The sequence below is a fragment of the Vanellus vanellus genome (genome assembly GCF_965231255.1).
Source record: "Vanellus vanellus genome assembly, chromosome: 6".
Taxonomy (NCBI): Eukaryota; Metazoa; Chordata; class Aves; order Charadriiformes; family Charadriidae; genus Vanellus; species Vanellus vanellus.
Window position 1 is genome coordinate 41,614,034 of NC_138911.1, and position 144,179 is coordinate 41,758,212.

The 144,179-nt window shown below is 39.8% G+C and overlaps 1 protein-coding gene across 3 annotated transcripts; it reads left to right on the top strand.

Moving 5' to 3' along the window:
* The first annotated feature begins 14,724 nt into the window (after window positions 1-14,724).
* NUBPL (NUBP iron-sulfur cluster assembly factor, mitochondrial) lies at window positions 14,725-112,520 on the top strand. Of its 3 annotated transcripts, XM_082484894.1 has the most exons (11): window positions 14,725-14,876; window positions 15,929-16,076; window positions 20,913-20,947; window positions 34,202-34,292; window positions 52,350-52,389; window positions 52,480-52,570; window positions 74,617-74,710; window positions 87,355-87,440; window positions 94,046-94,166; window positions 98,967-99,049; window positions 111,924-112,520. In XM_082484894.1, exons 1-11 carry the CDS (start codon window positions 14,751-14,753, stop codon window positions 111,984-111,986), a joined length of 978 nt encoding a protein of 325 aa, XP_082341020.1. In that variant the 5' UTR covers window positions 14,725-14,750; the 3' UTR covers window positions 111,987-112,520. The 3 variants fall into 3 exon arrangements, with proteins under 3 accessions (XP_082341020.1, XP_082341021.1, XP_082341022.1); XM_082484895.1 differs by lacking the exons at window positions 14,725-14,876; window positions 15,929-16,076; window positions 20,913-20,947; window positions 52,350-52,389 and having other exon boundaries at window positions 34,201-34,292; XM_082484896.1 differs by lacking the exons at window positions 14,725-14,876; window positions 15,929-16,076; window positions 20,913-20,947; window positions 52,350-52,389; window positions 52,480-52,570 and having other exon boundaries at window positions 34,236-34,292.
* The last annotated feature ends 31,659 nt before the right edge of the window (window positions 112,521-144,179 follow it).

Here is a 144,179-nt window from a genome sequence, read left to right on the forward strand (position 1 = left end):
GGCGGGCTGCCCGGTGGGGCTGGGAGCGCTGTCCCCGGGAGCCCAGGGGTGACAGGCTGCCGTGGCGGGAGCCGGGGCGCTGGCACCGCCATCCTGCGGGGGAACGAGGGGCGCGGCAAGCCGGGCCTGTCAGCGGCGGCGGAGAGGGGAACATTGGTGGGGTCTGCGGGGGTGGGAACGGCTTTGCGCCGCTAATATTTAAAAGCGGCTTATTTTACACGCAAACGGTAAAGGAAGTCATTGCCAAAAACGCAGGAGAAAAGCAGCAAACGCCATACACGTTTCGCAGAAGGTTAAACGGGGCTTGTGATCTGCCAGTGACCTCTGGGGAGGGGGCGGGCAGTGAGGGCACAGCTTTAAAACAGAATGAACAACGTATTTTTACAGCTCAATTTATCGGTGCCCTACAGCTAGCAGGGAGCAGCGTTTTCTTTCTTGGTTGGTGTTTTTAGTTGTTTGTTGTTTTTTTTTTTTAATGAGAAATTAAAAATCTGCTTGTTTTGTGGTGTGGAAATGTTGCATGCTTGGGGGTAAGAATACTGTGCCGTGTAGTTTCTGCACGGAAATGAAAGGCATTTATTAATCTGAATATTGTCTGTCACGTCTTTAAAAACGAGTAATGTTTGTGTTTCAGGTGGCTGAAGTGAACCGATCAAGTTGGACCACTTATCTAAGGATACTGCTTGGGGACAGAGGGAATGGAGAAGAATGTAGTTAAGGGACCTGGATAACTGGGGGTCAAAATAATGATCTAAAAAATAAAAGTGCATAGTTCTGAAATGAGCTTTAATGTCTAATGGAAAAAGTTAAAACTGCTTCTCTTACTATCTTTCAAGTTTTTGGCTACATACCCTAATATTAATCAAACAGCTGCTAAACTGGAAGCGTTGTGCCTCCCTCGCGTCTGTGAATTCTGACATACAAGTTTCGAATAACACTGGCAGCAAAGTCAGGATAGAGTGATGCAGAATTCAGCCTCTCTCACAATTCATTTTAAGACTGAAGATTTTATTTTTACAGCCATGTGTGTGGCTTTTTGTGGGTTTGTTTGTTTGTTTTTGGTTTTTTTTTTTTGTTTGTTAAAAATGTAATACATAGCAGCATGGGCAAGAAACCAAATTTTATTACCTGACCTGAATCATAGAGTAAGATTACTGAAGTTATCTGTTGCACAGCAGGGGACAACATGCAATCATTAATAGCCAGTGTTACACATTGGGATACATTTGGCTTCTGTCTGTTATATTAAAATAACATTCTCTTTCATGAGTGTTCATTGAGATTGCTCTTCCGCAAGCAAACCTTTGTAAAAGAAGAGGAAATCGCACTAGGTGGTTAGTGCATAAACTAGCTCATTTTTGCTAGCTGTAGGGTATTGTTAAGTATGAGCTGCTTTTATTTAAACTCAGCTATTTTTTATTTAAAGCACCTTCTGTTCATTTATTCTAAAGCTGTATCCCCCAACTCATTAAGAAGAGTTTAATGAGGTAGAAATCCATTTAAAGTGAGGGGTTTTCCATATATGTATCTGTGATATAAATTGATTGTTAAGGAAAATGGATTATACTACAGTCTGAGCAAATTATGTAAGCAGATTATAAAGGGATATTAATATACAAGGATATTGATTGTTCTTTCTTGCACTACCATTATTTATGCCAAGATTTGATGGACGTTTACTCATATGCAAGTTTCAACACAAATGCCTGTAAAGCAATGTATAGAAAAATTAGTATGACATCATTGTTTATAGATTCCTGGTGTAATTATGTCATATTTTCCTTGGGAAGCCCAATTCATTTTGCTGTAATGCATCTTGCACTTCTTCAATCTTATTGGGCCTTTTTGGGCCTCTCTTTGTATGCCAAAGAATCATAGTAAATTTGTTGGTTAAATTTTAGATGAGAGATTGGATTTGATTGTGGTTTTTGTATAGAAAAGAACCTCCTGTCATCTAAGGAATATATCCATGCATAAAATGTATTGATATTTTTATCAGTTATTATATAAAGACATTTTGTTGCATGTTTTGGATTCGACAGCTGTCCCAGAATGTATCTTGTATCCTCTCTGCTCATTGTCCCTGGAGCAGAGTGTAGGTATTTTGAGACTGGTAACCAGAAGATAACTCTTGTTATTTTCACATCAGTTCTCTTTCAGAGGGACAGATGGCAGTATGAACCATTTCTCACAAATTTAAATGGACATGTGTTTTTCCTTACCCCTTGTGTGAATGGTTATGCATATTTCATGTATGGTTAATAGGATGAATCCTCTTGTGAAGAGGGGGGTGGGTGCTGGGAGTTCTGCCTCTGCAGGTACTTGGCTTTCTCCTGTTTATCAGAGGATGAAATACTAGAAATCTTTCAGTACCAAAATGATCTCATGTTGTCTTGAATTCTTCCCTAGGGATTATATATATATATATATTTGTCAGTAATAAGTTCAGTGTTGAATACCATTTGGCAGGGGCAGTAGTTGACTGGAACTTTGAAGGGACAAGATACATCTTAGATGTTGTCTGCAGTGTCTGCAACCATGATCAAAAGTCTTTCAAGCAGTTATCACATTGACAGAGAGCCCCTAGATAGTGTCATCTGTTTTGAAGAGAAACCATGCAAAGCTGTGTTGGCACTTAGATAGCAGAGATACAAAATAGGTTGCTGGTAAGGGTGTCCTGGTTTGAGAGACACAGGACTAATTTCTCTTCTAATGCTTGGGAAAACTGCACTTTTAGAAGACTCCATTGTCTGAATTTGTGAAAATATTTACTTTACAGCCAGCTATGGTGTGTGGGTCTCAAGGTCTCAGTGTTTTTGAGCTAGCCAGGTGCAGGGATGAGGAAGAGCGAGACCCGGGCACTTGACCCAAGCTGGCCAACAGGATTATTTCATACCATCAACGTCACACTCATTATAAATTAGAAAGTTTGCTGCGAAGTTCGCTCTCTCCCTTGATGGCTGTCATCCTGAGAACTTCGTGCCCTGGTGCCGGAGACCTGAGGCCTTCCCTTCCTCCTGAAGCTGTAGCACTTGCAGTGTCCGACATTTGCTGTCTGCTGCTGGGAATGCACAGCTTCCTACTGATATAATTGGCCGAGTATAGTCTTTGCATATTCTGTATTGGTGTCGGGATCAATATCAGTTCTTTAGTGCTGTTAATGTTAATTATCTAATCTTATTCTATTAAATCTGTTTATACTTCAGCTCTTGGGTTTTCTTGTTTTTCCTGATTTCCCTTTCCCAGGTGGGGAAGGGTCATCGGATGATAGAATGATTGTCTAAATGACAACAAATTGTTATGGGTCTCTCAAACCATAACAAAGGGTTATATCTTGGTAAAACTACCTCTTGTGGGACAGACATAGCTGAAAGGCTGCAGAGTGTGAAGGGAAGAATTAGATTTATATGTTTTATTTTCTCAATTGTCCAGTGTGCAACACTCTCTTCCCACACATACAGAGATTAAAAAAAAAATAAAAGGAAAGACAAGTAGCAAGGCACGTATAAGGAAAGAAAGAGCACTTAGAAACATTCAGTAAAGAATCACAGGTGGATGCCACTGCTGCTGTGAAGGGTAAGACAGAACTGATGGACTCTGCTGTGCTACCTAGTAGAGGTTGCTGTTAGAAGCCTCTTTCGTAAGAGATGGCCTAGAAAGTGGAATTTGCACAATGATTTCCAAATTTCCATCACAAGATAAAGAAAATTCCACAAAATACTCTGTAAACTGGGATTAATGTTTAAATAATTTAAACTTTTTAATTTGGCCATGCTGAAACAACAGATCAACCCCTCAATGAAAACAAGATATTGCATATCTTCAGTCTAAGATGTTAAAACCGCCACAAGACAGCTCAGAATAATAGTGTGTTTTGTTTTTGAAGTGATGTTTACAATCTTATATTCTGAACTGAGTCAAGTCCTTTGCTTTCTGTTGGATGATGATCCCTTTTTCTTTTGCTCCCAGTTTACTTATTTTGCTTCTGGTTTTCAACTACTTAGCCTACTCATGCTATCTGTGATAAGCTACCTGGCTCTTTATATTTGGTGATTTTTTTTTTTTTTGTTTTGTAGCCTGTTTCTCAGTCTAGTTCCAAGACCCAGTTAAGCTTTCTTCTGTACAGCCTCAGAATTGATAGCTGAAATGCTGATTATCTGGAAGAGACAAGATATTGCTGAACAGCGATGTGGGTGTAGAGAGGATTAGGTGGTGGTGTTAGAATAATATTATTGTTTAAGTAGCAGACACATTATGATAACTGTAGTTAGTACCGACTTCTCTCTTACTCAAAGCGCTGTCCAGGCATTAAGGTCAGGAGTGTGTCTGCCTCCTGGCCATTCCTCCAGAGGTATTTAAATAAGGAAAGCGGAGAGAGGGCATGAAGAATTTCCCTAGTAGTCAAACAGCAGAAATGAGATGGAATAGCAGTCCTGTCACTCAAAGACCACAAGTATTGCACAATGCCTGTGTAAAGTTATCAGAAGTAGCTCTTCCAGAGAACATGTGCGGTGAAGACTGTCATCAGCTTTGCCTTCCAAACAGACCCCAGATTTGTTTAGCCTTCAAAAGAGGCATTGCAGACTTCTGGGGGAAGATGATTGAGAGGAAGAGATGGCACTGTGATTTTTATCTTTCTGGTTTGCACCATACCTCTAAGGAAGGTTGTGACTTCTTCAGCCCCAGTTCATAGCTTCAGAGGTGGTACACCTCTAGCTTTTCCATCAGAGCCAATTTACTGTCCCTATGAATGTCAGAATTGTTTCCAGTGAAGGCTGGTATTCCTGCTGTGGAAGAGCAATTCTGTGATTCAAGTGTGTGATAAAATCCTGTGATTTTATGTGTGTTTAAAGTAAGCAGCAAAAATTAAATACACTATTAAAAATAGATTAGTGTTTTGTTTAGTCCTTCATACAATTACAAAACAGATACGGAAATGTGTTCAATAAGAGTAATCAAAAGTTAATTAAATTTCTGAACAAAATAACAGATTCAGTGTGAAGGCTGTGTCAGGTACAATTACAGCTTCTCTAAGTGAGAAGCAGAAGAAATTTGGCTCCACTGGGAAAAAAGGTAGCCAGATAAAGAAATGCAATCTGCTTGCTTACCATGATTGCCTAAAGGAAATAGGAACACTTAATCACAGTTTCTTTCTCTACAGGTGTCAGGCATGTTCATTTGCTTGTGACATTTAACTACTGTATTTTTTCCCTGTTCGGATGTCTCCTGCACTAAACCTTTGTCTGTGTGATTGACAGACCTCAATGTTAAAAGGACTTCTGTATCCTGCTCCAATGAAATCAACAGAGCAGCAGGGGAAGCCTACCTGCAGTATGTACCATAGGGTCTCATTGTGACACTTCATACTGGTTAGAAGCAATATAATTTTTTTTTTTTCCCCAGAACTGAGCTAATCTAATAAGCTACAATCCTGAACCTTTCTTGTATAGAGCCACCCTTGAGTTTCAACACAACTCTTCCAATTCTGGAATTCAGAGAGAGGTTGTACAGAGCCACCAACCTGACTCCAGAAGGGTGTCCCTCAAAGGTCACCAGTTTTCTGCTCTGTTTTAGGAGTGGTACTGCCAGATCCAAGCTGATCCCTGCAGGTGTATTCAAATGTCTTTACACTTGCTTCCCCAGTCTCCTGAGTTTGGGATCTGGGTTCTACACAGCAGGAGCGCTTGGAAGCAACTTGGATGTAGAACAGTAACTGAAGCAGTGCTGAGGGAAAAAGCTGTAAAAGACTAACTTTATGGTCACAGGGCTTGGAGCAAACAGGGAGGAGTAAGAGTGCTGAATGAGAGTCCACAGCTGTACGGGCTGTTTGCTATCCCTGAGCAAGCTCTGTATACTTGCTCAGGCCAGCTTTGATCAGTGAAGCTCAGCTTCTTGTGCCCCATATGAAGCTGCTGGTCACACATCTGCACGGAGCCTGGCACTGGTCTGGTAGTGTGGGAGGTGGCGGTTCTGCTTTGCTTCAAGCCACTGAGATAACCCGTGTTGCAAACTGGGTTTCTTATAATGGGGGAAGTATTTAGACTGGGCTGTCTTGCAAGCATTGTGGAACACAGGTCCTATGTTCTTTATCTCCTATATTTGGAGCTGGTTTGGTGCAGGCCCAAGGTGACTCCACCAAGTGTTAGTGTTGTGCTCCGCAGCACCTGTGTTACTGGTCTCTATTGTGCTGGATGCTGTCCTCTACCCCTGTCATGTCGAGGAATTAAAATCTGTTCTCTTCCCCAGGTATTGCTGCATCACTGCTCTCTTCACCTCATAAACACTTTTGCAATAGCAATTAGAGGTATGTTTTTGTTAGTTAATCCCATTTCTTTCATTTTTGGTGACAAATTTTGATGGTAATGTGAGGACGTTGCTATAGACAAAAACCCATCAATATCTTCTAGGAGCTGGAACTTGAGTTCTCCATGTTTTCAATAGATGCCATATGTAAAATTATCAGAGTATTGGCATAAAGTGTCGTGTTCTTATTAAAAAATGTACATGGATTGAGATGTGGCTCTTTCTGCTCCTTTCACAAACAGTATGAAAGGTCATTTGTTATTCTCTGTGTACCTGGAGGACTCCTTGCCTCTAGTTACTGTTGAATGTGAAGGCATAATCGGGCAGCATGTCATTTTTTTTTGCATTTATATGGATGATTTTCAAAATAAAACTCTTACCACAGCTTCAGGCCAAAAGCTTTCTCCTTGAGCCACAGCTCCCATCATTTTTTTTCCCCTTCAGGCATACTGATCCTTAGCTAGTCAAGAAAGCATGCACACAAATGATAGGTCATTAGGAAATTCTCTGAATAGCAAACCTCTGAAGTCATCCCAAGTGCCATTTGCTATGCATCATGATAAAACTGGGTAAGTTTGAGGAGGCAGTAATTATATGTTTGGTCTGTCATTTATCAGTTGCTGGAGCTGTTGTTCCCAGAACACGGCAACCTCTTTCGCAGCACAGCTCAACAAGATTGCCAGAGCTCAATGAGCCAAGCAGGGTTGACAGATTTTGGCATTTTATTCCCTTTGATGTAAGATTATTGCATTACAACACAAACGGGTATCTCACTTTGCCATAACACAGCATCATATATAGATACAATAATGTTGGTCTACGGGCTGTTCTTAAAATTGTAGTTGGGGAACTCATCCCCCTAGAACAAATAGCAACTGTAGGACTTTTATTTAACATCAGCCTTTAGTTTTTGATGATTTGCTTCAGTTAATACACTAGTGTATACATAATCCTTTCATGATTTTAACCAACTTAAATAGAAGGTGATCTTGTTTCCCCTCAAGTCTTGTGGGGAAAAAGCAGGTGTTTAATGCAGTGAGGTAAATAATAGAAGATTGTAAATGCTAATGAATATTCAGGGAATCAAATAAGATAATGGACCATGTGTCAAGAAATAATGTGGCTTCCTGCTATGACTTCCAGTGTGGCTTAACGTGTTTCAAAGAGCTTCCAGTGTCAAGAACTGTTCTTTAATATTTAATTTTCACAGTTTCTTAAAGCACAGATTTTTTTAAATGCATGTTCTGGAACTCATTTGGGGTGATATTATTTCTTTATTATTTTATACCTCAGAAGCACTGCAATGATGAAAAGGCCATTTTCACATAATCTGATTGTTTTTTTTAAGCTGCCAAAGAGTCACAGTTTCTTTCTTTTACAATAGATGCTAAATAGTTGCTTCAGAGTGAAAGTAAAACACTTTATCTTCAATATTTGATGTTCTAACAGAACAGAAAAATGGTGTTTGGTATAACTTTTTCTAATAGAGCTCTTTATTTCACAGATAATTCTTGGAACTGCTGGAGGCTTACATTTTTATGAATAACTGTGTAAAACAATCACTCTGTAACTTGGGATATGTTAATATCAATTACAGATATTTAATCTTTCCCTGGGTACTCTGTTGCCCATAGGACAAAAAATAATTGTATCTTCACAGCGACAGTCTGAGTGAGGGCCATGTCCAGATTAAAAACCCCTACATTTTGGTGCCAACAAACAAATTCCAGCACAAATATGAGATGGTGTAGCTCCTCTTAGGGAAAACACAGATCGAACTACTGCACTCGAGCTTAGAGAATGACTCAGCTCACCTTCAGGTGAACCTCTAGGCTACATCCATACTAGGAATTTAATCAATTGCAGGAAATATTCTTGGACACTGCAACTCATCTTTACTTTTAACAGTTCCTGCAATACTTTTGGCCAGGGCTAACTCACTAACAAAAAAATTCTGGTCCTGGTTCAGCAGTTAAGATGGGCCAGAGTCCAGTCTCAAGAGGCACATTGCACACCACCACCCTGCTTTGCAAACCTCCTTTCTCTAATGACTTTTCTAAGTCCTGAGTGTGAGCTAATAAGCCAAGTGCTGAATTCAACAATCACTTAGTGTAAAAAAAGAAGTGTTTTCTTTCAACAGTTCTGTTTCCTGTAATACGGTTATATTTCCTCATGTCAAAGTTTGATTAAATTGGTATTTTAAAGGTACAATGCAGTCCTTTAGTGGCAGTAATTAGAAGAACATAAATGACATTTATTTCTGTGATAGAGTTGGTTTTTAGATTTTAGTGTCAAGATCCATAGGCCAAGAGCTTTCATGAAGATTTCACCAGAAAACTACCTTCATCTGAACCAATCACTATGGAAAACCTAGTGACTTTGTTGTAGGGAGCCATGAACCCAGTCCCTCTTCTCTTCATGCTCAGGGAGCTGGGATGGAAAAGAAAGCAAAGATAAATTCTCTGAATCGAGAGGAACTTGCTCAGCTTCTTGTAAATGTTAAACTTCAAAGCTGCTCTGCTTTAGGCTGTTCTTTCCTTGGTATAAGCTCCTATAAAAGAGAAAATAGGCAAGTTATAAACATGCCTATCTTTGCTCTCTGTGCTAGGAACGTCAGTTGGCTCTATTCTGCCTAAAGCAGCCTGCTGTTTGACACTAGAGGACATTAGCATAATTAAAAGTCTGAGGCACTGTCTCTCTCTTTCTTGCAGGGGAGGGAGGGTACATCGGTAATAGTAACACTTCAGTATAAGAGATTAGAAATCAGGAACTCCAGATTACATTCCTGACCTCCCTCTGGCTCAATGTAAAACCCTGAAAAAGAGTTACTTTCCTTCACAGTTGAGGATTAACCAGAGGATTGCATTCCAATGATCAGCTGCTCTGGCTCCACAGTGGTGGAGTGCCTCACGGTTTTGCATGATAGCGCTTCAAACAGGGTGTGCAGACACAAGAAGTATTCTTGTTCATTTATTTTCAGTGGAGGTTGGTCCTTGCACACTGAAACACTCTGGAGCAGGTTGCTGCTGGCATAATTGTGTAAGTGGTCCGTATACACCCAAAGTGCATCGCTGCCCTTCTGAAACATCTTGTGCTGGTAGTGTACTGGGAATTACGAGGTAAGTATTGAATGGAGCAAAACTGAACTGGTTTGGAACATGAACCTGATTCCAAAAATAATTACTAAACACCAAAACCACTAATAGTTGATGTAATGTTTCAATGGGCCTCATTTGTCAAATAAGATTAATTTTGTATACAAACCTCATTTAGCCTTAAGGTTCTGATGTTAACAAAAATGCTTCCTGTAAAGCATAAGCTCAGTACTGAGAAAAATGAATGAAGAGCAGAATTAAAAGTATTTCAGAAACTGAAACTGTGACTGAATGCCATTATGACTCAGACCAGTGGTGTCAAATGGTTTACTGAACCTTTTAGGACAGTGACCATCTTTTTTATTCTGTATTTGTACAATGTCTAATACAATAGTTCTCTTTCTGCCCCTGGGACTCTTATCATTGCAATTTATCTCCATTACTGAAAAAAAAAAAGAAAGGAAAGAAGAATGAAAGAAAATGCCAGTCTTCATTCAACGTTTGTAAAGTATATGGCAAAGATGAGGAATACTTAAAAAAAAAAAATCAAACCCTTTGTTCTTCTCTTTTCTTCAAGTATGAAAATGCTGTTAATTGGAGTTAATTCTATTCATGCAAGGAATATCTATATATCTATATAAGAAAAAATATGTGGCTTTGTTACTGCAGGGCATATTCAACAAAATAAATCTCTTCATTTTCTGCACCACTTGCTTAAGGCTGGAAAAATTGCTGTAATATCAGCTTCATCTTAACTGTGATGTGCCCGTTACTATAGTAAGCAATATTAACCTGAAGAACTTGATGACTGACTTCAGAGGAATCTAGCGGTAATTTAAATAAGGTTTCCATCTCTTCTTGACTGTGAAGGACTGCATTGATTAAAAAGTCCACATGAAAGCAATATACAAACTAAATTGGACTCAATTCTGTCAAACCTTCTTCCTCATTTAGCAAAACAGAGCTAAAGGAGACAATTTCTTTCTCAGTTTAAGGTTTGGCAAAGCATTCACATAGGATGAAGTTACTTTTGCGGTCTTATATTTACGGAAATTATTAATACACATGATAAAGAAAAATGAATACATTGTTACTCTTTCTTATGCGTTTTCATTGTGCTTGTTAAGATGTTGCAGTTTCAAGTATTGCCATATATAATGAACAGTTTGCCTCTTAAATAAGATAATACTCTGTATGAAAAGACAGGTGAACTTAAATTGTTTTATGTGGCTATTTGAAATCAGAATCTGTAAAAATCCCTTGGGCCAAATTTACTTTGCAACAAGTGGGCATAACTGCTTCGATATCAGTGATGTTGGCCTTGGTAGCTAAGCCTAGCAGGAAAAAGACGTAAGAAGAGAAATTCTAATGAATGACAGAGAGGCAATAGCATTGAAACATAAGGACTCCCCTCATACATGCCTGCAGTTGGTTTCTCCTGTCATGCCCGAAATTCCCTATTTACGTGTTTTTGAGGCTGCTACCCCCAGGTAAGACACTGAGCCCATGTGCACGAGCCCTGCCAAGCGGATGCTGGTCTGTGCAGGACCAGATTGCGTGTCTCAGCATTAAGTAAAGCAAGCTGGAAGTTGCTTTAACTTACATGAGGAGCATAGCAGAGACAAAGCAAAGAACTCACAGCGGTGGGCATTTTGGCTTGGTTAATTTTGCAGCCTGATCTAGTTTGTCAGCACCACAGGAGAATGAGAGTCTGTCAAGAGCCATGAGAGCAGCTCTAGCTTGGTCTCAGAGCTGCCAAAGGGAGGAGATGGCAGCCATCCTGAGACACAGTGCATGGCCTGAGCCAAGAGATAACCCTAACAAGCGAGGCTCTCCACACCAGCAGTTGTTGGGTACGCGCACAAGAAGTCACAGATGATTACCATTTTTTTCCAACTAGGCTTAGCTTTAAAAAAGCTTGGGAACTACTGCTCCAGTTTAAGATAGCATGGAAAAAAGGGAACATGATGACTGCAGCTGTCCTTGTTGCTCTCCAGCAATCTGAGGCTCAGATAGAAGCAGAGTCTCTAACTTTTAAAAGGCAATCCTAGTGAAAGCGTTTTCCTGGCTTCTCCAGAAGTGCCACAACTTCCGTAACTCTTTTTTAGGCATTGCATCTTATTTTACTATATAACAATATATGGAAGATTATCTCATCATTTAATGTATTAATGTATATTTCTTAAATGTACATCATCAGCCTCATTGTCCATCACATGAGCTTTGGTAACTGGCCCAAAGAGTAACTACTTTTGATTTCTTTTCTTCATGAACCAAGTAATTATCACTATGTGGACAAAAAAAGATAAAAAGCAACATTTTAGCCTTATTTATCTTAAATGTGCCAGGGCTGGCTGACCAGCCAGGGAAAAAAAAAACAGAATTAGTGACTGCTGTGCCACACAGATTTGCCCTGGTATATGCTATGGTATATCTCTGCGGTCAAAAATTGCAGGCCTGGTGATGAAGCTAAAACAACCCCTTAATTTTGAAAAAAATCTCTTTAGCTTTTCTTTAATATAATTTCTAGTTTAAATTGTGACCAAAATGGATGCCTCTTATGAGTAAGAGTTTGCAGTGTGTCCTTAACTTACTGTGTTATTAATATGGTACTACGCAGACATCCACAAATGAGAGTGGAAACATGGGGCTCCATCAGCCTTGAAAGCTTACAGTCTTGATAATACACTTTTTCTTAGCTGCTTACTTCCTATTGCACACAAATCAACCTAATTATCTACAAAGTCATTTTTCAAAAGTTAATTCTTTTTTTAAAATTTGGCATCATTTGACAATGAATCTCTCCTAGCTATACCTGGATACCCTTAATTGATGTTGGGTGGAGAAAGAATACATTTAAACACAAGACAATCTAATTTCAGACAAAAATCAATTATATTTTTATCATGTTAGTGTTCAGGCTGAGTAGCAATTTAATGTCTTTGAAACATTTTCTTACACTTACTTAAAGAAGATGCTATCAATTTACATTAAAATTAAATATTGTGTTTTTCATTTTGTTGAAGTACTGAAAAGTCCAGAGTGGAATTTTCTGAAAGATGCAGAGATTGTCCATAGTTTCCATAAAGACTCAAGTCTGGCAGTAAAATCTTTGTTAATTTTTGGTTGCATTTTCCGAGATTCATATTTCAGCACTGTATGTGGACTGCAATGACATGTTGGGCAAACAACTTACACCAATACTTTCAAATGTTAAAATTCAAATAGGAAGCCAAAAGCAATTATGAGAAGTGTATAATCCATAAAACTGTCTTCACAATTAGTAGAGATAGTGGAATACTACTCAATCAAACTCTAAGCAATGTATTCCACTATTAACAATCAAGGTATTTCGAAAATGTCTGCTTTATTGCTGAGTAAATTTAATCCCTTTCTAATGGCCAAATTCTGCTCTTCATAATCACGTTCAGTATAACCTACTGCCATGTTAGCTCCTCTACTATTAAAAAACCAGTGCTAAAAGAAAGTATTAAAATGAAAATATTTGGAATTGTTCTTTCTTAGGTGACAGTTTGGAAAACTCCTTCAGCTTACTTTTCTAAAATCAATTTTATTTTGTGCTAGATAAGCTTTACAAAAAAACAAACCTGCAAAAATGTCTGTGAGGGTTGTTCCAGTCAGTGTTTGAGCTATTCTCGGAACCAGAGAGTATATGATGGAACCTTTTTGCCATTTTCTTTTCTTTGTATTGACTTTAAAGTGATGGATAACTAAACTGTATGCTTACCAGTGATCCTGCATTACCGATTTCATTTCTGTGAGATGCACAGTATTTTGCACTTTTAACACTGCCTCCAACTGCTCAAAGTAGGAAAACCAATTATGCAAATTTCTTGCAAGGTAAAAGGTAACATCATTTCCTGAGGCAGACCCTTGATGTAGGTCTGTATTATGGTTTCAAAATGAAGTTGGCTCATTGGTTTTCAGTATTCTTTTGCATTTTGGTTGAGCAGTAAATTATTGGGAAACTCTTCAGGTGTCTGTGCTAGCTATGCAAAATATGCTCATGTGGATACAAAAAACCCCGACAGGTTGAGTGAGCATCACTTAAAGGATAGCAAAAACATTTATTTATAGCATTTTAATTTTTGTGTGTAGCTGAGCAACGGAATAAGCCTTTGAATATGGTGTTTTTTAGCAAAATGCCTGATTAGCGCTTTAAATAATATGTCAAAAAATAATAGTGGTGAAAATTCTGCTTAATGTGAAAAAGAGGAAATGTTTACTATAATAACATTTTAAACTGATGTAAAATCCTCTGATCCATTATGTTCTACAACAGATACCAACAAAGGACACTATCTACACTGTATTTTATCTTTGAAAACTAATGGCCTGAAACTGCCAAGATCTGAATTACTTCTGTAATACTGCTTAGATGATTAAGGACTATTCATAGAATTGTCAAGAGCAAATCATGTCAAACTGATCTAATTTCTTTCCACAATGTGGTTACAAGCCTTGTCGGTGGGACACAAGCGGTAGACGATGTGTATCTTAAAGTTTTAAACAAATCTCACACGACATAAGGAACAAAAATGTGGTTTTCATGGAACCTCTATGGAGCAGGTGTATACTGGTTTGAAAACCAAAACTATAACCGGAACAATTATCAGTGCTTCAGTGTTAGTATTATTAAAAATAAACAAACAGGTGGCATCTGTCCTGGCTACAGGTCTCTGTTTTTTTTTTTAACTGATGATCCAAATGATGAAATGGAATATATTTATTATATTTGCCGAAGACACAAACCAAGGAGGGCCCAACCTCTCGGCCCACCACTTTGTGGGCCAAGACGGGAATCCTGAAGGCACCGACAACCTGAACGCGCGCCACGGGGAACATCAGACCAAGACTCAGCGGGGACAGGTACCACAGCGTAAGGAATGACCCCAAACCAATTTATAACCCGTACGGTCACCCAGTGTTTACCCCTTGGGCCCAGCTTTCTTACAGACTGCGGCCAGGACCTGCTTTCTTTGTGCTGCTGCTTCACGGTGCCACCGCTCGGCGCTTTATCCAGGAAAGCCTCGGTCTGTTCCCATAAGGTCCGGAGCAGCAGCGCTTCTCTCAGCGCAAAGTCCTGCATCTCCAGCAAGCTCTCCTCTTTCCCCGGGACCTGCTGGGCCCGCGCTGCCCTTGCCCCGCCGTCGGGGCTCCAGGCCTCCCGGGCTGCGCAGGGGCCTGAGCACCGGCCCAGCAAGGGAAGGCCCGGCCCAGCAAGTGGAGGCCCAGCCCGGCCCGGCCCGGCGCAGGGGGCGGGCCGAGGCGCAGCAAGACAGCGCCATCTCAGCGCGCCCGGGGCGGGGAGAGGCAGCGGCAGCGGCGGGCATGGGGGCTCTCGCCTGGCGTTGGGCGCTGCGAGCCGCCCGCCTCTCCGTTGGCGGCGGGAGGGCCGTGACGGCGCTGCGGCATCACACCGGGCGGGGGCTCTCCGCTGCTTTTTCCGACTCCGCGGTGAGTGAAGTGTGAGCTCTCCGCCGTGCGCCGGGTCCGCCCCGGGGCGGGAGGGGAGCGGGACGGCCGCGCCCGCCGCCGAGGGCCGGGCTGGCTGGTTGTGTGTTTGGCGGGAGAGCCGCCGTGGCCCGGGCCTGTCTGTGGCTCTGCAGCGGGTCTGCGGTGAGGGGCTGGGGTGGCTGCAGGGCGTCAGTGGCGCGGGGTGGTGTGGGGCAGCGGCCGGACCCTGCGGGGGCAGATGAGTCTCTGCGCGGTTTTTGCCTGGAGCCGAGTCAGTTCTGCGGAGGCAGCGAGCGGTCGCTCGCACCGCCTGCGGTGCTAAAATTGGGCCACCGGGCAGTAGGTGGGACGCTGCCTGTGGAGACGCAGGCTCCTGTCTGGTAGTCTGTCCGTCCATCTGTCTGTCCGTCGTGCTGCGGAGGGCCCGCAGGGTGCAGAACAGCCGTCGGGTACCTCTGGTTCTGACAGAAGGGACTCGAACCAGGGAAACGGCGGTTGCGCGGCCTCCTCTGGCACGGCCCCGAGCGGGGGCGGCCCCCGGGAAAGGCGCCTCAGCACCAGGGGTTCGGCCGCTTGTGCCCTGCGGTGTGTTTGCTCTGGTGCTGGAAGCAGCTGAAACATAAAACAGCGCTGGATCTAGCCTGTGGTGTGTTTTTTTTTTTTTTTTTTTTGTTGTTGTTGTTTTTGGTTTTTTTTTTTAAAGCTTCCAACTTTTTAAAGTAGTGGTTTGGTTTATTTTAACGCAAGCCCTCAGTCTTTTTTTTTCTTCTAAGTGTTAAGATCGATTGTATTTAACCGTGTGTCTAAACAAAAAAGCGTACTGGGGTTATCATCTAAGCAGGCCCCGTTCCTGCCCACCGGCGGAGCAGGCTCCCTTTGGGAGAGCCTACCTGCAAAATGGGTTGGTTTTGTGGTTTTTTTTTTTTTTTTTTTTCTTTTTTTGACCAGTAGTGAAAATTTCTCAGTGCGCAGGTGGGGTCTTCCCTGTCAGCTTTTTCTGCAAACGCTGTGGGTTGGTGCATACGCATTCGCTTCCTTTCTGGTTTTGTTAGTCCTCAAGCTCCAGGAATGAGGCTCTACGGGACAAGCGTGCCCGGATCCTGGCACGTGGGCTGCCGAAACAGAAGGCCATAGAAGGAGTTAAGCAGGTGGTGGTCTTGGCTTCTGGAAAGGGGGGAGTTGGAAAATCAACAACAGCAGGTAAGATTTTTTTTTTTCTCTTATTCTTTACTTTGCACATTTTGTAGTACTTTGTAAGGAATATTTAGGCTCTTGTGTCATTGCGTTGAGTCCCGCTAGCGCAGCCCTTCACCTCTGTCAAGTCCCATTGCAGCCATTGAAAATCTACGTTGGGTACAGAGATCTTGGCTTTAAATGAGGTGCAAATTGAGCAGACAGCTTTGAAATAATATCTTCATAATAATGCAATACTGTCCTGGGACAGTCTGCTTTCTTAAGAGGCAATGTAAACTGAGGTAGAGGGGGTGATAGGCCGGTACAGCGATAGTGTTCCTCCTTCCCTAGCAGTGTAGGTATGCCTGTACAGTGTTGTTCTGTACTATGTCGCCGTAGTCTTGTGCTCTGTAGGGTATACTAATATTTAGAAGGTTTCAAAATCAGATCTCTGTCCAATTTTCTCAACTACTTGTATGCTCATTTCATAAACAAAAAAACAGTATTTATAAACCACTCAAATTGATCAGAGCCTTGTGAAGCACCTTGGACTCATCTTTCAGCCCCTCCATTATGTTTTGAATTAATTTGTCTCTAACTGTGCAGTTCCTAGGTGGTAGAACAAGATAGTACATAGGTTACCAGTACTGCAGTAATTTGCTTGAACTTAAACAAAGATGACACTGAAGGTAAACCTCTTTGAAAAGATCTCTGTAAAGTGTTAGAAAATTGTTTTTAAAGATCTCTTCCTTAGCATCTGGATTGGAAAAGAGTCATACTTGAGTTCAATGTTGTCTACTGTTCATCTCCATTTGCTGTGAATAACAGATTGATGTAGCTCTTAATTTCTCATTTTGTGGTTTGTATCTCAGCCGTGCTTGAAAAGGACTGAGTATCTAATAAATACTAGAACAGACAAACATGATATCTGTAGTAAGAGTAAGTGTACTAAAAAAAAAAAAAGCAAAGTATTTTCTATAGGATACACTTACATACTATCATATACATAGGATACACATCCCTGTACAAAGACGTGCAAAAAAATCAACACTTGCATTTCTTAATGATGTACCTTTTCGTTGATGGTTATAATTCATAGGCTGGTTGTTTCAGGTTACGGAAAATACTAAATATCTGTTTGTAAATCAACAATTTACAAAATGAACATAATTTGAGCAGTAAATTCAGATTATCCTCCTCATATTTGCAAACAGATGTGCTAATTTAAGTTCCACTAACTGGTGTCTGTATGTAATTTGTACATACCTGTATGTAATTTGTACATAAAGTATGACATGTAAAAATAATACTTGGAGCTGGGAGTTCACACCCATGCATTTAGAAATAAAGAATCAGGGTTCAACAAGCATTAAATAATAGAGCTGAAATGTAAACGAGCCATTCAAATGTTGCTGTATTGGACAGCCTTTTGTTAATGAATGTATTCATTTATAAAACTGAGAAGAAACAGGAATCTAGATTATTGTTATTAAAGTGACAATAAATTTAATGGTTCAGATGAACAATTGAAGATGAGATAACTTGCATGAACAAAAATAGTGTAGCATCATTGCTGAATTATGTACTTAAAATGATGATCTTTGTAATGGAGGTTTGTGGGGACATGTTTGGTGACAACTCCACTGACTCATTTTAGGAGCAGGAGTTGAAAAGGAAGGTGGATAGTATGCACCTCTAATTCCTGAAGCACCACAGAAAATATCATCAGTCTTATTGTCTATATCTCTCTGAAGAGCTGTCAAGGCTCTTCATATTCTTTCCTCCAGTGTGTTTATGTTTCAAGTGCTCCGGATCTCCATTTCAGGACAAGTGGATATGCATTCTGGTCAAGTTTGTCAGGGCCATTCCTTAGCCTGTTGAGTAACTTTTTTTTTGTTGTTGTTGCATATAGCTTTCATATTGTATTCTCTGTTGCTTCTAGCACCTTTTGGTCTTCTGAAATCAATGTAGTCAATTATTAAAAGAAGAAATTGTGTTATAAGAAAATTTTTTTCAATGCATGTTTAACTGTTTTGTTTCTTTGTTGTTGTTTTTGTTTGCCTAGTGTGCGTTGGTTGGTTTGTTTGTTTCCTCTTTCTTTCCTGTCAAGTTTCTGTCTTTTACCAGCATTCTGCTGTATTTACTCCATCTGGCCAAAGTTTTTATTTTTTATTTTTTAGTCTCTTCTGTCCCCTCTTTTGCATTACCCTGAAGGTGAGAGTATTGTAGAAAACTGATCCTGGCTTGAGAAGAGTTCAAAGTATGGTCTTGAAAGAAGAGAAGTTTCAAATTTATTGAAACTCTTATTGTTTCAGCTGTGGAGGTGGAATAAAATTAATGGCTGGTGTTCTTGCTGCCATTTTGTTAATCCTGCAGTTTAAGGAAAATAAAGCTACTGATACTACCTTGGCCTTCACACATTTTTAGCAAAGAGTAACAGGCTGAAATTTTTCATTATTCTTCAGCTGATACATTTGACCATAGGTTGACATTATCTTAGTCATATTAACTGTGGTTTAATTTTTTTTCTCTTGCATGCTTTTATTCTGCATGTAGGATGTACTTTTATTGAAACTCACCCTTTCAAGGTAGAGACCAAAATCCATCTATTCACCTGACCAACTTTGACACAGGTCAGGGCTTTGGCAAAAACAATAATAGTGTTTGTTCGTGGTTCTTTTCCAGGATCAATGTAATGTTTTTTGATTCTGGGCCTTCTTTACGTGTTAAAATATTCTGATTAATAGTCATAAATAGGTTATTCTATTTCTAAATGGCACTTGCATTGGCACGTAAGTATTGAAAGTTATCTTTCGGAGAGAGTTCATCTTAGTTATCTGTAGGTATTTTACTGGTGATGTAGACACACTCAGCTAACTCTGTATGTACCTGAACTTGGGCCAAGAAGTTTTATTGGTATTGTTAGCTCAGTGTTCTGAGAATTTGATGATGCTATACCTAGGGCCAGTTCAGATTTGGAAGTTACAAAATCTCAACTAATAAACCTTCCCAGACTTGTACTGATTTCAGGAAGACTAACTTGGATCTCCCGGTGCATCATTCTTGATACCGGTTGGCTGGTTTAGCATAGGCGGAGATACCACCATGACTCTTCTTAGAGCCTGCTGTGAAGTTTTAAAATGTAATTTAAAAAAAAAAAAAAAAGTTGTATTGAACATTTGGAATGTGTCTGCCCTGCTCCCCTGCACTTCTGGTTATAGGAGCATGTTTAAGGTCAGGTTAGGTCCTATGCTGCATCTCTACGCCCTCTTGGAACTAATGGTAATACAAACACAAAGGAGTGCAGGATTGGGATTCAGCAGAGAACATGAGGTGCCCAGCTAGATATACAGCTAAAAACCTCAGGTTTTCCTGCTATATTATTCTCATTGTCTCCCTTTTTTCCCTTCAATAGTCAAATATCCTTTATTGAAGAAGCATTGTGGGTCATATTTTAATTTTCACACATAATAATTGTATAGGAAGAAGGCAGATGTATAAAGTGGTTTTAAGATTGTGTGTGGAGTAACTTGCTGCTTCCTTTGTGCCTCTTCAAACATGAGCTGCAGTTGATTTTATATTTTTCTTTTTTATTTATCATTGGTTTGCTTGTTTTTTCTCCTTATCTGTGATTTGTAGATTGGTCTCCAAGTTTCAGAGGATGAATTTGGAATTTGATTCAAGCAAAGGTTAATCAAGCATCTGTTTAAATAGAAAACTGAAGAATAAAATATGCTTTATCATCTTAGGAGTAAACAGAGACTGTGTGCTTCTTAGGGACAGCTGCACAATTTTCTTTGTTCTCATCATTTTGTTTAATGGAACTTATCTTTCTCAATACTAAATTATTTAAGTTGGGAATCTGGCTCCCAAGCTTGTTCTCAGTACCTTCATACTCTTCCAGTAGAACAGGCTTGACCTCAGCTTATCTTTCTTAAAAGGCTCTGTGGGCTGAGATACAGCAATGTGTAAAGAAACCAAAAGATGTTACCCAAGAAAGACTTGTGTGTGTTTGTTTTTGTTTATTTATTTTTTTTTTTAAAACGTGTTACTGCTTGGATTATAACAATTCCTATTTGGTTATAGTGAAGCTTCTAGGAGGTCTTCCAACATAATTGAAGCTGGTGAGCCATTAAAAGATACCATTTCTTGAGTGTGCTTTTTTGTTGATGGAAGTGTAAAATTTGTAAACAAACCTACAGTCTTTTTAATGTCTTCATCCTGGTTTTCTGTTTCTTTAGTTGTTTCAGGGTGGATGAGACTTTGTTTTCTGACATAAAAATCAAGCGAAAAGCATGCGTTGCACCTTCTTTCAGAAAATATCCACGTTTAATGTATCACAAGAAATCCAAAAAAGGGGTATGAGCATCTTTCTGGTCACTGTACTTTAAAAGCATAGGTCAATACTTACCTAATCTCTAGTTTTAATAAAGTTCACTAGAAACTGTGGTGAACGTTACCTATGGTAGGGTTATTTTAGTTTTGTAGTACAGTGTCCAGTTTTCAAAAGTCAAGTGGGTACGCCAAAATTTTCTTCTTAATGTTATCCTTTGGCAGAATACCTAGATTGTATTTTTGTTTTATAGTGTCCTCTAGAAACTTAAAGCTTGCAAGTTTTTGCAGATTAGATTGAATTTGGTAGCCTGTTAGCAAACATGGACTAAAACGTGGGTGCTGCTGCCGCCACTTAAACTGGTAATACTCTAGAGGTGCAAGAAGCTAAGAACCAAGATGATGAATGTAATTACTACGTGTGATGTATTTATATTATGTTTTATCTTGTTAGAAATGATAACATTCTCAATATTTAGAAATTAAGTTTTCTTGCACTTAATCTTTTTTTTTTCTTCCTCTGTCTTGCAGTAAATGTAGCCCTTGCCCTAGCAGCAAATGATTCGGTAGGTGAACATCTAATTATCAGCCTTAATGTGTAACAAGTGTGTGAGTCATAAATTAAATGGTTACTGCTAGGGGCAGTCATATACGTTAAATCTAAGTATTTATTCTGACAGTTAATTTCTTTATTTGTTTTTCATGGACTTTTGAGTTTATATTAATTTGTTTATATTTTATCAGTACCATGAGTGACTTAGTAGCTTTCATCTGGGTTCGGCTGCGTCCTTTCCCTTGTGTGTCTCTGAGTTCACCTGCAATTCTGCAAGGATGTGTAGACATAGTAGAGGATGTTTGTGCAGATTGTAGACATGTAATAAATAGTTAAATTCTATCACTTCAGAGCACCGACTTGGAAAAAATATGAGTAAGTGCTGGATGGTGTCCAAAACATTTTTTTATAGCTCTGAATATTTCTTTTTCTGGAGAAATTAATGTCTAAAAATACTTTATATATAAACAGCTGAGGAAAGAAAGGAGCTTCCCTATCGTATCTTCCTTAAAGCTTGGAAATCCGTTTTTTGAGTGACAAGATATCATTGCCCAGTTTGGTATTGCTCAAACTGTTACTTGGTCTATAAATAGACTGTGGGAACCATTCAAGTGTAAAAACCCCAGGTCTTTATGTCCACCTGCTGCTATAAACTGGGAATAGTTCCATTGTGCACGTTTATTGCCACAGAGGTAAACTCAGAAGCAAGCTTCACTTCCTATGTAAGGGTGTAGAGTGCAGGTTTTGTACTCATCAAGCATTAATTAAATACAAAGTATCCTCAAGTACTTTAATCTGGTAAATGTAACATCTTGTTGTAAAAGATGAGTAAAAGAGAACAGGTAGAAGGAGGGAGATTTACATACAGTCTGCACACTTCCTGTAGGAATTTTGTAAAAGATTGAAAAAATTACCATAAACTCGGTCATACTTGAATAAGAAGGGAGTGTTTAAAGCTGTTATATGAAAAATGTACTGTTTGTAATGGCATCTGATCTTGATATTTCACAGTTTTTAATTCTGTATTTTAAATAGGCTGCTGGAGTAATTTGATTTCAGAGAAAAATCTGTCATCTTGAAAAGCAAAACTGCTTGAATGGTTCCTTCTAATTAACTTCTAAAACATGGCATTTGCTGTAATACTTTTACAAAACGAATGTGATCCTGCAATGCGATCTGTGTTGTGGCATGGTCATTGAGTAGCTCCATGGGAACCATGTCAACTAATTGCATATAACTTTCTGTACCAGCGTAAGTGTTTTTAGGATTGTGCCTTATATTTTTCAAACATGCAGTCTTGTGCATTGTTTAAATTTATATTTAGATAAAGCATCTTTTAGTAATTCTGACATGCACAAATTTTGGGATTACGCCCTTTGTTAGGAGTTAAACATCTGGCTTTAAACTTAATAATGTGATACACCACTTCAGTAGCCCATTAAAACACTTGTAAAGCACACAAATAAGAGAGACCGTAGTCTAGAATGATTGAAGAGATTGTTGTTGGGGTTATTTGGAAAATTGGGGATGTGAGAAATAATTTCAAATGAAAATGAGCCAAGAAAGTTAAGTAAACACAGAATGTGCTAGTCATTTCTGATGTCGTGATTATGTGGCGGTGTAAAATTGGAGGCCAGACCCCGGTGGATGTTAATGAAGAGCAGCTGAAATTGGTGAAATAGCTGTGACTTACATGAACTGATGGTCACAGTTTAACAAGCTGCCGCCATGGTGAAATTGTGCATTGATGTAGTTACAGGTTAGAAAATATGAAATTAAGGTGGATTGAATAAACTCTATCTTGTTTGTTCATGCATTAATGTAATATTTTCTTTTTTAAGATAATGATGGCATACATCATGTTTATGTTTAACTTTTGGACTTGAATTTGCGGGTGTATTCATTTGTATGCTCCCATTGATTTCAGTTCACTAGTTTTGTGAGTCAAGGTTATGAAATTAATATCTCTGGGACCTTGATCCAGGCTGGGATTGTCCAGTGTTCTGATGTAAGGATTGATACAATGTTCAGTTTTGTTACAGTGAAAGAAATACGGAGGTAGTTTCCCAGAGTCCATTGGTGCCTCCTGCTGAAGTTTATCGTGAATTTCTTTGACTTCGCATATGCAGCAATGGACCTCTTCGTTTTACTTTTAATAACTACTGATTGTGCATCACCTTCCCGTGGTTTCCCTTCTGTTCATTGCTACTGTAAGTTCATCACTCTCTGAGGAAGCAGTAATGATTCTGTTAGTAGATCATAGCTTCAACTGCCTCCTGCAACTTCATTACAGTCCTTATGTCTCTTATAAGCAAAACACAGATTTATAGAAACTGATGCTTGGACTTGATGTACTGTTTAAGGAGGAAAGAAAGGACTCCTGAAGAAAGATAGGTCACCAGGACAATAAAGGTCTGTGCTTTCTTCGTTGGATACAGTCTGGTTCTGTTACAAGTTCAATGTTTGTAACTAGATTTTCAAAGCAAGTAGTATACTGGAGCTAAATTACTTCAAAAATAATGTTGTCTTCTGATCTTTGAAGTGTTTTTTTTTTCTAAGATTATACAGGTCATAGACTGTTGAGAACAACTGTTTTCTGGTGAGGGAGAGCTGTGGAAGATGCTTTCAGAGGAGATCGGATTAGAGTAGATTCTTGCTGCTTTCAGTAACAGCTGTGACATCTTACTGTTGTTTGATAGTGAAGATTAACAGTCAAAGCATAAAGGAATTCTTTGTCCTCTTCATAAAAAAAAGCTTCCTTCCATCTTCTCTTAGAAATCTACTTTCTATAGTTAAAAACCAAAACCACTGTTTCTATAGATAGATTTGATTTTTTTTTTTTGTTTAATATGGAAGCTTTTTTGGTTATTATAGTGATGGTCTGAAGCATTCAGGCATCAGCAGAGCCTTGGAAGTTGTCATTGGCGCACAGTGCTGTTGGCAGAGTTGGGATTAGAATTCAGGAGTTCAAGTTGTGCATGCTGGTGCTCAGTCTGTTTGGCATATTTTTACCTCATGGTTACAGAGTAAATAATTCAAGACAGGATTTCATTTAGATGCCTAGATACCATGTCCAAGACAAAGTAGGGTTGGGTTTTTTTGAGGTTTTTTTTTTTTTTTTTTTTTTTTTGATGCAAAGCCAGGGAAACAAGCAGGGCAGCCTCTTATCCCTCTCTAGAATATTAGGCTTTTGGTACCCGGGGTTACCTGTTGTAGATGGATTAGTTAGAGAATTATATAAGCTCTTGCGCCTGTACCAAGACCTATAAATCTATACAGTGTTCTTTTTGTGTTAAGATATAAAGTTTTACCCTTGTGTGCTATTTTTAATTGCTTGCTTAGTTTGACAGCTGATTGTTTTCATTCTTTTGATGTACCAGCAGTCAGTTGTGCTCTCCTAGGAGCACTTGGTAAGAATTTTTGGGTTTTGTGCCAGGACGATTCATATTCAGACTAGAATGACTATTTATGAAAGCTGCCTGGCCAGAGACGATTTATTATAGTAGAAACAAGTTGAATTAATAGATGGCAGCAATAATAGGATAGAGATTGCTTGTTTATGAACAGAGTATTTTAGTGAGCAAACACCAGCTGTGCATGACTAAGGATGGCACAAATCCAGTTGGGAGGCTGCGCGCTTGTGCTGTCACCGTGAGACAAGCTCCCCGGTCAGATTTCCTTTCACTCTCCTTTTCATCCCGGGAAGATTTACGTTTTTCACTGCAGTATGAAATAGGTTTTGCGTTGTGAAGGACCAGAAGAGCACGAGGTAAAGCCATATGAAACAAATTAACATGTAGACATAAGCAAGTGGCTTCTGCCCGCAGTAGTGGGCGCACGTGGTTAAAGGTGTCAGTTTTAGCTATTATCATAGCTCTGTGTGAGGGACCTACAGGAAGGATGGGGGGGACTCTTTATTGGGGACTGCAGCGGTAGAACGAGGGGTAACTTTTAAACTGGAAGAGGGTAGATTTAGGTTAGATATCACAGAATCACAGAATGGTCAGGGTTGGAAGGGACCTCTGGAGATCATCTAGTCCAACCCCTCCCTCTGCCAGAGCAGGGTCACCTACAGTGGGTTGCACAGGACAGCGTCCAGGCGGGTTTTGAATGTCTCCAGAGTGGGAGACTCCACCACCTCTCTGGGCAGCCTGTGCCAGTGCTCTGCCACCCTCAAAGTAAAGAAGTTCCTCCTCATGTTGAGATGGAACTCCCTATGTTCAAGTTTGTGCCCATTACTTCTTGTCATATCACTGGACACTACTGAAAAAAGACTGTTCCCATCCTCCTGGCACCCTCCCTTTAAGCATTTATAAGCATTGATAAGATCCCCCCCTCTATCGTCTTTTTTCTAGGCTAAAAAGACCCAAGTCCCTCAGCCTGTCCTCATAGGAGAGATGCTCCAATCCCCTAATATCTTTGTAGCCCTTTGCTGGACCCTCTCCAGCAGTTCCCTGTCCTTCTTGAACTGGGGAGCCCAGAACTGGACACAATACTCAGATGCAGCCTGACCAGGGCAGAGTAGAGGGGGAGGATGACCTCCCTCGACCTGCTGGCCACATTCTTTTTGATGCACCCCAGGATGCCATTGGCCTTCTTGGCCACCAGGGCACATTGCTGGCTCATGGTCATCCTGTTGTCCACCAGGACTCCCAGGTCCCTTTCCACAGAGCTGCTCTCCAGGAGGTCAGCCCTTAACCTGTACTGGTGCATGGGGTTATTCCTCCCCAGGTGCAGGACCCTACACTTGCCCATGTTGAATTTCATAAGGTTTCTCTCTGCCCGACATCAGGAGGGAATTCTTTACGACGAGGGTAGTGAGGCACTGGAAGAGGTTGCCCAGAGAAGCTGTGGATGCCCCATCCTTGGAGGTGTTCAAGGCCAGGCTGGACGTGGCCTTGGGTAACCTGGTCTCGTGGGAGGTGTCCCTGCCCATGGCTGGGGGCGTGGAACTCAATGATCTTCAAGGTCCCTTCCAACCTCAACCATGCTACGATCGGGTCAGGCAGACCAGGACCACAATTAGAAGGACATCGAGGGTGATTTTTGTCTCGGGGGGTGGCCTGTGTTTTCCCCGGCAAACCCGCGCGTTGCTGCGCGACGCCGTCTGTGGCGGGTCCGCTCCTCCGCGGTTGTGGGCGGCGGCGGCGGCCGGCAGGGGGCGGCGCGAGGGCCGGCGCGTGGGCCGGTAGCGTCAGCACAGCGCCGCGGGGGGGGGGGGGGGGGGGGGGGCGGAGAAAACACTCACTGCAGCGGTCGCACTGTCAGAATCGCACGTGACAGATCTTAAAAAAACAAAACAAAACAAAACAACAAAAAACAAACCAAAAAACAAACAGGCAGAAAAGTCGTGTGGCTGTCTGCCCGTTATATGCATGCACGAGTGAGAGGTTTCTCACAAATATGTAGTAAGTTATAGCATAGAAATCATGTCATGATGAGCAGAGGTCTCATGTGAGTTCGCGACTGTGATAATAAAATTAGTTTTAATTATTTCAAAAATGTGTATTTAATCAAACAACACACAGCAATTTTAAGACTACTCAAAAGCCACCCAGCCTATTTTCTTCACATTCCAGCTTTTTTTTTTTTTTTTTTGTCCCCCAAAATATTTGGCTCCTGTAATTAAACTGTTTGTCTACAGGATAATATTTGACTGCTGCATTAATAGATGACTTCACAATGTGTATACACTTCCTTCTGGTAAGGAAAAAATTCCATGTGGGAGGAACAAACAAATCTAGAAGAATTTAGACAATAATGGACTCCTTTACTGAATAATTATAGCGTGAAGGCGAGTTTTGACCTGTTCTGCCCTCCTTCTGTGCAGCTTTCTTAGTTATTAAGGTTTGATTTCTAGGCATCTTTACCTTTGTTGCTGAGAGAATCAGAAGACTTTAATTGCTATAGATAAGGTGTTCATGCTTGCCCTTAATGCTAAAAAGTGTCAATAAAGCTGGAGATGCCAGTTAGAATTGATTTGGATTATCTTGCAATGACAGCTCAGCTCCTAGATCAGATGAGAAAAAGAGAGAATAAAGCTTTAAAAATCTTACTGCTTTTCAATTAAAAAAGTGAGTGAAATTAAAAATACTTTTAAACATAGGCCACTTAAAATGTTTTATTTAATCAAATGATTATGTGCTTAATTTGAGGAAAATACATTTTTTTTACTTTTTAAAAAAAGTATTTGCATGTAATTATTTACGTGCATCCTGAGTCTTCAAGTCACTGAAAGCGTAGTGCAAATGTCAGAGAGACTGATGAGAAAGGTGGAGCATGTTTATATTAATTTGGCATGCTGTGAGTGAGGTGCGGTGAGGTGCAGTGCATGTGCGGTGAGGCGAGGCATCTTCTAGAGGTGTAGTAATGTTTGGGATTCTGTTTTGGATTTGATAATTTATTTTTAAAATGGTGCTGTATTGAAATTTTCTTTTTTCTTTACATAATGTGCAAGAAGGCCAAACAAGGTTGAATTACTGGTATCTGATTACTTAGAAACCTGACTAGGAGCTACTGTAGGCTGTTGTGGAAAAAAGTGCCAGAAGAGTTTTGTAGCTGACAGAAAATTAGATCTTCATATAAAGGAAAAGGGCTTTTAAATGAGTAGAAGAGTGAGTGTTTAAAATAAGTCTGCATTTCTAGGATAGAGAGTAAGAAAACTGCAGTGGTACTTTTGTGGCTTAAATCCAATTTACAGCTAGGCACTTAAATAGTGTGCAGCTGAAAGAGTTAGAGAATTAGGGATTAAAAGATGGCTATTCAGTGTGTCAGTATGTCAAACGAGGAATCCAGAGCCTATCCTGATTTTAAGTTCCCTTTTGTCCTATGTGTTGCTACTTGCAGTTTGGGATTAGCTCTAAGTCTATAATGATATTAAAAGGGTGAATTGAGAGTCCCGGTAGTGGATTAAGAGCACCAGCTTTAAAAATAACTGTCACCTTCACTTAGCAAAGCTGGAATTTCTGTCTTTGGAATGGGCTGCAGCCAACGAATACTGGAAGTGCTTCTTATGTAGAGAATCCTTCACTGTATAGAATGATGACAGCTCATTAACCTGTGCCTCCATCCCTCCCAGGCTAAACACCAGGGAATTCTGGTGGTCTGCAGAGTTTACTTCAAAGTAAAATCTCATCTGCTAACATCTAGTGGGGATATGTATGCCTTACCAAGAATGGAAAAAAATCTCAGAAAAGATGAGCAAAAATGAAATGAATGCTGTCAAAGAGTCTCTGGATGTTTAGCAGTAACGTAGGCTGTGTTGATTAATAGCTATTTATAGCAGCTTTTTGTGAGCTTTTTTTTTCTTTTTTATTTTTTCTTCTTTTTTTCTGTTGGCATGAAGTCTTTTATCAGGCTTGTTCCTCAACAAAGCATTGGGCAACTTGGAAGAAATCAATGAATATCACCAGATTTTCCACTGAACACGGGAGTATACCTGAAGGGGTCCTCTGTGATAAATGAATGGAACTGGTTGCATTTGGTTGAAAAAACTATTACTGGAAAATGTAGTTGATTTCATGATTAGTATTACCTTAAAGACAAAAAAGGGGACGTACATAAAGAAAGTGTATCGGAGAGACTAAACAGCTCTTAAGAGTCTGCTAAAATAGTTAACGGGAGGAAAGATATGGATCATTTTGTCATTAGCATGGACCTGTGTCATCTGTACAAGGACCATGTGTAGTAAAACTCGCCTGCCCAAGAGAACAAACATGATGGCAATTTTGAATCTGCGTAAGGAAAAGCAAAGGTGGCAAAATTTACTGAATTTTTATAAGACCTCTCTCTGCCAGTATATGGAAAGAATGTGTTTAATATGACCTTTAACAACTTTAATTTCTTTCCCCAAAAGGATTTATTACAACTAAGTTCAGAGCTTGAAAATCATTAATTCAGAATACAGCTATCCTGCAAATCTCTGTCACTCACAAGGCAGTGGCCAAGTTCAAAGGCTAAACTGAGCTTTAATTATGTTGAGAATCTTGCCAGAGAAATTAAAGGAAAGGATCTTTTTAGTGAGGTTGTCTATGCCTGTAATTTGTACACTGCACAAAATGAAGCTGTAGGATTCTCATCTTTAAGGAATATATGCAAGAATATCTTCTTTATCTACTGATGTAGCATTTGGTTTTCTTGTAAATATAAAATCTATACCTGGTGACTGTGAAAACTTGTTATCGTTTCTTATTGTAGGGAGTGTATTGGAATGAAAATGTCAAGGTATTTGTACTGGGGTAAGAGATGCAGTGGTTATATAGATGTACCTTATCCTGAATATTTGTCAGAAATCTTTAGAAGAGGTCTAATTGGGCAAATTAGTATCTCATTGAAAAGATTAATGGTAGTGAATTAAAAAGAATGATGTAGTCAATGATGTAAAAGCAGAAGATGAAGAGGAGTTATAACTCTTTACCACAGTCCTTTATCCTGTAACTTTTTTTTTTTTTTTTGTGGTCTTGAGCTCACCTATGATCGGACGAGCTCATGGCAGCTGGCACCAGCACTGCAGAAAAGGTAATTCCTAGCAGTAGTTAGCCTATGCTGGAGGGCATTTAGTTAGAGAGCAGAGGAACTTTAAAAAGTATTGATAAGAAGGTAAATGTGAACGTCTGTGAGCATTCAAGTATACTTTTTGCTGAATAGACAAAGAGAATGCTTTTGTGTTTTCATGTGCTGACAATGTATTGATTTCTAATTTTGTGTTCTTTCTGCCTGATGGTATTGGTAAGGATCTTACTCTGTATGAAGAGGTTGGTAATTCTGCAAGTATTACTTTAGTATATTTTTTCAAACTACCTTGCCATATGTCCAGTGACGTGGAAGAACATGATTAAATCATATGGGAATCGTTACGTTCTCAGTTATATCTTGAGAGTTTAAGCTTTTCAGAACTTGCAGTAAGGCAACAAAAAAATACAGGTCTCTAGAAAGTATTTTCCAAATGTAGTAAACTTGAAGACTGATTCAAACTTTCTTCCACAGCTGGGCAGGTGGAAGGAAAAGGACAAAAGTTAACTTGAGAACAGCTGTTTTGAAGTTGGTTATTGCTATGCCAGCTGGAGAGATGGAGCACTGTTTGTTTAATAGCACAGGATAGAAATATTTTTATAAGGAGAAAATGCAGCCTTAAGAAGATGGTGGAGTTGTATTACCTGAATCCTTTTCCTGCAGACTTCTGAGGGTGGCTGTAGCAGTGGTGTGTGCCGTGCTCTGAGAAACACTTAGAAGCGGGGGGACTTTGACATGCTTGGGTGTGCTTCGAGTGCTGCATTTCTGTCTGCATAACCCTAGTATTACTGGGGTTCAACGTCGATATGAGATGTGTATGCATATGAAAATAATGTCAGAGGACATTAGAGGTATCCTAGAGCTTTTTTTTTTTCTTAGTTTTTTTTAAGTTGCCTTCTTCATCCAGCTTGTGATCCCTTGCAAGCTGTTCCTTCTGCCCAGATATTCTTTTTCACCTTGTCTGATGTTATGCATGTTTTTTTTAGGATTTGGCTTAATACAGCAGTACATTGAAAGATGTGCTGATCTATATGAGGTGTGGGTTATATGGGTAAACCCACAATTTATTAAAATTTAATTTAATTTTTTTTAATTAACTCATGCATCTGGATTAAACTTCACCCAACATGAGAAATATCTGGTGTTGGTAATTCTGATTAACAGTTTTGTGTGGTAGCATCCAGGTGTGTGCAAATTATTTAATCTCTTGGGGATTTACACCATCGTAAATCCTGGAAGAGATGATCTGGACTGTGTCGTGCCTGTCTTAAAAGATCCCTTGGTAGCTGCCATAATGCTCTTCCAAGATAAATTAAACCTTGAGTAAAGGGTTATTAATAGTATTCTAGGGATGCTTACTGCAAATGCAGGGGTAGTTGGGAGAAGCAAAACTCAAAACCTTAGCTTATTGGGCCAATGCTTTCTGTATAAGATGCTACCTTTAAGCAGTACGAAGTTATTTTTTCCTTCACCAAGCAATTCAACGTGTTAGGTAAAAACCTACCTTAGGCTGTCTTTAGTTAGGTTCTGCAAGTGATTTAAAATTTTTCCAAAAGCCCTTTCTTCCATAATCCTGTAGAAAGCACCATGCTTACAGGAACACTCGTGCTTTCATTAACATGAGTTGTAGAAACTGGAGAATCTGTTAATTATTTTTCTGTTTGAAGACAAACATTTGTTGAACCATATCCATGAACAAAAGCAGCCAGGGTATCTCAGAAACAGGCATCTTTCTTACTTTTGTATAAGTGTGTAAATTTTTTTGCAAAACTGTTGGATCTATTGTATGCTTGAAACATGCTATGTAGCTTGAAACAAAGATCAGCTTTATAATTTTGAGTGCTGGCTGAATTTGCGAAGTCCTCCTAGGTAATTGAGGGATATCTTTCTCCAGTGTACATGTATTTTTTGTTCATTTCAGGAAAATTGGTACACTCGTAGATACATTCCTGCTGACTCCTAGGAATAAGTGGCCTGTGGTGGTGAAGGTCTGACTATGCCCAGGAGGTCATGAAGGAAGTCTAATTAATTTAGATCATCCTAAATCTTCAGTCCCTTTAGGCTATAAACAAAACTGTAGTGAGTTGTAAGATCATTGTAGTTAGCCAGTCAGTGGATAGTCACGATCCTTGTTGGGGGGGAAAACCCTCAGAAAGTTGAGGGGAAGGATGTCAGTCAGGTTTAAAACACTATGCAGATTTTTCTGCAAATATTTACTTTCATTTGAGAAGGAATTAGGTGGCACAGCCCTTAGATGATGTTTTGATGGGTTCGATTAGCTGCTGACACAGATAAAGGGACTGAGTCATGAATCTTTCTAATCTGTTAAAATACGCATTTTGTACAAGAACAAAGAAGCTCTAATACTGTTGTTGATGTCTTTGAAAACTAGCATAAAAATGGGTCTTTTCAATATTTTTGAAATTGCAGCTTTCATACAGTAGGCAAGGAGTAGAATAATTTGTCAGAGTACCTCCTGAACTTTCTTGTAATAGCTTTCATAAGATGTTATAAAGAAGCAAATATTAAAAACATAGTAGATCATTTATGGTATGCATTTTTTATATCTTATTTGTAAAATTTAAGATGTATTTGACTTATATTAGGTAAATTTGATGCTTTAAATTGTTCAGCTGTTAAGGATGTCTTCAGGCTTCAATGTCAACAGCTTAAAAAAAGAAGAAGAAAAAAAGAAAGCAACCCCCACAGAAAAACAAACCCCCAAACTCAAATTATTACATAGGTTGTAGTAAAAAGGGTCAGTCTTGCGTCTCGGGTACATAGGCTTCTATGAGTTAGTTTCTTTATCTTAATTGAAATTCAGATTTATTTAGAAGTAGTGGCCTGAATACCTAGATCTTTAATTGATGTGGTTTAACCCCATCCAACAGCTAAGAACCACGTAGCTGCTCGCTCACTCCGCTCCTACCTCTGGTGGGATGGGGGAGAGAATCAGAAGAGTAAAAGTGAGAAAATTTGTGGGTTGAGATAAAAACAGTTTAATAAGTAAAGCAAAAGCCTCACACACAAGGAGAGCAAAACAAGGAATTCATTCCCTACTTCCCATGGGCAGGCAGGTATTCAGCTATCCCCAGAAAGCAGGACTCCATCACGTGTAACGGTTGGGAAGACAAACACCATCACTCTGAACGTCCCCCCCTTCCTTCTTCTCCAGCTTTATATACTGAGCATGACGTCCCATGGTATGGAATATCCCTTTGGTCAGTTGGGGTCAGCTGTCCCAACTGTGTATCCTCCCAACTTCTTGTGCCCCCCCAAGCCTGCTCGCTGGTGGGGTGGTGTGAGGAGCAGAAAAGGCCCCGACTCTGAGCAAACACCCAGCAGTAACTAAAACATCCCTGTGTTATCAATAATGTTTTCAGCACAAATCCAAAAGGTAGCCACATTCTTGCTACTATGAAGAAAATTAACTCTATCCTGGCCCTCTATCCGGCATGTTAATCCAGGTGCATTTCCATTTAAAAAAACCCCAAACAAACAAACAAAAAACTCCCCCCAAAACAACCAACCAACAAACTGATTGTGATGCCACAGAATATACTTCCTGTTTAGCCATCCTGTTCAAGGGTAGAAATGCTGTACACTTGCATTAAAAGCCTCATTATACTCTTCTTCTAACCAGAAACTTGATATTTCTCACTCAGACTTTATTTTTCTCTCCATCTTCCCCATCAAAACTGTGATAACAAAATGGCTTAATATATGATACTAAATCATGAAAGCTTCATCCAAAAAATGAAGCACACATTTTGGAACACTAACAGTGAAAGTCTGATTTGGCATTGTTGGGAAAGCTCCCATTGCTGCCTTAACCTTTCAAACAAGACTTTAAACATACTTGCTTGCAGTTTTGCAAAATGTTGAATACAGTTAGCTGTTTATATTAGAGAAACTTGACGTTCAGCACTTTAAAGGGCTTGCTCTTTACTACTTAATTTGCAGAACTTGGTAATTGGTAGTGTGTCTTGCCATCTGTAGGAAAAATAGTTAAATTTTCACAAAATATGTATGTATATCTATAAAAAAGCATATAGAAATGAATCTTCTAAGTCTAGACTCCATAGTTGAAATAACTTTTATTTAAAGTTTATTGCCTAATGTACCATATGTAGTTGAATAAACCCATATTTTTTATCATCCTTTTGTGTAAATGCATTTGATTAAAATGTTATGCCTGCTTAATTGGCTTCAGAGACTTGCATTTTGGTATTTTCAACATGTCTGCAAAAGTTTACTCTGGCCACTTAAATGGAAGATAAAATATGTTTTTTATGTTTTTCACATTCACTACTATAATTCAAATTGCATTAATTTTAATATATTTACAAACATCACATTTTTTTACACTAAAATTTGATTAAAATGTTAATATTAAATAAACATTATTTCTGCATAAATGTACATGGAGTAGAAACAACATTGCTTATAATGTTTGTTAATTTAAAGTCTGTGGTCTACCTTGTAAGTAAGAAAATAGGAAAGTGAGGATTCTGTGTATTGAGAATCTGGATTTTGTGAAGATGTGTGGCTCAACTTGTAGAGACATTGTTATGTTTCATGCTTCAATTGCAATTTAGACAGAAAGAAAACAGTGATAACTTATGTCTAAAATCAAGATCATCTTTTTATTCTTTTTATTTCTATGGGCAGTTTTGAAAATTTGCTGAACTAGTAATTTATAAAGGAAGACAGACATTTTGACAAATATTACTTTTTTTTTTTGTTCCTTACACAGACAAAAGAAGTTGGTTTACTTGATGCAGACATATATGGACCTTCAATTCCGAAGATGATGAACTTAAAAGGAAACCCAGAATTAACACCAAGTAAGTGGAAATGATTTTTCTTGCTGTCTTCTTTGTACAGGGTTGAGCATGAGCCACTCATTGGTGTTTCCTTGATGTGGTACAGAAGGATGCAAATAAAAGATTAATACAGTGTGTTTTTTTTATTTTGTATTTTTAGTAATGAGGTTGCTTTCAAAGCTAGCTTGACCAACTAGGAGCATAGTCAGGGTCTTTTTTTTTTTTTTTTTTTTATGTTGGTCCACAGGCTTTGAGAGTTTCATGGATTGTTACTAGAAACACTGGAAAGGGTAGCTAAGAAAGGGAGGTTATTGTCAGTAGTTTGAAACTTGCTATACAGGATCCCACTATAGAAGTCGTCCAAATTAAAAACCAAAGAACACCAGTCTAGGAAAAAAAATAGACTAATCTAGGAAATAAAAGAAGGATCATTACAGTAGCTTGTATAAAATGTCATTGAAATTATTGTGTTTGATCCCTCTTTCTTCAGCTGAACACACTGGGCCACTTGATTAATTTTTATTTGAAGTTGTGTGTTTAGGAACACAGTGGTGGTGACTTCACTACCTGAAGGTAAAGACAGTAGACAAAACTCCTCATTTTCCTTCTGCTAGGAAGGATTCTGGTCTGGGGATAAGTAAATTCAGGTAGGAGAGTCTGGAGAGACATAAGGAAGACCTGAAGTAGAAAGGTTGCATCAAGTCTGTTTACCTTTCAGAAATTTAACTTCCACCCAGACCAACCAAGGGTGAAACTAAAGAATGGCTTTATCCTGATGTGATGTTCATGTGGTGCTTGAGTGTGCTTTTTTGAGGGTGGTAGGGACACTGAGGCGATAGGATTTGTTTAATGCTTTGTTTTGCCCATTCTGTGGTAAAGTGCATGTAATTATAACAATTCAAAACATGTAACCACAGACAAAACCAGTCCCACACTATAACACCTGGCCTACACATTAAAAAGTACTAGTATCCTATTGAAGAAAGTACAAACTGGCCATACTTGTTGAGAGGGAGGGATCAAGGACATGTACCAGTTCAAACAGGACATAAAAGGGCTTCAGTAAAATAATCAACTGTAAATGCCCATTATTGTTTGTTGGCAGTAATTGCTAGGTAAAAGGGAAGTTAAATATTCCTTCCACTTTTGTGCCATGATCTTTGTTTATTTATTCTGCTATTGTTGTAAAATATCCATTTGTTAGCTGATCTTAATTTGTGCATGTGTATGGGTGTTGCGGTCTCACTTGGAATAAAGCTTGCAGAATGAAACAGTGCCAGTATCTTCAAAGGGTGGTTAGTGAGCTTGCACCATTAGGCTCTGAAAAATTAATAAGTGGCAAACTTAGGGTATCTTATATAGTTGTATTCTTATATAATTAAAATTATGTCTCCTTATGCTTATAACCTGTACACTGGATAAAGTAATGTATTTCCATATAGAGATGCACTGCATGTACTTATAGAGGCAACTGTCAAATTGAGTACTTACCATACAATCATAGAATGGCTTAGGTTGGAAAGGACCTTGAAGATCATCGAGTTCCAACCCCCCTGCCATAGAGAGGGACACCTCTTACTAGACCAGGTTGCCCACGGCCATGTCCAGCCTGGCCTTGAACACCTCCAGGGATCGGGCCTCAACAACCTCTCTGGGTAACCTGTTCCAGTGCCTCACCACCCTCAGAGTGAAAAACTTCTTCCTAATGTTTAGTCTGAACCTGCCCTCTTCCAGTTTAAAGCCATTCCCCCTTGTCCTATTGCTACATGCCCTAGTAAAAAGTCCTTCCCCAGCTCTCCTGTAGGTCCCCTTTAGGTACTGGAAGGCCGCACTAAGATCTCCCCGGAGCCTTCTCTTCTCCAGGCTAAACAGCCCCAACTCTTTCAACTTCTCCTCATAGGAGAGGTGCTCTAGCCCTCGGATCGTCCTCGTGGCTCTCCTCTGGACACGCTCCAGCAGGTCCATGTCCTTCTTATGTTGGGGACTCCAGAGCTGGATGCAGTACTCCAAGTGGGGTCTCACAAGAGTGGAGTAGAGGGGCAGAATCACCTCCTTTGACCTGCTGGCCACGCTTCTTTTGATGCAGCCCAGGATATGGTTGGCCTTCTGGGCTGCGATTTCACATTGCTGGCTCATGTTGAGCTTCTTGTCAGTCAGCACCCCCAGGTCCTTCTCCTCAGGGCTGCTCTCCAGCCATTCCCCGATGAGCCTGTATTTGTGCTTGGGATTGCCCCGACCCAGATGTAAGACCTTGCACTTGGCCTTGTTGAACTGCATGAGGTTGGCTTGGGCCCACCTCTCCAGCCTGTCCAGGTCTCTCTAGACGGTATCCCTCCCCTCCAGCGTGTCTACCTCACCAAAGAGCTTGGTATCATCAACAAACTTGCTGAGGGTGCACTTGACCCCACTGTCCATGTCGCCGACAAAGATGTTGAACAGTACAGGCCCCAGTACTGACCCCTGAGGAACGCCACTCGTCACTGCTCTCCACTTGGACATCGAGCCGTTGACTGCAACTCTTTGAGTGTGACTGTCCAGCCAGTTCTTTATCCACCGAGTGGTCCATTTGTCGAGTCCATGTCTCTTCAATTTAGAGACCAGGATATCGTGTGGGACAGTGTCAAACGCTTTGCACAAGTCCAAGTAAATGACATCAGTTGGTCTTCCCTTGTCCACTGCCACTGTAACCCCTTTGTAGAAGGCCACCAAATTTGTCAAGCATGACTTGCCCTTGGTGAAGCCATGCTGGCTGTCACCAATCACCTTGTTTTCTATGTGCCTCAGCAGAGTTTCCAGGAGGATCTGCTGCATGATCTTGCCAGGCACAGAGGTGAGACTGACTGGCCTGTAATTCCTTGGGTCTTCCTTGTTTCCCTTTTTGAAAGTAGGCATTATGTTTCCTCTTTTCCAGTCAGCAGAAACCTTGCCAGACAGCCATGACTTCTCAAATATGATGGCTAGTGGCTTAGCGACCTCATCTGCTAGCTCCTCAGGACCTGTGGATGTATCTCATCAGGTCCCATGGACATGTGCACCTTCAGATTCCTCAGGTGATCTCGTACTTGATCTTCACCTACAGTGGGTGGTTCTCCATTTTTCCAGTCCTCATTTTTGCATTCTGCGTCAAGGGCAGTGTGGCTGCAGTCCTTGCCAGTGAAGACTGAGGCAAAAAAGTCATTGAGTACCTCAGCTCTGTCTCTGTCCCAGGTAACCAGTTCTTGCGTTTCCTTCTGGAGAGGGCCCACAGTTTCCCTAGTCTTTCTTTTCTCACTGGCATACTTAAAGAAGGATTTTTTGTTTGTCTTAATGTCCTTGGCCAGATTTAGTTCTATCTGGGCTTTAGCTTGTCTAACCTGATCCCTGGCTGCTCGAACTATTCCTCTGTATATCTCTCAGGCTACTCGCCCCTGTTTCCACTCCCTATAGGCCTCCTTTTTCCTTTTGGTCATGTCCAGGAGCTCCTTGTTCATCCATGCAGGCCTCCTGGCTTTTTGCCTGCCTTCCTCTTTGTAGAGATGCATTGCTCCTGGGCTTGGAGGAGGTGGTCCTTGAGTACTAACCAACTTTCTTGGACCCCCCTTCCCTCCAGCGCTTCATCCCATGGCACCACACCAAGCACATTCTTCAGGAGGCCAAAGTCCAGGGTGGTCAGCCTGCTGCGCACCTTCCTCGCTGCCTCGAGGATCTCAAACTCGACCATTTCATGGTCACTACAGCCCAGGCTACCCTTGAGTTTGACACTGTCTGCCAGCCCCTCCTTGTTGGTAAGAACAAGATCCAGCAAAGCTCCTCTCCTCGTTGGCTCCTCAACCACTTGGAGAAAGTTGTCCTCAATGCGATCCAAGAACTTCGCCTATACCTGGCTGTGTTACCCTTCCAACAGATGTCAGGGTGGTTGAAGTCACCCGTGAGAACCAGGGTCTGTGAATGTGATGCTGCCCCTATCTGTCTATAGAGGGCTTCATCCACTTGGTCTTCTTGGTTGGGTGGCCTGTAGCAGACCCCCACTGTAATGTCCCCTGCTCCCAATTTCCCCTTTAATCCTGACCCATAGGCTCTCAACTGGCTCTTTATCCATCCCTAGGCTGAGCTCCACGCATTCCAGCTGCTCCTTGACACATAAGGCAACACCACCTCCTCGTTATCCCTTGCCTGTCTCTCCTGAAGAGCCTGTAGCCTTCCATGGCAACACTCCAGTCATAGGAATCATCCCACCAAGTTTCTATAATGCCAATGAGATTGTAGCCTTGGAGGCATGCACGCATCTCTATCTCCTCCTGTTTGTTCCCCATGCTCCGTGCATTTGCATAGAGGCACTTCAGCTGTCTCTTCATTGAGGCTGACTTGGCTGGAGCAGCTGTAATTACTTTGTGCTGCTCTCCAGGTGGCATTCCTATTCTGTGTATTAATGGTGCCTCCCCATTGGCTCCTGTTGGTCCAGGAGCTCCTGGCTTTTCTATGTAAGTCTTTGAGCATGCTGCAGCATAGCCGGCACATTTTGGAGCGAATGGCTGCAGGCCTTCACCAGCACACCGTTCCTCTTTCCTTGGTACAACATCCCTTGGTTGGCCACGGGCAAACCCAATAATACCCCCTTCCCCATCGAATCTTAGTTTAAAGCCTTGTTAATGAGCCCTGCTAATTTTTGGGCGAAACCCGTTCTCCCCCTTTGAGTGAGCTAGTCCCCATCTGCTGCCAGCAGGCCTGGTGTCGCATAGGCCATTCCATTGTTGAAAAACCCAAAATTGTGGCGGTGACACCAGCCGTGGAGCCACGTACTAACAGACTGAGCTTGTGTGGTCCTTTCAATGTCATTGCCCGCAACAGGAAGTAGGGATGAAAAAATAACCTGTGCTCCAGGTGCTCTTTCTACATTTAAGTACCTGACTTACAAATACAGGCTTTATTTACATTAATTTCTAAAGAGAAGGAGAATACTTGGTTTTACTTGCCATCTGGAGGGACCTGGACAGGCTGGAGAGGTGGGCCTGTGCAAACGTCATGAAGTTCAACAAGGCCAAGTGCAGGGTTCTGCACGTGTGTCGGGGCAATCCCATGCACAAATACAGGCTGGGTGGGGAATGGATTGAGAACAGCCCTGTGGAGAAGGACTTGGGGGTGTTGGTTGATGAGAAGCTTAACATGAGCTGGCAACGTGCACTTGCAGCCCAGAAGGCCAGCTGTATCCTGGGCTGCATCAAAAGTAGCATGTCCAGCAGGTCGAGGGATGTGATTCTGCCTCTCTACTCCACTCTCGTGAGACCCCATCTGGAATATTGCATCCAACTCTGGAGCCCTCAACATAAAAAGGACATGGACCTGCTGGAGCGTGTCCAGAGGAGGGCCACGAAAGATAGTCAGAGGGCTGAAGCACCTCTTCTATGAAGACAGGCTGAAAGCCGGGGTTGTTCAGCCTGGAGAAGACTCCGGGGAGACCTTACAGCAACTTTCCAGTGTCTGAAGGGGGCCTACAAGAAAGCTGGAGGGGGACTTTTTACAAGGGCATCATATGATGAGGGGGAATGGCTTCAAACTGGAATAGGGTTGATTTAGAATACATATTAGGAAGAAATTTTTCGCTCTGAGGGTGGTGAGGCACTGGAACAGGCTGCCCAGAGAAGTTGTGGATGCCTCATCCCTGGAAGTCTTCAAGGCCAGGTTGGATGTGGCTTTGAGCAACCTGGTCTAGTGGGAGGTATCCCTGCCCATGGCAGGGGGGTTGGAACTCGATGATCTTCAAGGTCCTTTCCAACCTAAACCATTCTATGATTCTACGATTTGTTGGGATTCTGTTTTATTTTTTTAAGTCAAAGGCTAATTCTGTTGTGTAATAAATAAATAAACCCTCTCCTGTATCATCAGTACAGTTTGACTTCCTGATACAAATTGAAGTATTCTGGCATTCTCTTGTACTTTGGACTCCATTGAGGGTATATGTCATACAGGCTGTGTTTTCCAGCTTTTATACTGAGCGTGAGGCAGATGGGATGGAGTACCCTGTTGGTCAGTTTTGGGTCACCTGTCCTGTCCACTCCTCCCCACAGGTGGGACCCCTCTACGCTTTTCCGCTTCCGACCCTCCAACGGAGCAAATAACCAAGTTATCTGCCCTTGGCTGCTATAGCAATAAGTATAAGCAGGAGCCTCTCTGCATACCATGCCTGGGCATCAACTATCAACACAGGTCTTACCACTGAGAATGAACAGTGTCAGCACAATGTGCTGTTAATTTCAGTTGTTAGGAGAAGCCCAGCTAAGAAGCAATTACTGAACAAAACTGGTCCTGTTTTACCTCAAACCAGGACAGCTAGGAATGCAAGAACTTAGGAGTGCATTCAGTCAGTTATTAGGGCAGCTCAATTGTGTTTGTATATGAATTTCAGTGACTGTAGATATCTTGGGTATACAGCTGAGAATGCACTATAAACTTCTGTCTTTACATGTTTTGAGTGTTGTTAAAAATACAGAATTCAATGTAAGAGAAAAAAATTGGAGGATTTCCCTGAACTGAAATTGCTGCTGTTAACTTGTGAGCACTAACGTTTTGATCACTAAAATGTATTCTTTCTACTTCTGTGTGGAAAGTACAAGCAAATATTATCAGGATTTAAGAACATAGCTTATTTTTTAACTGACAGAAAATGAATTTGCATATTTCAAAAGCTCGGCACATTACACAAGTCTACTGAGAAACTCGTGGTAATTCAGTATGAATGATAACAGGATAGAATTTGTATTTCAGGAATTCTGTTCACTTCTCTGTGCACTTTAACTCTTGAGTTGATGAAACTGTAGAATAACAATAATGAAAGTGTTGGCAAAGTAGCTGGCATTAAGATGATTTCATTATGAAAACAGGAATTTGTAGGGCATAGGAAGCTTTAATTGTGAACTTCAAGGATTCCTTTAATGAGTGACAGATAGTATAAGCTTCCAAGGAAGCGATCCATCATAGGTGTAAATATATGGTGTGTGTGTATATAGGTGTATATGTACATGTAGAGATATAAAAATGTGTTACCCTTGTATTTTGGTATAATGAATTTTAGTGTTATTTTCTGATTTCTTACTACATTTTCAAGAATAAAACATAAACTCTGACCAAATATTGTTTTGTACAGTAATTGAGCAAGCCCAGGCAGTTCTGTGTTCAAGATCTGCATGAACAATGTATACATAACAATAAGTCAATTAAAAATATTTTAATAGCATAGCAATCAAAAATTATGTTTAAAGTCTATTGCTGTCTTCAGCGTGAGGCCCGGATTTGAAAATGAATCTGTAGAGTAATCCTAGGAGGTTCTGAGCGCTCTCACACTCTTTGATTTCTATTTCTTTTCTCACACGTTGCAGTTGAAAAGGGATTAGGGATGCCTGGTACCATACAGAATAAATCCATGCAGCAATTATTACTTCTGAATAGAAATTATTATAGTTGTGCTATAATTTAAGTTTTCAAAATGAATTAGGAGTTCTTAGTGAGTGGAGAGTCTGTATAAATGGAATACTCCATTAATTTAATTTTGCAAACTGTAGTACATTGGAAAGTCTGCTAACATTTAATAGAGTGTCATTCAAAATACTGTAACTAAATGGTCAGGGAAATATTGGTTAATAAGTTCACAACTGAACTTAATTAACTAATGGAGGATTATCTAACTATGGAATAAATATTAACATCAGCTACAATATATACACAGGGTAACGCTTATAACACAAGTAATAAAAGCATTACTTCTATTCTTTCCCCAGATAATTTCCTTAAAAGCCATTTTCTGGCTTAATGAACTGCATAATTTCTTTTTCTTTCCTTTTTTTTTCCAATCTACCATTTAAACTAGTTGGCAGAGAGTAAAAGCTACTATGTTTCCAAAAAGATGCTGCCATTTTGCCAGATAAATGTTACATTTCTTCACTTACTTTAATTACGATTACGAAGATTTTGGTAGGCTTTTTTTCTTTATGACAGTTCAGTGCTCTTTTAATATTTCAAAGCTTTGTTGCCATTTTATGATATCCTCAGTGTCTTTTATTTCTTAATAAAATAGTATATTCAAAAGATTGGTAGTGGGCATCTTTTTTCAAAATTTGGAATAAAAAATAATTTCTGAGAGAAAGCTAGCAGTAGTTGTGTCCAGCCCCATTGAGGCTAATAATATTGCAGGAGCTATAGAAATAAAATTACTAATAAAATTCTAAAGTCAGAAATGGACACTTGCATTTTTTCACCGGGACCCATTTATATGTCTGCTACTCTTGTAGCAGATAGCAAAATCTTGTAACAGAAAGTGATAAGTTAAAATAGAATCTGTTTTGACTTTTTAAAGACGTCTGCTGGAAATAGCTGTATCAAGGGATTGTGGTGCATCCATTTGAGGGTTATAAATAGAAAATTTGGAGTGGCCTGGTTAAATAGAGGAAATGTTACATGGGTAGGGTAGTTAGTGAGGTAACCATGAAGAAGTTTCTTGATCTTACATAAGGGTTTAATTTTAAAGATACAGCTGGTACTCTCAGAGTTGTCTTTATTATGCTTTACCAGTAGAACTGCATCACGATTAATGTAAATAAAAACTAAGTTTGATTCTTTCAAAAAAACATACTTGCTACTGCCATTACCGCTTGATTTGTGAACAAGTGACTTTTAGACTGTGTATAGTCCAATGATATGCTTTACTGATTCTGTTTTGAAAGAAATCTGAACTGAAGCCCTGTGTTTTACTTTCAGGATGTCTTATCCCAGGTTGTGTGGCTGACTGGTGTAGTCCCATGTGTCTCACATGTGAGATAATAATAATTCAGAATGTTATAATTAGTTGTGGCTTATATTTTTCAGGCTCTCTCATATGTGATGAGGTAGCTGAAAATGAGAACAATACTCAAGTGTTAAATATTTTATTCCAGACGTTGACTATTGCCCTCAAGCCTGTAACAATTAACCTCAAAAAGGATTAATTCAGCTATTGTTGAGTTCACTTGTGGAAAAAAATAGTTGACCTTTACTTGGAAGGGAAAGGAGGTGGAGGATACTCAACTCTGCAAGGAATTATTTATAGGCATGCAGTTGTTAGCTGCTGTATAAAAAAATAAAAAACCTCAAGACAGTTAATTTATTAAAATTGTATTCTTCATTACACAGAAATTCACACTTACAAAAAAATAAAGCAAAAAAGTATAAGATGAGAAATGTAGCGTAGTAATTAGTCTTACTGAGCACAGTCTTTTTTGATAAATGGCAAGTCAAATTTTACTAAACGCTATTGCAATACAAATTACTGAAGCACTGTAACCTGAAAAAATACATTTCAAGTACTTGAAAGCGGAAGTGTATTACTCTTCATGTTGTTAATCCTGCAGTGTAGTACTTATGAATGTTTTGATATGGATTATGGCTAGCAAATGTTCATTACATTATAAAGTTTACTCTCAGAGATACAAGTGGTTTGTCTTGCTAAACTTTTATACAAATTGGAATTAAATTACAAAATGGTTTTATTATAGTAACATGATAGACACACTTTTCATTGCACATACATAAACAAAAGAAATATTTCATTTTTTTGTTTGTACACTGAACACATTTACCTTTTTCTTATTTCAGAGGAATAAATATTTCCATCCCTCTTCTCTGCTAGAAGTAAAATTAAAGAAATGTAACTAATTCTGAATTTTCTCAATATTTTTACCTTGCGGTTTCACTTTCATGCTTTTTTCTCTGTGAGTTTCTTGCTGTATTTTCTCTTTCCTTCCCCTTCTCTCCAGTAAAATGGAGTGGCTTTTCCGAATAAAGCAGAATGAAGCAGAAAACATCAAAAATAGAAAAAAAATATTTTAATCCTTTCTGTATAGTGACCAGAGGCTAGAAGTGACAGTAAGAGTTTAAAAGCTAGTATCTCTTTCCTTTGCTTTAGTTGATGATCATAATCTTGTAGGGTACACAGAACTTCACTTTACATGTGGTGAAATTAGAATAAAATCACAGCATGATATATAAGGGGATTTGTGTGAAATGCAAAAGGGAATATTTAAGATACACAGAAACACTTTTTTTTTTTAAATGGAGAATCAACGAGTTTACTGTAGTTTTTGTCTATGTCATCAGTGTCTAGGTGCTTTTCTTTCTTTTTGTTTTAATTGCAGTTTTTTCTTCCATGTCTGTTCACCTACACTTCTTTTTTTGGGTCTTGATTACAATATTTAACCTAAAAAGGCTGGATGGACCCAAATGTATTGAGTTCCATAGCTTTGCTTTGAAAGCAACGGAAGTCCCTAATTAACTGGAATGTTTTTTGAAGTTAGATCTTGAATGGAAGGTAATGTGTGGGGAATGTCTGCCCCTTCTCCCTGTTCTGCTTTACTGTTGTCTGTCACACTGTTATGTGACTGAGTGGGGCAGTCCCCCTCTCACAGAAGCGAATCAGCGCTTCAGATAACATGAGCCTTCCCAGAGGTTTTGTGTGTCAGGACAGAAGCCTTCAACTGAACGTTTTATTAGTCTTATTTCGTTCCTCGTGGGTATAATGAACTAAAAAAACTTGCCCAAATTAGTCTAATAAAGCTCTTTGATCCACTATAAATAAACTTTTTTGGCTCCGTGGGGATCTGAGGGCTTTTCAAAATGTGGGTTATTTCAGTGATTGGAAGAGAGGTGTTTGTGATGGAAGGTAGTGGCAAGATACTTAAAACTAGTCCTGTGTTTTTGTTCCAAACCTAACAAGTCAGCAATGCTTTAAAATGTAACAAAGATATGACTAAATCACTGTGCTGGTTACTTGTGACAGACTTACTTTTGAAGTACAGTCTTCCAGCAAGCAATTAGTTCTTTTGCTTTTAGGTAGAACTGATGATGTCCTATTTGCAAAATAGTTCCATTAATGGAAAAGCTTTTACAGTGTTTCGTTTCCTCTGCAGTCTGTCAGGAGGAATAAAAGTGGAAAACCTGCTTGGGTAATGGGATTGGTAGACTGACTAAATGAGAAGCAAATCTTTTGGAAAAAGCCGTATTTCTTTATGCATTTGTTTCTTAAAGTTGAAGTGTGAGCATTGAATAATGCTCTTTGAGTCTCATTGCTAGTTTGCTTTGGTTTAAGTATTTGTGGTATCTTCGTGCTTAACGGTGTTAGTGCAGGGTGTAATGGGAAATGCAGCCTTCCTTGTGTGGAGCTCTTCAAGCTTAAAATACATGTTGCTGTACTTCAGGGGCGATCCTGCAGATAAACTTATAACACAGTGTGAAATCAAGCTGGAAGTCTCAATTAGTCTGTCACTTGCCATAGAATATTCCAGGCTTCTGGCATAAGCAGTTAAAACAATGATTTAAAATTTGTGACTCTTACCTAACCTTCTTTTGGTGACAGCATCCATTCCCCTCTGATGTAGGTTGGTGTCTCTGTCTTATTGAGGAATGCCCTGGGTCCCTGTTCCTATTTGTCCCCCTCCCCTCTGCCGCATTTCTTTTCCTTTTACTGCACTGTGGGTGGAATTCACTTGCCTTTGCTTAGGAAACTAGCCCTTCTTTAAACAGGCTGGAGTATGGTGTTTGGAATCTAGCTGCCCCTTCAGAAGGCATGGCTCTCCTCTATGTCCTCTGTCAAATCTCCTAGCCCTGTACAGATCTCAGCTCCCTAAGGAGCTGAGGCATGTAGAGTGTCAGGAAACATCTATATTTACACAAGTAAAGCCCAACCTTTTTGTTACTCTTCCTGTCCTATGTCTCCTTCCTCCCTCCCTTCTGCATTCCCCCCTTTCCTTCCTCCCCTTTTTCCCTCCCTTCTTTCCCCCCCTCCTTCCCCCTCCTCCCTCCTTTTTCCTCCCTTCCTTCCTTCTGTTCCCCCCTTCCTTCTGTTCCCCCCTTCCTTCTGTTCCCCCCTTCCTTCTGTTCCCCCCTTCCTTCTGTTCCCCCCTTCCTTCTGTTCCCCCCTTCCTTCTGTTCCCCCCTTCCTCCCTCCCTTCCCCCCTCCTCTCCCCCTTCCCTGCCCCCCTTCCTTCCTTCCCTCCCCCCTTCCTTCCTTCCCTCCCCCCTTCCTTCCTTCCCTCCCCCCTTCCTTCCTTCCCTCCCCCCTTCCTTCCTTCCCTCCCCCCTTCCTTCCTTCCCTCCCCCCTTCCTTCCTTCCCTCCCCCCTTCCTTCCTTCCCTCCCCCCTTCCTTCCTTCCCTCCCCCCTTCCTTCCTTCCCTCCCCCCTTCCTTCCTTCCCTCCCCCCTTCCTTCCTTCCCTTTCCTCCCTTCTCTCCCTTTCCCTTTTCCCTTCCTGTTGTTGGAAACCCTGTACAGTCTGAAGCCTTCGGGTCCTTCACTGGAACCTGGATCGTCCCATTACAGAGTGTTGATTTTGTGAGGTGACTTTCAAAATAAACAGCAAATAAGTTCCTTGTACTTCCAGGTAGCGACAGCCATATGAGAATTACTGCTTACTGTGATTAACAGAAGGTGCTGTGTACATTGGAGTTCTAATGTAGATTGTGATAGAGTATTCTGTAGTTACTGCGGCATGAAATTGTACACAATTAAAAACCAGATGATGCAAAAATTTTTGAGATTTTTTACAAGTGGCCGTGCTGACAATCTGTTTCAGCTTGTCTCTATATATGGCACATTAACTGAGTTTGTCTCAGATAATCTTGTTTAATGTACTGGAATCAACAGGCTATTCTGCAGTGTCTCTCCGTGACTAGCGTGGTGGCTTTGTGTTTTGCTGGGCCATACATCTTCTGTGTGTCAGGCAGTGAGATGTCACTGAGATGTGAGGAGATGGAAAATAGCAATTTGTCATGAAAACCTCAGCTAATGATGAGCTGTGCAAACAGCAGAAGAACCTTTAGCTTTTGTATAAACCATGAAGAATTATCAACTTGCTCAAATTTTGATAAATGTATGCAGAGGAGTTGCAGTATAGATTTTATTTAAATAACTCTATGAAAGATGAAGGAAGACTTAAACTTATGAGCTATTCAGAAATACACTTTTAAAGCTGTTGGTTTAATGCTTAAATGTGAGATGCTAAAATGTTATTCAGAGACGTAGTATTGTAGACAATATGCAGTGTAACTTTCTACAGCTTTTTCTGTTGTACACTGTTTGTGCCTCACTTTGCTTTTTTAAATTTTAATTCTTTCAGATATATTTGGGAGTTTCAAGGGAAAATATGGAACTTCAGCAATGCATCTAAACTATTTAGATCTCCTAGATGTTTATCAGTTGTGCATTACATGCTTTCCAACATTGGAGATGCTGTGAATGGAGCCATGGCTCCTAGAGCATCAGACCTTGGGGGAACACAGCATAGGTCTTCAAATCCATAGGATTCTTCAATAACCTAGAACAAGTTTCACAGTCCAGGTCTTGATTCCCTTATCTGTAACATGAGATAATAATTCCCCACTGCAGAAGCATGTTGTTACGTAAAAATGTTCATTTTGGGTGCATGGGTATTACAGAAACAGGGCACATATAAAAATTAAGATTCAGGAAACAGATGCATTCAGGGCATAGCCCAGAGCTTGCAGCGGTGTCAGTGCTGGCAAACACTTCTGCACTGGTAGCGTCTTTGGAAACATTTGGAAATCTGCATTCAAAGGTCAGTAGGTTGTTTTTAACTGGAAAATTGTACAATTGTTGTACTTTTTGATAGATTTAGCTATTGATGTCCCATCTTAGAACAACTTGAAACACCACCTTCCTGCTCAATGATCAAAATCTAGTTGGGACAGACAGCTGACTTCCACTATTAAGGTTTTTTCAGACCAACATTAAGTAAAATAATTAGTTACCATTCTAGGAAGTTTCTGATCTTCCATTATAGCAGCAAGTTCCAAAAAGAGCCAAGTACAATAGGAAATCTTTAACAGGGAGGAAGATCTGAGCTTCCAGTGTTTTCATCTCATGTTTCAATATTTTTTTTTCCTTTGAAGTGGTAAAAAAAAAACAAACAACCCACCCCTTAATTCAGACACTTGAACACTCTCAGCAACTCCTCTGCATTAGTGCTTGCTCAATCACTGAGCTCAAAATAGATTTGCTAGGGTGTTGCATGATCCACTATACTCATATTTAATAATTATAAGCTACCTTTGCTTTTCTTAAACAGCATGATGCCTACTAAGAAGGTGTAGTACAACATCACAATCTTCTGGAATAATGATCTTTTCTTACCTGATAAGACTGTGTAAGTCTTATGTAAGAATGTAAGTCTTCGCTTGCTCTAATGTATCAGTCAGGAGACCGCTTCTGAAAATTAAGCGAAGAATTGAAATATCTGCTTGTGGTTTAACCCCAGCCAGCAACTAAGCACCACACACCCGCTCACTCACTCCCCCCCAGTGGTATGGGGAGACAATCAGAAGGGTAAAAGTGCAAAAACTCAGGGGTTGAGACAAAGACAGTTTAATAGGAAAAGCAAAAGCCACGCATGCAAGCAAATCAAAATAAGGAATTAAGTCCCTACTTCCCATGGGCAGGCAGGTGTTCAGCCACCTCCAGGAAAGCAGGGCTCCGTCATGCGTAACAGTTACTTGGGAAGACAAACACTAGAACTCCAAGCATCCGCCCCCCCCTTTCCTTCTTCTTTCCACAGCTTTTATTGCTGAGCATGACACCATATGGTATGGGATATCCTTGTGGTCAGTTGGGGTCAGCTATCCTGGTTGTGTCCCCTCTCAACTTTTTGTGCATCCCCAGCCTCCTCGCGGATGGGGCAGTGTGAGAAGCAGAAAAGGTCTTGACACTGTGCAAGCACTGCTCAGCAATAACTGCAATATTTCTGGGTTGCCATCCCTGTTTTCAGGACAAATCCAAAACACAGCATCATGCAAGCTACTACAAAGAAAGGTAACTGTCCTAGCCAAGGCTGTATCTATAGCTGTGTATGTACTTTCTGCGCTGTGCTAACCTATGGCCATCACTGAATGGCTATGTCGGGCTCTCTAGAGAAAAAGAGTGGAGTAACTCAGTTACCTTCTCAGGATAATCTGCAATGCTTGTTTTTTTCTGGGGAAAAAGTTAAAAAAAAATTACAAAATGCAGAAGATCCATCCTAATGACTTCAACATCATTCTTCCCATGTGAGTAAGAACCCAGCCTTCACACCGCTCCTAGAACTCTTTTAGTCAGCAGTCTGCTGTAATGCTGCCATGAATTTGCTTGTGTCTGCCTTTTCTCGTGCCCTACTTGTATCCTACCAGAAAACACATTTTATTGGCGTTTCATCAGTGCTCTGTTGATCTTATTGATCTGATTTTGTATGTTCAGAGAAATCACAGCACCCTTTTATTTAGAGCCATCAAGCTTATAGAAAAGTCATAAACAAGGATATTTTATTGATCTCTTAGCGTCGGTGCCATAGTATTGGTGCGCGTTACGATTTTAAGAAATCTGTTTTGTTGTGTGTTGGATTTTCAGAGCTGTACGATAGGTGTCTGATAACAGAGAAGGAAATGTTTACTCTGAAAGCAGTGGAAATTAGAGATGTTACTGAGATCTCATTAAGCTAAATCTTCTTTACATGTTATGTTTTAGAAAATCTTCACGAGACCCAGGACAAAGGAGGAGGAATGCCTGTTGCTTTTGATGAGACAAGGGTGATTACTAGAGCTCACTGAAGCACTTTAGATTTGAGATAGTCTGAAGAATGCTTTTTAGCAGTAGGCAAACAGTGGGGTGCTCTGCAGTATTTTGTATTACTTTGAGAATATGCAGAACATTATAGCCAGAATATACAGCAGGTTGTGAATTGTTCATGTGCATTGTATAAATTTGATTAAATCTCACTGCTTGGAGCAGTTTATAGTCCTTGTTGTTAAGCAAAGAAAATAAGATCCAGTTTTCATAAAATGAAATTCTGCCGTTGAGAAATAAACAGTGCACGTGTTGTAACAACAGAGAGGCCCCTTTGGCTGCTCCGTAGGTCAGTGTTTGTGCACTCACAGGAACTCTCCTGTTGTACCCACTGAGGTGAAGGAAAGGGGACATCTCTGAAGGTGTGTCTGTTCTGTGGCATTAGTAGGTCTGCCTAGGCTCTGCACAGGAGAAACTGGCCCTGCATGTAGTGGATATTGAGATGTTAGTCTCTGCATATTTGACTGACATACTGTAGAGCACTTGGATTGAACTGAGAAGTGAAGTGACACGGTATTTTGATGAACTTTCTCAGAATAAATGCATCTCTTCCATCCTTCTTACCCTCTGGTTCCCGGTCCTCATGTGCTGGGTAGTCAAGGATCAGCCTCCCATTTTTTTTTTTTGTTTTTTCTTAAAATCGTTCCTATTTCATGGTAAAAATGAAGCAGACCTCGAACCTGCAATGATATATATGCTGTCGCAGATACTTTCTTTCCGTTCTTTTTTTTTTAAACCTTCTCATAGGTAGTCATTTTTCTCAAGACTTCTAACAGTATTATAACTTGTGGTGGTACATATGTTGTTTACAGGGACACCAAAGCAGTGCCGTGAGATCGCTCTCGGCTGAAGTTCAAATGTCATCAGCCTCTTCATAACAGAACTGTCTTACAGCAGGGGGGAGAAGTAAGACTGTGATTCCTGGAAATGTGGTTAGGCAGTAAAATGCCACCAAAATAGACCCTGACTAAAGGCTGAAAAGAGCTGTGCAAGTAGAGAAGAGCTGTGTTACACGGATGCAGTGCGTCAGTCCAGGCCCCTCTCTTTTCCGATAGCAGTTCCATACCCATTCCTGAACGCTGTCGTCATGCAACTGATTCGTTTAACTTCCTATTTTGTTGTCTTTTGATTTGTAAACCAAAACACTGTGGATAGGGAAAAACTACATCCAATTTATTTTCAGCCATATTTCTACAAAATTACATAGCTTGAGTGCCCACTTACTTGATTGCTTGAAAGCTTTAATCTGTAGAGTTTAGCCGTTCAATTTGCATGCTCTGGGGTGTTATTTTGTCTGAATTTGGAATTCAGCTTTGAATGCACTGCATTATATTCACATTGTTTTTATTTTACGATCTCTATATATTTTACTTTGGGTGCATCAAAAGTTTCTGTCAAAATATGTATTATAATATATTTTTTTTATTGCTTAAAGTATTCTTTCTATTTTCTGCTGGTTCCTGCCTGTGCATAAAATTCCTTTTGTTCTTGTGTGTGTGTGTGCACTGTTTTGAACTGAGGTGTGGATTTAGACAGCAGAGAATTTATTATAAAGAGGAGTTTTTGGCTTTTGTGTGGATTTGTTTTGGATACACACTTTTTTGTTTACTTTCTGCTTGTTTGCCACTTTGCTGGCAGAACAGTTACAATATTTCTCCCTCCTTTTTTTCTTGACGCTGGAAAGCATAGGCATGTGGAGTATGACAAGGACATTACCTCGGCAATGTTCAAATAAGCATCTTTTGTTCCTCTAGAAATTTTGAAAGTCCTGCAGAGTTCTGCCAGTCTGAAGAAACCCAGGACTTCTTACCTGCAGCTGTTGACAGCACATAGTTTAGGGATAGCTTTGCTGGGTACCTATCCTCTGGGGTTCCAAAGCAGACTTAATACAAGGACAAGAATTCCCCAAAACACTGGTATATTAATGGGAACAATTCTCTGATTCGTGAGATTAGCGAATAGCGTAGTTTTAAAAAAAAAAAATAAAATCCCATTGTGTGGTAGGACTTTGATTTTGTTCTGATATAAATGACTCGGTGTTTAGCGAAGTATTGCAGAAGTAGGCGTCTGCCTAATAGGGGATTTATGCCTTGCAGCATGGGGATTTCATACAAATAGATGAAGTCTTGGTTTCAGCAGCACAAAGTGACATTATATTAAGGGCAAATGCATTGTTATTCTGGCAAAAGATGAATGATATCAGTAATATGTAACAATCTAAGAAAAAGTGGGTCCAGGTTCTTGGGTAGAATAGATGAAGGTATACATATATAGAATAGATCAAGGTATACATATATTGAAGGGATGAGGGGGAAAAATAGGCAAATGCTGTGAACAGAGAAGGAAAGCTGCTCTTAAAAGGAAAAACATTGTGTAAGTTTATTTCTTAAAAAAAAAAAAAAAAAAGAAAAACAAAACCCAAAACCAACTCCCCCCCCCAAAAGAAACCCTTGTTTGCTTTTGTTTTAGAAAATCTAATGAGGCCCCTTAAGAACTATGGAATCGCATGGTGAGCATATGTTTTAATTTAAATCAAGCTTCTTTACAGATGTACTTGTTATTGTGCTGGAAAGCTTAAGTTTTTGCTTTGTTGTTTCAGCATGTCTATGGGTTTTTTGATAGAAGAGACTGCCCCGGTTGTGTGGAGAGGGCTCATGGTAATGTCAGCTGTTGAGAAATTGTTGAGACAGGTAAGGAGTTAGGTACATATTTGTGTTTCAAACTAATTGGTTATTTTAAAATGCATTTAACTGATACGTGAGTGTCTATGACATTATTTCATATATTAGCGTTGAACATTTTTTGTATCTTGGTCTTCAATTCTTAAAAATTTAATCTTAACTTCAGTTAAGAGGGAAATTTGACACTTTTTGCGTTTACCTATCCCCTTCAAATAGAGCTGTTTTTCCATGCATTTGATGAGTGAATCAGCCCAATTTGCACTCCTTGTCATTCCTTTTTGTTTCTTTATGTGATTGTTAAAAAAAAAAAGGCATTTTGGAGTTGCCTAAGGATTTGAATGTATAGATATCTATGCATATCTACAGCAGTATTCCCTTATGTGCTTGTTAATTCAGCAGCACTAAGAATTCTTGGATGGCATTTGACATATGACAGGTACATGAAAATCATTAGATACCATCTCTATGTAATGCAGATAGATTGTTAGTTAATAAATTTCCTGGCATATGGAAGCAGGGTGGCTTTTTTATTTCTTGACAGATTTTTTTTTTCCTCTTATTGTGAATAGATCTGTGAAGTGCTAATGAGACAAACAGCTGAAAAAATGCATTAAGGTTGCATATTTAGACTTTGAAGTGACCCAGATAGTTCATGACTAACATCCATTCCAGGGTTTTAATGTATACAGCTTGGAGATCACTAGGTTTCTGTGCGTCTTCTGTAAATGCTTCCAAATCTTGTGCTCCCTTAATGACTGAAAAGATATTTTTTTTCCAGCCTTTTTCCACTTTTTTTTTCTGAATTCTCCTCTAATACAGACTTTAGAATAGTGGCAATCATTGCCCTAGTCAGAAAAGCCACGTGTCTGCCAAAATTTTGGGAAGAATATCTTTGCCTAGATTTGGCTTTAAAAATAACGGGTATCCATGCCAATAGCTGCGGAAGGCTGTTCTGACCTCTTTGTGTGTTACATTGTGTTGGCCAGACTCACAAAGACTGGAGCCTAAAACCTTGAAGGTAGAGCTAAAGTTAGCACCTGCTGTATTGGCATAATCCACCCTGGGAGACTGAGGACTGGCAGGCGCTCCAGTGCCGTTACTTCAGTCGGTGGTATCCCCAGATGGGAAACACGTGCCAGCATCCTTGTGGAGGGTGTGGATGATGCCTTGTAATGGGCTTGTTGCTCCCTAGCAACCGACGAAGCAGTTACATGCTGGCCGATAATACTGTAGGAACGAGAAAGTCCATTAATGCTTGGGGCATCAGGGGTTTCCTTAACAGTGGAACCTGAATTCTGAAAGAGGAAGGCTTTACAGCTAAAGTGCTTCTTCCCACAAGTATTTTGCTGCTGCAATGTATTGGGTCTGGCTGAGGTGGAGTTAATTTTCCCCGTGGTAGCCCTCATAGTGCTGTGCTTTGTATTGGTAGCTACAAAGGTGTTGATAACAGACCAGTGTTTTGGCTACTGCTGAACAGTGCTAGCATAGCATCAACGTTCTCTCTCCAACATTCCCCCCTCACCAGTAGGCTGGGAGTGGGCAAGATTTTCGGAAGGGACACAGCCAGGACAGCAGACCCAGAGTAACCAAAGGGATATTCTGTACCATATAATGTCTGAAATAAAAGCTAAGTGAAAGGAGGGGGTGGGCATTTGTTACTATGATGTTTGTCTTCTGGAGCAACTGCTATGCATACTGAAGCCCTGCTTCCCGGGAAGTGGCTGGACATCACCTGCTGATGGGAAGTAGAGAATGAATCTTTTGTTTTCCTTTGCTTCTATGTGCAGCCTTTGCTTTTGCTTTATTAAACTGTCTTTATCTTCACCCATGAAGTTTTTTCCAATCTTATTTTCTCCCCCCTCCAGTCCTGCTGAGGGAGTTATAGAGCGGCTTGGTGGGCACCTGGCGTCCAGCCAGGATCAGTCCACCACATGCATGATGACCAGGGTAGTCTTAAAGGTGTGCTTGAAAAAGCTGTTTGCATCTCCTCCTTTGAAGAAAGAGGCTTACAAATAACAGGGAGACCAGCAGGTTCTATCTGATGCACAGGTGGTTTTTCCAGACTAACACATGCTATTTCGTTTTTAAAAACTCTAATCTCCCTTCTGATGTAGTTACTAGTCAGTCTCAAGAAGCGATTAACTGTAGAACCAGTAGTATTATAGTGCTGGACACCTAAACAAGAGAGGACCACAACGTGTGATGATGTTTTTGAATAGACTATCATTCCATTTTATAGTAGAAATAGTTTTGTGGTCTGTTGGGGGCTTTGAAATTTTTCCTTGTTTTCTCTTTATCTGTTCTGGTTGGTCTTAGCTATTGTCTTTTGTTTGACAGGATAAAGTTGCTTGCAAGAGTAAAATACTTCTGCTTATATTCAACTTCGTAAAAACATGTTCTTAAGAAATATCTGCTTTACCTCTGTAGCTACATATAAACCATCTAATTTAGCTCCCTAATCGAGTTTTATAGTATAATATAAATGTAAGGAGATTGTGTGCATTCAGACAAGCTGATAAAATACTAAGCTCTTAAAATAATTAAGTCAGCCAGACAGAAAACACAAAGGTTACCAGACTTTTGCATTAAAAACACTGGTGGTATTTTATAATGGTGTTTATTGTTAGATGGTGAAGGTTTTTTTTTTGTTTGAAGAGCATCGGGACTATGCATTCGCTCTGTAAATAACTGGATGCTTGTTTGTTTTTTTCCATATGTACAAATCTGTTTTCCAGAGTTTATCATGTTTCAGGTACTCCAATAAAGCACTGAAGGGTCTCCTTTCCACATTCATTAATGGGGACTTGTTAACCCATTAACTTGCTAACTCATAATTGATCTGTGCCTGTAATGAGTATTTAAGTGCTTCTCTTACACTTGCAACTTATTTAAATGTCTGCAATTCCTACTTTGGAAAATACATTTGTTAAATATGTATATCATCTGCTTTCTTATATACTACTGCATGTAACCTCACTCTTTGTAATACATGTGTAATTGTCCTTCTCTGGTTTTACTTCTTTGGCGGATGAAAGGCTTTTCAGCACAGTCCAGAGTCTAACCTCATTTTTGTCTCTTTTTGATTCTACTAGCATATGGCCAGGATGTACATCACTTTTCAGATAAAACACCACCTTTTAAATCCAGACTCTCCTTTTGCCACATGTCTAGTCTGAGAAGTTACCTTTGTTCTTGTATATTGTATGGTAGATAACAGGCAATAATATTGAAGGCCAAAGTTAGTGCTTGGTGTTGCTCTGGTAATCTGTATCTCACGAGCAAGGACAGTTTTCTGGAACACATTTTTCTTATACAGAGTCTGAAGGAAATGTGCCATTACAGTACAAAATAGATTTAACAGTTTAGTATACTGTGTTATGTACATTACATAGATGTTGACGTATGTGTATCAAATCAGTATATACATGAAAATATATAGCATATTGATTCTATAATGTGTCCTACTTTTAATAAAAGTATTGCTCAATAGAAAAGAAGGAAAGGGATGGTGATACGTTACTGAAAGAACAAGAAACACGTAAAGAAATGATTTTTCACCTGTAGCGAAAGTGAATTATAAACAGTAATGGAATAATTGGTTCTATATAAACATATTAATAACTCTTTCAATTAAATATATCTCTATTTTACATGCCTTGAAATTATCCAAAGTTTTGTTGTGGCTGAGAAGTGACTTATTTGTTCACATAATTAGATGTTCTATAGGCCCATTTACACCACAGGGTGCTCTTTGTCTCCTATCTGGGTTTTAACTCTTCACATTTCCCTGCCACAGTTATTTTCATGTAAAAACTCTTTCGCCTTGTTAACGCTTCCCTTGAATCTTGCTTGCCTGTAGGTGAGATAGAAGACTGTATTTTTTTGTTTACTTGAGTTTTTTTAAAGATAGTTCTTTTCTGTAAAGATATTGTTAAAGCCCAGGTAAGGACGTTTTGATAGTTTTCCCGTGACATCTGTAGCACTAGGCTTTTTCTATTCAGTTTTCACTTAATGTACACTTCAGGAGCTGCCTACTGTTTTGTATAGTCTCATTCAGCACTTGTTCATTTACTCTGTGTGTCTTGACTCAGTGCTATGGTACTTGGTTCAGATTAAACAAGCTCCATCAGAATGCATCATCTCGGTGTATTTGCTGTGGGAGTGACTTCTGATTAACCTTTAGGCTAAGTACAGTAGAGATACGAATTTTTTTGAGAGTTACCTGAAGCCTTTGCTTGAATAGTAATGTGTCTGAAAAGCTCTGCTCAAGTAAGTATTGAGTAGACAGCTAAGAACCTTAGAAATATAAAGATTATTTTAAAAAAAAAAAAGGCAATCAAAACTTGTTTGCTAGTTTAAACTGTGTTTGCAGCAAAGACTTCAAATGGTCATCACCACTGTCCCGTACAGTCTGTATGGTAAGTTTTCTAGCACCATTCTCACTTCTGTTTGAGGACATCTTGACTGTTCAATGGCAAAGGAGCAATTAGAAAGGTGCAGGCACAATCCTGAACTGATCCAGGAGCAGCATGACTGGCTGCTGTACGTCATGGAGTGCCCCAAGCAGTGATTGTGGATTCCACCCCGCCCCCATCGATATACTGAGCATGAGGTCTGTGGTACGGAATATTCCATTGGCCATTCTGTGGTTCTGTTTAGGCTCCTTCTCAGCTTCTATGGGAAGCTGAAAATAGTCCTTGAAAAATATAAACAACAACTAAACCAATATGCATTATAGATATCCCTTTCATACCAAATCTGAGACACAGTAACCACCAGAAAGAAAATTAACTCTGTTCCAGCTGAAACCAGGATGCTTTGTCATATCAGTAGATAAAACTGTATCACTATTAGAAGCCAGTGTTACTATACAACTTGGATTATAGATGTCAGCAATTCTGTTAAGTGCAGACAGTCCCCTTGGAATTAGCCCAAAAATCTGCTCTTTTCTGGTTGATTAACATCCTTAACAGGATTTCTTACCCTAACATGACATTTTAACCTATGTTTTTGTAGGCTAGTCAGATCTTACATGGCACGACTCTTTTATTTCTTCCTTATCGTGCTTCTCTAGAGTAGCAAGAACATTTTGTGCATTGGCAGCATCCTTGGTATAGTATGGCTATAAAGGAGAGCCTCAGCGCTGTTAAGTACATTGTGAGCTCTAAAGGTTCCTTAGATGTACCTGATAAGGATGAATACATTTTCCCAGAAAGACGATGAAGTGGAGTGGCTCAGTTCTAATGAGTCCCTAAAATACTACTCTTATTATCTAATTGTAATTCCTTCATCTTTTTCTTGCTGCTTTTTATAGCACTGCTTTAGTGCCTCTGTTTTATAAAAGGTGTGTATTGAATGAAAAGTAAAATAAAACAAAGTTTCATTGGGAGGGATATAATTGGAAAGGAAAGAATACATGGAAGTTAATAGACAGCAAATTATATAAAACTTCTAATGCAGAGCAGTTGCATGGGAGCAAAAGGAAAAGGGGCCTTGTGCTTTGAAGCATGGACAGGCATTTTACCCTGTAGATTCATGTTGAAAACCACAAATTCAGCAGAAGAATGATCATAACTATTTTATTAGCTCAACCCAAAGCTTAATAGGGCTGTAGTCTGAAGACCCAGTCTTGTCCTTTAAAGAAACTTTAACTCAGTTTACGCGGTTATTACAATTGTACGTAATTTTGAAAGTTCAGCTATAGATGATGTTGTGTGCTACTTTCCTTCTGAAGCTGCCTTCTACTAAGAACTGCTTTGAAACCAGCACTTCCCACAGGTAATGGTGGTAGTATTTATATAGTAGAGCGTGTATTTGTGAATATGCATGTATGTACTCAAACCTTTTTTGTAACATAATTCCCTGATGCTTAGTTATTTTACATGAGTAGTTGTAGAGTATCATAAGTGAAGATGCAGGCAGATGGATAAATTGTCTTCGAAATATTGAGCAGACTGTGGGTTGTGAGGTCTGCCATTGACTGTGTTGCTGTGCACGTTCTACACAGCAGAATGTTCTGTATATGGTGTCTGTAGACATCAGTCCGATCTTGTTTATTGTGTATTTATAACATGCTGTGTTAAATCTCAGAAATTCTTCAGCATATAAATTTTCACAGTTTCGTACTGTCTTGTTTGCCTATGTGTATAAATAGATTTCTTACAAACAGAACAATGGAGAAACTAGAGGAAGGCATTCCAAATTAGAGGGAATTATGTGTATTTGGTTTGGAAGCAATACACGACAAGCATCTTGGCAGTAAGGTAGTAAGGTACTACATGCTGAGCCATCTGCCTGATTGATTAGTTTGGTTTACTAAGAGTTGCCCTTTGGCTTCTGTTTGTGTCCACGTACTGTCTTTTGCCTTACATTTTTGAGATCATGGAAATTTCATTCCGTGTTTATACAGTGTTCAGCACTGTAATGAGTTACCACTTCTTGAGAGATGCACAGAAATACTAAGATTAGTATTTACAACATCCAAGTAAATCTAAACTTCTTCCTTTGATACTTTTTCATATTTATGAAATAAATTTATTATACATTTTTTTCTATTGAGCACAATATATTTTGTGTTTCAGGTTCGCAAAGTATGTGTATGTGTCAGTGGTATAAAATCTGTTAAGAATGCCTAAGATGATTGTAAATGCATCACTGGCATTCACCACAACTGATACTTATCAGAGCCTGAGTGTCTTTTGCAGATACACGCACAATTGCTTAACTTCTGATGGTACATGCTACCTTGCATATATATTCTCCAGCAAAGAGCCATCAGGGTGATAAGGGGGATGAAGCATGTAATATGTGAAGAGACACTGAGAAAACTGGGGTGTTTTTTTTTGGTTTCGAGATGGTTAAAAGGAGATATGAACTGCTGTCTTCAACTACCTAATGGATGTGTATATATGCACAGTGATAGCACAAGAGGTAATGAATGCAAGTTGCACTATATAATAAGAAATGTGAGGGGTTGTTGGGTTGGTTTGTTTGTTGTTTTACAGTGAGAGCAATCACGCATCAGAACAGCTTGCCCGAAGAGATTTTAGGATCTCTCTTTTTGGAAGATACTCTGAACGCAGCTGGGCAAGACTCTGAGTAACCTGCTCTAAGTTGGTGTTGCTTTGAGCAGGCAAGTTGGACCAGGCAGATAACCTCCTGATGTCCCTTCAAACCTGAATTGTTCTGTGAATCTGGGATTAGTTCTAAAATTTGCCTTCCATTGCCTATTTGACAATTGGTATATAACTCCATTAAAGCCTTCATCTCAAAGAGGAGAAAATTGTTCTGCCTTTCACAGAAATCATTGGTTAGACCACTCAGTCAAAACCTAAACTGAAACGCAGCTGCCTCTCTGAGTGCCCTAACCACTAAGCTAGTCAGTCATGCTAGCTCATCTCTCTTGCTCAAATGAATATACAATTAAGTCTTGCTATCAAATGAGCAAGTTTCATCATAATGACTGAGAGCATCCTTTCCTCAGTAGCATTTCCAGTCATTTGACCAGTCTCTTTAGACCTCAGAGGTGCTGACCAGATCCCTGTAGGCAGAGACATAGAAGTCAAACCCAGATAAGCCTTAGCTCTTGAGTAAGCATCCTTAATATGAGCCATGAAATAAAAAAATAGAGAAATATATATATGTTTTCCTGTCACACCTCTTGTTTTGATAGAAGTACCTTGATCTAGGAGAGATTTAAAAATGGGGATTCTAGGGTTATGTGTGTTGATGTGCTCTCGGGCATCTTAGAATTAAGTAGCAATGCCATAAAGAAGGTTGTGCTGGAGACTTATGGCAGTTCTTTGCTTTCCCTTTAGCATTTTACTGCCTAGGATGCGTACCTTTATGAAACATAATCTAAGGCATCTGGCCTTCTTCTGTAGAACCATAGGTTGAATTTTTCTTTTTCTTTTTTTTTAATATCTTGCTATCAGTGTCAGCCTTGAGTATTTTACAGTCTAAATTGGACAAAGAAAAATTCAAAGATGGCAGCAAAAGACATCTTAAAATAAGAAGTTACACATGTAGAATAAATCTTTTCTGTCCAAATTTTTTTAGAAGCAAAGGTTGAAGAAGGGCAAGCAGGAATGAGTTCAGGAGTGGATTCTGGAGACGTGGATTTGGAGGATAACATGTTTTTAAGTGTATGCTAAACAGGAATACTGGTGGTACTTATTTACATGAAAAATTTCAAAATACGGACTACAGTAGACCCCTTAGTGCAACTTCTATTCTTTTCCACTAATAAAGGACTCTGTTTTTTCTTTCTGGCTACTGTAGGCTAGATGCAAAAAGGGACATGGGTATGCTGTGCTGAACATTGCAGTGCCTGAGATGCAAGTGCCCTGCCTGCAGGAATGGAAAGTCAAACTAAAGCCTGGGCTGGAGCCACTGCGTACCTCGGGTGGTGGGAATACATCACTTCTCATTCTGAGGGGTTACTTACCTCTTCTGGATTTACCTTCATACTCTTTGGCACTGTTTTAGGGAGAACAGGTGCAAGCCTTGGATATTAAGGGTAGCAAAAACATCTTATCCTTCAGACCCATGGCTTAAGCAAATTGGCATAAAGTTCCAATTTTGCTGTGTTTACTCACTCTATATGGTAAATGTGATGAGGGGCTTGATCAAAGATGAAGTTATTATTAGTGTGGGCAAAAAACTGTGTCTCATCAGTATGAAATTAGTGTATTGGTAGATGAGAGGGAGCAGTGAAAGGGGATTTAGCAGAGAATGACACATATTGGGTCAGGAGGAAGATGACAATAACAAGTTGATGGCTCTGATTTTTTTTTTTTTTCCCAGTTTTTTGCAGCTATATTTTGAATGGATTGAAAGGGTCCCCAGAATAGTAATAGTGAGTCAATGATGAAAATTATTCTTATTGTAAATGTAAAGAGCAAGTGAAGAAAAAGCATTGCAGTGAAGCCAGAAGATTTTTTTTTTTGAGTGTGGATTTTATTTTTAACACTTTTTGGTTTAGGAAGGGCACTCCATCAAGAGATTACCATTGAAGGCATTTAACTTGCATTACGGCAGTAAATTTTCAAGATGGGGAAAAAAGTGAGATGCTACAATGGGAAATTGTTGCAAAGGTGGTCAGAAACATGAATAGCTGTTAGTACTTTTTTCCAAACTTTTATTGTCTTTTTGCCTTTTAATACACATTTAAGAGTCTGTGCACACTCACCTGTTTATCAATAGAGTAGATGTACCTAAAGTGTATATGCTAAATGCAGATTAATATTCGTTTCCTCTTTCTGTATTTTGTGTTTGAGCAGCACCTTCCAGTTGAGAATTTTTGTTAATTTCAAAATTGACTTGTGTTTCACAATATTCATGTATTTATCCAATCTGCAAGTAATTGAGGAATTGAGGCAGATAGTCTGTAGCAGTATATTTACAGTTTACGTTTCATAAAACTAAACAAAGCTGTGCTTATATTATAAACTACAAGGATGTGTTTATATTTTGCAGTGTATAATTCTAAAATATAGTAGTCTCACCAGGTGTCACTACAGTGAAAAATTTGCCACCATTTCAGCAATTACAAAAATTCCTCTTCTGTTTTTCTGTTTTGAGTTATCTTAGCCTGAGGTGGGCATAGAGATTGTTAGTATACTACTTTACAGTTTTGGGGAAAAAAAAAAGTAAGTTGAGATATCACTGTTCTTTAGAACAGTAAGAGCAGTTGCATCTTTAGGGAGTTGGGATGCTTTTCTATTTTTATTTTTCTGATCCAAAGTACAAACCTGAAAAGATCCAGGCACTTCATCACTGCACGTAAGATCATTGATATTATGTCTTTATTCCATTTAAAAACGTCACAATCTGCTATTGAGGTATTTTGAAATGGGGAACAACACTCTAATAAATAGTAGCTAAACTTTGCAGTGCTAAGGCTGCACTTTCATATGGTACTAAGACTGCATCACCAGCGGGCAGACAGTAAACAATAACTCTGAATGCTTGTGAGATTTTTTACTTAAATTTCTAATAAGCTTTCATTTAAATCAAGTAAGGTCAATTGGCATGACTCATTTTATCGCTGAAATCAAGGGAACTGCTTCAAGGGCGAGATAAACTGATGACCTGCTCATGCCTTATAAAAGAATTTGTTTTAAAAAATGTTTATACTGATTTTTTGTTACATTTATTTTGCTAAGACTGAAGGATGTATAAACTAATTTCTCATCCAGACCCCACTGAAATCAATGGAAATCTTGACACTAATTTCTACACCGTGCTTTAGTTGTGATGTTGATGTTTAGAAAAGCCTGTTACGGGAATTTGTATAATCATCACTAATTTGCTCAAATGCTAATAATCACCTTGGAAGGTCCTGTCTGTCCAGAGAGAGCTGCCTTAACCAGTCCCAATCAGTATGTACATATTTAAGGGAAATGATTGTATTTCCTGGAGATTAGAAGCTAAACATAGATTCAGGGACGTACTGCAGCCGAAAGCACGGGAGGCTCTGTCACCCCTCTGCCCCCTGGGTTAACTCCCTCTGGCGTTAAGAGTATTCCTACCGTCACCCGAGTGCAATATATCCCTTTGACTCCAGTGCTCCTGTATGTTTTGGGATGGGTATGATTGAACGCATATGGGCTTCCTTCTTTCTTTTTGTTTCCAGCTGAAGCTACAAAACCTGTTCTGTTGCCTTTCTTGTCTTAATGAAGGAAGCAGGATCTATATGGATCCCTGTAGTTTTATTGGCTTGCGTTAGCAGCTGATATGAAAAGGGATTATGGTCTTTGAAAAGAATTGATAATCATAGAAAGGAGCGTTAGGAAAGTCAGAAGAAAACAAAAACATTAGCCAACAACTTACTGCTGAACTGGAAGCGTTTGCTGTAAATGTATTTTATCTGTCTTTGAGGATTAAGAAAAAGGCAAAAAAAAAAAAAAAAAAGAAGCCTAACAACTTAGTGAGAATGTATTTACAGCAAACATTTGTTGGCCTGGTTCCTCAGCTGTCATGGTTATGACTGTGCAGCTACCGCTGCTGTGGGAACAGGCTATGAGGGTATTTTCTTTGCTCTGCTTCCAGTGCTCTCATCTCTGGCACAGATTACACAGGTATGCATGTGTCCGCCCTCCTTTGCATAAAACAAACCAAACGCAAAAGGTGCAGCTGTTCTGCTGAGCTTCTGGGCTTGTTGACTGGACAGGCAGAAATGGCAGAGAACTCGTGGTGTCTCAACATGGCTGCGCTGGGGCTAGAAATGATTTTTTTTTTTTTTTTGCTCTCTTTTAGCTTTTTTTTCCCCTTTTTCTTCTTTTTCCCCTTGAGCTTTTAAAGGAAGCTGTTTTCAGGTTTAAGGTTTCTCTGCAACAAAGTTCAGAACTTTGTGCTTAAATGGCATCCAGCTTCATTCTTGGAAAAAGGTGGTGATTTAAGTGTGTTCTGAAGTGTTTGCTAAACAGGAATACTGGTGGTAGAAGAACCAGAAAAGAGAAGGCACTATTTGTTTTCTTTTCTAAATGAAGCTTCCATTATTTCCGTGAGACTTTTCAAAAAATAGTAGACACCTAATGCCACTCTTCCGCTTTTTCCTATTTCTAGTAAAGGAGTCTATTCTTTCTTTCTAGCTGCTGTAGGTTAGATGCAAAAAAGGGACGTGGGTATTGCTGTGCTGAATGTTGCAGTGCTGAATAGGTGGAAAGTTAAACCAAAGCCCGGCCTGGAGCCACTGTGTTCCTGAGGTGGTGGGAATAGATCACTTCTCATTCCCAGTGGTACTGGGAGGTTACTTTGTCCTCCCGGAGGTACCTTCTGGCTCTTTGGCAGTGCCTTATCAAAATAGGTGCTTAGAGTGCTGAAGTTTGGAGATGGTGTGGAATAAGTGGAAATTAATGGTGTAAGTCCAAGTTGGTAGGTTCACTGGCTGGAAATGAACAGTGCCAAAGATGTTGAGCAAGAGGACTATTAGGAAAGGCCTGTGGGTTGTGTCTCACTTTCTGTCTCTGTCCTGGATTTTGGCATCTAATTGTAGCCTGTATCGCACAGCTCTGTGGAGCTCAGATTTAGAGCCAAAATCGAATATATTCTGTTAGGTGCCAAGACCTTTCTTTCGGTTTAACTTGACAGGCTTATTCTCTGTTCATAATAACAGCCTGGGAAGTTTCCATAACCATTCAGCCAGGACATGGGAACTGTGAGTTCAGTCACTTTCTCAGTTTAGCATTTAAGCTTATATTTCCCACTTCCCAGGAGAGTGCCCTGCAATCACATACAGCAGTCAAAACCTTCTGCTCTACAGCCAAATCTGCAAGATTCCTGGGGCCAGGACTAGACATGTCCTGGAAGGAGAGGAAGGGGGAGTGCAACCAGTGCTTTGCAGGAAATTTAGTTAATCCGAAGTCTCAGCTTTCCAGGTTAATACCTCAGCTCCTGGCCTTATATAGGATTGTGGTTATTCTATGGCTTTTGCATTCCTGGTTGTGCAGTGGCCCAGGTAAATGCCGTCTGCCTGAGAAATTGAAAGTCACATCTTCCAATTCATGGGTAGGTTCTCTCATGTCTAATTATGATATTAAACAGCTGTAATTATAATAGATGAACTATAGGCTTTGGGGGGGGTTGTAGTTTTGTTGGGTTTTTTTTGTTTGGTTGTTGGTTGTTTTTTTTTTTTTTTTTAAGGGCCACGAGTGCTCTGCTTTGTGCTGAATTCGGAGTTATCACTGTCAGGCACATTTAGAGCACGGCTGCTAGATTGGGCCTGCAAGTCTTGCTCCTTTCTTACAAATGTGTGTGTAATTAATGGACCCCAAAAGGGCTTCTGGTTGAAACTTGGTGCTCAATGGAGATTTTGGTATTTCCTGTCCTGAGTGGTCAAGATCTTTAGGAGAATTTTTAGGGTTGCTTCTCAATGTGTAGGTGGAGCTCACCAAAGCTACTCTTTTAGGCATTTTTTTTGTTGTTTTTCAGCATTTCTTTTTCATCATTTTGATGAAAACAAAAGTGGAACCTCCCCACCCCTAAACTTTGATACATTGTTTAGCATTAGACACTAATTTTACTTAGTAAATATACTATGAATATAACAATATAAACAGCTTTTTAAATGTAATATTTAATTCATATTTGTTAAACTGATTGTTTTTTAATAATTCAACTTGCATTCTGACTGTTAGAAGCTGACATACTTCACTCATACCATCCTCCCCTATCTCTTTTGCTCCCAGAAAATAACTGTAGATATCTAAGAATAGCAGCAGTTTTTGTACCAGTGTTCTTTGAAGTGATTGTTTCTCACATATCAAGTGATTGACACAAACGTAAAGTAATTGTGCTTAACGTACCAGAGATTAGTGTCTGTGCATTTTTTTCCCCTCCCTAACAAAGGAAAAAAAACACTTTTCTATACTATTTATGAAGCTGCAATGGGTGTTTCTCCTCTTACAGTGTTTTGCTCCATCAATAGTATCTTTTAAAAGAAGGAATATGTTCTCCCAGCAGAATGATGCCTTTGAAATACAGCTCTTTTATTATGCAACTAATGTGGGTGCCCGTTTTAAGTACTTTTTCTGCCAGATGTAAACAGTTTTTTTCTGTATTAAAAAAGCATGAAATAAGAACTGGAACTAAATAAGAATCTAGGAAGCAAATGAAAATATGAAGACTGTCCCTTCCTTGGCAGTAGTCACCGAATGTCCCTGAAATTCATGGTATCAGCACTTCAGCAAATTATTTTAATTAGGTTTAGAATAGAAGTAACACTTTTAATTTATTGTTGCAAATACATAACGGAGGGCACTGGTGAATGCAAAAGCATGGTTCTGTAAGCACAGCAATTATTTTGGCAATCTATATGCGATGCTTTCACAGATTATCTGTTGTCTAATTTATAGTAAATGCTCTTGCTACTCTAGGAACAAGACGTTCAGCACATCTTTAAATTGTGGGAATCTTATGTGTGCAACTGCAATATGTGTACAATTTTTAATTGTATTTATTTTTATTTTTACATCTTGTCTGTGTCTTTAATGCACTGTGTTGCACTCTTTGTAAGGTCAACCTATATGCAGTTCTTGCTCCTTTCTGACCTAAAGACAGTCCTTTTAACAGAGGATGTATACCAACATCACAGTCCCAGTCCCATGGTGAAGAATCCCAGCAAGTCAGTGACCTGCTCTGCTTGCTCTCACACGTGTTCTCACGCTCTTTTTCACACTCTGTCATCTTCCTGAATCTTTCTGTGGGGTTGAAAGGTTCTGTATTTTGTGCAGCCTTGTTGTGACTCCTAGTTTCTTCTTGGGTGTATTGATTGTTGTGCTCCAAGGTAATTCAAGCAGACTCTGCAATGCAGGTTTCATTAGCAAGGATAGACTATTTTGAATTCAGTGACTGGGGAGGATATGCTTGTGAATTTTAAGTACAGAAAGTTTGGAGAATGGAGTTTTGTCCATATTTGTGAAAAACAGGTTATTTAAAAAACCCCAAACATTTCATTACTGAAAATTAATGTTTACCTCAAGGCTACTTACTCTTGAGATCTGATAACATCTCACCAGACAGAAAAACAGTCCCATATTGAGATTTACTGTCTTTTGGCCACAGTTCAGTGGTCTACATCTAATTGATTCTATTCCAGTTTTTATATTGCACAGTTTATGCTAATATTGGAGGGTTTTCTTCAGCAGCATCTTAAGTGACTTGAATTACATCTGTCATGGTGTTTTCTTCTGTAATCCTTTTTCTGAAAGCCTTAGAGTGTCCTCTGTAGAAGTCTGTAAGAAGAGCACTGTACATTGTACTTAAGAAACAGAATTTTCTGACCTTTTTAATGATTTTTAGTTTAAGCACTGATTTAAAATCAATGTCTCAATGATGCGCGTGAAATGATGCCTAGATTAGTCTGTTGGTACCCCAATAAGGAATGTATTAATTTTCTCATTGTACCAGAATATGAATTGAAGTTTAAAGAAGTTAAATGACTTGTGAAGAGAATTAGGGATGTTGCTTTCCGTTGCATAGCTTAAGCATTCAGTCTTAAACTATATATCAGCTTTAAACATCATTACAGAAATATTGGCTAAAATACATATGGGGGTGGGCTTAATAAGCTTCTCCCTTTTGGTATTTGTTGCCAACATTTGTAATATTTCCTTCTGTTGTTATTGTAGGGAAAATCTGAATCAGACAGCATGTATACATTTTATGAGCTTAAATTGGGTCCTGATAATAGTGCCTTAAAAATGTGTTGTTGGCTTTGGATTTGGTAGCTAAACAATGCTGATGCCTTTGTGCATTAGTAGGGAGAGCTCAAAGAGAATTTGTGGTTTAGATGATATGCTTAATGTACCTGCATCAAGCTGATGTTTAGTTTATTAAAATGGTGTGATGCTAGCCTACTTTCTTCTGATTTGTTTACATTTATATTACTTTAGTTTTGTGCTTAATTTTATTACTAATGGCATAAGAATAGAAACTCGCCTAGTTCCATATTTCTTTTCCAGTCATCATTATTCAGCAGCTGAACTACAGACAGTTCTGTATCATAGAACAGGAAAAAAGATGTATTTCTGAAGAAATGTTTCTGCAAATTGTGTAGTGCAGACTGTTTGTGGGTGAAGGGTAGAGAGCAGCAGATCAATGATCAACCCCGAGACTGACTATGTAATAAAAGTTTGCTTCTCAAAGTGTCGTCTTTTAGAGAACAAGTGCTTTGAGCCCCTGAGAAATGGGAATCTCAGTTCATCTGTGCTCTTTATAGTAACAATTCGAACTTAGTGGAAGTGCCATTTATAGGCAGTAGCGCTAATACAGTCTCCATCAGTTGTGGTGGGTATGCACAAAAGTGTTCCTTTTCATTTGTCCCCAGAGACTGTCCCCACACTCTCATCGCCATGCCGGGCTGCCCCACAGCTGTGTGCCATCTTCCCTTCAGGCTGCCATGGCATTGACTGGGCTTTCTGAAGTCAAGTAGGAGCCCGGTATTGAGGGCCTTCCCTCAGTCTCCTGGAACGCCCCATTGAGAATAACCTCTTTATTGTCGTCTTCTGGGAGTTGTTTAGTTTTTTACGTTATATGGATGAAGGTGACAGAAACTTCAGGCTACTGCATTTATCTTCAGTTCTTAACATTATTAAAAGTCATGAAGGAGGAGGAGGAGGAGGGGGCCAGTTTCTCTTGGTGGCTGACTTGAACAGGACTCTGGCTTCCTGCCTAGGCACTTACTTCTAAAAGTTACTCTTATTCTATTGAGAAAGAATAGAATTTCCTTCTGTTTATGGAAATCTTTGTAGCAAACTCTTCTTAGTGGCACCTCGATTTCTCTCTGAACTTGGCGGAACGGGCTGCTCAGAAATACTTTAGAGGGAATTTGAACCATTGCAGTGCATCTGTTTTTCATGATGTTAGATTGCAAGTCTTCGAGATTGGTTGGGCATCAGAAGGCAAGTCAAAGGGGCAGTCATCTTTGTTCAGAAAGTATCGAGTTGTATTAAGCACTATGGAATAGTCTGCTATGGTATAAGTAGTTATTTCACTACCAGAGAGAATGTTTCCACAGGCACTAAAGATCTTCCAGTTTATGTCTGGGGAACGTCTCCTTTCTTTATCGAATATTTGTGAGAATAAATAAAAATATCTTTTTAATTAAAATGCGGTTTCATTATACTATTCCCAAATTGTGCGTTTTTTTACATCATGAAACTACTTACTTGTTCCCGATGTCTGTGTATGTTTAAGCAGAATCTTTAAGTGATTTTTCAAGGAAATATTTTTAAATATTTGTTTTATCTTGCACTGACAGATGTAAATATATGGGAACAGATATACATGTACATATTCTTTTAACTACAGAATTTCTTACCTTTATTTTGTTCAGCTGTTGGTCTGTATTAAATCATCTATATATACGACAAAATAGTTGGGAAGAAGGGGGATCACGTAGGAATAGACCCTAAGCTGCCTGAAGTCTACCTCTTAGTACTTTTCTGATACTGGTGTTCAGAGCTTGGCTGGCTGCTGCCAAGTCTGCACCTGCAGTGCTGCTTGATTGAAACTCTGCATGTATTCCTCTTAATAAGAACAAATAAATAATATCTTCTGTTATTTACCAAACACCAGGATTATTTCAAAACCACAAGTAGCAATCCCTCTTCTGCGCTAATGTTCTGTCATTTCTGCCTCATGCACAGAGGATGCTCAGGCTTCATTCCACAGCAGAAATGCCATCTGTATCTCTCTGCTCTACCTCGAGTTTAACTTGCTCTTTGGAACCCTTACTCAAAATGCATATCTGGTATTTTGATTATGAATAGTCACATAAACAGAGTGATTGATTAAAGTAATTTACATAGAAGCATTCATGGTGTTTCTGAGCAAGGGAAAATACACAGAAGCACATGGCACTTAATTACATTGCTTAACAATAAATGTCAAGTTAAACCTTTTTAAAAAAAGATGAATGCTATACTTAAGGAAAGTGCAATTACGTTTCTATGGTTTGAAATGTTTTACACACTGTATATATTAGAGGGGCAAAGATATTAACACTTCTGTACATGCAAAGGTGCTGACAGATTTCAGCTACTACAAGGCAGGCTTTCCTAACCACTGTCCGCTTATTGCTTGCAAAGGGAACTCGTTTACTGTAATGTGCTGTTAATCTGAGCTCATTTACTTGTATGCAACTGCATTTGCATACAGACACACTTCTCGGAACTGATTGAGAACAAGAGGACTAGTGGTCCTGATTTGGTAAATTGTTGCATATAAACAGGATTTGCATTGAAATTAATGTTTTATATCAAAGCCTGATTATACATCCCATTTTAATAATGTTGAATGAATGGCGATAGTAGATTTCAGAAAGCCACTCCTCTGATTATATGTTCCAATTCTAAATTTAATTGAAAATGTCTCTCCTCCCTTTTTTCCTTCTTTGCTGCAATTTAATAACAGATCTGGCATATTTTCTCCCAGAAAATAACGTGTACACTTCTATAACAAACTGTTATACCTTCCAAATTACCTTCAATAATTTGTTTAATAAAGACTGTCATACTGCTTGTGAGAGGATAATGGAGGAGCAACTGAACTCCACAGTGTTCATCATCTACTTCTGCAGAACAAAAGAGAGTAAGAGGAAGTCTACAGAGAGAAATGGGATGAGGTACAGAATTCCCCAACCTAAGCCTGGGCAAGTCCGTATCTCTGGAGGACACTGTTCACTACTAGGCAAAAACACTAGCTCAGTTCTTTTCAGCAATTATAGCAATGTCACTGTGGTGCAGCTCTGCATTCTCACCCTGAATTACAAATGAAAAGGAAGAGAATAAAATTGTAAGGATAACTATTTGACTACATCCAAAATCCAAAGTAAAACCTAAGGTTAGTTTCAATAAGGAGTGATTTTCCAATCTGGTTTGCCATCTGACTTCAGTGCCACAGCAGTGGCATAACTCAGAGAGGTGTGTGGAGGGTAGTTCTCACATACATTCCACACTTGCGCACCTAGACATCTTCACTGTTGCCTTTCTGAACTGGTGTGACAAAAGCCTGTCTTCTGTTCTCCTCTGCACAGCAGCAACACATCCTCTCCACTGCTGCTGGGATGGTGTGCCTTCTCCATTTTTCTGTGCTCAGATTTATAAGTATTATAATGAAGTACAATTCATTTGATAAAGACAGCTCGTTTCTTTTCTTTCAGTCCGTGTATTTGAAGAAAATGTATGAAATAAGATGGTTTCAGTGCCATAAATTAAGTAAAGCATTATAATCTAATTGCACTATGTGTTAGCGGAATATTTTTCCTGTTGCCTAGCAATGAGATTTACCATGAGATTCACCATGTCCTTAAGATTCCATTATTAACTTCTGTTTCCAGAGGTTTATAACTTTAATAAAAAACGTTACTCATAGGACAATCTAGGACACTCTAGAAAGTGCCTGTTGAAAGTTCGTTTTGTTGTTGCGGGGTCACTTGCTAAGGAAGCTGGAGGCAGAAATCTCTGGTGCCCTCTGATTTCTGTACCCTTTCTCCTGTTCTACTATACATGGTAAATTTTGAAAGTAACTTCTCAAAGAACAATTGTTTTGTGTGTTTTTGAAGCAGTAGGCTATTTATAAAAGTGTTCTTTTACTTTAAAGGTTCTACATGGAGATGTTTTTATCAAGGCAGCTACGTCTGCTTAGAAGAGTAGCAACTGCTTTGTGCTTCCCCACAAAACGGACCGCCTAGGAAAGGGGTTGAGCACTGGCCTTTGAGGTCATCTTCATTGGCGTTCCACATAGTAGTAGAAGAGGTCTAGATGTTTTCTTTGGGGAACTGTAGTGCTTGCTAGGTAGGCGGATCACATGGAGCTTGATGAAGGAGACTAGTGCTTGAAGATCTTGGAGGAGCAGAACCTCTGCTAAGAGTGAAAAGAAAAGCTATAGGACAGGCCCAGAAAACCACCTTGTTCGGCAAGAGGAGCTAGCTTAAAGTTAGGGCCAGCAAGCATATGCAAAGCCAGACAGCTTTTATCTATGGGAAAAAAACAGTGCATTTATTTTTTATTCCAGTTACCCCTGATAAGGGTGGGGTTTGGATTGTTTTTCACTACTCCATGAGTACCTAAGAGGAGTTGGTCTCCTGGAAAAAAAGGGCTGAAAACCATTCAATTTCCAATTTTTTTCAAGAACCAAGTGTTTTTGTCAGACAAAGTGATTGGAAAATGTGTCAGAATGATAGTAGTGCTATGCCACTCATAGATGTGTTTTAGGACTGCATCTTGCTCTAAGGCAGAAAGCAAAAAAAACAGTTTATTCATAATTTCTGTAGAAGTATTTAAGTAAGGAAAGTATGATTACTGGACTTGTAAATTTGGACTTAACAAAAGATTGCAGGATCAGCCTTTATGAAGACACGGGAGAAAAAATGTATTTTGAGTTAAAAATTAAAAATTTCTTTGCTAATTTTATTTTTTAAAAATTAAACCCCTCTATACCTTAGCATTTCAAAATTGTTGTGATTATTTTGAAAGATTTGGTTTTGCTTGTTGAAAATTATGCACTTAACTGTTTATAGAAGATATGTGTGTTTAGTTGTGAATCTTTATGGAACTTGACTTTAATCATATTGTGAACTACTGCTACTTTTTAACATTAATATAATTTCAATTTGGCACCTTTATAATGGTTAATTTTTAATTAAGAAACATAGAAATTTAAAGTTCAGGCCTTCAAGTGAGCAAAGTAATTCACCAGTACTGGCATTTGTCTTGCTTTATAAAAAAGCAAGATTAGTTAAGAAAAACAAATAAAACCCCAGAGTTTGTTTTAGATAAACTGGCTTCTCTACCCCATGCTTATGTTTGAGTACATACATTTTTGCACATACATGTAATTTTTCTTTGGGGTTATATAGTCTTATTGTGAATGCTAATTACTTTTAGAAATCTGCTAGGTATATGTCATTTTTGTTGACAAAATGTAGATATTATAAAATAAACAGATATTATAGATAACAAAGATCAATATTAAATGTGATAAAGTGCAGTGTTTGCTGTGGTTAACATAAGTAGCATTTCCTGTTTAGCTGGACCGTCTTAGGTACCATTTAGTGCTCCTGCAGCCTTTGCATAGAAAATGAGGAAAGGGAGGTGTGCCTGAGAGTCTCTAATTTAGATGTCTAAAGTTAGAATTTGCAACTAACCTTCCCCACCCCGCCTTCTCCCATAAGTGCTCTGAAATCTTCCATCTTCATCAGTCTGCCTTGAAAAATTCCATTTCTCACTGGAGTGCTATGTTGGGTTAGCGGTCTGGATTTCACATCACTTGTGCTTTCCCAGAAGTTCATCATCTGTACAAGAACTGAATGAAAATTCATGAGTGGTCCCCTGACAGTGTCGAACGCTCCGGGACAATAACCGTGGGGCTGGCAAAATGTCAATTGTTTTTGCTGTTAAAATGACACTGAGGGAATGTGTAAAATAGAAGAGAAAGTAAAATCCTATTCTTGTTTGGCATTTTCCAGTATTAAAGCAGCTCATAGGCTATTGTGTCTTATATCTGTTGTATGAATCAGAAACGCAGCATATGATTGTATTATGGTTGTGTGGGGAGAAAAATGAGGGGGAGATATTTGTGGGTCTTTATTTTTAATGTGGTTATGATTTCTAAAGCTTCTGTACTGCAGAGACAAAAGACCTTATATCATTACTGCTGGCTGGTAAGAATGCACTGGTACTAACCTGCATTATGTCAGGGTTGAATTGAGGATCTCCTGAAGCTTAGTTAGACTGTTGGGAAACATTTAGGAAAAGTGTAGCTTGGCTTTACATTATATAGAGTAGGCCTAGGACCATTTCTGTTCTCATGAAGAGAACGTTTATTGCAGTACACAGTGGTCTAGAGAGAGTTATTTGGCTCTCCTGGAAAACAGTCCTGGTAAAGAATGTAAATAATCACAGCGTTCTCATATTTGAACCTAATGTCTTTAATGGTCACTCTCATTTCATGCTTAGTAACCAGTAAACGTTTTTATTGAGTGATGTCTTATGTACGTTGTAAGTTTGTATAATTTCCTAGAAAAAACATCAGTACCGATAGTTCTAACTATGCAACAACAAACTAGAAAAAAATTACCAAAGATTTATATGTAGTATCAAAGAAGTGATAAGAAGCAAGCAAAATTGGTTTTAAATTAGTGGAAACAATTCCTAAGTCGTGTTTGTTGCACAAACCCCAGAATTTTAGCCTGAATTTTACCTAACATTTGCTTCTAACCTATGATTAAGCAGCTGCAAAGTAAAAGACCTAAATTAAGTTGTTACTATTTTTTGGAGGGGGAAAGATTCAATAAGAATTATACTCATAAAGTTAGTAATAAAGTTGTGCTCATAGTTTTGAGTGATCAGCAAAGATTGGATCTCTTAGAAAAGTAATGTCTTGGTCCTATACTGAAAGTGTGACTAAAAGGGCATCTCAGTATCATACTTTTGAGGTGTCCTTGGTTCACTTGTTTTACATGCAGGAAACAAGGACTGCAATAAAACACAAAGTGCCTTAAATAAAAAGGCTTCAAACCTCCAACGTACATGTTTATTGTTGTCTTCTAGGTTGACTGGGGCCAGCTGGACTATTTAGTGATTGACATGCCACCTGGGACAGGAGATGTACAGCTGTCAGTCTCACAGAATATTCCGATTGCAGGTATGTGTATTGCTCGACTGTTTCAGAGATTTGAAGTTTGTTAAGTCTGGTAGCTTTAGAAAAATCTTATTTTAAAATGCTAGTCATAAATTCTTTTAATTGTCTTTCTGACACACTAAAAAACTGTTCTGTCAGTAGTGTGGTGATGAAAAACATTATCAGTGATTTTTAACATGTTAGTGTTATGATTATGTTACCTTCTTCTAAGCTAAGTTTCATAGAGATTGAGAAGTCAAGTATAGCAGTACTCTGGAAGGAAAAGCAGTCATGCCAAAAACTGGTAAGGTTAGTAGTAGAAAATATTTTCTTTGTCTGTACCTACTGCATAGTAAAGCTAATACAATAAAATAGTTTGTCTTCATGATTGCCTTTTAATTAGAAGCTGACAGTGCTGTTAATGCCCAACATTTATTCAGATAAACTATGCAGCACTGTAATACACTAATGCATTCTTTCTCCTCTCTTGTTATGAATTTGACTTTTTGTAGGGGATTTAAACTTTTAACAAATCAATCTTGAGCTATGCAGGCTGCCCTCTAATCTCATTGGTTTCAGCAGCAGTTAGAAATACTGCTTCTGAAAGGATGCTGAGCATCTCACGAGATCTGATAGACTGGAACGGTTTTTTACCTGTCTGACGTACTTCAGTAGAGGCAGCTGTCAACACTTAATGTAATCAGTATTAGGAACTCAGTGGTAAAAGAGACAAAGCAATCCATCTGGTTCCAGGAATAATTTTATAATTGCTGTGGCTCTTCACCAGGGGGTTAGCGAAGCGCTGGAACATGTTACTCAAAGAGTCTGTGGGATCTCCATCCTTGGCAGTTGTCTACATTGTACTAGAAAAAGCCCTAGTTGGCCCTATCTAGTGTTGCCAATGGATGACCTCTGGAGACCTTTTCCAACCAGAAATTCTGTGATTCTGAGTTATTAAGTAATCAGTGGGACTGCTTGCTCCACTTTTTGTGATATCAGATAAAAACGTTGACCCAAACCCAAAACGGTAGCATCTTTTACTGCTGTCATTCTTCTCCAAGTGCAGGCTGGCTCACGTGCACAGGGCAGGCCCTGCTTCCCTCCGACACTCCTTTTGCTCTGCGCTTTGGTGGCAGTAACATGGTGAAGTGAAGGCACTAAATATTAAATTTGTAGAACTGTTTCACTTGCATGTGGAACTCTTAGCAGGCTGCCTGATAAATGTAACAAATAAAGAATTGTGTATCGCTAAAAGTTCATGGGATAGAATAAAAGAGTGTTACAGGTATAGGTGGAAAGACTGGTAGGCGTTATAGACGTGCCCAGATATTAAGGCACTAGAGCTAATGGATTTGGGGACATAAACCCTGGTTTCACAACAAAACTGTCACTTCTGTTACAGCACAGTGAAGTCTACGGGAGTGAAAGGGGCCATTTAACAGTCAGGCTGCACCTCTTGTCTTTCCCTTAACACGGTCATGTCTCAGCTGCAATGGTACTTGATAACCACAGTTACTCATATATCTACAAGCCACAATTTTTGACAAATTTAGTGTTAAGGCTGTGTGGTGGTATCCTATAATCTTCCATGGTGTCAAGTTCAGAAAAACTTGCATCTTTTGACATATAAAACTCAAACATGAGGGCACGTGCTAACTCAGCTGTAATGCTATTGCCTCCAAATTCTTAATAACCACAGGAGGTTCTCTGCTGTCTGTGATTGTGTTGAGTGGTGGAAGGGAGCAAATCAACACAGTTGTGATGAACAATTCAATGAGTTTTTTCTATAAGAAGTAGAAGATGAGGCTCCTAGTACGTTAGCTTATCTGTGACCTGGAACGTATGATGAAAAGCAAACCATGATTCATACCCATTTTCTTCAATACAGCGCTTAGTAGGTTGCATGCGTGAGTAGCAAAGCAGGAAGGCCTTTTCCTCCTAGGGTTTTAAGCAGTAAGCTGAAGCATGACAGTGGTATGGAAGTTTTTGGTAAAGGTAGAATTTCACATTAAATCTTGTACGTAAGAGCAGTAAAATTGTGAAATTAAAGAGGCGCGGCTTTATCTTTGTGGATTATGGGCTCTTTTAAAGTATGGTGGGTATAGATAATTGCTGTTGAATACAGTGCACCTAAATGTCCTAATTTAACATAAAAAAGGTCATTAGACTCTTGATCTTCAAGAGATTTTCGTGCCCTTTTCCCCCAGAATTCTACACTGTTTTCAGAAGTGTGAGTAGTTGTGGTGTTGATGCACTGGGTCCTCTGGGACAGTGAGGTGATAGAGGAAAGTGTTTTAAACCTGTAGTTCTTCTAAGTTTTGCTGAGATCTGTTTGTGCAAGGTCACAAGATCTTTCTAACTGATACAGCACATCAGTAAATGGAAACCTTAATTTAGGTTTTTTTCATAATACTTACATCTTCTTAGAATGTAATAGATGTTAACAAAAGCAAAAAAAGTTTTTAAAAAAAGCTAGATTTTCTTGCTATGTCTTGCTATGACTTGCAATGTCCTCATTCTTGTGTGGGTGTAACAAAGAGAAGAATTAAAAGTAAATAATTTTTATTCAGTATTTTAATTAGTTTTCCATATGACTGTCAGAAACCTGTGTTTCTCATACCTGTTGAATCAGGTTTTGAGGCAAATCAAAGTAGACAAGATGTTGATTTAAAAAAAGAAAAGGAAAACAGGTTTAAAACAACAACAAATAATGCAGATTTTCTTGATATGCCATAAAAAGGGGATAAATTCTTACCCATGTCCCTCTTTAAACTCTTCGCTATGGCTTTCTGGCACCTTTTTTTTATTCTTTTTCTTTTCGTACAAGTATGGGCTTTTACAAATTCCAAACTGAAGACAGCATTTTGGCTTGAATTCTGAAAAGGTTTCACATTATTACCACAATTGCTCAGTTCGGCTTATTACTTCGTCAATCCTAACTTCGTAAAATTAGGAGTGATAGCATCACTTTACATTTGTCTTTCCCATTAGTTGGTTTTGCTGAGCATGTTGAGATCAACTCTTGCAGTTTAGAAAAATAGTGTGTTGTGCTTTGGATGAAGACAAAGGCAGCAAACAAGGAGTGACAAGATCTGTAATTCCCTGTGTTCTTACTGGCTCAATGAATTTTAGTGATTTATAAAGAAGTTCCTCTGATGTGTGTTATATTCCTTTGATGTGGTTAAGCAGGGGAGTTGGACTAGATGATCTCTAGAGGTCCCTTCCAACTCTGAAAATTCCATGATTCTGTAATTCCGTATTGTGAGTATTTTTCATTCTCATTGGAAGGGTTTCTTTTTGTGTAATACAGCTTGAACTACACTTTCTTCTTTTACTCTTGCTACTTGGTTTTGGTCTATTTGACAGTCCCATAGCCTTGTTTAGCATGCTTTTATTTTCTTCAACCTTGTTCCTTTCAAGGGTACGGAAGATAGTGTTACAGATCTTGATGATGATGTCTTTGGAGCAGCCTACAGAATTCTGCTGGTTTTGTGGGCTCCATCTTCATTTGCAATTCATGTTTCTAAGCTGCATGTTGTCTTTTATTTTTTACAGAGAGTATTTGGTATTGTGCCATTCTGTTCCCTCTCCACTTCTCTTGTTCTTTCTGTATCCTTTGAGGATGCCTTGGACAGTCATGGTATTAGCGGCATAATTTCTCTCTTTTTCCTCAGAGACAGCATATATATCTTAGTTAAGTACGTTTAGAAGTGCACTATCTAGTTTGCATGAAAGTTGTACTTTGATTTGCATGCGTGCATATGTGAGATACAGTATTTGCATGACAGTTTCTTCATTATTTATCTGTGGCTTCCAGTGTAGAAAATTTTTATTCTGTCTCTAAATAAATTTACAAAACCTGCATGCATATTTTTACCAGCCACTTACAGATATTTCTGTGAGTGTGAGAAAGAACACTAGTAAAGGTGTTTTGTTTGGGGCGGGTCTGGCTGGATGGGGCATGAAAAACTGTAACGTTGCAACATCTGACAATGAGAGAGAGACTGATAGGATGTGTGATGTGTGAAAAGGTATTGGGTTTTAATTTTAGAATACTGTTTTTTTTTTTTAATCCTGGTACCATAGGTACCATCATTTTCTTGAGTCCAAAAGAGATTAGAGCAATACCTAATGGGTAAAAGCAACACACCAAAATACGTCTTATAATTCTGTTTGTCATTAAAGAGTATATCAGCCTCATACAACCTCAGCTGGAGTGACAGTTTTGTGTTGGTACTCTTCCTTCTTTGAAAGAAGATGTAAAAGGAAACTACTGGCAATTTTGTTTTTTATTTTATTATTCTTAGTCACCTTACAAGGTGATGCATCTTATTTAGCATATTACTCTTTAATCATCCGTAACTTTTCTCATGTTGCAGTCATTCTTCAACAAACTAGTAGATGAGAAATTATATGATAGCTTGAAAATGTGATACATATTTCTGCTCAACCACCACTTCTTTCTTCAAATGCAAGTCTGCTTTCCAGATAGAAATCCCAGGTCAGTCTGGAGAAAAAGGCTTTGTTTATGGTCTGTTGTTACTTAATTTGTATTTAATTCTACTTCTTTACTTCTGCTTTGTTCTTCTGTTTCATCTTTTGCATGAGATGTCCAGAAGTGGGTTCTTTATCATGTATAGAACATGCATCCTTGGGGAAGTTTGAAGCATCATTACATGTTTTCCAGCTTTTAAAATATAGGGGGTTTCAGATGACATTATGATGTTTGATATCAAGATATAATGTAAACTAATAATATTACAAAGAATAAGGCTTGCAATGCCTTTGCTTTATCTAGTTGCTAAATTGAGAAATCTAAGTGTGTGTATTTGTTTGATTATTTAGATAAAGGAGCCATAAATCAAATTAGTAAATAATATCAGAGATGGAGGATTAGCCTCCCTAAAGACTGGGAGAGAAGTGTATTGTTCTCTCCCTTTAGAGTGTGAAGACTGCGTGGGCAGCAGCAGGGGCATCTCTGTTTGAGAGGCAGTCCCAGGGACCTGCACAAGTGTTTCTTCCTCGTGGAGAAGCTGCATTGTGGGGGCTGACCATTAAATAAATCAGGCTGGCTACTGCCCTTTCTTTATTTATGTTAAAGTTAAGTCTGCATTCGCGAAGTGTGACAGCTTGACAGCTCTCGAGACTGGCACTCTGTCTCAATTGACAGAACCGACTCCGGGTTAATTCTGGAATTGTTTCATTTGCTAAACTTTGCCATATCACTCTTTTCTTTGGCCATCGAGATCCCATGGCAGTGCAAACAATTAGAAATATACACCTGTCCAGTGGGAAGTACACTGAGACAACCAAACAATTTCACATCTTACTGAACAGTCTCTTAATAATTACAGTAGTGAGCATTGGACTGAACTGTGTTTATACAGGAGACCTAAAGGTAAAAGGCTTTGTGTTGTTTTTCAGTGCTCTTAATTTTTCCACCTCTTGGAAGTAACATATTTTTGGTTTGTTTTTTTTTTTCCCCACAAAGCATATATTATTATAATCTTGTAATAATAAGCTCTAAAAAAGGCTGTTAATCAAGAATCAGGAAAAAACAATTAGTCAAGATAAGCGGAGTGAAAGCAGTGTGAATGCTATGTTATGTTTTTCTCAATTTCTATAAAAGCAGAAGCATTGCAAGTCATACGGGGAATGACTTTCATAATTTAGATTTAAAATCAAAATAGTACAGAGTTCCTACCGTGTTTTTATTGCCTTACCCTATAAATGGTGTAATTTTTCCTAATGATTGTATCTTTCAGCAATATGTAGATCTTAATTATCTTCTGAATGCCTTTTGCAGATAAGGCTGAAATATTTACCAAAAGAGTTTTTGTTGCTTCAAATATGAATTTTCAAGGAATTGTAATTAATAAGGTTTCTTTTAATGGCAACATTTTGATAGATAGCTTTACATAAAAACAAAAAGCATATTTCTGTCTTTTCCGATTAAGCTTAAAAAGTCTTATTTCCAATCAAATATATGCACTGAAGAGGAAGAAGTTGAGAGATGCCACCAACTTGAAGACATTTGGTGTTTTTAAATTCCGAATGAACTGTGACATACCGAAGTGGTGAACCACTCTATTTACTCATTTATGTCAGTGTCACAGAGACCAGAGTATAGCCTTCTACACAACTGTTTTATAGCAGTGCATGGGACTTAGGAGAACCAGATCCTGCCTCAACATACAATAATGTACCAGAACAGGAAGTTCCAGGTAATGAATAGACTGTCTGCTCAGAAATGAGCATTAACAACAGCAAAAAAGAGAATCTCAAATCAGATTTGTAAAAAGAAAACACTGTTGATGTTTTAAAAAATTGAGTTAGTGTGACAAAGAATTGTCATTTGTGAGATAAAGGTGTCTTTTCAAATTAACTGAAATTGCAAGCTGAGTAGGCATGGTGCTGTTCTGTTGTCTTTTCTGAAGAGAAATGATCAAAAAACCTCCAATGCTGCTGTACAAGTTGCATGTAGCATAGAGTTTAAGATTAGAGGTGTATCTGTATTCTGTCATTGCTCTTTGTGTAAGTGTCTTTTTCCCCCTTGTTGAATATCTCTTACTTTGATGCAAATCACAGTTGCAAGGCATCTGATCTTCTTTCCTTTTAGTTTAACAATAATGTACGATGTTTTTCTCCGTTTCTGAGCTTGCTTTCTTCTTTTATGAAGGAGGTACATCATTAGTTTCTACAGTAAATTTTTGAAGGTATTTTACGGAAGCCATCTGGGAAACAGTAACTTTTACTTGATCTATTTTTCAATGGCAAATATTTTTAATATCAGATTTTTATGTACGTTTACTCTTTCTTTCACGCTGTATTTTGATATTTTAAATAACTGCAGGAAACGAAAGGCAGGTTTAGGATAGAGTGAAAAACAAATAAAACTTAGTCACACCAGTGGGGATTTTAAAATAGTTCTTTGTATTCATCCAAATATAATCTGTATGCTGAAATAGTTTGCTTCTGTTAGAAAAAAATCTAGTCGACAAATGCAAATTATCATTAGGGTTGTCTTAGCTTTGGACACTCCTGGTACTTCATTAGGAAGTGCCAGACCCAGTAGACTCTGTAAACTTAATTTTGAGACCGAAATACAGTATGAGTTTGCACATTAATGCCTCACACTCTTTCAATATAAATTTAAATTTAACTCTTGGCTCATGGAGATTGATTGAACACACATTTTCCATCCAGGCTGAAGTGATAGTATATTCAGTGCAAGTTCTTTAAATTTTATCATTCCTGAAAAATAGTTTCTAGGTATTGGGGGAAAAAAACTATGAAGTATGGAGGCTTTGAAAACTGAAGTTCTCTGAGGTCTGGCAACAGTGGCTAAGTGTATGTTAAGTACTAGATTAGCTGCAATTTCCTCAGGTTTTTTTAGACCAATTATTCTGAATAGGAAGAATAAACGAGCATAGCTTTCAGCCGACAATTGCAAAAGATGAGAGAAATCCATATGAGTAACGGTACCGAATTCTCTCCTCTAGCTATTTCTTCTGAAAAAATAAATGTTTAAGTTTGCCCCTTAACACCCCCACCTCTGGGGGGAAAAAAGCAAAAACCAAAATGGTTTTGGGGGGTGATTGAAGTAGTCCTGGTGTTGTCTTTTTTGTGGAGTAGAATCACTCTTTTACCTAGTTGTCCTCCTTGGATTAGGACCTCTCATTAAAAAAAAATAAAAGTATTGATTTGTCAAAAGAGACTGTTTGGACTTTGCTCGTGCCTAATACAACTCTCATTATAATCTGGACATGATTGGCAAATGCCCTTGAATGCAGGAGGTGGAGTGGAGTAGAGCAGAAAAATGCCAATTGAGATAGCGAAGGAAAAGTGGAAAGTGGCAGAGTGTCTGTGAGGAAGTATTTTATGCCTATACTTTGCAAGTAATCCTTGTTCACAGATGTTATTACAAATGTTTTCAGTGTTTTCACTTTGCTAAATAAATATTGCATCGTAATTTGCATTAGTGTGGCACATGTATTGAGTTTGCCAGACCAAAAGCAAACATTTTAACAAACTGAGAGTTGTCTTTCCGCTTCTTTCTCCATGTGATCTACTGTGAAATGGATGTTTAATACTTACTGACTAGTTAGATGAGGGCAGTTTAACTTCAGGGTGACAGCTTTATCCAGCTTGTGATATTCCTCTGCTCAGTGGCTTCACCGACAGTTCCTCTTGCCAGGAGGAAGAAGCTTGCTCTGAGATTTACGTTCTCTTTTCATGTGGGCAATGTGGTAGTGCCCCGGTCTCTAATTACCCGCTAGTTCATGGGCAGAAGAGGTTGTGTGGCTGTTGGAAACATACACTGTTAGAGCAGTTGTTCAAAGACTCCTCCAAGAAGAAGGTAGCGATCAGGCTGGAGGTGTGACACAGCCAGGATCCATCCTTTGGGAGAGTTATGAGCTATATTATGAGTCTCAAGGAAGGATCCCTTAAGGGATAATCACAGTAGTGATTCTATTAAATTGCTAGTTGTAATGAGATGTCACACACAAAAGCTAAAGGCATTTCTTTACGAGGTTTATCCAAGGAGATGTACTTTTTTTTTTTTTTTTAATGTTAACATATCTGTAATCATCACCAGCTGAAATTCTAGCAAGGATAGAAGTCTTTGTTCTTGCAAGATCTTGTTCGGCATCTTCAAGTGCAAACTGTATCTGTAACTTCAGGCACCTTTTACCTATGAAGTAACAAAAAATTTAAGGGAAGGTGAGAAGGACTCTGAAGAGATCCACAGTAGAGAAGATTCAGATTCACCAGGCTATTTATAGCTTGAAAGTCTTGCTTGGAAGTTTGAAATCGATGCAGTGGAAAAGGTAGCAAAAGCTACAAAAATTGCATGAGTGGTGTGGTCAGATCAGGCCATCCCCAGCTGCGTTGCGGTCTGAATGTGGTTTCTTGCAAGAGCGAGCGTTCAATGCCTGGCAGTCAGCGGGTGCAATTACTAGAAAAATGCAGTATATCTTTCCGCGTCTTTATCCTCCAGAACTCTGTTTGTCAGTCTTTGAGGTCAGTTACACTTCACTCCACAGGTTTTGGGGTGGCATTATTTGCTAAGTTAATAAGAATCAGAGTGATATAAGACACAGTCTAATACTTGTGTGTGGAGGAGTCCTTAATCATCTGTCTGGATAAGATCCATGGAGCCTGGTTCCGAAGTCTGCCTTTGAAGACACTGGAGGGAAGAAAGGGTATGTTAGATCCTTTACATCCTAAGGCACACCTTCTAAACTGCTGCTTATCAGCTGCTTTTTAGACCTGCCTGATTTCTGCTTGGGTGTAAACTGACTATAGCTAAGGCTTGGAGAGATTCCACGTTATGCCTTGTGACCCAGAGCATCTAATGCAAACCTTAATGTTGCAGTGAATATAGGTGTTATTTTCTATACACAAGAATTATAGGCTGTTTCAGCACTTGTAATTTCCTGAACACCAGTCCACCAGAAGGGTAAGTACCAATGTGCTGTGGAGGCACAACTTTTTTTCACTGAGTATTAAGTACCTGGGGTTAAATAAGAAAGGCAAACATCAGTGTTACAGGCTACTGTTAGTTCTGTCTCTCTATATTATGCATGCTAAGGATTAAAAATATAGTTAGCGTAGTTTTTACTAATGCAACATGCATCAGCTTTTTGGCAACTGAAATATGGTGAAGTTACAAAAATAAATGGAATACATGAATAAGTAGATATGTCAGTTGAACCTAAATGTGCTCAACTTAGATATCCCTAATGTGCTCAAGGCACAGAAATTATTCTTCTGCACACAACTGCAAACATAGAATTTGTGGTATATTTTAATGTGCAATGTGATAGCATTATAGTTTCTGCGACTTCTCTGTTCAATTTGTCAGCATTAGTTTGCCTCATTCAGACAGAGGCTTGTGTAAACATTGCATGTATTGCTTCAAGAGATGTGCTGTGTGCATGAATTCAGTCAGATATCATTACTTTATTGATCAAAATAACTCTCTGCTGTTTGATATTCCTGTTAACCATGTAAAGCCGAGACAGCAAAGAAAGTGTGGGCTGTGTTCTTTCTTGCTCATGATTTGAATCACTTTCAAAATTAAACATATGCAAACTTATTCAGGGAGGGGAGCGCCGTGAAAAGTCTCATTTGCCATATTTGGTTGGTAGTGAAGGAAATAACGCTGCTAATAATTTGAATTCTTGAACTTCAGGTTGGGTTTGCTGGACTAGCAGTTGTACCAAAGAAAGAGAAAAGGTACTTATTTTAAAAGGCGTTGGTATAAGTCAGTACAAGCTGGCTGTGAATAATTTTTGTCTGTGATCCAGCTCAGAGTGAAAAGGAAAATAGGAGAGATGCATCTATTATGCCCTCAGCATCAGCTTCTTGGGCATGTTGGCTTTCCTTCTGTGGAAGAAGTCATGCAAGTTGTCCACAAGCATAATTCTAACTCATGTATTTCAGAAGCCACATTTTTTCGTACAGGGAGTTGGTGTTTGTGGCAGCATAAACTCTGGAATGTGCCATTGGGTCTTTTTGGTGTTTTAGTTTTTTCCCTTTGGGTGAGGTTCTCTAGCAACAAAATTTGTTAGTCAAAAATATCTCTCAGATAAGCTGCTTGTGGTTCTAGTGGGTGTTTTCATTGTGCATAGTCTGTATCCTTCATGCCATGCTAATTATTGGATTCTTAAAAAAATTACTAATGGATGAGAAAATGTAGACTTCGGCTTTGTTGACTGTATATTACCTTCTACCTGAAGATCCAGGGAATGCTGAGCCAGCATCTTCAGAGAAAAGTGTGAACAAGAATGTGAAACAATTAACAGGAGCGTATACACAAATTTCCAATTTTGTTTGAAAAGAAAGCAGTAATAGGCATTTTGTCCAAGTATCAAAAGATCTTTGTTTTACAAATATACAGAAAACTCGAGTACGTTGAGACTAAATTACTTATTTGTGGACTGTGCTTTTAGGGAGGGGTGCATTCATTTTGTGGAATTAGCCCTACATTTCAATGTCAGCTGTAAAACATAACCCTACACGTAGTGAAACGGCGAGCTTGGGTGTCACTGAAAGGCTTCCACATTATTCTTTGCGATGCCGCTGGAAGCAGGTTGGCTCGGGAAAAGCAGCAAATTATTCAGATGCCAGAGTTTTAGCGAACAATAGAGAAATGGCATTTGCTTAGTACATTGCATATGCCGTTCAGTTTTTGGACTTGTGTCTAATATTATGTAAGGCAGAGATTGGCAGCTTTTCAGGAGCGAGGTGCCAGATTGTATTTTTCTTTCACAAATTAGAGGTTAGGAACGCTGGTTGAAAACATTCAAACGTGCTGTCAGGCGGTGTTTGGAAACGGCTGGCTGTCACGCAGGCAAGATGCCACCCGGCAGCCAGCGTGGGGCCGTTGTGGGGGGCGAGGGCTCCCTGTCCCTGTCCCCATCCCTGCGCTGCCGGAGCCGGGAGCGCTCTCGGGGCGCCAAGGCTCCCGGTGCTCCAGCCCGTGCCAGCGACACCGGTGTTGTCTGCCTCTGGAAATCCACCCACCTCTTCCTTTGCCGTATGCGCCAAGGGTTGGGAACTGCTGGTGCAATAGGAGACTCTGTCCCTTGCGTCTAACGTTGTCTGTTTGTAATTGCTTCTAGTGTGAAGTTCGGCTTAAATTTCTCGTGTGAGGGTGGGCTTAACGCGGCTCTGCAGAGATGGTTTTATAACAGATACTTTGGAGACTGGATGGTCACTGTAAAACTGGAGTGAATCAGTTGACCAGTAGTGTCCTCTTTTACTTTGCATTTTTCAAAAATAGGGGTGAATATGAGCAGGTTCTTGATGCAAGTTTCTAAGCAATAATATTTGAAAACCCTGAGCATATGCAAAAAGATACTCTTTGTGAAGTGATGTGGGATGTTATAATGTCTATATTGGTTTTGCAGGCTGTATTAATCAAGAAGTAATGTAGGATAGCATAGGATAGTAACCTGTAGGCTTACTTTAGAATCTAACCTTTGACAAAGAGCTCTAGCTGGTTTATATGTTTAATTGCTCTTGGGAGTATTAATTATCAGGTAACCCGGAGCCATGTCTGAACAGCGAGTAATACTATACTTTTTTTGGAACATAGTGCAAGTGTGCATGAGTTGGCCTCTTATTTTGTGGTATCATTCATACAAAACGCACTGGTGTTGCGTCTAGTGTAGCGTCTTTCGGAGTTGTGCCTGTCAGCGCGTGTATCAGAAAGTGCAGCAGGTTCAGAAAGCAACAGTCTGATTACAGGCAGCTGCCTCATGATTTTAGAACAAGGCTGACTGTTAAATCAAAAGCTTTCAAATGTAATTATGGCATGGGACAGTTACTGTGTCGAAATGCCCAGAGTACCACCTCTGCAACCTGTCAGCATGTGGACTGTTGTCTTCTGTCCATGGTTATGTGGCAGCTAGATCAATTTTCTCATTTAGAAAATATAAATGGTTTCTACGTAGAAAAACTTACAATGAAAATATCTAAATTATTTCTGTCATTCCATAATAAAAAACCCTAGCATCATTTTCTTCCTTAAACTAAAAATAAAAGCATATAAATGTGTGACTACTTTGAATTTAGTAGCATGTTCTAAACAGTCAAAATATTTAACAGTATAATTGATAATACACATTTTAATGGTGTTTTGTGTTTTCTTTTCACAGGAGCTGTGATCATCTCCACTCCACAGGACGTGGCTTTATTGGATGCACACAAGGGAGCTGAAATGTTTAGAAAAGTCCATGTACCTGTAAGCCTCTACATTAAAAATACCAGTAGATTGTTTTTCCAAAATGTAAAAAAAAATCCATACGCTGCAATAGGTGAACAAACCATTCAGGAATCACTTGAATTTCATAAATTCTTGTTAAAAAAAAGAGGATTAGTATCCATCTTACATCTGTATCAGGAGCTTGCTTTACCAGAAAGGAAAGAATTTTTTTAGGCCGAGGTCATAATAGTACTTGATATCTTTTAAATCAGTTTGTTTAATCACCTGGAATGAGTCAAGACTGCTAAACAGAGTATCTTATAAAGTAATGTGTGCTTTGCAATTGTACTGTCTTACCATATCCTCATTATGTGTCCTCTTCAGCACCATCTGTGTTGGAACTTAAAATCTAAAATTTCTTGAAATGTGGAAAAATTATATATTGGTACATTTTAAGAAGGAAATCTAAGTTTTTGGGAAGATATGCGCGTACCTAATTGTCACTTTGCTGTTTGAAGGGCTCCGTGATTGTCATGCCAAGTAGAAGGCAGTCTGTATCACAGTTTTTCATAACGATTATAGCTTACATGATAGCTTGCTTGTTTGGGAAATGCAAAATTTAAAAATATCCATAATATTCATATGGATTGGGAGAAAATATTAAACAAGGTGACATCTTTGACTCGATATTTTCTATGTGTGCTACAAGTTGCTAAGTAACTGAATGTTTTACTCTAGAGTATGTTCATGAAGAGATTCATTTTTCATTTGAAACGTGCAGTTGATGAGAAAATATAAACTGAAATGCTTCCTTATATTATACAGCAAAGAAAAAAAGCCATTTACTATACTTTAAAAAAGGTGTTTCCTTGCTTACCTGTGTGAAGGTCACTTCTCTTTATTAAGAAAGGAAATTTCTTTTGTAGCCAGTGCTTTGTTAATTTAAAACATGCAACAGAAACCTTGAAATGACTGCTTTCCCTTTTTGTTTTAATTTACAGAATAAGTTAACAAAAGAAATACATTGATAAGTTCCTTATTGTTAACTGTTCCGTAAGCGTATTTGCACCAAAATGGAAGTATAGTAGCATTTATCATTTGCTACTAGAAGAAAAACAAATATATAGAACAGAAAAATAACATATGGAATATTTTATTTTGACTTTATGTTTGGATTTGCTAAAATTATTTTCTTCACAGAAAATTGTGTTCAAGTTAGTGCTTGGCTGAATTTTCCTTTTGATTTAATCAGGAATTACCAAGATTTCTTTCTAAGTCTGTTTTGTTCAACGTTCTTTGAAGCGAATGGCCTCTAAGAAAATCATGCATTCTAGGTTAGGCTTGGCTGCTGTTAATTTGACTAGTTGTAGATAAGATATTTAATATGATCTATTTTGATTCCTTGGAATTTTCAGATCTTTCTAAATCAAATGAAAAGTCACAGCAAAGCTTTTGTGCGAGATGCTGAGTTTGAATGCACTTGAACCAGTCAGCAGGTCTTGTCTTTCTCATGGTGCCGCTTCATTTTATTCTAACCTTGTGCCTACAGCAGTACAGAAGTACTTCAGTGTTAAAGCAGCTCCTGCCAATGTATTGCATTTCTAAGTGTTAACTAAATCTGAGAACCTAAAGAAAGTTCAGTTACGTAATTTTTGACGGACAACTTCAAACCTGAGGTTTACATCAAAGAGGTGGAATCTGTGGGACTGTGCTACAATTGTGTATCCTGATTATAGAACGGACTGATCTTTAAAAATCTGATTTAAAAAAACTTTAATCTTTAAAAAAGCACTTGCAAAGAGTCTACTTTTCAAAGAAGCAGAGAGTCTGTGGGTTGCGAAGTTCTGAGTCTTTGAGTATGCTTGCTTATACTCAATGAACTGGAGTCTCTCTGTTGTACATATAGGCGTACATACACCACCTTCCCCTCACACCCCCTGCCGTTATTGCTTACCAAAGCCTCAAATGACATACGTAGTATTACCGTAGTCAAGTCACAATTCTTAACATTGTTTGTTTGTCCTTTACTACATTGAAATTAGAGTAGAATGACTGAAGGAACTGATGAAAAGCTGGCAATGAGAGTTGGCGTTGGAACCAGGATTACAACGCAAAAGTCTTATTTTCAGTGTTAGGACATAGTGATTAGAAGAGGAGTGCCATCTCTTGTGCAGTGGAGCCCACCTGGTAAGGAAGGAGTTTGCAAAGTGTTGCTGACTTCTGCCACAACGAGTTTCAAGTCTCGCCTGTTACGTGAGTTTGGCCACGGTTTTCGTGGATCCCAGAAGCTTGCTCTGGGCAGTTCAGTTCAGTATGGTTTATCTTATCAATCATACCCCTGAAAGAAAAAGACAGGGTTTTAGTTAAATCTGCAACTTTTCTGGTAGCTTCCTTGAATTGGAAGGTTATGTTGCGGATTTCACAGATTTCAAAAAAACTGCTTATGTAAACAGAGCTGTGTATTTCCTTCTAAGATTTAGTAAAATTGTTTATTTGGCTATGTAGTTACTGGTGTTTCTGTAGTGTCCAGAGTACCCAGCTGAGATTGTGGCAGAAATTAGAGCCAAAAATTGCTCGTTATAAGACAAAAGGTAGGAAGGCAGAGATATTATTGTGCACATTTCCTGGAAGCACTAAAATGTCAAGTGACTGATGGTTACGTAGCAAGCCAGTGGCAGACAGCAGAACTGTAACCCTGACCACTTCAGTCCCCATCAGATTGGAGTCGAACCTCAGCGCCATCCGTCCTTAAGTACAGCAAACAACTTGAGTGGGTTTCTTAGGAATTGGCTCCTTGTGTAAAGACAGAGAGCTTTCGTTCTCTCACTGTATTTTCTTTAATGTAGAAGGTAGCATATTTGGATTTGGGTATGTTTTGTGGTGTAACTGAAAGATTAATTGAGCATAAGAAATATGTAAACATTCAGAAACAGTGTGTGTCAGATAATTTATAATGAAAGGTTTGTTCGTTTCCTGTTATGTCTTGATAGACATCTCTTCACTGTTTAAAATAATGATTTGTCTAAATGAAGTTCAGTTCCAGGCATTGTTACTATCTTCTCCTCCATTACCATAGGTTAGCTCCTCTATTGTGGTGCATCTCATAGTGCTAGTTTGCATGTCATTACCGAGCCAAGTTTGCTGAGAGATGTACAGGGAAGGGAGCTCACTAAGCAGCAGAATACGATTCACACATACTTACAGCATAGTTTGTGTAGACAGTAACAGCTGCTTTTCCAGATCTATTATTTGAGCAGGGAAATGAGGGTTATTACTGACTTCATTAGCAAGACCTGTTACTTTGTCTGTAGCTTTAAAAGCTCTGAAGATCCTAGTGCACTCTCTTCCTTCTGTAAATATATCTGCAGAAATATGCATATTAAAAATACACTTCAGCACTAATGTTCTGTATGTTTGCACAGATTCTATCTTAAACTGGGTGTTTATAACTGGCAACTTAATATTCCAAAAAATCCTTTCATATTCCAAGAAGAGTAATTTATATATTAATAAATATGCACTACTCATTGACTGGCAGATAGAAACAACATTAAAAAAATAAAAATGATTATGTAATGCTGAAATGTCATTTGCTTTTAGTAAGATTCATTGAAATGAAAACAAGAAAGGACAGTGAATAAGACCTCTAAAACTAATTTAGCATTGGGGATACAGCTGTATCTCAGCATTTGCATTAACTGTGTCAGAAAGGCTTCTTAGTTATTAGGTTACCAAAGAATTAACAAAAGAGCCGTGATAGACCTTAACTATTCACAAAACAATAGTAGACTACATAACTTCTTCTTTGTGAATTCGCCGAATCGTAAATGTTGTATGACTACTTTGAGGAGAACAGAAAGTTCAAACCCCAAGATACCTGAAGATGAATTAATTCATTTAAAGTATAAATGTCAAGTTCTTTTTTTTTTCCCCTGTGCTGCAGAAAATGGCTTCCCTCTATCCTGGTTAAAATACTATTTTTCTTTTGTCAAATAATACTCCTTCCAGTGTTCTCTGGTTTACCAACGCAGTGAAAATTCCATGACTTTGATTTAAGGAGAGCAGGATGAATGCCTACTCAGGGGTCATCAGTAGAAGACTGTGGCTGTAGAGAGCCCTTTTTACCATCCCTGCACCTTGTACCCTTGGACGTGTAGTATGCCATTTCTCTCTTAGTTTAAGAACTGGATGAAAGAATTACCTGTAATAACCACAGAATTGCAGAATCACAGAATGGTGGGGGTTGGAAGGGACCTTTGGAGATCATCTAGTCCAATTCCCCTGCCAAAGCAGGTTCACCAGGAGCAGGTTGGACAGGAGTGCATCCAGGTGGGTTTTGAATACCTCCAGAGAAGGAGACTCCACAACTTCTCCGGGCAGCCTGTTCCAGTGCTCTGTCACCCTCAAAGTAAAGAAGTTTTTCCTCATGTTGAGGTGGAATTTCCTGTGTGCCAGTTTGTGCCCATTGCCCCTTGTCCTGTTGCTGGGCACCACTGAAAGGAGTCTCGCCCCCATCTTCTGACACCCACCCTTTAGATATTTATCTGCATTGATGAGATCCCCTCTCGGTCTTCTCTTCCCCAGGCTAAACAGCCTCAGCTTTCTTAGCCTTACCTCGTAAGAGAGGTGCTCCGGTCCCCTGATAATCTTTGTAACCCTCTGCTGGACCCTCTCCAGCAGATCCCTGTATTTCTGGAACTGGGGAGCCCAGAACTGGATACAGTACTGCAGATGTGGCCTCATCAGGGCAGAGTAGAGGGGGAGGATAACCTCCCTCGACCTGCTGACCATGCTCTTTTTAATGCACCCTGGGATGCCATCGGCCTTCTTGACCACCAGGGCACATTGTCCACCAGGACTCCCAGGTCCCTCTCCACAGAGCTGTTTTCCAGCAGGTCAGCCCTTAACCTGTACTGGTGCATGGAGTTATTCCTCTCCAGATGCAGTACCCTACACTTGCCCTTGTTGAACTTCATTAGGTTCCTCTCCACCCAACACTCCAGCCTGTCCAGGGCTCGCTGAATGGCAGCACAATTTTCTGGTGGGTCAGCCACTCCTCCCAGTTTTGTGTCATCAGCAAACTTGCTGAGGGTACACTTTATCTCCTCATGCAGGTCGTTGATGAATATATTAAACAAGACTGCGATATGTACCAGTAAATAGAAACATGTTCCTCTTGCTCCTCTGACAGTCCCCGAGGGAGAGTAGAAAATTGGGAGTGTTTGTGGTGTTGAATGGAGAGTAGGTAATCTTTTTGTTTGTTTCTTTGTTTTTGTTGTTGTTACTGTTCTTTAAAATGTTCCTTGCTTTTAACTCTCTGAAAGTTTTACATATGTAAAGGAAGACTTCTTAGAAAATAGTGTGAAACATATTGCAGTGGTATAGGAAAAACAAGTGATAATTTTTTGATCAGTTTTTAGCCTAGATATAAGGAAATTTTTATTAAGGTATTGTAAATAACATGCTTTTTTATTTTCAGTTTTGGTACAAAAAGTTGTACATTCACACTTAATTAAATAACTTAATACTTGTTGGTTGCATTGAACACTGGTGTATCTTTTTAGATATGCTTCGTTAACATAGTGGATATGTTATTCCTCTAATAATTAGGGCAGCTTGTTCAAGCACAAAACTAGAATGCTCAGGGAAATTTAAAAAGCAAAAAAGCTACAAAGTAACAGCCTTTTTTACTTGAAAATATATATTCAAGTTTTAAAAACTTGGCTATAGTATATGTGACATATCTAGATAACATATAAATCTTAAAGTGGAATTTTGTAACGTGGAACCTCTTAAAGCAGGTCTTCTGTTGATTAGCAGATGGGTAGAAGCTTTCACCCTGTAGTGTTTGAATGTTGTTTTCATCACTTTTGAGAAATTCTGCTCTGCCTCATTGAATAGTTCTGTTTACTAGGTGAATAAAATGAGATCAATGTTATCATTAGCATTATTGTACATTGTGAAAGAAGATTTTTGTGTGCATGATTTGGCAAATTTTCATTTGACATATTTTGCAAGGATGATGTTGAACATCTGGCATCAACAGAAAGATACCTAATGTGTATGTATTAGATTTTTATGCTGTGGGTTTTGCCACTTTGTTTCCATTGTTTCATCTTTAAAATGTGTTTCTGTTCATCAGAAGAATAGCAAATCTGGTTCTTTTTGAAAACATTTCCCTACAGGATAACTTACAAAAATATCTTAAAAGCATGTCTGATTGTGTCACTTCTTGCAATGGTGTGTTTTTATTTTGTGTTTCCTGAAACTGCAAATTACAAAGGTATAAAATACAACATGAAACTTTTTCTGGTATTCAGAGTTCAAAAATGAAATACTGGCAGGGAGAGTTCTTGAAAAGATAGTCCTGTACAAGAGGTACTTTTTGTTAGAAATAAGTTTCTTAATGTTTTGAAAGCTATAACTGAAAAATCTGAAATAATGCACAAATGATAGTGAAACTGAGATGACTAATAGGAGTTGATAATAATATTAGTGAGTCTGATATTACTGCTTTTTCCCATTGTAAATGAGTACTCTGTTGATTCTTTGTTGATAACCTCTTCTTTATTGTCAGAGGTGAATAAAGGAAATACCAATGCTTGAATCCCAGGTTTGACTGTTCTTTTCTTTTACTTCAACAGGTTTTAGGACTAGTTCAAAATATGAGTGTTTTCCAGTGTCCCAAATGTAAGCATGAGACACACATTTTCGGAGCTGATGGTGTAAGAGATCTAGCAAAAACCCTTGGATTGGATATTTTAGGTAAGGATATGGAAATGGGTGTAGTTTTGAAGAAAAATGTAATGGTGTGCATGAGGGAAGCATTAACTGAAGTGTGGAACTGCATAATCCTAGATTATTCTATAATCAGACAATGTTCAAATATAATAGAACCAATAACTTAAGTAGTTGAATGTCACAATTTTTGTATGCTCTATTCCTTATCAGGATCGTTCTTGTAAATGGGATGTGGACTGCGTATGAAGATGCTTCGGTTGCATCTTAAATCTGTTCTGAGTTATAAACAATCCAGAACATGAATTGTTTTGATATTGATGTGCTATATTGCCTGAAAATCATTACTGATCATACAACAATTTTTATGAATAACCAAGAATTCTATTTGGTCTTGTAAAACAGACCTAAACTCTGTCAATAGAAGTTTTCTCATTTTTTTCATTTAAATGAAATGAGTTGTTGCATATTGAAACAAATACTGAAATGCAGTCCCTTAAAGCAGGGTTTTTTTATGCCCATATGAAGATACAGTGACTCTTGTATGGAAGCAAGCAGACTGTAATGATTGTATTTAAGTGTTGAGATTGAAAGAATACACTGAATTGCAAAATGTTCTTTCAAAAGAAAATTTGTCTTTATTGAAAACAAAAATTAGCCATGATTAAACAATCTGGCATGCCTTTAAGCTCAAATATGCATTGGTCTTTAAAACATACATTGCTGTTTTTAAAAGGCGTATTTCAACCTGTGCTACCAGTAAAAAAAATACAGAATATAACACAGCGTAATTAAGTTGGTAAATGGGATAATTGCATGTGCTAATGATGTGTTTCCATGTATTACTATAATTATCTCAATGATTTTCCATAGCTAATTCATTAAAAAGAACCAGGAAGCTCACTTAGAAAGATCAACACAAAAACATCAAGGTCTGACATAAACTTAAGATAGCAAGGCAACACATAATTAAAGACATGCTTTTGGGCTATCTTTTACTTTTCTGAATATATAACGAGTTATGATCAGAGCCCAGGGGGACTTCTGCAGCCCTGGGTTATGTGGATGGATGCAAATCCTCTGCAAGCAGTCGAATCAAACGCGCATTTAGATACGCAGGCACAAATGATGTGCTGTGCCATTGGTCCCATACATGGGTTTTATTATTCCCTATGAGGGCAGAACTGATTGTGATTGTATTTAATTAGGAGTGGTGCGAGAGATTTACAGGTTTAGCAGGGGATGAATGAGTTGTATGAAGAAAAGCAGAGGGAAGTTTACCTTGGTCTGGTCTTTCACTGGCAGTTTGAAGATTAAGATTAATGCCCCAAGGGTTAAATTTAGAATTACAGTACTTGATCTGATTAGTATGTTCCTCTTTACAGGGATGACCATTACATAATAATACATATGGTATTATAAGAATTACTGCTTACAGATTTTACGTTAACCTATCCCAAATGGAAGTTTTATGCCCATGTTATTTGAATTCTGCCCAAAAGCCTTAATAATTTATTTTTTTAATATATATATATATATATATATAAAGTGTATATATTTAAAATCAGTATTTCTGAATTTATTTTGCATGTATTTTGCAACACCTGTAGCTGTTCTGTTTGTTCAGCTAAGCACCTAGTCCTCTCGGGAAACCTCACAAGGTTTTATTTTCCATTATAACATCTGACAAATTCTGCAAGCTGACAATGTGCAGGATAGAAAAGTATTTTCCTTTTATTTGCTCAGAATTGGCTACCTCTAATATTATTCAATACCTCCTTTATTTTTGTTTATGACAAAAGACAATTAGCAGTTGGCAGTACACCTTTCAGTGTAGTTCATTATTTCATATACTTTTGATTGTCTTGAGTTTTTATTGTTCCCTAAAGGAGACCCCAGGGGTCAATACTCGGTCCAATTTTGTTTAATATATTCATTAATGACCTGGATGAGGGGACAGAGTGTATCCTCAGCAAGTTTGCTGATGATACCAAACTGGGTGGGGTGGCTGACACCCCAGAGGGCCGTGCTGCCATCCAGCGTGACCTGGACAGGCTGGAGAGCTGGGCAGAGAAGAACCTAATGAGGTTCAACAAAAGCAAGTGCAAGGTCCTGCACCTGGGGAGGAAGAATGCTAGGCACCAGTACAGGTTAGGGGCGGACCTGCTGGGAAGTAGCTTGGAGGAGAAGGATCTGGGGGTTGTGGTAGACAGTAAATTATCCATGGCCCAGCAATGTGCCCTTGTCACCAAAAAGGCCAATGGAATCCTGGGCTGCATAGGGAAGAGTGTGGCCAGTAGGCCAAGGGAGGTCATTCTCCCCCTCTACTCTGCACTGGTGAGGCCACAACTGGAATACTGTGTCCAGTTTTGGGCTCCCCAGTTCAAGAGGGACAGGGAACTGCTGGAGCGAGTCCAGCGAAGAGCAACTAAGATGATTAAGGGCTTGGAGCATCTCCCTTATGAGGAAAGGCTGAGAGAGCTGGGACTCTTTAGCCTGGAGAAGAGAAGGCTGAGGGGAGACCTTATTATGGCATACAAGTATCTAAAGGGTGGGTTGAAGGAGGATGGAGCCAGGCTCTTTTCAATGGTTCCCAGTGACAGGACGAGGGGCAATGGGCACAAGTTAGAACACAGGAAGTTCCGTTCAAATACACGGAAAAACTTCTTTACGGTGAGGGTGACAGAGCACTGGCACAGGCTGCCCAGGGAGGTTGTGGAGTCCCCTTCCCTGGAGATTTTCAAGACCCGCCTGGATGCAGTCCTGAGTAATGTGCTCTGGGCAATCCTGCTTTAGCAGGGGAGCTGGACTAGATGATCTCTAGAGGCCCCTTCCAACTCTGAAAATTCTGTGATTCTGTGATTCTGTGAGAGAGTGCCAAAATTTGTGAGAAAGACTTTGTGTTGCTGGTTGTTTCTCTCCCTGTCTCTGAAATTCCTGTATTTTGCTTTCTTTATTATTTTTTTTAAGTTAGTTTTACCACTGAGATACATAATGCTGAGATAATAATTTCTGTACACACCATCCTGACCTTTGTACTTCCTAATTTTTCAAACTGTGTCTGCTAATAGAAACAGCAACAGTGGTTCTCAGATTATTTTTTCTTTTACTTCCTACCATGAATTCTAATTATTCTCAGCACTTACCCTTTCTTTGCAGTCAGCAGTAATTGTTGCTATCAGAAAAACTTACCGTGGCAAGTTCCCATCGTGTTCTGTAGTGAAGAATAGTGCAAAAACGTCATCTTCCTCAAACCTTTATCACCCAAACATGCACAGATACTTTTGCTGTCTTTACGGTTCTGCTTAATATATAATGTTTTGATTTTTTTTCAATTAAACACATTTTGCTTTGTCTTCTGACTTGCACTTTTGCTCATACAAGTCCTATTACGCTCCTGTAATACCAGCACATCTTTGTCAGTATGAGTAAGAAAAGAGAGATGCTGCCATTTTGTAGTAGGGCAGTTCTTGGAATTCACTGAGAGAGTTGTTAAGCTGATAGTGAAGAAGTGTTTTTCATTAACAAAAGATCCTTGGGAAAAAAGTGAAGATTAGTCTCTGCATAGAATAACGGTAGGAACTAACTTCTGGGAGATATATGAAGTTATTGTTATTCTATTAAGAAAGTTTAAGGTTAAAAAAACTTTTATAGGACCACTGAATATTACTTTTATGAATAAATGAACAGACTTGTATGCCTAAAGAAATTTATTCATGACTGAAACAAATAAGAAACAATTAAATTTGAAGGAAATGGGCTGTAATCATCATAAATAACAAATTGAAGTTCTTCAAAGATTCAGCTCGCTAATCGTGAAAGCACAGCTTTTGTGTTTGCGATTTGTTTGCGTTTTTGTGTCAATTTTCAAACAGTTTTTTTAATGTTTCTTTTTCTGACTATATTGAACTTCAGTAATTTACACTGGCCCTTGGTTTGGGTTAAATAAATGTTGCTAAAGCATACGAATTAAACTGATAGTTTCTGAGACCAGTTAAGATTGAAGTAAGTGAAGGCTTTTCGGTCTCCAGATGTAAAATGTAGCTGTATCTTCTGGTAAAAGAAAATTGGTCTTCAGTTCACTTCATAATTTTCTGTGTAGCAATGAACTAAACATGGGAACTTCAAGTTTTCTTTAGTGCTGAAAAACTGTATTTCAGAAAGTAAGTTTCAAAATGGAATGGGGCTGCTAATTGATTCTCCTTTAGAGCGTTCCTTTCCTCTCTGACAGTTCCTGCTCGTTATAAAAGCAGACTATAAAGAAGATTTCTATTGGAAAGAAGAATGAACTGAATGGTTGTCTACCTTTTAATTGGATCCAAGGCCTAATAAGGACAATAACAAATGCTATTATTTGGAAATTAAGTATTCAAAGAAGTCTTTGAGCAGTGATTAAAATCTTAAAACAGCACTGAAAGGACTATACAATGAGGAGATAGGCTGAACAGTGAGTTGCATGATGAGCATTTGCCTAACACTCAAGCAATTTTTTTTACGTATGCAAAATAATTTGTATCTCAGCCTGTGTTTTTCTGTGTATTGAAGAGGCAAAAAAGCAAACTGCCTTCTCTAATAAATGACTACAAAGCATAGTCCTGCCTATTCAGAGAATGAAAAGTCCAAAATGTGTTTGGTGTTTATCGTTCTGGATGTACAGAAATTGTACTGCAGCCAATTTTTATTTTAAATGCTGATGTTTTGAGACTAAGTAGTTCAAAGAATATACTAAACTGGAATTTGATTTCAAGTCACTTTAGGACTATTTTAATGAAACGTTTAAGAAATATTAGGTCTTCACATATCTGTGTCTTGGTGTTTTTGATACAGGAGACATTCCACTGCATGTTAATATACGGGAAACGTGTGATTCAGGACAACCTGTTGTGGTCTCGCAGCCTCAAAGTGATGCCGTAAGTTTGATGCACTGCACTTGAAATAACAAAAAGCCCTCCCCCAAAAGTGAATGGAGAGTCCTCCTCGTTATTGCTGTTCGAAAAGAAACATGTATCTGAGTGTAACTTGGGGAAATAAAGTCAAAGAGGGTAGTATCATCAAGTAACTCAGGCCCTTCATTTTGGAATGTTGGTCTTCCATTCTGCTTCTGTGGGTATGTTGTTTTTTTTTTTAATTACTCTGAAGCATTGAGAATAGCAAAGATTTGATCCAGGTTCTGGCATGCCAAGAAGAGGAAGGTCAGTGTCAAGCCTCAGGAGACCTTGCAGCTAACATAGGTCCTCTAAAACTGTCAGTTGAGCCTTTGGTAGTTGAGCCTGGAAACTGTCAAAGGGTTCTGTCAAAAGATGTTTGGAACAAAACCTGCGTATTGTCAGTACCTGGGTTGTTTTCAGCAGGAAGTGGAGCAATTTACACACAAGAGGAAATGGATTTTTTGGTGCCTTTACCATAGCATTTTATTGCCAAAGGAAAATATGAGTTGTTGAGGTGGTGGGAGTCAAATATGCAAGTCTGTAAAGAAAAGCAGTTGCACATATAAATCTTGACTGACACTGATATAGTAAGATTTTCGTGGCTAGTATTTTCTTTCTCCTCTGCTGGAGTTGGTCTGCTGGGCACTGTAAGGCAGGGTGTTGTCTGCCATGTTGTGTTTGCACAGTATACGGCATGATGCAGCCTCACTCTTGACTGCTGCTTAGATGTTACTGTAAAAAAAAAAAAGTGATTAATGCTGATAATAGATGGTAGAATCAATTAGAGATAAGGTAGAATGTACTTATAGTACTTTTTAATATCGGTAACCTTTCTAATATCATGATTGCTAGGCACATGCTGACATATTTTTTTTCATTCCTACTCTTTTAAAAGAAAAAAACAAACAGGGATTAACACTGTTAATCCAGTGTAATTAACATACTGATCAGGATTCTGGACGAACAGTAACAGTCTTAAAATTGTAATACATCATTTTGTTTTGAAAGAGAAGCAGCAGCACTAAAGCATGTTGATTTCTAATTGAATGCAATATTTTTGCTAGGCTTGGGCAAGATCCATGCTGATCCTCTGTGGAATAATGAAGTGATCGTGAGTCTAGTTTGTTGTGAAAAGGAATCATTCTAATCAATATGGTAGTTTCTATCTGGGAAGTTTGATCAGCAGTGCGAAGGTTTGAATAGATGCATCGCTTAGGTTAAAGTTGAAGCAAAACAGCTGAGCAAACTAAGATAGAAGGCTCACAGCTCACAGTATCCGAAATCTATAATAACCAAGGTTCTGTAGCCTGCAGGACTATCAATCTAAAAATTCAGACATGTAAGATAGCATTCTGAAAAAGACAAGGAAGTCTGTTGTGTTGCCATCTGTTCCTCCTTGGACTATGTTCTTGGTAATGAAAGGAGGGGTTATAAGCACCATTTGTGGCTATTAAGTTAAATATGAAGAGGAATAAAGATTGACAAATAAGTGTGACTCTAGGGAAAACTTTTAATATTCTTCTCTGCCATTGTGAGATAATCATTCTCCTTAGAGAATGAGCGTTTTTTAGATGTCACTGATCTCTACAGAATGAAAAAGAGTTTCCCTTTATCCCTGCGTTGCTTCTCATTTTAAAGACAGAAAATTATTGTTGTTCTCTTATATTTTAAAAGAAAAATTAAATTCTTAGCACATAACTTGTGGTGGGAGAGGTCATACAAGGTTAGATTCTAATCTTTAATACATGACAGCCATCGCCATGTTTCTCAAATAAACTAAAATTGTGGCTATTCATGCATGAACAATCACAATTTTTCAGATAGAGAACAATGTGCGCAGAGCTGCTGAAATTATCTCTGCTCTTGTCCCTTAAATTTACAGGGTTTTTTAAATACAAAATTCTGTGCTGTTTCTGTTAGAACACACTTACAGATCAAAAGCAGAATCATAGAACTGAAATAATACCGAGCAGATTCAAACAGTGGGGAATAAGGATGGTGATTGACTTCTCAGAAACCCAGCACGCTGTCACACCTTCTAAGCTCTGTCAAGACTAGAGTAAAGGGTGTTTCTAAAATATGTTAGCTAATACTTTGTTTGCTTACACATCTGCCATGGGCTTCAACTTACCTTGCTGATATATAAAAATATAGCTCTCACTCTACACTACAATTTTAAATGTATAAGCAAACTTGTCTAAATTCGTTATTTTAAAGCTTAGATATAGTTGGTGGAAAAGGGATGTTTCCTTTTCACGACTGGCAAGGAAATTACTACCAACTAAAGAAAATGACTTGTAGAATTGTGCATATGTGAACTTAGAAATTTCTTCCTCAGGGAGGGCACAGGATACATAGGACTCGTCTACTCACGGAAAGGGCTGACTCTGTAGCTAAAGGATGTGAAGGTTTAATGGCTGGAGTTCTCTCCTGGTGAAGCTTGAGACAGTCCCCACAGAGAAATAAACAGTGCTGGTAAAATGATTTTGCTCTTGGTATAACGTTGTCTACATTAGTGTTTCTGTCAGCTTGGTTGTTTAAAATTGTAGCTTTTTTAAACACTCTTCATTGACAAAACTTTGTTATGTGCTGTAGAAATGGAATATTGCTGTACTCACGTGTTAGCCTAAATGGCAGGGGCTAGTGGAACAGAAAGAGAGCAGACACACCGCAGCAATTGGGAGTGATCTAAGATCCTCTGCAAGAAGCTAATAATTTCTTAGTTTAATCAACAGTGGAGGACTTTCCAGGCCCTTCTGGAAATAATTGAGAGTCTTGGGAGCATTTTCCTCCTCCATCAAGCTGTGGAAGTAGATTGGCTCACTCAAACATGTGAGAGAGTCTCTAGACAGCAAAAGCTAGTAAAGGAAAATCAGGAACACTGCTAAAATGGTAGAATAGGGAAAACGAATGAGGAATCACTGAAACCAGGTGGTTTCATCCTGCTCAGATGTCGGGGAACCTCCTAGGGATCATGAGAAGGAACCAGCAGCAAAACAGGTGTTTGAAAGAGGCATCCTGAGACTTGTGGATAAGAGGGCTAGAAACACAGCAAGAGATACAGAATCACAGAATAGTCAGGGTTGGAAGGGACCTCTGGAGATCATCTAGTCCAACCCCCCTGCCAGAGCAGGGCCACCTACAACAGGTCAGCGTCCAGGCGGGTTTTGAATGTCTCCAGAGTGGGAGACTCCACAACCTCTCTGGGCAGCCTGTTCCAGTGCTCCACTACCCTCAAAGTGAAGAAGTTCCTCCTCATGTTAAGATGGAACTTCCTATGTTCAAGCTTGTGCCCATTACCCCTCGTCCTATCAATGGGCACCACTGAAAAAAGACTCCTCCCATCCCTCTGGCATCCTCCCTTTAAGTATTTGAAAGCATTAATAAGATCCCCCCTCATTCTTCTTTTCTCTAGACTAAAGAGACCCAAATTCCTCAGCCTTTCCTCATATGAAAGATGTTCTAATCCCCTAATCATCTTCGTAGCCCTTTGCTGTACCCTCTCTCCAGCAGATCCCTGTCTTTCTTGAACTGGGGAGCCCAGAACTGGACGCAGTACTCCAGATGCAGCCTCACCAGGGCAGAGTAGAGGGGGAGGATGACCTCCCTCGACCTGCTGACCACACTCTTTTTGATGCACCCCAGGATGCCATTGGCCCTCTTGGCCACCAGGGCACATTGCTGGCTCATGGTCATCCTATTGTCCACCAGGACTCCCAGGTCCCTTTCCACAGAGCTGCTCTCCAGGAGGCCAGCCCCCAACCTGTACTGATGCGTGGGGTTATTCCTCCCCAGATGCAGTACCCTACATTTACCCTTGTTGAATTTCATTAGGTTCCTCCCTGCCCAACTCTCCAGCCTGTCCAGGTCACGCTGTAAAGCAGCACAGCCTTCTGGTGTGTCAGCCACTCCTCCCAGTTTAGTGTCATCAGCAAATTTGCCGATGGTACACTCTATCCCTTCATCCAGATCATCGATGAATATATTGAACAGGACTGGACCCAGTACTGACCCTTGAGGGACACCACTTGTTACTGACCTCCAGCTAGACTCTGCACCACTAACCACAACCCTCTGAGCTCTATCTGTCAGCCAGTTCTCAATCCACCCCACTGTCCATTCATCTAGCCCGCACTTCCTAAGCTTGCATGTGAGGATGATGTGGGAGACAGTGTCGAAAGCCTTGCCAAAGTCAAGGTAGACAACATCCACTGCCCTCCCCTCATCCACCCATCTAGTCACTTCATCATAGAATGCTATCAGATTAGTCAGACACGACTTCCCCTTAGTGAATCCATGTTGACTACTTCTGATAACCCTCTTTTTATCCAGGTGCTTTGAGATGATACCCAGCACAAGCTGTTCCATCATCTTTCCAGGGATGGAGGTGAGGCTGACCGGCCTGTAATTTCCCGGGTCATCCTTCTTGCCCTTTATGAAGACTGGAGTGACATTAGCTATCCTCCAGTCCTCAGGCACCTCATCTGTCCTCCAGGACCTTTCAAAGATGATGGAGAGCGGCCCAGCAATGACTTCCCCTAGCTCCCTCAGCACTCGAGGGTGCATCCCATCAGGCCCCATGGATTTGTGGATATCCAGTTTATCTAACATCTCTAACTTGCTCCTCGTCAATCAAAGGAAAGTCTTGCTCCCTCCAGACTTTCTCTGTTACCTGCAAAGTCTGGGTTTCCCGAGGACTGGCCTGAACAGTGAAGACAGAAGCGAAGAATGCATTTAGCAAATCTGCCTTCTCTGCATCATCTGTCACCACAGCAGCTGTCTTGTTCAACAGCGGGCCCACATTTTCCCTAGTTTTCCTTTTGTCTCCTATATACTTAAAGAAACCCTTCCTGTTGGCCTTGACATCCCTCACCAGGTTCAATTCCAAGGCTGCCTTGGCTTTCCTTGTTTCCTCCCTGCATACCCTGACAGCATTCTTGTATTCCTCCCAAGCAGTCAGCCCCTTCTTCCACCTATTGTAAACTCCCTTCTTCCACCTGAGCTTTTTCAGAAGGTCCCTGCTCAGCCATGCAGGTCTCCTTCTTCCCTTGCCTGATTTCTTTCTCTTTGGGATGCGCTGATCCTGAGCTTGGAGGAAGTGACGCTTAAATACCAGCCAGCTCTCTTGAGCCCCCTTACCCTCTAGAGCCCTCTCCCATGGGATTTCTCCAAGCAACTCCTTGAAACGATCAAAGTTAGCCCTCCTGAAGTTTAAGGTTTCAACTCTACTTGTCATTTTGTCTATACTACACTTAATCCTGAATTCTATCTTCTCATGATCACCTCAGCCCAGTCTGCCCCCAACCTTTACATCCTCCACCAGTCCCTCTTTGTTTGTCAGTGCCAGGTCATGTAGAGCACCTTTCCTTGTAGGCTCCTCCACCACCTGAGTCAAAAAGTTGTCATCAATGCACTGGAGGAACCTCCTGGACTGTACATGCCTAGCTGTGTGGCCTTCCCAGCAGATATCAGGGTAGTTGAACTCCCCCATGAGAATCAAGGCCTGTGATTGTGAGGCAATTTTCACCTGTCTGTAGAAGGCCTCATCAACTACCCCATCCTGATCAGGTGGCCTGTTATAGACACCCACAACAGTGTCTCTCATATTACCCTGCCCCTTGATCCTTACCCACAAGCTCTCAACTTGCTCTTCATCTGCTCCCAGGGAGAGCTCAATACATTCCAGTTGCTCTCTCACATAAAGAGCAACTCCACCACCTCGCCTCGCCAGCCTATCTTTCCTAAAGAGAACATAGCCCTCCATGACAGTGTTCCAGTCATGTGAGCCATCCCACCACGTCTCAGTAATTGCAATGAGATCATGCTCCTGTGACCGCACACAGATCTCTAACTCCTCCTGTTTATTCCCCATGCTACACGCGTTGGTGTACAGGCATTTCAGAAAAGCCAATGAGTGTGTAGATTTTGCCCTTGAGGAGTGGTGGGCCTTCTGATTCTCAAAAGTACTAGCATGAGTACTACAAAAGTACTAGCATACAGAACATGATTAATTGCAGTAGAGTCATTCTTCCACCTAATGAGTTGTCCAATGCCCGGTGAACTTTCCATCAGCACTGGGGGAAAAGGTAAGTAAAGCTTCCAAAGAGCTCTTCCATCTGTGAGCACAAAATCCGGACAGGTATGGGACAGTTGGTGGTTCCATCTTGTGAGGACTTCCTGCTAGAAACTTCTGGGTACATCACAGCCTTGATGGCACAGTGGATTTGTGAATACCTTGCTAGAACAGACAGGCTAGCTGTGACCATTGAGCACCAAACTCCCATCTGTCTCAAGATCAAAGAAGCAGTTTAAGCAAATACAAAATACATTTGCTGTACCAGTGTGTCCATTCACCTTCTAAAAGCTAGGAAGTCTTGTTGGGATAGGCATTTCAGGCACTAGAAATGCTGGAGGCTGAGGCAAGCAGTAGATGTTGTCTCTCATCTGCTTGTCTTGGGAATGTGGTAATTAAAAAAAAAAAAAGAATTGTGGAGGGGAGATGATATACCTCTAAGTTTCATCAGGGATAATGTATTCAAGGCAGCAGAGAAGTCATGAAATAATGAAGTTTGGATTTCACCTTCCTCCCCTTCTCTATTATTAAAGCGATAGTGAGCCCTTATAGCAGAAAGTGTAAAAAAGATGACTGCTTTTAGAAAAAAAAAAACAACTTCCAGGAAACACGTAATGGTCAGTTAGTTCCTTAGTGGTTTTTTGCCTCATATTGTTATGGAAAACATTTGGAATCTATTAAGGAAAAATACTTTGAGTTCACCCTCTTGTTCCATAAAAATCAAGTGGAGTATATTGGGAAAGCAGGGGAAGATGAAAGGAAGCAAACCTGATGAATCATATATAGCTTAGAGTGTTGGATCCCCAGATCACACAGCCCTTTGCAGGTACGCACAAACTTACATGCAGTATGGTGAGGAATTTATGAGTTGTGTAGGAGAAGAGCCAGACTTGTCCTGGAGCAAGGAAACCAGAACCTGGGGCTGGAAAACATGCTTAATGTCATCCTGTCCGGCTTGTGATAAAGACCAGTGTATGATACAAACCCCACATACTTCCTGGGGGAGGTTCTCTTACCGTCTAGTTCACATTTAACAATGTGAAATGTATTCAGCCGCCTTGCAAATTTCATATACTCGTATATATCGGTGAAGGATTTTGTGGCCAGTAAATTGCACACAGATCTATAAGGGGAGAGAAAAAGCTCAGTCAGGTGGAAAGCAGGGGCACAAGGCATCAGCAGTCTGACGTAACAGAGGAAGGTTAAGTCTGGTTAAAAATCCCTTTTCAATTAAATTAGAAATGTTACATGCTTTACTGTGGTATTATCCAAAGAGACAAGTGGAATTTGTATTCAGAAGGACTTTTTTTTTTGTAGAGCTCTATGAAAGGGTGATGTGTGAGTAGGGTGAAAATGTGCAACCTTTTAAAGCTTGCAAGAAATAGTTGGAGAAAAATTGAAGTAGTGGTAGCAAATAATGTTTGCTGTTGTTTAGCTGTCATCAATAATTCCATTTAAAAAGTGGTCTCTCCAGGGTGTGATATCTTTTAAAGAACAGCAAACCCTGGAGAAGGCTGGATGATATGATTTATAATATGCCTTATCATCAAGGCTTCCTTTGAACGATCACAGTAGCATTTGGTAAGTGTAAGTTCGAATCCTTCATTCGGGGTGTAGATAGTCCAATGCATCATCAGACCCTCGTTTATGCTTCACTCTGCTGAAGAAAATGCTGAGTGGTAGGATAGTCTGTTTGAAGGATGTTACTATATTGCATTTGAATTGCACTGTTCTACTTAACCATGTTTTCTGGGCAGCATGTCTTTTTTGATGTAGGTAATGGCACCTGAGTGATGTACATGCATAATGGCACCTTGGGGCTAGTACTGTTTCCCAGCTGAGGCTCCCTCAGAGGACAGCTTGGCTTTTGAACTGCTGATATATAGGATAAACAGGAAATTTCCCATGGGCACTAGGGTTTTTTTTTTTTTGAGGTATCAGATTCAGGAAGCATCCAGTTTACTTACCCGTCTCTTCCATTACATGTTATAATTTATGGATTGACTTTTATCATCTAATTAAGTCACCTTTCTGGGTTGAGACTTCACTGCAGCTTGGCAGGAGTTGCTCATACACGCAAAGAAGAATGTTATGGTAGAACTGCCCTGAGGAGGACAGAGTGGGAAAGGCTGCGGGCCTCTTGCAGCAATCAAGAATTTCTCTGGGTGACACGAAGCTTTTATCTGAATTGGAAGCTCATTTGAAGCTGTGTTTATCATCATGCTTTTAGTGCCTTCTGAGTTGACCACAGTAAAATACAGACATTGGAGGGCCATTCAAGTCATGCACTGAAGGTTAGAGTTGTGTCAAAGTAACAAGCAATTTCCATGGAAATTAAAGCTATTTAAAAATCTGATTGAACTGGAAAATGGACTGTGGTTGAGCAAAGAGAGTGCTAATAAGAACAAAAGCTATCACGTATCATTATTTTCTTGCAGATGGTAGCTAAGTCCTTGTTATAGCTACTATTTGCTTAGTTGCTCATGGTTGCTAGTTTCCTCTAGCAATGAATAAAGTATAAGCCTCTAACAGCTCAGATGAGCAGAATTAAATACCTTATCCTTCATTACAGGTATACTGGCATCCACGGCACTTGATATTCCAGAGAATCGGGACTTGCATAGGTCCTCCCTTGGTTTGCTGGGCTGGATAAAGCATCTTAATAGTCCTGGAGTCTTATAATCACAAACAGAAGTTAGAAACCATGTCAGTACTGGGATTTACACTCTATGGTGTATTTGGCCCACCAGCAAGGGATGGGATCAGTATGCTTTTTCTGAGTTGCTGGTCTGAAGTTGTTTGTATGCAGTGGTTTGGGTGAAGGTGAATGTGGTATCAGTTCCTACCTGGTTTGACTTTGTTGATGGGTAAATTGTATTCTGTATTTGTGTGGCCATTGCACGAGACACTGGAAGCTGCTGTAGTGAGCCGTTTGCAGGCTAAGATCTGCACTTCAGTGAAAGGCAAACTAGCAGGTCAAGCCAAGCCAATCCATGAGAACAGGGCAGAGTCAGCTATGACCTGTACGGTCAGTTTGCAGTAATCTAGGCAGTGATGCATACTTCCCTCATGGGTACGATTTTAAGGAGAGTGAAATGCCATAACTGAAAGGCTCACATTTCTTTAGGATTACCGTAGGGCTTAATTAGATGAGCTAATAGAAAGACTTGAGTTTAAATCTACCCCATGTCTATTATCCCATGACAGAGTAATGAATCAGGATGTTCTGATTATTTAGGCTAAGTAGGACTTTTCAGTGCTTTTCCTGATGAACACCATTACAAGTTCTCTGTTTCCTACTCCAAGATCTACGCTGTCATTAGTCACTTCATCATCCGCTGTGCCCTCTCAGTCCTGAGGAGGTTTGTGATTTAAAAAATGCTGCACTGTTTTCTGGCAGTGTTTGTACCAGTGTTTGAGAGATGAACGGTCTCTCATGTGGCCATTATCCAGCTCTTTCAACTCTCTGAACGTCACCTTCCACCTCTACCTCTGCCCTCCCCAGTGCTCCTCAGATCCCATCTAGGCAGCGTTTGTAAGGAACAAGTCTGGTCACTTCGGGCATTCTCTCTTCCTGTGCACTTCTCTTTCACCCTCTCAAAGGAGGGAGAATGTTTGGCTTCCAGCTGACTGTTATGTTACTGTTAAATATAAAGTTGTCCATCTGCAAAAAAATGCTCTCAGAAAGACAGTCTATAAACCACTCCTTAAGAGCTTCCAAACCATAAAGGGAAAAACCGATCTGTAAAGTTCACTTTTATCCTATTAAAATGAAAATGGTTGTGAGCAATGAATAAGAACTCATGCTTTACTACTTCTCCTTTGGCTTTCCGCCCAAAAAGGAAATAAAAAACTCTATCAATTTTCAGTTGCAATCCATCTTCTTTTGCTTAATAATGATGGAGTAAACAGCTGAACTGAGCAGTGCTCTCTGTCTACAGATGCCACATTGAAAAGATCATGAGTAGGAGAAAACATTCAATACACGTAGGGTTGTTTTCATGAAATGAAGGGTGTATTGACAGTCACTGAGATTCTGTTTAGACCTCTCACATATGTATGTTGATGTATGCTACTGCTGATAGACAGGTCCTCACTCATGGCTGAATGATTTGTTCAAAGATGGGAAACTAAGGCTCAAAAAGTTGATTTTGTCAAAGACAGGTTACTGGTGGAGCTCTGTAAGGACATGTATGAGATACTGTTCTGTTCAACATAGAAAGTAGTGGTCTAGGCAAACAAAAAAGATGCTTAGCAGGTAAGACCGATTGCTGGTAACACTAGGGGTAGGTAATACTAGCATGCTGGCTACAAAGAGTTGCACCAGGAACCTCCTGTTATGAAGAGACAGATCAGCTACTTGGCAAATGAGAGTCAATGTACATTGTGAAATTGTTGCCCAGATACTCATTAACAGCGTTTTGGGGGAAAATAGTTTATCGGGATCTTGACATAGAGTAACACACAAGCAATCAAATCTCCCAAGCAGGATATCTGGTTGCTCTCTGGATGGTCGTAGAAGTCTGTGTTCCAAGGACCCTTGCCAATGGTGTCTTCGGCTGGATTAAATGAGACTCCCTGAACTGCTGTTCAGCTCAGTTTTAACAATGCAGCTAGTCCGTGGTCCTATATGGCTACCACAGCATATGCATGATCTGTTGGTGCTGGTTAGCTTGATTAGTTAAGATATCTCCTGTCTCAACTATGTGCAAAAATACTGTCCTATGTTACTATTTCTGCACCTGCAGGAACAGTTTCTCCAGTGTATTTCTAATTCTCTGTACAATTTGGTCAACTCTGGAGCAGAAACAGCCTGGGCAGTCTCTAAAAGGGGACAGATTTTCCATGCAGGTTATTAATTGACTCATTAAAATACATGAATTGATCTGTGCAAAGTGGGAGCTGCCTGCGAGACTCTTCAAGATAGTCCAAAATTCCCACCTGGAGCACTCCTACACAGATTAGTCAAATACTTAACTGTAAAGGCAGCTTGACTTATTTCAAGTTAGTCAATTATCTCATCTGTGCAGGTGGCTAAGCTGGGGAGTAGCTGGACCACCCAGGGAATTAACAGCTAAGTGTGGTGGGTGTTGCACATGGGCACAGCTGTGCTACCCATCTGCGCTGCAGTTAATACCCATAGGAGAAGTCTGAATTTCATGCTTGTGACTTAAGTTCTGTACATCTTGCCACAGAGTCACGCATATGGGAGAAGACAATCCCGGTTTGGTGTCTGCATTCCTTACAAACTTGGAAAATGACATGACTTTAGTTTTAAGGTGATGTGAGCACAGAGACTGTGAGGTGCTGAGCCTGGGAGTCCCAGGAAAGAAAACCCTACAAGCCAGGAGCAAACCCTAGATGAGAAGATGACGTTAGAGATGCCTGGCCCAGCAAAAGGCTGCTACCTGGTTCAGACCAGTGACATTTGGTGCTAGTGGCCCAACTGAGAGACTGACCTTCTCTTCCTGCCTCTCAAGTCTGGCCGCAGGCATATATCAACTTGTTTGCTATTTTAAAGGCTTGTCTAACTTGAGTTTAGAGCCATCTAAGAGTGCTGCAGGAGGCAGGAGAGATTGGTGCGGTAGGGAATATTCTGGTGGTTTCTTGTAGTAAAGCAGGGAAGGTTGTCAATGTGGACTCCGTATGCAGACTTACTTGAGAAGGTGAAGAAGTACCGTGGTTACAGTCTACCAGAGCAGAAGCAAGCTGAATAGCAGGGGAGTTTGCTGTTGTACTAGAGAAACGCAGAACATGGTACACCAGCTGGAAGTTGAAGCATGACAAGTTCAAATTATAGATCAGGTGTACATTTTTAACAATGGAAGTAACGTCTGGAACAATGTATAAGATAATATATATACACACACAGAGAGATACTCCGTTAGTTGAAAATCTTTATATCAAGATTGGAAACCTTTCTAAAGGACATGTTCCATTTCAACCACAAGTGGTTCAGCTTGGTGCAGGAATTATTTGGTTTCATTTTGTGATTTGTTCTGTGTTGGACCTTAGGCAGTGGTTTTATAGCTATCTCTTGACATTAAATTTATGAATATTTAACGTTAGTCTGATCATGGTCCTAGCTGTGTCATTTTTTTAAAAGAAGGATGCCTATTTGGGTCGTTCCTGATAGTCTTACAGTTCTGTGCTCTTCTGCACAGGAGCACATGACCACCAAATGCCACAGGTGGTGCGAGAGGGAGATCTTGCTGTATGGATTCTAGTGCTGCAGAATTAGTCCTTTCTTATACCCGCTTTAGTCTCTTGGAAAGATGTCTTTTTCTGAAAATACTTTAGTTTTTAATGTCCGTACAGGAAATTCTGTAGTGTAGGCCATAATGAATTAATTATTTTTTTTTAATGTCATTGCTTTATCGAATTTTCTATCTCAGTCTCAATCTTCAGGGTGAGGGAAGTTTATAACTAATAGTACCTGTGGGACTAAAGAGTCTCTTTCCTTCTGAACACCTTGTCTCCAGAAGTATATTGATTCTGTTTGCTGTTTAAAACAGATTGTTCAGTCTGGTTCCAGTCTCAGAATAATACTAAAGTTAGATTTTATGTGGCCTGCCCCCCAGGATTTTAAATAATGCTTGTACTTGTTTTATGTATTAATGCATCATTTTTCCTGAATACAAAACTGGCTAAATCGAGCCTGTTTATTGTAACATTTTTCTTTTTCTTTGAATGTGTGTGAAACAACATATAACCTAACAAGATGTAAAATATTCCTTTTTATAGAAAATGAAAGGTGCTAAATATATGTTTCTGTTTTTACAGGCTAAAGCCTATCTAAAGATAGCTAAGGAAATAGTAAGACGACTGCCAGTACCTTCTGCTTGAAGTGTTTTTCACTGAAATGTACAAAAAAATGATCTTTTGGTGCAACCAATGCAGAAGAGTCCTGCTACCTAATTACATGGATGCCATATTTTAGTTCTAAGAACTTTTTTAAGAGTTAAGTTACCAGAATTTAAATTATGATTGTGATATTTACTGTATTTCAAATCATTATTTGGCCATGTCCAAATGGGTTGAAGTATGCAAAAGATGATGACAATATCTAACTGCTGGACTGTAACATCATCAAGCAAGAAGGGATGAAGTACGTTTTTCACGTGTCCTGTTTTAAGATACAGAATGAAAATCAACTGCTCCAGCCAAGCAGAATGAGAGGGGTACCAAGGCGTAAGTCCTGCTTAAAAAACGACATTTGCAATACTCTAATTTCTGTCAATTTTGGTTCAACTTTTTACTTGGTTAATGACCAGGATGACCTTAAGTTCTGCAGAATTTTAAGAAGCAAATTCAGTTATGTAACTGCAATATTCTGTGTGTTCATCTTAAAAGAAAATAATAAAAAAAATCCACATATAATCTGAAGAGTTCTTGTGATGGATCATGAGCAAATTCATTCATTATTGGGTAACGTTCGATCATGAGGCGGTTTAGTGGAGAATGGATTACATGAGCCTGAGGCTCATTTCTTGACTGCTTTGCATTATAATGGACCCAGAGAGAAGACTAGATAACCAGGGTCTTCACTGAAAACCAGACCTTGTGCCTAAGCTCAGTTTGCCAGCGGATGCAAGTGATGAAGATAAGTTAAATTTATGATTGCATATTCCTATTACAGTGCAGCAACTTGAAATTTGAATATAAAGATGTATTTTTGAAGTAAAGAAAAATTTGGTCTTCAAACTGCATGGCCTTCTCATTTGTTTTTTTACCGCCTTTTATCTCTGCGATCTTTATTTTTGTGTTGGTGTGTGGAAGTGGAAGAATATGCCTTCAGAGACTGAGTCTCCATTTGCAAGGAGATGTTTGAGGTGACGTTTAGGCTTTTTCATTTACACAATCAAGTGTGGGTATCTTAAATATACACCTTAACCATACCATACTGGGAATTTAACCATACTAGGGAATTCTGCTGTCGACCTCTGTGGGATCAAGATTTTCCCTGTACTCCAGATAATTATTCATAATTTTGGATGTAGTTTATTTTTTCTTATCGAAGTGATACAACATATAAACTTGGTATACATTTACATTAAGAATATTTAGTTAATATGTACCCAGAATTTACATGGGAAAGCTAGATACAAATTATGGGTTAAATTTCAAGCTTAGGTGATTTTGTAAACATGTAAATTATATAGTCCAAAACTCTTGATTTTTTTTTTTGCTTCAAGTGAATCTCTGAAGCTCCTTGCCCGCACCCTCCCCCATGAGTTCTCATATAAGTGTTCAGCTTTTTCAGCAGCATATTACCCCAGGGCTGTAGAATTGACACAATTATTCACATCCTTTCAGTTGTCTAATATGTTTTACAAAAATCAAAGCTGCCTTAGTGTTCGGCCCTTTCATATTTTATTGATAACTTATTGGTTTTTTAAATTGAGTTTTATCGCTACGCATATTATTTATTCACTTCTGCTTTACATATTGTAATCATTGATATGTATGTCTAGAAATAATCCTGTGGTTGTTTTGGTATAGGATAATCATAAATTTCAGTGGAAAAACTGGGATTTATGATTGTTTTTTAGCAAAAGACTGCGATACTTTCTGAACTTTGGTATTTATTATTTTCTTTCTGTTAAAAAGAATGTCTCTGACACCCAGTTCATGTTGAGACTGGGTGAACAATCAGTATACAGATATAAGGTTGTTTGTTTTCCGTTTCTTTTCTTTCTCATTATTTCTTGGGTTAGTTGAGGGATGAAATTTGCTTTCAAATATCCTTTTATTTTTACTCCTTTTTACATTTTTTTCCCTTCTAATTAAGTACTGTGGTTTTGCTCTGTTGAATCTTTCATCTGCAGAACTATTTTGAATGCCTTTATCAAGAAGAAACTGGTTATAATGATTAAATATACTTTCTAAGCCAATTTGAAAATTCATATTTATTTAACATTTTTGTGAAAGGATTGCACAATGTAGTAGGTGAAACCTGATTTATTGATTAAAAATTTTCAGTCATTTAAAAAAATATATATAATTGTGCAGAGTAGCTAGGAACATTTCTGCATTTAAGGACAGCAATGGTCAAACCAATTTTAAAATGAGAACATACTTGCTTTACTTTCCTCATTCTCATGAGTGAAAAAGTGTGTGTTTCCCAGCCCTTCTCCTGCAAAGGAAGTGAAGAGCATTGACAGTGTTATTGCTACTTAAAGTTATAGAAATGCATACTCTTTTTTTTTTTATATACAGTACACTGTTAAATGCATATTAATGAATTCTATTCAACATACTAGATTTGAGATCATAGTACATAAAATCACTGATATAAGTTATTGGATTGGGGGTGGTGGTGGATGGATCAGTCAGAGGTTGAGCAGGAGGCAGTGGCATTTAACCATAGTTTATAAATAGAGATTATAGACTTGACACACAGTGTTGTTTGCTCTTTTCAACTCCAATATTTTACTTTCATCTCTGTGATATTTCCTAGTGTACCGGTATGTTTTTTCTAAAAATGTTAATCCTAACAACAGGACCTGGCTTTCCGGAGCTGTATGGGTAGATGCTCTTTGCTCAGGAGCAATGGAGACTTACTGCAAAATGGCTGTCGTCGTGGGTTACCAGCACAGAATTATTAAAGTCTCTAACTCTGCAAGCGGCAGTTACACGCTGCAGGATCCCCCAGAGGAAGAGAAGGAAGGAGGAAGGCTACGGAGGTGTGGGGCCAAGCCGGCAGGAGTGGGGGCAGGGGCGAGTTTTACCTCCTGTCTAGGTTAAGAGCAAAGTTCCCACAGTCACCTTGCATCACTGTCAGAGTTATTTTGGCTTTCACGACACAGCCCTGCGTTTAGTGACCACCGGTCTTGTGTTTGCAGATAATTCCTCCTGTTTCTTGGGTGAGGAGCATATGGGCTGTGTCTTAACACACTGTGTCTCCCGGCTCACAGAAGTTTTGGTTTTGATGAAATTGAAGCTGCAAGAGGGTACATAATTGTTTGTGTCAGTGAAGTATTTTGCTGTAAAATTTTTACTGCTATGTTTAGGTCATTGTGAACTGTTTAGCCTTTGAGACCAGGGTTTGTGTAATCCTTCAGATGTTAAATTTCTCACAACGACAACAAAATTTTTAATTGTTATTTGAAGTTATGAGAGGAGACTAGTTTGCAAATCAATTTGTCTTGACTAAAACGTTTTGAGTTTAACCTGCAATCTGTTTTAGTTGCTCTGGTTGGTGATCATGGTGATGAAGTAACGTTAGTGCAGAGAAAAAATGGCAGAAGCAGATAATCTTCAGTGCATTAACAAAAACCCCTTGTAATTCTGAACTTGCTTCAAATTAGTTTGACTCACTTGGCTCCAATGCAGCAGCTGAATGCCCCCATAATATCTTTCCCTAGTAAGAATATGGTTTTCACTTGGACTTGACTCCCTGTTGGGTTTTCCCCACGTATGGGGCTGTTGGTGCCCATGAGAGTAGCTTTGATCCGAAGCAGGTGCTGCATTCTGGTTCGTTGGTAAACTTTGTTCAGGGTATTATTAGGCCCTCCAATGTAAACCAAGGGCTGCAATCAAAGGGGGAAAGAAAGGAGTAAAGAAGGGGTGAATCTCATGCCAGTGGGAATACCTCCAGGTTCCCAGAGACCCTCCTGTAATAATACTGGGTTTGCAGGTGCAAGAATGTATGTGGGAGAATAACAGCAGGAGAGCAACAAGAAAGGAAAACCCTTCTGTTGCTTAGGTGAAAGATTAAAGAGCTGTGAGAGGCTCTGCGGGCTACGGAACTGATTTGCAAAGGCTAAGGCACCGAAGATGCTGTGTGACGATACAAAAGGGATTTTGGTACTTACTTCAGCTGTGCAAAGCTTCTGTTGGAGCATCCCCAAAGCCGAGACTGGCACATGAGCTCCGTACAGAAGTACCCAGGTCACAGGCACTTCTCCCGTCCTTCCAGATACCATTGGTGGGAGTAGGATCTCCATGCTTAGTTTTCCACAAGGTTTGCAGTATTTGCCCAAGGTGCAAGAAACTTGTTCTACGCCTGGGTTTGGCTGAGAAGGTTCAAATCCATAGCTGCTAAACTTAGGAGAGGTCCTAAGCCACTTGGCTTAGTCTTTCTTAAGGACCATGAAGGAGCATTCATCGCTTCTTCTGATAAAGCTGTATCACTTGTAGAAGAAATAAGGAACATCGTCCTAATCACAGCTAATTATTTTTTAGCCTAATGACTTGGGCTAGACTTTGCTCCTCGCTCCCAGCTTTATTGATTATTTTTACCTGACGAGTCTGTGAATAAAATGATCCATTCTGAGGGTAATGTCTGGCACTGTAGCTGCTTACAGGCTTGAGAAAAGGCCGGGAGGTTCTGTGTTTGGGTTTTGATACCCAGTTCTGTGTTTGGGTTTTGATACCTGCGTGTCATTTTAGTTTCTCATGGCCACATCTGGGCCTATATTGCTGTCATCATTCTTATTTAACGGGAATGCTTCCTAGTGGAGATGGTTGGTAGAAAGGCTCCTGTTTAAGGACGCTTCACAATAAGATGAATCTAAATTGCTGATTTAATTTCAGAATTGACTTATAATGGCAGGAGTTATAATGATGATTTTATTTTATTTGGCAGCATATCAGCTGAGGCACCGGTATGTCAGCCACATATCACAAAAACACAGCAAAAGAAAAAATTCATTCCAAAAGTAGTTTTCAGCCTAAATTTAAGACTTATCTTTTTTTTGTGGGTTCTGTTTTACATTATAAAGATATTAAGTCTGAAGAAAAGGTATATTCAGAGGTCTGTATTTTTCCATTATCTTCACATATTCAGGGAGGCTTTTATTTTCAGGAAGAGGACAGGCACAGCTTGTCATTCCTTAGCACCTATTTCTCTCGCTTTCTCTATTTGTGTCAGTCTGGATCTGAATACCCACTTTAATCAATGCAAATAAATGACTTCTCCTACGGAGCGAGTGGGGGGAAGAACATCTGTTGTCCTTTAACATCATTTTGAGGGCTTACAGATTTATGTGAAGTGTTTTCACTCATACTACTGGGATTTTCTAAAACTTGTGTTATTTCCTGTGGTCCAGAGGTTTTTGTCTTTGCCATGAGAGAAAGACAGGAGAGTCGTCACACTTGCCTCCCCCATGTATGCTTCCTTTTACTAAACAAGGTCTATTTTAAGAATACAAACTTCTGGTTACTTTTTCTGAAAAGTGTTAGCTTATTTCTAATGACTTTCTAATGGTACTTACGAGTACTTTTTTACTTTCAGGGATTTTTTTTTTTTTTCAAATTAATTTTGAAGAAATGCCATAATGTATTTTTAAAGCCCAGTTTGGCTGCATGTTTGGGAGAACCGAACAGGGTGTGAAAGTGTCTTATTAAGCCAAGCCCATATTCTGTAGATTTTAATTTTGGAGTGTTCCTCCAATGTGTAAATGTTGTAAGTATTTTTACATCTCATTAAGGGAAACTTGTTAAAACGAACAAAAGTTCAGGAGCCCGAACGCTTTCCTGCTCTGCTGTAAGCACTTTGAGGGTGGCGTGAGATGTGTCTGCAGGCTGGTCAGACAGGCCAGGATGAGTTGTTTTATCTGCTGAATCAGGAAGTTTCCACATGTCTCTTTTTAGAGGAGGAATTTCCATATAAACGGGCTTTTGTCTGTGATACCTTGAGGCCTCTAATTAATTACATTTCGGATGGAGTCGGGAGGGTTTGGGTTCACACTCCCCGCTTCCTCCTGCAGGATAATAGAACCCAATGGCTGTTTTGGAGAGTTACTTTTTAAAACAAGTGTTAAAAGGCTGGGAAAATGTGCCTCGTAAGCATCTAGGCTTTGCAAACTTAGTCTAATAAACCCACATTTATTTGTGAGTGCCAGCACTACTGGCATCTCTTTTGTAATGCCTTAATATCCTAAGCTTTTAGAAAGCCTGTGAATCTGTTGCTTGTTTGCACGTTTTTATAAATGCGTGTTTTACAAATGCAGTTCTTATTAACACAGACACTGCTACTTCACTTTCAACTTAATTTCTCTACAGTGTAAATAAAGCTCTTTTTCTAAAGCAGTTTTCCTTGACTATTGATAACGCATCTAAAAAGTTATTCCTCTAGAGAAACGAATGACGGGGCTGTTTGCTGCTGAATGCCTTCTTCTCTCTTGGGTTAATATAGGAAATTGTAATCACTGTCTCAGTGAAGGCTGTTGGTTTTGTTACCCTGATGGGAAATCTATCTTCACTAATACAAAATGAAACTGCTGATAAAATGCCTTTTAATTATTAAGAGCTTGTAGCTGATGAGCATTGAAAAAAGTACATGCTAGAGTAATTTATTTAAAATATTCCTGGTTTTACACTTAGTAAGTATGGTTTTAAGAAAGCAGTAGTAATAAAGGTGTTTGGACCAACTCTCTGCTGTTGAAATGGATTGCTTTCCACTGGCTGAAAAGGTCTGCCATTTTCAGAAAGAAATACGACTCATACAAGTTAAGTGTTATTCACTATCAGTGCCGTGTCCAGAATCCTGTATATGAATGTGCAGTAGCAGGTGACAGGAGGGAAGAGATGACATACCAGTATTTGCCTGGATGACCTCATGCCAGGAAGCAATAGGAATTTGTTTGGCACAGCAAAAATACAAGCGGAATTACATTTGTAGCAAAGGCAGATGGGTCAGGGCAAAGCAGGGGATGTGTTATTAGTTTGTAAATGTGACCGCCATATGAAAGGAAATGTAACATTTATACTGTCAGAAACAAAGTTGGGAATGTATCTGTCCCACTTCTGCCAGAAATGTACAGTCAGGGAATAGGTGACCTGGGGCGCCTGGCACCCCGGGGACGTGTTGATCCTGGTGCTTCAGAGATGCGGCCAGACGGAATCATCAGAACTCTGTAGATCGTCACGAATCCTCATTTATGACATGATTTTTGCATGTTAGGGCACCTATTGAAAAATATATTCACCACTGAATAGTTGAAACCAGTTGCCACAGAATGGTACTTGAGAAACGTCTCGGTTCTGGTCGGTCTGTTCTGCATCAGATAAAGTGCCGTCCCAGGGTGGTGGGTTATTAAAGTCAGCGTTTTAACTGTCTTTACCACAGGAGCTGAAGTTGAATAAAATAGCAAGATTCATAATCACTGCAAAGTACTTTTCCTGACACTTGGGCGATACCACCACCCAAGAAGTTGTTTTGAATACCTGACTGAATTACTGTAGAGAGCTTAACATACAGTAACCTGAAGTTTCATCCTATCCCAGTCATTTTTTTCTACACAAAGTGTTTCATATTTCCTTTTCCAGCACTTTACTACTGTTGGTTGGTCAGATAAAAAGATTAATGTGCAGGGGCTCCTAGAGGGAATTTCATGCTTTGAAGTGAGATTATATACTTTTCTTCAAAACACGATGATGAACAATGGGGTGGTTCTTTCTTTTCTGCTTAGTTTTCAGGAACTACAGTCACCATAAGATACGATATCAATTGGACGTAATTTTGGATAGTCAGATTGGAACTCTTCTAACTGGGCGCTAATCATATCTTGAGAATACAAACGCACAAGCAGCATAAAGCTTTGGGGTTTTTTTTTTGTATATGGATGTCTTTATTTAACCTTATCTTCATCGGCATGGGAACGATAACGAACCGTGGCAGATAAAATGCAGAGGACATTGGAGAAGCACATGAGTTAATTGTCATGGTTAAGGACCATGAAAACATATGTGTTGAACTCAGATTCCTGCTGCAGCATGTGCGTGCACCGGAGGAGACAGCAGCATTCAAACAGTGCCACAGGAGTTTCCGCTTCCGAAGTGAACTCCAAACTCATTCTGTGATCTGCTGTTGAGAAAAGTCACACCCTAAATGGTGACAGTGTAGAACCTTTAGACTGTATGTTCGCGTGTCCCTAACACGGGAAGTGACTCACCGAAATGTTTATTCTTCTCATTGCGATCTTCTCTCCCCAGGAAAACAGGGGTCTGTTTACTCCGTAATGTATCAGTGCTTCTTATCAGGCTGTACGATATCCCTGCCAGGGCTGGCGCTGGTCAATATTTGTTAGTAGCTGGTGTTCTGTTTGTAGAAGGACAGTTGCTGCCTGTAATACTTGAGAAACCATGTTCTGAAATTGCACCTGGCTGCACCTGGCAGTTGTTACGGGCTTTGATTGTTGCTTTGATTTACTTTCAGTTTGAGTAATGCTGCGTTATTCGTAGGCAACGTGTGGGCCTGCAATCCTAAAGTGTTACCCATGCACAAGGTAAAATTCTGCCCCAAGAATGACCCTCCAGCGCTGACACCTTGACCTGGTCCCCCTGGGCACCGGGGGAACGTGGCGATGGCAGAGCTGTCCGCGCTCCTCTTTGCCACGAAGGACTTAGTAGGGCCTGTTGGGACACAGAGATAACTGTGGGTGGATGAGATGGTATGAGGAGATGGCCTTCCATGTTATGTTTGGACATAAGCCTAGTAAGGAAGGAAACTTGGAGGGAAGATGGAACCTCTCTACTGTTTCTCCGGCCTTTTCACAAGGAACACCCCTCTTTTGCAGCATTGTAAATCAGCAGTTTTAAGTGACGTGGCTTTGACAAACTGTATTTTTACTGTTTGTGTTATTGTAACCGTAAAAAGATAAGCGGGCTTTCTCTGCACGTTTGATTCATACCTATGTTGCATATTATTCTTCAATTAGGTTGAATATGCCCTGATATTTTTGCATCATTATATTCTGGTTGCCTGTTAACAGACTGATCACTGATTATTTTAGTAACATTACTTACTGCAGCACTTTGTAAAATAGATAATTATTTCCCCCTGTATATATTATGAAAATACCCCATTGCACTTCCATGTGTGCAGTACCTCTCTTGCTTTCCATTGGGGCTCAGTTGCAAAAATGCAAGAAGAAATACACATTTGGTTTCTTTTTAACTAATTGTTGTATGTTTTTGCAAAATTCTTTACTTATTCTAACGTGCTTTTCAAGCAATACTCATAGCAAAAGTCAAAGACATTTCTAGCTAATATGCTTTTATTGTTCTCCAGATTCTTTTGAGTGTGTGTTATTCATCATCTTTAAAAAGAACTGTTTTCTTTTCAAGCAGTGGCATTGTTTATTACGTTTGACTAAGAAAGAAAAATCAGAAAACTGTTTATAATACAGTTTTATCGTTTCTGATGCAGTATATGAAATGCATATTTCCTGTAATCTATAATAATAATATATAAAATAATAAAGCCTGGCATCCGTGGAGAAGAAGTGGTCAACATAAAACGATTTGTAGCAGAGAGAAGGTGAGAAGTTGCCTGTGTCTCAAAGCCAAGCCCTAAGAGTAGCGATCTCTCTGCAAATTAGAAATGTTATGACTTCTATTCCCTAGTTGTAAATAAGAATTGCATTCGCTCCTGCAATGTGTTGTGGAGAACTGGATCGCTGTCTCTCTGTAGGAGGCCAGTTACTGCTTGACAAGACTGGCAGCGGTGGAGTTTCCTAGCAATGAATGCCTTAGTCTTCAAGAGGATTATTGCATTTTGATTAAGATCAGTTTATTGGCATTACTGTACACGAACAATTGGATTCAACCCTTGAAATTGCTGAATGTTGACCTCCGGGCATTTTGGCCCATGAGACATCTGACACTTTAATTTGGCAGGTGGTTGAAAAAAATCATTGCCCGACCTCCGATCTGAGGCATGGAGCTCTGCTGGTGCATGGGGGAGGCAGGCAGCGCAGAACTTGCACTGATTCATCATCTCTCCCGGGAAACCTCTGGCGGGGCTCACTTCAAGCCTTGCTTTCCCCTAAGGGAGTTTTGAGCATTTGTGCTTTTTTAACGAGCTACGTCGGAAGATACTCTTGTGAAGCAGCGATTCCGCAAGAGCAGAAATACTGTCAAAGCTAATTCATCCTGGAGCTTGTATTAACTGCTCATTACCAGTGTTTGTCATTATGTTTTCTTCAGCTGTTGTTTTGGTGTAAGCAATGTCAAGCGATCTGACAACAGCAGAAAATCACACTGCTTTCAGAGGGTTAGATGCAGTTTAAGTGTATTTCTAGCAGTTAGCAATCATCTGCAGACTAGCATCTCTTTGTGGGGGGCACCCATTCCTGCAAACCAGTCCAGATTTCAGCCCAGCGGCGCTGCGTGCAGTGGTACCAGGGCTGCTGTCTGGCTTGTGCGGTGCTATGGACTTGCCCAGCTCCTTGCAAAGCAAACGTGGCGGAGCGTGGCTCTGCTTTGGGCCCCCAGCAGCATGCTGGCTCATCCCAGTCTGGTGCGGTGATTGGGATAGTCCTGCTAAAGGGATGCTCATGTGGACTGGAAAACATTGTGTAAATGTTGGTGTTGGTAACATACACCCTGGGCCGACCCCTTCCTAGCGTTACGGGGGCTCAAAGCACTATCTCCCTCTGGAAAGGGGAAAGTCAGCCCCCTGAATTCACTGTAAGGGCCATAAAAGGGAGGTGCTTTTCCTAACGTTTCTCAGTATGGGAGATTTTCCCAACCAGGTGACCCCTTGGGAGACAGAGCAGGCTGTGGGAACGGGGCTGCCAGCCCTGTGGCCCAGTGACAGGCTGAGCAAGGCTCATCTCCTGGAGCCCATCCCTGCTGCTGCCTAATGGACTTCGCCCTTTAATTCTCTGTGGGTTTTAAATGAAATCCAGGTGTTCCGGATCCCTTTTACACCCTGCCCAGCACTGCCTGCCTGTTCCTCGGGGCTGGTGAGAGATGTGCGTGTCAGGTGTGATGTGCTCGGGTGCCACACCAACAGCGGGGGAAGGCGGTGACAGTTTTCAGCAAGGGATGAAGCTCTGCATGCAATGGCGAGTACTGGGAGTGCCTGGAAATACAGGCAAGAGATGCACACGAGTTGGTGTGTGTTTGCAGACTAACTGCAGGTTTTGTTTCGAGGGAAATGTCCCATAGAAGTGTGGTTTTCACTGGGAGGCAAGGAAGAGGGAGAGCAGAAGGCGTAAAGAGTTGTGGTTGCGTAAAGCTCTCACACGTGTAACTAAGGTAATTCTCCAATTTAGAAATTTGACCTGGATCCTCTCTTCCAGAGAGAAACGTCACTTTTTTTTTTCTGACAATGGCTGTGAGAATCACTCTTCCTGCCGTAACTTCCCAAAGCAAGAGGATGGTCCTTCTCATAGCTGTAATCTTGCTATTCTGTGTGGGGATGAAGTAACAGCCTTTACTAATCTAAAAGAAAGTAAGTGGCTTAGGGGCAGGATTTTTACCCCTGAGGTTCATTCTGCATTGAGAACAGCTTACAGATCACAAATATGTTTAGCTGTTGTGTCATGTAGAGTCACCTTTTTAACATCAGAGTAAAATCATGGTGCTAAACTCTTCAGCAGCTTGGCACTAACAATTTTGTGGTAGGATGACCACCATTGCCTAGTCCTTGTGTGCCATCAACAAGGTTGTTTCTCTAAGTGGCTGTAAAAGAATGAAACAACACATAGCTGTTTATCTCATGATTATCTAATTATCTTTGATAGGAATAGGATTTAAAAATCAGATTATATTGGTTAGAAATTTGCTGAGCTGTTTCTTTGCAGCTATCCACACAAAACATGTAAACTGCACCCGCAGAGAGGCACACACAAGAAAAATGAACACTTTTTTTTTTTTTTTAAAAAAACATTTCCCCCTCTAAAAGTCAATGACTTTCTTTTCATTGACTTTTCTTTTGGTTTTCATTATTCAAAAAAAACTCCAAACAACCCAAAGCTCCCTGATTCTTGCCTTTTCCTGCTTTCTTTGAATGGCTCAGTTATTTACCACAGATCATTGAGGTAGGTCTTAGGTATAAGTTCTAAATTCTAAATATCAGGAGGTTTTGGAGCCGGCAGCAACGTTTGGATGAAGGCTTTCAGAATGCACCAGTCCAAGCGGTATAGTCATTTGAGGCAGATTCCATTAATTTAGTTCTTATCCAGAAAACACCCTTTTTTCTTGGCTTTATCTTCATGGCAGATACCAAGAAACTTATGTTCCTTGATAATTTCATATTTCATGCCTACCCATACAATATGTTACAAGAAGCTTTTTTCAAGACATTTATTTATTCTTCTAAAATACGTGTACATTTTACTTCACCTTTTCAAAACAGTTCTAGTAATATTAAGGCTTTGATTTTCAAATTGGAATGAATTGCAGTTTACTTTGTAAGGATTTTTATTCTAAATTTTAGTATGTTGTATAGCAGGTCATTGTTAAAATTATTTCTACGTTCCTATTATGTGCGTGAATCTTAAAGGCTTTGACAAAACTAAATAGGTGTGCAGTTGCTTCACATCTCATGCTAAATACCTAATGATAGGATATATACCACAAATAATTGTTTCTAAATCCAACTAATTGATTGTGACTATGGTTTTGTAATGTTCTCTTCTAAAAGCATGCAATTTATATTTCAGGATATGCTGCAACTTACATTCATAACGCCATTGTTTTGACCCAGCTTATGCTAATATTGAGTTTCAAAAAAGAAGAGTGAGCAATTCTCCACCCCCATTTTAAAGCACAGTTGGTGCGGCTACGTAAAGTACCGCACTATCTACCGAAGAAGAGATTTACCTTGTGATCTCTGGGTTTCTTTGTCTAGTTTTGAGAAAGCTTGATCGGATGCCCCTGAAGGCTTCCCCCGAGATCTACAAAACAAATAGATTTGTCACAAATGTGAAGAGCAGAGGCAAGGAAACTTGGGAGATGTGTCATCTGAGAAATCCGCTCTGTTATATTGCTAAAATAAAATACAAGGAGATGGCATAGATCACAGCTTGGATTAGGTAGCTGTCACCAGGAGGAGGAAAATTGGGTTTTAGCGCAATTTTGTAATGTTAAAAAAATACACAGAAGGAATGAAATCATCTCAGTCTCTGATACAACGACCTTAAATACACTTTGTACAAAGATATCATTTTCATTTGCATCCTGACTACTTGATGCCTGCATACCTAGAAGGTATACTATTTCTACAGAAAATACCCACGTACTCAACTTTGGCATACAAAAGAATCCCTGCTCCAGGGAACAAACAGGTCTGAACTAACTGAATGCCTGTGAAGAGATGTAAACCTTTCTCTAGGAAGGGATGTAAACCACGTTACCAAAACTATTTGGAAGCTTTTTCAGTCCAGATTCCACTGTGCCTATAATTTCAGCATACATACAACAATAAGGCATTCGTGTAGCTGCTCTTCTATAAGGACACAGTACTTGGTACATTTATTTATGTATTGTGCCTAGCAATACTTGACCTAAAACCTGTGTGCTTTCCTATGTACTTTGCATATAGATCGGACTGTAAACATCCCTGCTAAACGCCAGCACTTAGGCGTTGCTGGTGTCACTGCCCGCGCCTGCGTGCATGCACTTCTTTGGTAACCCTGAGTTTGTTTTGGGCAGCAAAATGTGCTTTCGAAGGAGCGGTAAGATAAGAGATACTTTCTTCAGCTGTTATGCTAAAATAACCAACTGAATGCCCTACCTCAGCACTTTTGAAGAATTTGATTTTCCTCTTCCTTTAGGTAGGAGCACTGTGCTTTTCTCCTCACCATCAGGACGATGGTAACCTCCAGTTGGGTTAAACGCTCGGTTAGTCTTTCTGATATGCCAGAGATAGTAAAAGAAGAAAAAAGTTTGAGTTTTCATACTGCTTTCACAGAACAATTCTAATACTTTTTCTATTAAAATGGTATTATTTACATTGATTCAGCTGTCTAGACATGACTCACGTCAGGATGAAAATGCGATTTTATAGAATAGGGGGCTGTCAAGCAATTGGTTTGGAAAATGGTGAGTGGAAATCACTTCTAAAGAGGAAAGGTCATCTTGAGCATGTGTGAATGCAAATACTGCCAGATATTTTTTAGGAACAATAGGCAAATATCCATTGCTTCTATTTCAAAGTTGCTTGGCACAGCCTTATTCTAGTATTTTCCTCATGCAAACAAACATCTAAAAATGCTTCTGCTTATGCTCATTAGCATAAACACCTTCAACAACACATTGAAAGTGACTTCTACATCTGGTTGCCTTGTAATTTATTAATGAGCACGTGCTGTTTAATAAATGATTATTTTTTGTAAAAAGCATTAAGAATTTATGTTTTAGAGATTTTTTTTTTCTTTTTAGGGAAGTGAGAAAATAGTTTGGAGTTTGATTTTTTTTTCTCTTTGTATCTGATGTAGATATTTATATTTTCTGTCAAGATACCGAGTAGTGCAGAAAAGGTGAAACTTTGCAAAGGTGAAGAAAAACATCATTTCAATACAGTAAGACAGTGAAATGCTGAAGGGGGAACCTAACCCTGGAAGGTCACCGTTGTCTGTGAATAATTTAAAGAAGCAAACCCAGTACCCTGTTTTGCTTTATGATTTTGCATGAGGCTGATGGCCTTAGCCTGCAAGAGTCCAGCCATGCAGATTTTTCTGATGGCTATTACTGACTTTTTTTTCTTTTTCCATACTGAGATGTGGTTAGTTAGAGGTTGCATTTTTACCACTTGGATTTGTGTTTCAAGGTTACTTCCTTGTGGCTTGGAGCTTTGATGAGTTTGTTATAACCTCTCCGTTTCCAGTATGCTTTTATGCATGATAGAGCTCCTTATATGCGTGGCGTACCTACTAAAGAAATTATAATTATCAAGCTGGCACAGTCTGTATATGGCCTGTCAGGGCATCTGGACATTTGCTGAGTATTGATTTTTCTGCACAATGTGAATTAATGGAAAATTCCAAATCCTGAAGTCTGTTCTCTAACCTACCGCTTTAAGCAGCATTGCAGAGGGAGCAGTATCCAAACAGGGATCTGAGTGAGTGCCGAAGGAGCTGACCCTGTGAGCGCTGGCTGTATTTGCACAAGCTGGGACAATTAAAGCTAAGCAAGAAGTGAGAAATGACAGGCAAGTGCAAGACACTATTTTATCCAACTTGAAACCAGGTGACTTCAGACACCAAAAGGTTCCTCTTCTGTGACAGCTTTCAAACAGCCTGCACAGACTTCAGCTGGCACCACCTGATGCTATAAAGGGAGAATTCTGTCATCGCTGGCCTTTCCTGGCTTTATTTCCAGGGGAAGAATAGGTCGGAGTGACTAAAATAAAGTCAGTATAAGGTCTCAAAAAAGTTAGTATTTTAAAACACGTGTTTTATGTTTCTTGATGTGACCTCCAGTTTGAGGCAAACAAAAGGGATGGTGAGAACAGAAAGTTGAGAGCTAATATTGACTCAGAGTGCTCCCAAGTTCAGTATCACCGAACCTAAATTTGCAAACCATCAGGCTGTATAAAACTCATGATTTGCTTAGGGAGAACTAAAAAAACAGCCAACCAACCAACCAAAATAATTTAATTTGCCTACTGTTTTTGACACTCTGTTTGAGACTGTATTCACAGGTTTCTGCAACTGAGGAGACTAGAACCTTACTATTTTGTGTTAATGGAAGTCAATATAATAAACCCCCAGAGCTGCAGTATAAGGAGGAAAAAAAAATAAATTAGGATTATTTTAATGAAATCGTGGAAGTTGGCAAAATTGCAGGTTGTGGAGATACAGGGCAAAACCCCATTGCTGTTAAATTGTTGCTTAGATGCTGACAGAAAGGATTAGCTTTCTGTAGCCCTATTTTAGTGCAGCTGCTGTGGCCATTGGATGAATAAGGCTGTAAATAGGACTAATCAACGAAAGAGGAAGTCCTGTGGCAGCAAACAGGTGGTGGCTGCAATGTGACAAACTAGAAATATTAAGTAAATTAAAATCTTGGACAAACTGACTCTTCGAAGGAGCTGCCCTATCTCCTGCCTTGGGTGGACCAGAGTGAAAAAATGAGGGACTTTGCTGGATGCAAACATCCTCGAACCCTCTGACAGCAGACAACCACAGAAGATTGCCCCCGCTGGAACAGCACCCCTTACCGCAAGCTCTGTATTTGCTTTTGCAGGGGGCCCAGACCTGCTACGGTGGGCGCGGGAGCTGCGGGAGTACCAAGCAGGGGTGGGATGCGGGATGCCGATGGGAGGTTGTTCTCAGCGCTGCATCTAACTTCCTACTGACACTCGAATGAAATGGCTAGGGAGGACTCTATGCAATATCGTAATTGCTCTGATTTCTGCTCTTTTGTACTGAGCGGATCACTACGTGTAACATTGAGACTGGAATACGCTGTATCCCTGATGCATAAGGCACCAAGTCAGCTGGTTGGGAACCTCCTGGAAAAACAGTGTTTCATCAATAAGTGGTGACTGAGTAAAACCAAGTCTTCACATCTTAATTTCCATTTCTCTTCCTTCCCTTTTTCTAGCTCCTGTCCTCCTCTCCTTCCTACCTCCTTTTCCCTTTTGCTCCTCCAGTTACCAGTGCTGCCATCTTCCCATGCCTATAGCATCTCTTAGTCCAAGTTCTGCTTCTTGCTAGACTGGCATCAGGTGTTCAGGTATCCAGGAAGTAAAACCTACCCTGAGACCTAGGAGTTACTTTACATGCCTTACATACAACCTCTGTGTCTACCTTGTTTTCGTACATAAATTAAATTTATTTTTTTTTAATTTAAAATATTTACAAACCCAGGCTCTCTGCCTTTGTTTCCCCAGTCCTGGGCCCTGCTTCTGCTGGGCTTGTAAATATTTAAAATTTAAAAAAATGAAATTTGATTACAATAATAAATTCAGCTGAGCTTTTTACCTTCTCTTAGAATCACTCATCTTGACAGTGGTCCTAATGTCCTCAGATTCAGGCATCGTCTTGAATGTGCACAAGCAACCTGAGAGGTGAAGGGGTGACTGATCCACGAGTTTCCTTTTTTGACTTTTTGTTGAGGATTTTTCTTCATATGTAATGCTTTCCTATTTGTATGTCCTCTCGCTTTCTTCTGCCTTGGTCTGATGAAAGAGCGCTGGCACAAAGAGCTCCTCAGTAACAACAGCCTTTGTGTGTGGTGAAGGGCAAAGAGGTGAGATATTCCCATCCAGGATGGAAGGAGAGAGACGAGAAGGAGGACGCACAAGGAAGCATATTCACAGCGTGAGCATTAATAACTGGTGTCTACTAAACATGTAAAGGTTGGTGTTTCTGGCCAAGTAAAATGTCTTGATCACAGCTGTCAAGTGAGTCAGCGTGCTTTCTGTATAAATTTAGAAGTATGGCCCAAAAATGCTGCTTGTGGCAAGTGACAGTTCTTTAAGCTCATTGTCAGATTCCTCTACTGTTCCTGCCTATGTCAGATGTCCCTTCCACCCCGACAGCCCAGGGTGACTGACTCTTCACACGGACTAGGAACGCACAAGCTTTTCAAAAAAGTCCAGCCGGTTTCCATTTCCATTAGGCTTTGGTGCACCTTGTTTTGACTGTACTTGTTACCTATCACCAACCCCTGGGTACTCCTCAGTCACAGCATCCACAGGGGTCCTGGAGATTTTGTAACTCTTTAATAAATTGTGAGATAATGGACATTTGAAATACTGTTCAGATCAGTGAGTAAAAGTTTCGGAGCTCAGAAAACCACTTGCCCCGTGCTGCTCCCCTCCTCAGCTCCTTCACCACTTGCATCTGGGATAACAGGGTCCACAGTGTCCGCAAACAGGTCCAGAGCTGCTGGAGGCAGTGACCCAGAGCTGCCCAGCGCCAGGAGAAAGAAGGCACTGCTGTAATGACTTTGGGGCTGAAGTGGGTGTTGTGAGACTGGGTCATGATGCTCCCAGTGGTGGTGGAAAGAGAAGCAGCCATGGCGAGAATCATCTCTTCATTCCAGTGTCCTTCAATAAACCCTATTCCGCTTTGGAAGCTTATTTCTGCATGCTAATAAAATGGAATTGCATTCCTGAAAAGTGTCAATATCAGCACAGTATGCAGACTTTTATGCAGACTTTTATGGTGCAAAAAAAAAAGAGAAGTTCATAGCCTCTTTCACTCTAGTAATTGCTGCTGTTAATAAATAAGTCTTTATTATCTTTAAATTGAAGTAATACTGTGAGCTACTCATGCTTGCTGCTTAGCTTTACTTAATTGTCCAGACATTTGACTCAGCACTGACTAACGTGGATGCCAAGTCCATATGCTAATACGTTCCCCTGCTCTTCAGGGACTCTCGGTTCGCACGCTGCCTGTTTAATGCTGAACACGTGGGAACTGCTGTGTGGTGTGAACATGCTGGCCCAGCAGACTTTGTTTCGGTGCCAAAACACTTCACCATCGGACATAAATTTTCAGTGTCACATTCCCTTTCAGGGAACTCTCCTGATGCATACGGGCTTTTGTTTTCTTCTTTCTGAACCGCCATTAGGTGCTCAGAGCTCCAGAAAGCAAAACCTGCCCTGAGATTTGGGCGTGCTTCACATAGCCACGCACACCGCCTCCCTTCCCTTCTAATGCTGAGGTAGAAATGGCCATGAAAGCATTTGGTTGCTCCCTTTCCCCCTCCTTCCCTTTAGCTTCACGATGGCCTCTGAACCTGTATTTCAGAGGATTATACAAGGAGCTGTAGGAGTGAACTACAGGTAAAGTAAGATGAAAAAGAAATGAAGAAGCCCCCGAATTCTTTAGTTAGGGCAGATGGTGGCATTTGGCATGCTGACGGGGCGATGCCGTGAGTATGACAGCCTAACACAAAATCCAGGGCCCTACCCCTGTGACCCATAGTTCACAGTGTGGTGTAAGTGAGGAGTTTCATTCAGCCTGACCAGGTACCAGCCTGCACATACAGCTGTCACGAGCTGTAATAACAGCAGCGCACAGTGAGGCTGCTGTTGCTTGAGGTAGTACTTTGTTGTGGTTGTGATAGACCAACAATGTAAGCAAGGTGAAGTTTGCCAGCGGAGAGAGTGTCTTTTAGGAGCTGAGCTGGGAGAACTAGAAAAAACTGATCAAACCCTCAACCCCAAAAGTTTGCCTTTGGGTTGGAAACAGAAGCTTCAGTATAAACTCAATATACTGATGTTGCAGTACTGCTGTAGAACTGAAGAAACCCAAAAACTTGTCCAGCCTTTCCAACTCTACCTGTTGGACTAACAAAAGATGTTACTTCTACCTGTAAACTTTTGCATTACCCCTTCCAGGAGCTACACAATTAAAAGTTGTGGGCCAACTTTACTGAAAAGAATGGTACTTCCTAGCATCACTGGTTCACTGGCACAATGGACTGGATCAAGTCTGTCATGTTGCTTCGAAGCACCTTGGATGGGAGGACAGAAGCAGCTGTATCTCCCACCAAGGTGTCAGAGAAACTCGGCGTACTAGAAAGACCAAATTAATGTATTTTCTAGGCACTTATCTGGGCTCTCTTCCCTCTCAGCACAGCTCACTCTTCAGGCCATGGTGGGCAGTTCGAGGGTAACAGCAGAATCCCCAATGTCCTTGCTTATTGTTGGGTAAATCCAGCTCTAGATCTTTATAAAAAGCAAAGAATCAACAAATATGAAATAATAAAGTGAAAGGTGAGAAAAGGGCACTGGTTGTATTGAATCATACCACCGATCGTCACCTTTGCTCTCTTTTGTCTATTCTATTTTTATGGACAGTATTATGAGCTCAAAGTATAGAGATGTTCCCATAGCATTGCACTGCCCCATAGCTTTCCTTACCTTTTTGTGCGGCTCTACTGTGGTGGAGCTGGCAGGAGCTTTCCTTCTCTACAGTGTTCTTCCCATCTTTATTTTGTTCCTCACTTGCTGAGGATGGAGCAGTACCCACTGTTGGTGCTGTGCTCTGGTCAGGCAGGATGAGGTCTGTTAAAAAAAAAAAAAAAAGTAAAAAAAAGAAGTGGGCATTTCTTTCCTTTCCGGGGGCTCGGCAACATTTTGAGGCTTCAGCTTCAGTGAGAGAGAGAATGGGACTTGTTTTTTTAAAACTAAGCAGCGTGCATAGTCCTTTCACAGCCCATGGTATCATGGATGATTGCACATTGAGCTCTTAGCAGTTTATTAGTCTGACGTTTGACTTGCTTTCACATTTCTGAATGGAGATTTCTGCATCCCCAACAGGGCTAGGGAAGCCCCAGAAACAGGCTGAGTATTACGTATGGTTGGAAACTTTTGGACAGTCCTTTTTTTCTTTTGAAAAATGCTTATTCATTGAAACTGAATTGTGCAGGAAATGTTGATTTTTGATAATTTTTTTTTGCACTTGCTTTTTTTGCTTTAGATTATACTGTTATATAACCCTAATTTTAGTTGGTGTGAAATGAAATGCAGAATAATGAGAAAAAGATGAACACAAGAATTAAATGTTTTGACTTACTGGGGTTTTAAAGCTGTTTTGTGGGAAATTCCAGTTTTTCAATCCACTCGGGAACAAAGCAATTTTTGCAACATGAGCAGTTCACACGAGAGACATTCTCAACTTTGACCAGCCCCCTGTGCTGCGCTGCATTGCTCGTCCTCCTCCTTCCAGTTGGCTGTGCTCTGCGACTTTTGCTGTGGTCAGTGGCATGACCTGTTAGGAATCATTAGAAATGTTGTCTCAGTATCAGCCTGGAGAAAAGAGTGTGGCAGCAGTGAGGAACTTCTGCTGCAGATGGGCAGAAAGGGTCCCCGGCCAATGGAAGGAAAATGGGGGGGCCTGGCTGGCTGCAGTCCTGGGTTTGGTGAGTCTGAGGGGAGAGTTTCATAGAATCATAGAATGGTTTAGGTTGGAAAGGACCTTGAAGATCATCGAGTTCCAACCCCCCTGCCGTAGACAGGGACACCTCTCACTAAACCAGGTTGCCCAAGGCCACGTCCAGCCTGGCCTTGAACACCTCCAGGGATTGGGGCCTCAACAAAGTTTCAGTAACTTTCTTATTTATTACTTGCATGGCAGCATCCTCTGTAGAAAGGAGAAGAGACAAAGAGGAGCCACAACCCAAAGAACATGGTGACATTCCCTTCCTAGTAATTTTGTGGAAAGGAACAGCGGTTCTGGGCACGAGGTGCCATTTTCTGTGTGTGGTGGTTTAGGCCAAATCGGCCACTGGGGACATGGGGCACCCCAGATGGGACCGACAGATGCTCCCCCCTACCCCTCTTCTAAGGGAGAGGAAGAGGAAGAGGAAGGAAAAAGATACTTACGAGTTTAGAAGGAACTAAACTAATGAAATATGAATAATGAAAAGAAAATGATGACATATACAAAATCGTATCAAGCTCGCAGGATGACAGTCATGTCACCGGCTGGCACTGGGGAAGTCCCAGACTGGACTCAGTGATGGACAGGAACTGGATTCCGGATCTGGATTCAGGATCAGGATCAAAGACAGACAGACAGATTCCTCCTCTGGTGTTGGCCATTGAAGAAAGATCTGACCCTTTGGTCCCTCAGCTTCTATACTGAGCATGAGGCAGATGGGATGGAATACCCCGTTGGTCAGTTTTGGGTCACCTGTCCTGTCCGCTCCTCCCCGCAGGTGGGACCCCTCTACGCTTTTCTGCTTCCGACCCTCCAACGGAGCAAATAACCAAGTCATCTGCCCTTGGCTGCTATAGCAGTAAGTATAAGCAGGAGCCTCTCTGCATGCCATGCCTGGGCATCGGCTATAAACACAGGTCTTGCCGCTCTGAGAATGAACAGTGTCAGCACAATGTGCTGCCAATTTCAGCAGTTAGAAGAGGCCCAGCAAAGAAGCGAAGTTACTGAACAAAACTGGTCCTGTTTTACCTCAAACCGGGACACTGTGTATGGAGGCCGGTAAGTGCTCCTGTGTGCTTTCCTGCCTACTTCAGTGTGTTGAGAGGCATGGTGTTGCCCTAAACTCTGATAACAGGAACAGGCTATGCCATGAAATTCCATCAGTTTTAATTTATCTGGCCACCATGCATGTCACAGGGCAGGAGTATCATGCAATTACTCTTTAATTATATGATTAGTTAATAGGGTTTCCTATTAAACACCATGTAACTACGTGGAGATTACCATGTAATTACCTTTAGTAGATCCCAAACTAATTAGCATATAACCTGTATTCTTGTCTTGTGGTTCAGAAGGCTATAATCTTGTAATGATATGGTACTCACTGTGTTGTTAGCCTGCCACTACACGCTAATTTCCATGTAGTTAAACGCACAGTAGTTTTCATGCAAGTAGTATTTGTGCCCTGTTACCAGTTGTCCTATAAACTTGTGCCCCTGTTGGCTTTGACAATGACTTAAACCAATTACGTTTTCAAATTGCCTTTGTGAAATGCTTTTGTTATACCCCTCGCTTGCTGCTACGCTGTAAACTCAGCTGGATGTGAACTGTAAAAACAATCATGAGATAAACGACTTGATTAGCTTCACTCATTTGCTTCATGGCACCAAATCTAGTGCAAAATGTACGCACCCATGTTACTGTTTACTGTTCATTTGTGGAAGGCAATGAGTTCTAGGTAGTAAATGCTGCAGGTAATACACCAGTTCAATAGTTAATAATAAAATTATGTATACCTTAAAGATAAGCATCCCTGTCCAAGTTTTAGTGGAGGTAAATCCTTTCTGTGTATTGTTTCTCTTTTAAAATTCAGCTGAAATATTGGTGAGCAAAACTAGCTTGCTTGATAAACAGAGGCTAGGTTATATCTTCTAGTAAATGAAAAAATATTTTTAAAATATTGGCTCTATGTTTTTGCATATATAATAGCAAATTAACTGTGTTTATTCTACAGTGTATTCTTTGCTATTCAGTTTCTGATGAAGGGCTGCGTCATACCTCTCAGATTGGATAGGACAGGAGAAATGACCACTATAAATATAGTTGGGTTGATTTTTCTGTGTTGGATTTATTTAAATTATTTTTATTTTTATTTTTGCTTCATTTTACCCACTCTCATTGCCTTTACAGTTGTTTTCCCTGACAGAATAGAACTACAAATCATTTTTCCTTGGCCAAGAGTTGAGCAAACCTAAATTGTACATAGCAGTGCTTGGTCTGTGTAAGACACAAAATCTCACATCCTATGGGCTATAAATCTGTGTGACTTTTTACAGGAATGAAGCGAGCTACAACTGTTCTTCCTTCAGCTTTGAGACTTACCCAGTAATTTGCCATTAAAATGAACAGTGTTTTTCAGGGATTGCCTCTTAGCTACAATAATAATTTCTGCACTGATAATTTTTACTGTGCATAGTATGTGATTTCAGAAGCTAATGCCAGTTATTAGGATGTCAGTGTGTACCTTGTCAGTGGCTTTTTGCAACAGCTCTCCACCCCATCAGTCTTCCTGACTGGTGCTTTTATATAAAGACTGTTTGGTCATCAGACAGCAGCAACATTTTCACTGGATCATTTAAAATATGAAAAAGAGGAGGAAAATATTCAAATTAGTTATGTGGGGGGTCGTCCTTGCTATTTTTACTTTATGCATTATTTGCAAGCAGGAGTTTGGATGTAACCACAATAAAGCAATACCCCAAATCCCAGAAGTTATATATGTATCCACCAGCAGGACTTCCATGACTCTCAACATTATGATGCGGCATGAAATCATTCTCGCACACAGTGTAAACAAACTTCTCAAACTCCCATCATGGAGCAGTTTGAAATTTTACAGTTTTTTATCAGGATGTCTCTCACCAGAGATCCCTGGACCCCTGCAGGGAGAAGAAGGAGGTTGCCATGGCCCTGAGGAGCTTACCTAGGAGCCAGCCGGGGATTTTCTTGGCTGAAATACAGGCAAGAATGGGCACACTGGGAGCAGACCACAGCATCAGTGATGGTCTTACGCAGGAGGATCTGCATGGGCATCCCCGGGGCCATGCGGGCTGATGTCGGGCGGGTGCTCAGGGGTGGCCCAGAAGGAGCTGTCTGCCGTGACGGGCACGGCCGTGTGCGGCCAGACCTGTGGGGAAGTGGCGTTCAGCCACTGTGATGTCTGTACACAGGCAACCGGCCTGAGTTTGAGAAATGTGGCTCTTGTGGCCTTATCAGCCTCTTGTTCTACCCACGTGCACACACACGCTCCTAGGTGACAGCATTTGCAGTTGTGATTAATTGCAAATATAGTGATTTGCTGCCTGCGCTGGCGCCTGGCCTCCCGCCATGCTGCCGTATCTTCTGCCCCTCTTTGCCTCCCGGTCTAGCCCCTCTCCAGCTGCACTCAGACTCCCACCTGGTTCATGTCTGTCTTCCCCAGGTCCAGCTACCCAACGTCTGCTCTCCAGCAACACTCCCCATATGGTTTACAGTTTTCCTTGAACCTAGAGTAACCTCAAACATGTAAATCCAGTCTAAAAAATTGCTTTCTTGTTCCACCCCCTTTGCTCAGAGGGTCTGCTAAGCCCAAGGACGAGAGGACCTCGAAGACACTGGCATTTTTAGAGTGGTGGGTAAGCCATGTTAGCAAGGTGGGGTGGCTGTGGTTTGGGTCTGTTGAATTCTCCTGTCACCCAAATGGCTTGTGCCCTGTTAGAAGTCTGTCACCTGCAGGTGCAATAAATGCACTCCACATTCCTATGTTCAGCTGCCGGGGAAAATATTCAGTGGGAGCAGACCCGGGTGGATCTCACTACCCCGGGTCTGTATCACTTTGACAGTGACATTCTGCTGGTTTTGAGTGTGTAGGGTTTTTTTTCCCAGCCAGTTCTGCACTCATCTTTGAACGTATTTCCCTAGCCTGTTTGTGCTAGGGAGTGTCATGTGAGACAGTGTCAAAAGCCTTAATAAGTCAAGATATATGACATGCACTTATTCTTTTCTATCTGCCATGTCTGCTTCTTTGTCAGAGAAGGAAATTACAATAGTTTGACATGACTTGTTCTTGGCAAATCCTTTATTGGCTTTTACTCATCTCTCCCTCTCTCTTTTTTTCGAAGTTCTCTGAAGTAGTTTGTTTATTTGCTCCGGTATTTTCCCCAACTACTATAAAAGGTTTTTTGCTCCTGAAACCATCTCTGATTTTGTTTTTCATAAGTTACATCAGTTAGCTTGATAAAATGCATTATGTCTTCCTGTTAACCGTTTCTGGCACGTGTCTCTACACTATCTAAGCTACAAAACCCTGCTGCTGCTACAGTATTTACACAGGTCTGAAATTTCCTAGCCACTCCATTCACCTCTTTTAAATAAGAGCACAATATTGCTCTTTTTTCCTTTTCCTGGATCTCATCGTTTGTTCTCCGTGAGCTCTGAGAGACAACTGCTAATGCTCCTGACACTTTCACCTGCTTCTTCAAGTATCCTATGATGAAGTCAGCCTGGCCAGGTGACCTGAAAACATTCGGCTACTCTCTAATGTCTTTTTCCTTCTTCTAGGCACAGATATTAACCCGTGTGTTGTTGGTACTACTAGTGTTAGCAAACTGACTACAGCTAAACGAATTCAATGCTTTCACCTCTTACAGATCTTCTGCTGACAGCTTTCTTCCTCTATGAGCAGCAAACCAGCTCTTTCCTTGGTCTTCCTTTTACTAATAACCTATTTATAGAAATATATGCTTGTTGCCATGGACGTTTCTTCCTAATTGTATCTCATTTCGTCCTTTTCTGATTTTGCCCCTGCCTTTATTTTATATCCGCTCTTCTGTGACCTAGCTTACATGTGTATGCTTTCTTCTTGTGTTGAGGGCAATGAAGAGCTTATGATACAGACAGATGAGTTGAGCACTACCTTGTACTTAAGTGTTCCAAATAGTTAATAAATACATGAGAGGCATAAATATAAAACCACGTAGGAATTCAGATGTGCAAGTGGACACAGGTTTGGCAGAATTAGAATTAGAGAACGTCTTCCTGAGCTATGTGTGATCTTTACAGTGAAGTGGTTGGTTTCTGCGGCAGTTAATGTCCAGCTTTGCTGCATGCTGTTACTTGGGATTGATGATGTGATTTATCATTTCAAAGGAACTGAGATGAGGCAGCAACACTGGAGAAAAATTCTCTTGCCTTACAGGAAAGCTGCAGGATAAACTTGGAGGCATCTTTTATCTTTCAGCTTGTTTATATCAGCCTTCATTTTTCTCTGTCATTTTTCTCTCTCTCACATTTCCACTTTCCTCTCCTCATCTGTCTTGAGGTGTCAGAAAACTGTGGAAATCCACGTGGAAGCTGGGAAAGCCCAGCATGTCACAGGCGAAGGTAGCAAGTGGCAGGGAGTTTGCAGGTGTTTTTGGCTGCGGTGCCTGTTAGCGGGCTGGGACCGAGCCAGTACCTGCGAGGTTATTGTGGTGGAACCAGGATCACTGGTGGAACTGGGATTCTTATTACCAGAGGGCTGGTGGCTGCATTAGTGATAAGGGCTTCTGTGAGGTCCTCCTCGACATTTTGTGTGAAATTGGGAGCGCAGCAGGACTGCATGTAATGCCTGAATCTGGGATGCCTATACTGATCTTAGGGAAGCAAATCAGGAGAGGAGCTTTGGCCATTCAGTCCTGACCTTGTTGCTTCTGTTTATTTGAAATCTCTAAAGGTGACGAACCCGTGGACTCTGTACCACCATTGCAAAAAGGATCAGAGTTACTTTACCTGCGGATATACTGTGATACCTACTTTGAAATAAACGGTCTGTAATGGAGCTGGTTTCATCTGGGGTGCCTGACTGAAATCTGGTGTCTGATGAGAAGGCGAATACAGCGATGTCCATCTTTGTTTCCTCTCTGGTCTGTGATGTACTAAATAACTTCAGGCACATGTTGTGCAGCTTGTGCTGGCACTGAACCAGAAGAAGCTTTGTGTGTTCGCTAATGAGATCAATGCTGTTGGGGGCAGACTCGGTGTTAACTGTTGAATTTAGTTCATGATGTTTTGTGCCGTCTGCTTTTGTCCTGTGTGCCAGTAATAGGGTTCTTCAGTACACAAAATGTGGCTGCCTGGAACCTTTTAATTTATTTATTTATTTTAATGTTAACTTCTCTCCTTCTTTGGAGAAATCCTTGTGATTTGAGTTAAGACGATACTGGTCCATGATGGGACGATGAGTATATAGACAAGGCTGTCTAGCCTCTCAAATGCAGGAGAGGGACAAATCTGTGGGATATATTAAGTTCAAATCCGGGAACAGGTGCAGCACCTTTCTACGGCAGTACTGGGGATATTAAAAGAACAATGTCCTAAAACTGACAGAAGTTTAGTAACAGTGACAGTAAGAATGGGGGGTGTTCATTTTTCAGCAGAATATGAAACTGTTGGTAGCATTCAAAGTTTGATTTCTCTAAACTTCCTGTTCTCGCAAGAGCTCTGGTACTTTTCCCTGTTCTGAATGGAGATGGTGAGAACATCCTGAAAGAGTGATAGCACTCGCATTTTACTCGGGTCTTAGCTAGAGCTATGAAGTGACCTATTGACCGTGTACTGGTGATGAAGCTGAAGTGCTATCCTGGGTCTCGGTTCTCCTTCCCTAGATTAGAGCACAGCCATTTGGCAGCATCACTCTCAAACAGGTTCATGTGATGACAGATACACTGAGGGCAGAATCTGTACTTTCATCTTTGATTAGTTTTGCTCCCGGATCTCGGACTTTCCCATGGGACCAGATAACTTGGCTTACCTCCTTCTGGACGGGGTGCTGTGATCTGGATAACATAGCGATGGTGGGTTTTGAATATTGTTTTTTAATTGTCCCAAAGAAAAAGGAAAAGTTATTTCACACATATATTAATTTAGTTTGGTGTTATTTATTTGTCTATAGTAACCTTTTTCTATTCTCTTTTAAAATGTGGATTTTAAGAGTACATTTTTTCCATCCATCTCTCTGAATCTCGGTTGTGAGCAAAAATACAGTTCTCTATCAGCAGCTGTGCATGAAGAACTTTTCTGAGGAACCAGTCTGCCATTTTCCAAACATTTTCTTGTTTTCCTTCTTTTGCAGTGACTCAGTAGACACAAAATCACCCTGAGTGCTATGGTCTCTTTAAACTGTTATTTTCCCAGTCTCTTTAAACTGTTATTTTCCCAGCCTTGGAATAAAGAAGCATAAACTGTTCAGAAACTTCTATTACCCGTGTTCTAAAATAATTCTCTCCGATAACTCACTTGAAATATTTACCCTGCAGATGTTAAAAATGTAGGTGTCAAAATCATCATCTGCTTGTGCTACTCCATCCAACCCTGTTATGGAAGTATTGCTAAATTGTATCATGCTTATTTACAAATTTACATAATTTAAGTGAATATAAATCTCAACTTTTGATAAACTTTTCAACTATGAAACTTTTACTTCTCAAATCAATATAGAAATAATTTTGGGGAAAAAAAAAAGAAAAAGTGAGTCTTAACAAATTAAAAAAAGGCCACATAAATTCTAAGTATATAAAATAGCACTTCTATTTTTCAAACCAAAATTGACACAAGACTGTTATGAATGCATAGATGTTCACAGACAGTGTAAGACTACTGCAACAGAAAATGCACTATTTGTGTACTATTCATGTTTTATCTTCCTGTGGCCTCAGAATTTACCTCAATCTGCTATCATACAAAGCTATTGCTGAAACAAATAATCACTAGAACCATAATTACATTTTCACATATCTGGTACAATGAAGATGTACAGACAGAATATAATGAATTTTTCTAATCTGTAATGGGATGAACATATGTCTTACCAGCTTTATCACAGACGTCTCACAGCCTGGGTATCCCAAACACATTACAGTGTCTCCAGCAGATCCCGAGACAATTACTTCTCTCATTTGAGCAAAATAAATTTAAGTTTTCGTTCAAATTGCTAGTTACACGAAACAAGTTAAGTACCGTCATTTCTATCTCTAGGTTTTTGCTTGTAAACCTTCCAAAGGTCATGCCCTCTGGCTAAGCTCACAGTTATAAAGGCCAACTTAAAGTTCCTCAATAAATTTGAATTAATTTCTGAGCCTTTACTGTTTCTGTAATGTGCATTTGATAGAAACTAAGTGCCCTATTGACCGTATTAGTGCTTCAATTTCAAGAGGAGACTTGAACTGTTTCCGTTTGTGACTCAGCCACATTATATAGCAAGACAGGACAAATGTGCTTTGTATTGATGATATCCCTTACCTAACAAAGCTAAGAAAACTGGCCAGAATTGTATTCATGCTGTCCCAAATATCATTAAATAGAAATCCGATTTACATGAGAGCAGAGACAAAGGGGAAAAAAGTGGCAAAATAACAGATCAAAGGAAATGCTTTTTCATGAAGATGCAATGGGATTTTGGGACTCAACCAAAATAAGTTCCAAGTGCAGAGTTTAGCGAAAATTCAAGAAAAGGATTAAACACAGAAATGAATTTCAAGCAGAAAACATTGCTTGAATACAATGATGAGCAACAGAGCATTATGATAACAGAGCATTATATTAAAACCAGAGCATTATGATTAACAGAGCATTATATATAAAAGCAAATATTTGTGCTTCTGTTTTTGGACCAGAGCCTTAACAGCTTGGATGAAAATCATGTCCTTTTTCTTCACCTCTCTAAAAACTGTGTGTTTAATCTAAGCTAATCTTCTAAACATTCTGTGTAGTGTCAGGGGAGAAGGAGAGACGAGGAGCTATTTCCTTGGCACTTTAAAGCTCTGGTTCGGCGATGAGCTCTCTATTTATCTGCACCAGACCAATACTTCATCAGGCCCAGACAGCGGGAGCTCCACTGCTCGTGCAGAGCTTGGGTAACTAACGCCATCGGTGAGCGGGGACGGCTGCCTCCAGTACCGCGGGCCAGGGCAGGGAACAGCATCCAACCGCACCAAGCTCCTTCAGGACTGGGACATGAATATGATCTATGGTGATTACTTTTCTAATATCATCTGTGTCTAGACAGATGAGTATGTTCCTGTTAGCTGATGAGTTGTGTTAATGGCATTGGTAGGAATGTGTCTTCAGACAACCATTTACTTCCTCTGAGAACTGCATTTATGATGTTCCACGAAGACTGTACACAACTCAATAGATGCTGAAAAGCCTCTGAATGTTTTTCGTAGTCTCGATGTTTTATTTTAAATAGCATGTCATTTACAAGACTCCCAAAGACAGATAGCTTTCCCTGCTAGCTTGCAGTCACTCTGCAATTATATGGAACAGACGTTGAAATGATGATGGTGGCGTCTCACTGCTACATTTTGCTGCTGCTATGATCTAATGTATTTCAGCAACAAGCAATTCCCCCTGCATTTTGTATTCATCAGATGTCGACATTAACACACTGTCACTTCTATCAGCTATACTCAGCTATACTTGAAAAGCTATACTTGAAAAACGGTTTTTAATCTAGAAAAAGTGCTACTATAGGGCTGTAACTGTAAAGGTGGAAGTTACCCAACAGAAAGGGAGAATGATGCCTCACCATTTAAAACCTTACCCTGAGTGTTAAGATATGTATATCGGCCTTTGTGGAGCTAAGTGTGCTCGGCCAAATTTTGCATGCTGTATGCTTAGCCTGTGGTGTTCTCTGCAAGCATCTGCTTTTGACAAAAACACCCAGCTGATGTGCACGCTGACATTTGCAGCTATAGTTTTAGTTTGGTTTATTGATGATGATTTAAAAACACCTGTTGAGGTTCTCTCCATCCTTGATCAGAAAAAAAAAGGAATGAAAACAAAAAATACATACGCCAGATTTAGCTCACAGATAGCATCATACTAATGCTACTGAAAAATTCTCTGTGAGGTTCCAGCCTTTCCTAAATATGCGGTACCTCCCTGGGGGACACGTGCTTGTTTATTTCACAGCGGTGTCACTTATCCTTAGCGAAGTTCCCAGTTCACAGCACATTCTGTATCTCCTTTTTTATCTCTGTGATATAAAAGTCTGTCAGGTTGGTTTTTATAATGGAACGAAGCATGGAGTTCTAGAAAACAAAGGAAAGATATTTGTTTGGTTTTCATCCCCGTGGCTGTAAATCAAGAGATCAGAGAAATGTTGAAAATGCATCACAGTAAAACAAGTAAAGTAAAGAGAATTTTCTAGGGGTGATTTGGCTGTTCATGCATGTGGAGGAACCTGAAAAAATATGAACATTTTGCTCTACCTGTCTGTTTATTTCTTTCTGTATATCTGATTTACAATCACTGATGGCTTCCTATCGCAAAGAAAGTTCTTTTCACGCTTCCTGCTGGTTGAAGATTTCATTTCTTGTACATCTCTAAAAATACACAGAAAGAGAAAAAAAAAAATAAATCTGCATGCAGCAATTTACCACCATGCTGGAACTTCCTCTGCATATGCTCAGTGTTTTAAAACCGCATCAGCGATGGAAAACTGCGCATGAAGCATTTATTACTGACCTGCACTAACTCTTCAGTCACCAGGCAAAACTCACCACCAGAATTTTTTCCCTCTGCTGGGTTGTACTGAGGCTGCACCTTTGTGCACTGTACACAGCTGAAGAATCTTCAAGATCAAAGCCTCATGCCTGAGCACAATCTTGTTCCTGGCATGTCATGCCAAGCCCTTTTCTGTGTGAATGCTTTGATGCAGCAGCAGTCGGGAAAAATAACAAACCAAGAACAAACCGAGAGAGGAAGGAGGGAATGCAACGTGTTCTCATGTCTCCAGGCTTCTGCATTAAAGCTAATATGTGCAAACCCTCTGGTTTGGGTAAGGTTCTCTTCATTACCATTGTTTCCCTTAGTTACTGTTTCCATCGGTCATGCCTGGAGACCTCATTCTTGCATTCTTGTAAATACACTAGCAAAAACGTAAAGGATTCAGGCTGAGAGCAAGGCGCTATTTCCAGCCATTCCCAGTGTAGGAAGAATGGCACGTCCATTGATTCACCCAAACTTGCACCTGGACATCGGCAAATGAAAATGTTCTGCATGATATTATGCAATATCCTGGGAGGTTTGCAAGAACTATGAAAGCACTTGTTTCCCTCCTGTGGAGCTCTTCTTTGCTCAGGAGTGGCTGTTCTCAGTGACTGATGGTCAGCTCTGAGTATCCTAAGGGACCCTCATCTTACTCGGTTCTGCCAGAAGAGGCCGTGGCACGGGACTTAGAGCAGGCATCACAGATGAGGCAACTCAGAAGAATCTCTAGGGCTTGTAAAAAGATAGGCATGGTTTTCAAAGAGAAAACTATTGCATGCACAGAGAAAAAATAAGCCGTATGTGAATACCACAAAAATTCAGTAATGCCAAGAAACATGGGCCACCTTTGGAGTCAATGAGAGGCAGTGCAGGTAAGTATGATGCTGGT

Bases quoted from the DNA above. Each gene is read 5' to 3' on its own strand.
- NUBPL (XM_082484894.1), top strand. From the start codon at position 14,751: ATGGGGGCTCTCGCCTGGCGTTGGGCGCTGCGAGCCGCCCGCCTCTCC. The intron at 16,077-20,912 runs GTAAGATTTTTT...TCTGTCTTGCAG, and splicing joins TGGAAAATCAACAACAGCAG to TAAATGTAGCCCTTGCCCTA. The intron at 99,050-111,923 runs GTAAGTTTGATG...CTGTTTTTACAG, and splicing joins CGCAGCCTCAAAGTGATGCC to GCTAAAGCCTATCTAAAGAT.